The sequence below is a fragment of the Phocoena phocoena genome, chromosome 6, assembly GCF_963924675.1.
Source record: "Phocoena phocoena chromosome 6, mPhoPho1.1, whole genome shotgun sequence".
NCBI classification, from domain to species: Eukaryota; Metazoa; Chordata; class Mammalia; order Artiodactyla; family Phocoenidae; genus Phocoena; species Phocoena phocoena.
The window spans coordinates 33,477,601-33,621,779 of record NC_089224.1 but is presented as its reverse complement, the minus strand read 5'-3'; the positions used below and the strand labels follow the sequence as shown (position 1 = coordinate 33,621,779).

The following is a 144,179-nucleotide window of genomic DNA, read 5'->3' as shown; positions in this document are numbered from 1 at the left end:
GGAGAAAGGATGTATTGAGACTGCTGTTTGCCCGTGTATTCCACAACTTGTATCACAGGGCCTTGGAAGCTTCTCACATTATTATATACCAAGATGGAAAATACAGATGTTTTCTAACCAGAGAAAAACATGGACAGAGGAGGGCAAATGGAGAGGGGAAGTTGGATCGGAGATGATTTAAGAAGGGACTTGCCTTTCTGAAGAAACATATCCTACCTACACAGGGCTCATCCACGCCTGAAACTCTACCACCAGATCCCTGCTCCTTGCGCATGACAGCCTCTGAGATCGTCAGCTGACACCTCAGTGGTGATGAGATCAGCTGAGAGCACACGGGAGGCAGTTGGGGGAAGGTGAGAGATGAGATAATGACTGAAGTACCCCTTGCACTGTTATTCCTAACCATAACCCTCATGGGGATGAAAGAGTGAACACTAGGAAGGAGGCTAGAAAGCTATGTTTCTTGAAACCAGTGTCTTGGGAGATTTCAAGCGAGTTTCACTTTGCTTTCAAAATTGTGCCATAACTCTTCCAATTTCCCTCAAAAGGCAATAGAAGGGAGGGCCAGTGGTTCTCCCAGGACACAAGCTCCGCACTCTGCTGTTTATTGGCTATGTGACCTCAGGAAATTACTTAACCTTTCCAGTTGTCTGGTCTGTGAAACAGGGCAATAGTAGTACAAGTAAGATCCCTGGCATGTAGTGTTACCTGTTATGATTATATCGAAACTTCTATTATTATTATTATTATTATTTTTGCGGTACGCGGGCCTCTCACTGTTGTGGCCTCTCCCGCTGCAGAGCACAGGCTCCGGACGCGCGGGCTCAGCAGCCATGGCTCACGGGCCCAGCCGCTCCGCGGCATGCGGGATCTTCCCAGACCGGGGCACGAACCTGTGTCCCCTGCATCGGCAGGCGGACTCCCAACCACTGCGCCACCAGGGAAGCCCGAAACTTCTATTATTGAATTAAATTAAATAAATGAAAACTTCATAGTAAGACACTGAAAGACAAGGGCTTCCTGGGAACAAGAATAAAGCATTTTGATTCACCTTGTGTTTATGTCTGAGGTTTCTTAAACTAGAATCACATTAAAACTCCTGGAAATGTCTACTTTTCATTTGGAGCACGGACAGCACTGTCACTGGCAGGTGAAGAAGGGATGTGAGTCAGAAACCCACAGGGCAGCCAACGGTCAGACTCATTCTATACGAACTGGAGACCTCTCCCAACCAGGAGGAGCAAGGTGGTTCCTTTAATACAGGAACGTAAGAGCCCAGGAGGGAAGGCCTGAGAGCCCAAAGAACCCAACAAGAGAGGGGGTGTTACCGAACCAGGTGTTCGCCCAACTTACAGCAAGCCAGATAATGAGATGTGGAGGTCTGCAGCAGAGAAAAGGTTTATTCCAAGGCAGCCAAGCGAGGAGACAGGAGAACAAATCTCAGACCCACTTCTGCGAAGGCGAGGAGCTCAGGATATTCACGGGATAAAGCTGGGTCGTCAGGAGCATGGAGGAAGGTGATTGGAAATAAGAAAAAGGTGAGATAATCATCATTCTGCACAGGTGCAACTAAGCTACAAGCTTCTTCATGGGACATGTACTCAGAAAACGGTGCCTTAGCACCTTGGGAGGGTGGAGTTTTGGGCCCTCTGACGTCAAAAGGACACTCGTGCATGCTTGGTTGGTGGGTCAGTGTTCCCAACCAGTCTTAACCAGTCTTAACCAGCTCAAACTCAAATTAGACACAGCTGACTCCAAGTTACTGAATAACAACTTGGGTAAACACCTTATTGATTAGGCCACGTGAGGCTTGTAGGACATGCAAGTTTTTGTGAAAACAATTAAAGGGAGCTTGGTCAGTGAAGGCAGATTACAGTTCATTATTTATTAAGCAAGCTATAGTTTAATGAATCTAACTGATGACTACCCCCAGTTTCTTTAAAGAAATACTAAATATAACACAGTAACAAACTGTTATATCCATAAATAAAGATTACAGTCCCCAGGATCCTTTGAAGTTGAGTGTGGCTATATGTCTAAATTTTGGGACAACAAAATGGGATGTAAGCAGATAACAATGCGATGTAAGCAGAAGTGAGTTTACCCTATTCTTTCTTCTTCCTCCTCTCTGCTGCTTGGAATGTAGACATGATGGCTGGAGCTCTGAGCAGCCATCTTGAACCATGAGGTGACCATGAGCCCGGAAGCCTGTGCTAACATAGATAGACAAGAGCCTGAGTCCTCTACGATTTTGTGAAACTGCCATCCAGTCTTGAACTGCCCACTTCCAGATTTCTTTTATATGAGAGAAAAATAACTTTCCAATTTATTTAATCCACTGTTATTTTTGGCTTTTCTGATACATGCGGACAAATATAATCCCAAATGGTACAGAAATTTGACACATTAGTTATCTAAAAGGATTTTTTAAGTTTGTGAGTGTACAACATAATCAGGGAAACTAGATATTTGATACTGGTTCCTGAAGAAAGGGATAGTGAGTATCCCAAATGGCAAAAGAGATAAAGAGGGAACTTTCATAATAAAAGAATAATTTCAATAGGAAGATATTTTTAATCTTAAATGTGTATGCAGTTAATACCATAGCTTCAAATTATATAAAGCAAAAACTAACAGACTACTGGGAGAGGTAAACAAATTCACAAATTATTTTAACAATCTCTCTTAGTAACTGATAGAACAAGCAAACAAACAAAAAGGTAGTAATAATGTAGAAGGTTTAAACAATCCAATTCCCTCCTGGGTATATTCAAAGAAATGAGCTCTTATGGGACTTCCCTGGTGGTTCCACACGCCTCAGGGCCAAAAAACCAAAACATAAAACAGAAGCAGTATTTAACAAATTCAATAAAGACTTTAAAACCGGTCCACATCAAAAAAAAAAAAATCTTAAAAAAATAACTTAAAAAATAATTTTAAGAAAAGAAAGAAATGAGCTCTTATGTCCACCAAAAGACATGTGCAAGAATATTCACAGCAGCTTTATTTATAATAGCCAAAAAACTGGAAAAAGCCTATATGGTTATTAATAGCAGAATGGATAAATTGTGTTATGTTAATCAACAAATATGGCACAGCAATGAAAAGAAATGGATGGCCAATACAGTTCATTCATCAATCACATAGATGTGAAGTTGAATAAAAGAAATCAGTTACAGAGTATATATTCTAGGATTCTGGCTACATGAAGTTCAAAAGTGGATAAAACTGATGTATAATACAGGTCAGAATGGCATTTAACCCTTGAAGGTTACGAGCTGGAAGCAGAGCAGAAAGGAGCCTCCTGTGGTGCTAGAATGTTCCATATCCCTACCTAGGAGGTGATTACATGTATGTATGTATGTGTAAAAATTTATCACATTTATCTGTATACTTTACTATATATATGTTATACCTCAATAAATAAAATAAATTGAAGAGGCATTATTTGGGTGTTTAATGCAGATAAATTATTTCATATCTTCCCAAATATCTAGCATTTTTTCTTGTTATAATTATGTAAAGAAAAAGTAACGTTTTCTCACCAAGCACCATGCATACACCCCCAAACCCCTCCAGTTCATACTTGGGTGCAATAAAAATGTTTAATTTTCTCTATGTACCTTGACATGAATAGGCTCGAAACTTCTGCTGTGGGTAACAAGAAGTTACTTAGGTTGTTTGGGAAGAGCCCGGGAGTAGAAGGATCAGTGATGGAGAATTCTGGCATTGGACTGGGGAAGGACTTGGCTGACAGAGGTGTGATGTCAATTTTATGTGTCAACTTAACTGGGTCACAGGATGCCCAGATGCCTGCATAAACATTATTTCTGGGTGTGTCTGTGAGGGGTGTTTTCAGAAGAGCTTAGGTTGTGAATCAGTGGACTCAGTATAGCAGACGGCCCTCCCCAACGTGAGTGGGCATCATCCAACCCGCTGAGGGTCCGAATAGAACAAAAAGGCAAAGGAAGGTTGAATTATCTTTCTCTCTCTGCCTGACTGAATGGGCTGAGATATCAGTCTTCTCCTGCCACTGCCTGATGTGGAGGGGTGTTTAAGAAAGAGATGTGTGAAAACTGCTATTAAATTGTCTGTAATGAAGGAATAGAGGGTGTGTTGTCCTCAATGTCTCTCAGTGTCCCCTACGTAAGGAAAACCTCTCTCACGCCACAGCGACAGGAAGGGCTGTGCTTTTTGAGAAGCTGGTTTGGGCTTACCTTATGATGAATGATTATTTTCCCCACCTTGTCCTGGCTGCTAAGGAGCTTGCAGCTACGGCAACTAGAGAGGGCTTTGAAATGCACTTGTGCACTCATCTTCACCTTCTTTTCTTTGTTCGGCTTCCTTTTACTCCACTTTCTCAACTATTTCATTTTGCGTTCTTAAACATATCTTTGGAAGCTGCCACAACTCCTCCTTCAGGATACAGGTGGGGGAATAAATAAATAAGAAAGGAGATGGACAAGTCCACTAAGATGGAGACAGATTGCAAAAAAGGCTGAAGACAATACTCCAAAGACAATGGTCAACAGGCATATAAAAATATGATTAAAATCACTAACCACGCAAGCAATGCAAATGAAAACCACAGTGAGATTTTGCCTCATACTGATTAGGATAGCAGGAAGGTAGGAAGGGAGGGAGGGAGGAAGGAAGGAACGGAGAAAGAAGGAGGGAGGAAAAACACAAGTGTTGGCAAGGATGAGGAGAAAAGGGAACACTTGTACACTGTTGGTGAGATTGTAAGATGGTGCAACTGCTATGGAAAACATTATGGAGGCTCCTCAAAAAGTTAAAAATAGAACTACCATATGATCCAGTAATTTCACTTCTGGGTATATATCCAAAAGAACTGAAAGTTGGGTTTTGAAGAGATATTTGCAGACCCATGTTCATAGCAGCAGTATTCACAATAGACAAGGGGTAGAAGCAACCCAAACGTCCATCAACAAATGGATAAACAAAATGTGGTACATACATACATTAGAATGTTATGCAGTCCTAAAAAGTAAGTTCTAACACACGCTACAACATGGATGAACCTTGAAGACATTATGCTAAGTGAAATAAACTTGTCACAAAAGTCGAATACTGTATGATTTCACTTATATGAGGTACGACAGAAAGTAGAATGATGGCTACCAGGGGGAGTGGGGGGTTGTTCTTTAATGGGTACAGAATTTCAGTTTTGCAAGATGAAAAGTTCTTGAGTATTAGGTACACTTACATTGTTGTGTGAGTATACACAACAATGTGTACTTAACGGAGAAAGGATTAAGATGGTAAATTTAATGTTATGTCAATTTACCACATTTTTTAAAAGTAAAGGCAAAAAAGATAAGCTTATATCCTTTCACAGTTTTGCTCAGTATGCTTCCCAATCTCAAACTCAAGGAAGCTGGTGGTTTCATTTGGAATCTATCACATTCCATTCCTGCCATTCAGGAGAGAGGGGAGCTATTTCCATCCAACCAGTGAGGGTAAGAAGAAATTCAATCACCTGGCTTGGATGTCAGTAAACATTCAGCATCTGAACAAAGAAGCCTTTCACTTGTATGATAATTTTTCTTAGGTTTCCTTTTTCCTGAGTAAGATTGCCAAAACTTTCAACTGCTTTCTTTGAATACATAATCAGAACCACGTGATTATGAGACAGGAATTTTTTTTTTCCTTCTGCCTCTCTCTCAACATCTACCCCCTTGTTCTTACATGCTTATGACAATGTATCTCCCACACACAACTAAAGAAGCAAAAATTTTTCAGTGAAGTGCTTTATATTGAAGATCCAAGTTATTTAACATACTGTGTGACTAAAGCAGGCTAACGGTATAAACAGAGAAGAATATAGGTTAGTGAGTCAACACTTTTCTAGTTCATCTGAGGCCAAGCACTCTTTTCAGATGATTCATGGTTCATTCACTTTTATTCAGTCTTGGTTGCTTTACTTTTTTTTTCACTCCAACCTGAAGGCCGCACTCATGGGTGGTTCCCGTTCCATGCTGTGTTGAAGTTTTGTATGAGGTTAAAACATGATAAGTTTGGTTCAGATATCTGGTTTTAAGGTCATATGATAAAAGCCAGAGATAAACCAAGAAACAAAACCAAGTAAGAATGTATAAAATAAAGTGATTGTTCTGTGAATTTAAAGAGTGAAAAACTGTTCACTCCACCTGATACCTCACCCCACACTCAAGTATAAGAGCTGAGTTAAATTTAGATGGTAATCATACTTGCTCTGTGACCTTGGGAAAATCTTCAACTTTCATCTAATTTTTTCCAACCATAAATGATCATTAATATTCTGTACTTCAGGGACTTCCCTGGTGGTCCAGTGGTTAAGACTCTGCACTCCCAATGCAGGGGGCCCGTGCTCCATCCCTGGTCAGGGAAAAAGAGTCCGCATGCCGCAACTAAAGGAGCCCATATGCCTCAGCTAAAAGATCCCACAACTTAGTGCCGCAACTAAGACCTGGCGCAGCTAAATAAATAAATATTTTAAAAAATATTATGTACTTCTGACTCAAGAAATGTTGATTCCAATGAGGAACAGAAATGCTGTGGGATATGCTCAGAATTTCATACAGGGGCAGAGAAAAACAAGCTGACAGAATGCACTTGAGGGAGGTCAAGGTGAGAATAGTGCTTTCTGCTTGCGACTTTCTCAGTCCAGCTTATCCAACAAACCAGCTCCACTAGGAGTCATGCTTTACTTGAAATCCAAGCCAGTCCCTGCCAATGAAGTATCAGAGGTAAGTTTCTTCTTCCCTCTCTCCCATCCCCCCTTCCTTTCTTCATTCCTCCCTTCTTCCCTCCCAGTCCTTCCTTCAGCAGGTGTATTTTGAGCACCTGCTATACACCAGGCACAGCACGAGATGCTAAGGATACAGACATGGCTCCCACAGTCATGGAGACAAGAGTAGCGTGAAGACGGACCTTTAAAAAAGTAAATGTGGAAACGAAATTACAAAGCTTATATGCTTTAACTCACCTTGGTTAGAAAAGGTAATCAGAACAGAAGCTAACTGCCTCAGTCACCTCAGTCAGCAGTTAACAAACAACACTTAAAACAGCAGTTCTTAAAGTGAGGTCCACAGAACCCTGGGATCCCCTGGGAGCTTGATGGCTTCCCAAGACTTAAAGTCTTTTCTGATGAGATCGATGGTGATATTACAAAGATGATTTTTTAAATATATTGTATAATGAAGTGTGTCAACATATGGGTGATTTGCCCCTGTGAATCTATTTTCCAAGTGACCAGTGCACGATGTTACAAAATCACTGCATGGGTAAAAGATCCATTCAAAGTGCAAGACTGATCAAGGGATTTTAATGTAAAAGAGAACAAAAAGTTCATTCATATGGATTCAGATTCCACGTTGCAACTAGACTTTAAGAAACTACCACTTATCAAGTTTTGATATAATATCAAAGAAGAATATGGATAAGTTTCTTAAAAGACTGTTAAAATGCCCCACCCACCATTTCCAACACATGTCCACGTGAGGCCAGAATTTCTCTTTTGTTTTTTTTCTAAAGGTTTAATTTTATTTTTATTTTTTGGCTGCATTGGATCTTCGTTGCTGCGTGCTGGCTTTCTCTAGTTGTGGCGAGCAGGGGGCTACTCTCCCTTGCACTGCACGGGTTTCTCATTTCAGTTGCTTCTCTTGTTGCAGAGCACGGGCGCTAGGCGCACGGGCTTCAGTAGTTGTGGCTCGCGGGCTCCAGAGCGCAGGCTCAATAGTTGTGGCTCACGGGTTTAGTTGCTCCACGGCATGTGGGATCTTCCTGGACAAGGGATCGAACCCATGTCCCCTGAATTGGCAGGCGGATTCTTACCCACGGCACCACCAGGGAGGTCCCCAGAATTTCTTCAAACGAAAACAACATATTAATTGGACACAGAAGCAGGCATAAGAATCCTCCAGTTGGGACTCCCCTGGTGGTCCAGTGGTTAAGACTCCGTGCTTCCACTGTAGGGAGTGTGGGTTTGATCCCTGGCTGGGGAACTAGGATCCCACATGCCTGGCGGCCAAAAACAAAAAAATCCTCCAGTCTTCTATTGAGCCAGACATGAAATAGGTTTGCAAAAATGTAAAACAATGCCACTCTTCTCATTAATAATTTTTTTGTTTTAGAAAATATACTTTTCATAAAATAGGTTATGTTAGCATATAATGGGTTTATTATTTTTATTTTTAAACAATAAATATTTTCAAGTGTCTCAATTATAATTTCTAATACAGTAACTGTAAACAGACATAATCCCTACATACAAAAACACTTTGGAGTCCTCAAAAATTTTTAAGAGTGAAAAAGAATCCTAAGACCAAAACTTTCAGAACCACCATGTTAAAAGAATGGCGTAAGGAAACTGAGGTTTCTTTTATCTCCGCCACTGAGAAACTGAAGTAAGTCATCTACAGAGTGAAGGAGGCTGTGGGTGGAGGGTAATCTAAGATTTGAGAAGAGATAAGGAAGCTTGAGATGGTCACTATGGAAAGCCAGGAGGGTGCTAACAATATAACGGGACACTGCTCTTGGGCTTCTCTTAGCTTCTTCCTCTTGGACATCCTTTCTGATGCCAGCGCCAGTGTGAGCAGGGGCTTTCTTGCCTGGAGAGCTGTTTCCAGATGACCCAGAGTGCCAGCCTTCTTGCTGTCCTCACTGTCCCAGAGCCACACTGAGATTCAAGCAACAGTGGGCTGAGTGTCCTCCCCCAATGCCGTCTCACGTGGCCCACGAGACCCAGCATGGTCAGACACCATGCTGCCTACCACCTTCTTTGTCCATTACCTGAGAGCCTCTTCCTTCACATTCATATCAACTCAGGCAAAGGTGGCCTTGAGAGAGGGCTCACCGGCCACCCAGCACTTCAACAGACACAGCCAGACTCTGAATTTAATTTGAGCTTAACCTGGACCCCCCACAGTCAAAGAATGCTCTCCCTGACTATACTATGGCTTCTTCTCCTCAGCGTGCCCTCTCAGACCTCTCTATGCTCCCAGAATCCTCTCTCTGTAGTTGTTGTTTTTTTTAGCAATTTTTTTGTTTTAATTAATTAATTTTATTTATTTACTTTTGGCTGCATTGGGTCTTCGTTGCTGCACGCGGGCTTTCTCTAGTTGCGGCGAGCGGGGGCTACTATTCGTTGTGGTGCACGGGCTTCTCATTGCGGTGGCTTCTCTTGTTGCGGAGCACGGACTCTAGGTGTGTGGGCTTCAGTAGTTGTGGCTCACAGGTTCTAGAGTGCAGGCTCAGTAGCTGTAGCACACGGGCTTAGTTGCTCCGCGGCATGTGGGATCTTCCCAGACCAGGGCTCGAACCCGTGTCCCCTGCATTGGCAGGTGGATTCTTAACCATTGCGCCACCAGGGAAGCCCCTCTTTTTTTTTTTTTAAACTTCTATTTGCATTTATTTTTTGCGGCATTTATTCCCGGGCCATAAGTTGTTGTTTCTTCAGTTTTTTCTGGGATATCTTTTTCTTCTGTGCAACCTCCTCTTCTAGTTTAGGAACAATCTGCTCTTCTTCAGCAAGGATCATCTCAGTGTGGCAGGAAGAACTCATGTATGGGTTGCATCTTAGGGGCTTTGTTCACCTGGATGTGCTCAATGACCAGACAGTCTACATCTAAGCCCCTAAGTTCAGCATTACTCTCTGCATTTTTGAACATATGCAATAAAAATTCAGCCCTCTTTTTGGGCCACCTGCATCCAGCCCCACTGTTTGGCCTGGGCACACCTACCAAGTCCACCACTGAAACAATGGAATGGCACACATTGCTCTGTAAAGTGACACCCTTCAGGTACCTCGTGGATTTTCAGATATGCATACCCTTAATAGCCTGGGCAGTTTCATGAGTGTTCTCAAAGTGAACCTCTCATGATTTTGTGGGGTTTTCTGGGTCAAGTGAATAGCGACTCATTTTCAGAGGTAACTTCAGGCTGCTTGTAGTTTCTTATTAGAACCCAGAGGGGAAAAAGCAATCCTCCTCTGTCAGGCAGTCAATTGACTGTGGTGGTAAGCCATTTATTTATTCAACTGTATTTGCACAGTACCCACCATGTGCCAGGTACTGTGCTAATGATGGGAATACAATTGTAAGGAAAACGGTTATGATAAGGACTTTCATGGAGCTGACAATCAAGAAGGGGACAGATGTTAAACAAAGATAAAATAAGTGACAGGCAGAGTTAAGACAGCAGAGTGGGAGGACACGGAGTTTGTATCTCCCCACAACTAGGGCACATACCAAATGCTGGCGGGAGACCTCAATGCCCAAGGAGACAGGAGGAGCCCCCAAGTGAGCGGGTAGGACATGGCGGGGAGTGAGGGAGGAGAAGTGGAGGCCAGACGGTAATGGCACCCCTGAGGGGTGGCTGGGAGAGGGGAGGAGTTCCCACAACTGGAGGGACCCTAGGGGGCTTGGACGATCAGCAGGGAGGGCAGCTAGCATTTCCCCTGCCCAGTCGGGCCCCAGGAAGCCTGCTGGGCTCCCGGGCCAGGTCCTCTGCCCTCTGAGGCCCGCTCCAGCTGCATTGGTCCCAGGGGCGTAGGAGGGAAGGAGGAAGGGGGAAGGGGAGAAGCAGACAGCGCATGGGCGGGGGGACCTTCCAGAACCAGAGGATCAGAGGAAGCGCAGCGGGTGTTTCCCCCACTCACTTGGGCCCCGGGAAGCTGGCTGGGTTACCAGGCTAGGTCTTCTACCCTCCAAGGGCCCCTCTGGCCGCGTTGGTCCTAGGGGCGTAGAAGGGAGGGCCGGAGGAAGAGGAGGGGCCAACGGGAAGGGACGCTCTAGGAATGGAGGATGGGGGACCATGCCTAGCATTTCCCCCACCCACTCGGACCCAGGGGCCTGCTGGGGTCCCAGAACTGGTCCTCCACCCACTGAGGCCAGAGGCCCTCCTGGGCCCCTCCGGCTGCCTCTGAGCCTAAGCCCTGCCCCCCAACCGCCCAGGGCCTTTTCCACGCCTGTGGATCCTATGCATAGGCCCTGTCCCTGCCTAAACCCCACCCCTGCCTAAGCCCTGCCCTTTTCTGGCTTTTTGTTTTCCTCTTTTTTGCTATTATGATTCTGTTTTAACTTCCAGTTGTTGTTTCATCTATATTTTTATTTTTTTAACATATCTGTTAGTTTTCTAATTTTATTTTACTTTTTGCTCTGTTATTGTTCTGCTCCTTTTTTTCCTTTTCTTCTTTTTCCTGCTGCCCCACTCAGCTTGTGGGATCTTGGTTCATGAGTGGGGGTTGGGCCTGAGCTCCTGTGATGGAGCTCTGAGTCCAAACCACTGGACTAACAGAGAACCTCACACTCCAGGGAATATTCATCAGAGTGAGGTCTCCCAGAGGTCCTCATCTCGGCACCAAGACCTGGCTCTACCCAACAGCCTACAAACTCCAGTGCTGGAAGCCTCAGGCCAAACAACCAGTAAGACAGGAACAAAAGCCCATGCATCAAAAAAAAAAAAAAAAAAAAGGAGATGACAAAAAAATATGTCACAGATGACGGAGCAAGGTAAAAACCTACAAGACCAAATAAATGAAGAAGAAATAGGCAACCTACCTGAAAAAGAATTCAGAGTAATGATAGTAAAGATGATCCATAATCTCAGAAATAAAATGGTGGCACAGATCAAGACAATACAAGAAATGTTTAACAAAGATCTAGAAGAACTAAACAACAAACAGAGACAGACAACACAATACTGAAATGAAAAATACACTAGAAGGAATAAACAACAGAATAACAGAGGCAGAAGAATGAATAAGTGAGCTGGAAGACAGAATGGTGGAAATAACTGCCAAGGAGCAGAATAAAGAAAAAAGAATGAAAAGAATTGAAGACAATCTCAGAGACCTCTGGAACAACACCAAGTGCACCAACTTTCGAATTATAGGGGTCCCGGAAGAACAGAAAAAGAAAGGGTCTGAGAAAATATTCAAAGAGACTATAGTCACAAACTTCCCTAACATGGGAACGGAAATAGCCACCAAAGTCCAGGAAGCGCAGGGAGTCCCATACAGGATTAACCCTAGGAGAAACACACCAAGACACATATTAATCAAACTAATGAAAATTAAATTCAAAGAAAAAATACTAAAAGCAGCAAGGGAAAAGCAAAAAGTAACATACAAGGGAATCCCCATAAGGTTATTGGCTGATTTTTCAGCAGAAACTCTGCAGGCCAGAAGGGAGTGGCAGTATATACTTAAAGGGCTGAAAGAGAAAAACCTACAAACAAGATTACTCTACCCAGCAAGGATCTCATTCAGATTCCATGGAGAAATCAAAAGCTTTACAGACAAGCAAAATCTAAGAGAATTCAGCACCACCAAATCAGCTTTACAACAAATGCTAAAGGAACTGCTCCAGTCAGGAAACACAAAAGAAGAAAAAGACCCACAAAAACAAACCCAAAACAATTTAAAAAATGGTAATAAGAACATACATATCAATAACTACCTTAAATGTAAATGTATTAAATGCTCCAACCAAAAGACACAGGCTGGCTGAATGGATACAAAACCAACACCCATATATATGCTGTCTGCAAGAGACCCACTTCAGACCTAGGGACACATACAGACTGAAAGTGAAGGCATGGAAAAAGATATTCCATGAAAATGGAAATCAAAAGAAAGCTGGAGTAGCAATACTCGTATCAGATAAAATAGACTTTAAAATAAAGACTGTTACAAGAGACAAGGAAGGACACTACATAATGATCAAGGGATCAATCCAAGAAGATATAACAATTATAAACATTTATGCACTCAACATAGGGGCACCTCAATACATAAGGAAAATGCTAACAGCCGTAAAAGGGGAAACTGACAGTAACACAACAATAGTGGGGGACTTTAACACCCACTTACACCAATGGACAGATTGTCCAAACAGAAAAGAAAGAAAGAAATACAAGCTTTAAATGACACAATAGACCAAACAGATTTAATTGATGTTTATAGGACATTCTACCCGAAAGTGGCAGAATAAACTTTCTTCTCAAGTGCACGCGGAACATTCTCCAGGACAGATCACATCTTGGGTCACAAATCAAGCCTCGGAAAATTTAAGAACACTGAAATTTTATCAAGTATCTTTTCTGACCACAATGCTATGAGATTACAAATCAATTACAGGAAAAAAAACTGTAAAAACACAAATACATGGAGGCTACACAGTGCACTACTAAATAACCAAGAGATCACTGAAGAAATCAAAGAGGAAATTTAGTAATACATAGAAACAAATGACAACAAAAACAGGATGAGCCAAAACATATGGGACACAGCAAAAGCAGTTCTAAGAGGGAAGTTTATAGCAATTCAAACTCACCTCAAGAAACAAGAAAAATCTCAAATAAACTATTTAACCTTACATCTAAAGCAACTAGAGAAAGAAGAAGAAAGAAAACCCAGTCAGTAGAAGGAAAGAAATCATAAAGATCAGAGCAGAAATAAATGAAATAGAAACGAAGAAAACAATAGCAAAGATCAATAAAACTAAAAGTTGGTTCCTTGAAAAGATAAACAAAATTGATAAACCTTTAGCCAGACTCATCAAGAAAAAAAGGGAGAGGACGCAAATCAATAAAATTAGAAATGAAAAAGGAGAAATCAGAATTGACACTGCAGAAATACAAAAGATTATAAGAGACTACTACAAACAATTATATGCCCCAAAAATGGACAACCTCAAAGAAATGGACCAATTCTTGGAAAGGTATAACCTTCCAAGATTGAAACATGAGGAATTAGAAAATATAAACAGACCTATCACAGTAATGAAATTGAAACTGTAATTATAAATCTCCCAACAATTAGAAGTCCAGAACTAGATGGCTTCACAGGTGAATTCTATCAAACATTTAGAGAAGAACTCACACCTATCCTTCTCGAACTCTTCCAAAAAATTGCAGAGGGAGGAAAGCTCCGAAATTCATTCTACGAGGCCACTATCACCCTGATACCAAAACCAGACAAGGATATCACAAAAAAGGAAAACTACAGACAAATATCACTTATGAACATAGACGCAAAAATTCTCAACAAAATAGTAGCAAACAGAATCCAACAACACATTAAAAGGATTATACGCCATGATCAAGTGGGATTTATCCGAGGAATGCAAGAATTCTTCAATATACACAAATCAATCAATGTGATACCATATTAACAAATTCAGGAATAAAGACCATATGATCATCTCAATTGATGCAGAAAAAGCTTTTGACAAAATTCAAAACCCATTTGTGATAAAAACTCTCCAGAAAGTGGGCACAGAGGGAACCTATCTCAACATAATAAAGGCCATACAGGACAAACCCACAGCAAACATCATTCTCAATGGTGAAAAACTGAAAGCATTCCCTCTAAGATCAGGAACAAGACAAGGATGTCCACTCTCACCACTATTATTCAACATAGTTTTGGAAGTCTTTGCCACGATAATTGGAAAAGAAAAAGAAATAAAATACAAATTGGAAAAGAAGTAAAGCTGTCACTGTTTGCAGATGACATGATACTATACATAGAAAATCCTAAAGATGCCTCCAGAAAACTACTAGGACTAATCAATGAATTTGGTAAGGTTGCAAGATTCAAAATTAATGCACAGAAATCTCTTGCATTCCTGTACTCTAACAATGAAAAATCAGAAAGAGAAATTAAGGAAACAATCCCATTCACCATTGCAACAAAAGGAACAAAAAACCTAGGAATAAACCCACCTAAGGATGCAAAAGACCTGTATTCAGCAAACTATAAAACACTGATGAAAGAAATCAAAGATGACATAAACAGAAGGAGAAATACACCATGTTCTTGGACTGGAAGAATCAATATTGTGAAAATGACTATATTACCCAAAGCAATCAACAGATTCAATGCAATCTATTAAATTACCAACGGCATTCTTCACAGAATTAAAACAAAAAATTTTACAATTTGTATAGAAACACAAAAGACCTCAAATAGCCAAAGCAATCTTGAGAAAGAAAAACAGAGCTGGAGGAATCAGGCTCCTCAACTTCAAACTATACTAAAAAGCTACAGTAATCGAGACAGTATGGTACTGGCACCAAAAAAGAAATATAGATCAACAGTACAGGATAGAAAGCCCAGAGATAAATCTACGCACATATGGTCACCTAATTTATGACAAAGGAAGCAAGAATATACAATGGAGAAAAGACAGCCTCTTCAATAAGTGGTGCTGGGAAAACTGGACAGCTACATGTAAAAGAATGAAATTAGAACACTAACACCATACACAAAAATAAACTCAAAATGGGGCTTCCCTTGTGGCGCAGTGGTTGAGAGTCCGCCTGCCGATGCAGGGGACACAGGTTCGTGCCCCAGTCTGGGAAGATCCCACATGCTGCGGAGTGGCTGGGCCCATGAGCCATGGTTGCTGAGCCTGTGCGTCCGGAGCCTGTGCTCCACAACGGGAGAGGCCACAGCAGTGAGAGGCCCACGTACCACAAAAAACATAAAGTAAAATAAAATAAAAGTAAACTCAAAATGGATTAAAGACCTAAATGTAAGATAGACACTGTAAAACTCTTAGAGGAAAACATATGCAGAACACTCTTTGACATAAATCACAACATCTTTTTTCACCCACCTCCTAGAGTAATGAAAATAAAAACAAAAATAAACAAATGGGACCTGATGAAACTTAAAAGCTTTTGCACAGCAAAGGAAACTATAAATAAGATGAAAGGACAACCCTCATAATGGGAGAAAATATTTGCAAACAAAGCAATGGACAAAGGATTAATCTCCAAAATACAAAAACTCATGGAGCTCAATATCAAAAAAAACAAACAATCCAATTAAACAGTGGGCAGGAGACCTAAATAGACATTTCACCAAAGAAGACATACAGATGGCAAAGGGGCACATGAAAAGATGCTCAACATCACTAATTATTAGAGAAATGCAAATCAAAACTACAATGAGGTATCACCTCACACTGGTCAGAATGGACATCATCAAAAAATCTACAAACAGTAAATGCTGGAGAGGGCGTGGAGAAAAGGGAACCCTTTTGCACTGTTGGTGGAAATGTAAATTGATACAGCCACTATGGAGAACAGTATGGAGGTTCCTTAAGAAACTAAAACTAGAACTACCATGTGACCCAGCAATCCCACTACTGGGCATATACCCTGAGAAAACCATAATTCAAAAGGACACATGTACCCCAGTGTTCATTGCAGCACTATTTACAATAGCCAGGACATAGAAGCAACCTAAATGTCCAAGACAGATGAATGGATAAAGAAGATGTGGTACATATATACAATGGAATAATACTCAGCCATAAAAAGTTAGAATTTGGATCATTTGTAGAGATGTGGTTGGACATAGAGACTGTCATACAAAGTGAAGTAAGTCAGAAAAAGAAAAACAAATATCGTATATTAATGCATATATATGAAATGTAGAAAAATGGTACAGATGAAGCTATTTGCAGGGCAGGGATAGAGACATAGATGTAGAGAATGGACATGTGGATGGGGTGGGGGAAGGAGAGGGTGGGACAAATTGGGGGATTAGGATAGACATATGTACACTACCATGCATAAAATAGACAGCTAATGGGAACAATCTATAAAGCACAGGAAGCTCAGCTCGGTGCTCTGTGACGACCTAGATGGATGGGATGGGGGGCGGGGTGGGAGGGAGGTCCAAGAGGGAGGGAATATAGTTATACATAGAGCTGATTCACTTCATTGTACAGCAGAAACTAACAGAACATTATAAAGCAATTATACTCCAATAAAAGAAAGACAAAATAAATGTCTAAGCATAAACTGTGATGAGTGCTATGATGGAAGAGAGTGGATTCTACAATTGAGAGAGAGAGGAAGCCAGAGGCAGTCAGAGAAATCTTCCACTGTGAAGTGGAAGTGAAGGAAGCCCATGTGAGCTGGGATCTGAGGAGTACGTGGGAGTTAAGAGGAGCTGGAGGGAGGGGTGCAATGGGAATGTTCCAGTCAGAAGGAGCAGCAAGTGCAAAGGCCCAGGGGGCGGACGCACTTGACCAGATACAGGGGTATAACTAAGGCCAGTACATGGTGACAAAAAAGGAGAGTAGCCCAGGATGAGGCCAGAGAGTTCGGAAGGGCCAGGTGACACAGGATGTTGTAGGTAATGTAAAGGAGGTTGGATTTCATTCTAAGTGTGATGATTCCCCCAATGAAGGGCCATGAGCCCTTCCCAAAAGACCATGCCAAAAGGGATGGTCTAATTCAGAAAGACCCTCTGGCTACCAGGTAGCCAATGGATTTGAGGGTGGGGAGGTGCAGGGTGCCTCAGGAGTGGAAGATGGATGAGCAATAGGAGACAATTGCAGCAAATCGGGGAGAGACCAGGCAGCTTGGACCAGAGGGCTGACGTGGAGATAGGCAAGGTGAGGACACCGGGGAGCTGCGTCTCTGTCTGTATACAAAAGCATGGCACTGGAGGACTGGTGGAAAGAGAAAAGAACATGACCCAACACAGAGTGCTGGGGAGCCCCAACATTTACAAACAAGGGTCAGGCTGTCATAGCTGGAGCTGGTAATAATGACCATGATCTCCAACAATTACGGAGCTCTTGCCACATGCCAAACTCTTCCGCCCATTTTCTAATCAGATTGTTGCGTTTCGTTTTGTTTTGTTTTTGAGTTGTATGCGTTCTTCATATATTTTGGGTATTAGCCTCTTATCCAGTATATGGTTTGCAAATATTTTCTCCCACTCCATAGGCTGTCATTTCATTTTGTTGATTGTTTCTTTTGCCGTGCAGAAGCATTTTAGTTTGATGCAGTCACACTTGTTGATTTTTGATTTTGTTGCTTGTTGGAGTCCTGATTTCTTAACCAAATCCCAGATCCTGGCTAACAGCCAGTTATTCTTGAGATCCCCCTGAGAAATCACCAACATGAGCAAGAATTCGGACTGAGGCCATTCTGTATGCATGACTTATTGAAATACAATGCCACGTAAGTAATGAATGGCAGACGGCAGAAACACACCTCTCCTGAAGAGCTATGCACAGTCATTACCTCTAACTTTGGCTCTCTGTATTCAACGTAAAATGTTTATTAACATGATAATCTTGCACTTGTATAAATATTTCTCACTTTGAATTCATTTAACCATATTCTTGAAAAATAATAAGGTATATACTGTAAAAACAAGTTGGCTTAGAATTTTCCTTCTCAAATGTGTAATAGGACACTATGCAAACCAAGGTGCTAATATAAATCATGTTGGATCACGTGATGTTATGGTTACAACTGAAAGGATTTTGGATTTTGGACTCAGGTAAACATTTTTTCAAGTTCCTGCTTCACCATTTATTAACTAGTTCTTTAACCTTGCTGTGTCATTTTCTCATCTGAGAAATCACAATCTCACAAGGTCATTATGAAAAGTAAACGAGACAGTGTATAAAAGTGCTGTGCCCTGCATCTGACCACTGTGAGCCTCTTCCTCTCCCACTCCTCAGGTGGTCAGATTTCAGGGGTCAGGCCAATAGCTGGCTGTGTCATACAAGTGTAATACTGGCTGAGCCTCAAGAGGGGTCTTGGGAATCACCTACTTTACCACTCTACTTCCCTTGATTTAACAGATGAGAACAATTGAGGCCAAGAGAAATGATTCCATTTTTTATTCTATTTAGTCAATACGTTTATTTATTCAAATATTTATTGAGCACCTCCCATGAAAAGCACTGTGTAAGGTCATTGACATTTGAGCATCCACTGTGAATTCAACAGTGTGCTAGGTGCTATGAACACGAGACCTATAAAAGGTGAAATATGTTTACAGACACACCTTCTCAAGACACCAGTGCTTGAGGAGGAGTGGGGAAGGGGTGCAGGAGGACAGACAAAGGCTATGGAAATGGTTATGAACGATCCCTTGAAATGAAAAAAATAAATTAATAATCAACACATAAAGCAAAAATTATTACAATCCATGATAAATCCATCCATATTGAATCCATCATGATCAATCACAAGCCACCCCATAGTTAATCAGTACACCCCATCTTGCACAGAACAGGACCACACCAAAACCTCTGGCCCCAGAGTACCCCCCAGATGTGATTCTACTCCCCAAACGGAAGGTAAACATTCATGGCAAAATCAGCTGCTTTCCAGAAACCCTGTGTAGAGCAGAAACCCTCTTGAGGTGCTTTCCACATCTGTAATTAGGAGAAACTGTTATTCTTTTCCTGCCCATTCTCAGTGAATAGACTACTTCTGGACCCTGAGGAAGTCAATTCAAACAGCAGACAGGTGGCCATGACAGTGCAGAGGGAATATCAATGCGATCTATGTGAGTGTGTGTGCGTGTAGTGTGTTTGGGAACTCACTGGCACAGAGGCCAGAGTGGAAAAGGGCAGAATATTCATTATCTAATGTTACAATAATGTTTTGTAACAAACAACCACAAAACATCAGCAGCATACAACATTCAGCGTTTATTTCTCACGTGGCTGGAGGTGGCCCTGCCAACCTCAGCTAAGCCCTCCCATGCGTTTGCAGGTTGATCGGCACTTCGCTGGTCCAGACTGAGCTCAGCTGGGCGGCTTGGCTCTAAGCAGCAGGTCCAGCCAGGTGTGGCTCTTCAGAGTGGGTTGGGCTCAGGCCAGTTCTATGTGTGTCAAGTCTGGAGCTCTGATTCAGAGAACAACAGCTATTGCGGGCAAACTCTTCTCGAGGTGATGACAGAAGCACAAGAGGACAAACAGAAAACTATGATGCTTCTTAAGGCCTAGGCTCAAGATATGCACATTGTCCCTTCTGTCCACATTCCATGAGCCACTCAATCAGATGGCCAAGCTCAGAGTCAAGAAGCAGAAAACGACACTCAGCTCTAGGGGGAGGAGCTGCCAAGTCACATGGCAAAGGCAACGGGTGTGGGTATAGCATGGGAAGAACAGGGCTAATAAGTCAACATATACCTCAGACAGGTAGAAAGAATAAGTAGCTAAACTAAAACAGAGTCCCCAAAACAGTGTAATGCCATCCACTAGCATTCGATCAGTAAGAAACACAGCTCTAAAAAAAACACTCCCTTCTGCAAGACGAAAAAGTTCTGGAGATCTGTTGTACAACAATGTGACTATATTTAACACTGCTGAATTACACACTTCAAAACGGTTAAGATGATAAATTTTACATATGTGTTTTACCAGGATTGAATTTTTTTTTTTTTAAAGAGCAAAATTAGGGAATTCCCTGGCAGTCCAGTGGTTAAGACACGGGGCTTTCACTGCCGTGGGCCCAGGTTCAATCTCTGGTCAGGGAACTAAGATCCCACAAGCCGCGAGACGCAGGTAAATAAATAAAAACAAAAAAATAAATTAATAAAAAGAGCAAAATTATTCCATTATAGATTCTGTCTGTGGTAGCCAGCCTCCAAGAAGGCCTCCAAAAATCCCAACCTCCTGATGTTCACACCTGTGTAGTCTCCTCCCACATTGTTCCAGAAGTGATGGTGTGTCACTTCCACAACTAGGTTATAAATGGTTGTGGCTTTCATTTCTCTCTCTCTCTTGCTCTCTCTCCCTCTCTCTCATCACTCATTCTGAAGGAAACCAGCTACCATGTTATGAAGACCCTCAGGCAGCCTTCAGAGAGGCAGACACAGCAAAGAACTGTGGTCTCCAGTCAACATCAGGTGATGACCTGAATCCTGCCAATAACCATGTGAGTGAGCTTGGAAGCAGATCCTCCCTGAGTTGAGCTTTGAGATGAAACTGCAGACCCACTAAGAGCTCAACTGCCAGTCCCAGATTCCTGGTCTTCAGAAACTGTAAGATGATAAATACTTGTTTTAGAGCTGCTAAGTTTTGGGGTAATTTGTAATGCAGCAATAAAGTAATACCCTATGGGATGATCATTGATATTCATAATGATGACCCAGAGCACTGAAATATCCTGACATGTTTTCTGAATCGTCAATAAGAAGCTGCAATTGCAGAAGGTCTCCTGATACTGTTGAAGGCTTAGTTATATTCAAATTTCCTAGTGACACTCATTATGACCCTCAGTCAGCAAGGAAGTTTGATTAAGCTGAAACCCATATTTCCCTGCCCCTTCAGGGTAACTAAGAATTTATTACAGAGAAGAACCAAGAAAGAGTAAGAGAGAGGAGACAAATAATGAGCAACTCAGCAATTTTCATTCATTTAAAAGAATGCTGTAAAGAAAACTTAGAAAATGTATACCACAGGAGCAAAAGTTTTGAAAGACTGGCATACTTTGAATTAACCCAAGAAAACTCAACTAACTTTTCTTCAAGACGATAAAGAAAAGAAGAAGCTATCTTTACCAGAGTTACACAGCATAATAGTATCTACCATTCAAAGAGAATATGGAGGAGAAACTTAGTTGTCTGGAGAATTTATACTTGTAAAAACTATCGTCATTACTGTATTGATTAAAAGGTAAGAGAAAATGTATCTGGAGTGTGTTTAAATGAAAGAAAGAAAGGGAGGGAGGGAGGGAGGAAGGAAGGAGGAAAGATGGAAGGAAGGAAGGGAGGGAGGGAAAGAAAATAGGTAATGTATGTCATCAAAGTGTTGTCTGAATCAACTGGCCACTGATAGAGAAGATAGAAGAGATAGAGACATGATAAAAAATAGGCAAAAGTGTATTTTTGTTCTGTTTTAAGTGGATTTAATTTAACTAAAAGGAGTATTCACAACCTAACGCCAATAAAGGAGTATTCTACAACATCACTGGTGTCGGTGATAGTTACCATCAGGTGCAACGTCAGCAGAAACACTAGCAGCCAGTTAAGAAGTAAACCAAGCTGGAGGAGATGAAAGTCAAGGTCAATTTAGATTCTTAGCATATCAGGCATTACTCATTCCTGCTTCGCCAGCTCACTTTCCTGAGTCCCTCACTGCTGCTGGGACTTCATTAGGTAGGAAAGATCCCAACTGTGTGTGTGCATGATATATCATACATATAGAAGTATATAAAATGCATATGTACAGTTTAAGGTAAAATAATACAATAAACACTTGTGCATCTGTATTAGTCAGGGTTCTCCAGAAAAACAGAACCAATAGGAAATACATAGATATATAGAAGATTTATTATGAGGAATTGGCTCATTCAGTTATGGAGTCTGTGGTCTGCTACCATGATCTACTTTCAGCAAGCTGGAGGCCCAGGAAAGCCAGTGGCATAGTTCTAGTCCAAGCCCAAAGACCTGAGAACCAAGAGCCCAATGTCCAAGCGTAAAAGAAGACAGATGTCCCAGCTCAACAGAGACAGCAAATTCACCCTTCCTCTGCCATTTTGTTATATTCAGGCCCTCAGTGTACTGGATGATGCCCACCCGCATTTGTGAGGGCCATATGTTTTACTCAGTCTATCAATTAAAATGCTAACCTCTTCTAGAAACATCCCACAGAAACACCCATAATGTTTTACAAGCTACCTGGGCACCTCTTAGCCCAGTCAAGTTGACACGTAAAATTAACCATCACACTGTCCAATATATAGGTTAAAAATAGAATATTGCCAGTTTACCAGAAGACGTTTTGTGCCTCTTCCAACACACATCATCTTGAATTTTTGGTTAATCATTCTCTTGCTTTTCTGCATAGTTTTATTATACATGTATATATCCTTAGACTATAAACATATTGCTTAATTTTCTTGTTTTTAAACAAGAAATGGGAATTACATAGATTTAATGCTTCTAATCAGCATTATGGTTTTGATATGCCTTTGTATCAATAGCTGTAATTCATTCATACTATTGGCTATACCGTGTTTCATCGTTTGAATATGCAATGATTTGTTAAGCCATCTCATCGCTGATGGATATTCAGGATGTTTCCAGTTTGGAGCTATTATGAACACAACTTCCTGTACATTTGTGTACATATGTCCAGTATTAACCTAGGAATAAAATTGCAGAACTGTAGGGTGTATGCCTATTCAGTTTTATTCTATCATGCCAAACTGTTTTTCAAGAAAGTTGACACCAGTTTACATTTCTCCCAGTGGAGGATGAGTATTCTTATTCCTAATATCCCATATATACAACTTCGGAGTATAAGTTTTGTATTTCTTTTATTAATTTTTTCCTAATTATTTTGTTCTTTTCGATGCTGCTGTAAATGGGATTTTTCTTCTTAATTTCCCTTTCAGATTGTTCACTGCTGGCGTATAGAAATACAATTACTTTTTGTATGTTGATCATGTAGTCTGAAACCTTCTGGACTCATCTATCAGCTCTAATAGGGTCATCATACATGTCTCAGAATTTTCTGTATACAACATCATATAATCTGGAAGTATAGTTTTACTTATTCCTTTCTAATCTGGATGCCTTTATTTCTTTTTCTTGTCTAATTGCCCTGGCTAGAATCTCCAGTAGAATGCTGAATGGAAGTGATGAGAACAGACATGCTTGCTTGTTCCTGATCATAGGGGAAACATTCAGTCTTTCACCGTTAAGTAGAACATTTGCCGTGGGGTCCACAGATGCTCTTTATCAGGTTGAGGATTTTGTATTCCTAGTTTGTTGAGTATTTTATCATGAAGAGATGTTGAATTTTGTCAAATGCTTTTTCTGCATCTATTGAGGTAGGAAAAATCATTTTACCTTTGTACAAACTTTGTTCTGGGCCCTTTGAGTGACCCTTTTTAGTTATGGAGATGTGAAGCAAGTTCACAACCATTACTTCCAGGAGACTGTAAAATAGGCTACTTTGGGTCTTGATTAAGACCTGGGATTTGGTCTGTGGAGCTCTTCCATGCATCTATTTGAATTCTCAAAATTAAACCAAGATCAAGGACCCATCTGGAAGGGAAGAGGTGCTGATGTAACCTCTTCTTAATGAGACTTGTCAGATGTGAGACCATTGTTATGGGAATATCTGCTCTGCCCAGCCATCCTGGTAGATGCTTTGCTTCCTAGGGAAGTGCTTGCGTGCATTAAGGTGCTCCCCCCTGCACCCCATCTAACCCCTGTAGAAGGAGCAGCTGTATACAAGAGGCTTTCTACAGCCACTATTACCAGATAAGACTTACAGTGCAGAATGTCCGCGGTCTGGGGGTGATCTGGACTCAGGTCACTATAGTAACACATGCAGAAAGCAGTGCCTCACTGAGGGTCTCTTCAGGCTTCCAGGGTACCATGTGCCTCAGTTAGTACAGCAGTTCCTGCAGTAGACAGACAGGACCTAATATCAGATTGCCCAACAGCTGAGAAGCCCTGAGACAACCAGGGCCAGCAGGTGGCACTCTCAGTAGTCAAAAATGCAAAACTCAGCTCTTAGGGTCACTTCTGAGTTCTGCTGTCCTGGAAGCAAGCACAGGAGGATTTGTTCACTGACTCTTGAGAAAAAAAGTGCTGGATAGCTTTCCTTTGGCCCATCAGATACACCCTCCAACCTTCTCTTCCCTCCTCTGTGTCCAGGAGATTGGCATGCACTGACAGACTCAACAGACTCTCTAGCTCTCTGTCTTCCAGTTGGGACTGGCCAGTGGGGTTTGGTCACTAGCAGATCAAAGGGCAAGAGAGGGGGAGGGGAGGTCATTTATTCTCCTGATTCCCTCCCTGTTGGGTCAATAAGGGGTGTCTATCTATCTCTCTTCCTAAGGCCACATTTCCTATGACATCTCTATCCAAACAGCGCTCACACACTCTCTCTCTCCCCTCCCACCCTAGCCCAATGAAGGCTCCCTTCCACTGCCCCTCACACCTCCCCTCACTTACTAAGACTAGGACCCTGTGTTGCTTTAACTGACCCCACCTGCATCTCTGTAAATAGCCCCTTTACTGAACCCTTTTCAAATAACCCAACTTGAGTGAGCTGTTTCTTGCCACCACTATGACTAGTACAGAAAATATGAGATCCTTGGACATATCTTGGGAGGGACATCTGGGGAGAAGAAACAGAATTTCTGCTAACCATTCTGCATTTGAATTTTGAAAGAAATGTGAACTCTAGGTTTAAAAAAATCTTTTTTACCCGAACTAGTAAAGCAGAGCACAGGTTACAGCAAGGCTTATACATCTATCCCCCTACCTGCCTGGAAGCACCTGGAGGGTAACAGTATTCACCTTTGGAGTCCTGCGGATGGTAGATGTTCAAGAAATGTTCATCAAGCACAACTGAACTGTAAGACCTTAGGCGTCACCTCTCTCCAGGTCTGTTCCTTCATCTGTATAACCTCTATCCAGGAACACTGAAATTTCACCCACTTGAGCTACATAAGAAAAACAGTTGGGCTTCCCTGGTGGCGCAGTGGTTGAGAGTCTGCCTGCTGATGCAGGGGATACGGGTTTGTGCCCCGGTCCGGGAAGATCCCACATGCCGCGGAACAACTAGGCCGGTGAGCCATGGCCGCTGAGCCTGCGCGTCCGGAGCCTGTGCTCCGCAACAGGAGAGGCCACAACAGTGAGAGGCTCGCGTACCGGGGGAAAAAAAAAGTCGGTGCAGGGGTAATTGAAATATTCTTTAGATAAATGCTTTTATGTCAGCTTTATTGTTTTCAAGAACACAGAGTAATATGATCTTGGATAACGAAGGAGGTTGGGCAGAATGTCATTGGAAGTACTTTTAATCAAGTATTTTAAACGGCACATAATTAACATTGTTTTAAAGCAAAATGGCCCTTCAAAGGGTGCTTCTTCCCCTTAAGTAATTTACCTGAGAACAGGAACCAGATTAAATAGCAGAGCCATGACATGTGCCACTATGGACCTGTCTATATTTGACACCAAAAGAAATCTGCCTTGTATTGTATTATTGTGACAAAATGCCAGGTTACAAAACACCGTGTACAGCATGATCCCAACTTCATAAAATATTCATGCCCATTTATCTATGCGGGACGGCGGATCATTCTGGGAACGGACGCTTCTTGCCTGCAGGTGCGGTAAAGTGTGAATTCATTTTCTGCTTTTTCTTTTTACAACATTTAAAAAACAAATAAATGCTCTTTCCATTGGTGAAGGAGGAGCCAGAGGGTCCGGCCTGCAAGGGCGAGGCTCCCCTGCAGCGGAGAGGGGCTACGAGAGGAGGACCGCAGGTGCAGGGACTCGGGGCCAGCTCCCTCCTGCCTGCGGGAGGCTCCACTTACCCCACGAGGGAAACGGGCGCAGAGGGCGCAGCGAGAACTGGGTGGGAGTCGGGGGAAAGGGAAGCGGTGGGCCGCCGGGTGCGCGAGTCTCGCCGGGCGCTGCGGGGGCGGGGCGGCTGGGGGCGGAGCGCATGGGGGCGGAGTCTCAGCGTGGGACGGGTCTGGTCTGGGAAGGGGCGCGAGGGGGAGAGGAAGGTGTGTCGGCGTGGGTGGCGGGTGGCTGGGGACCGGATGAGGGGTGGGGCACTGTTGGGGCGGGGTCTTGGTGGGGGCTTTGGGGTGGGCTCCGCCTGGGCCGGGGTGGGTCGCGGGCGGCTCCGCCCCCCGTGGCTGGGAAGGCGGAGCAGACCGGCCCCAGAAAGCGACGGGACTCCGGGCGATGGCGGCGCCCAGCGCGCTGCTGGTGATGGGCGTGAGCGGCTCGGGGAAGTAGGTCCAGGAGGGCCGGGGCGCTGGGGGCGCAGTGGGGGGGCGGCGCGGGGCGGCGGAGGCCAGATCCGCCAGCGTTCCGGGCCCGCGGCGACGGGAGGGTCCTTTCCCTTTGCTGATGAGGGAACTGAGGCCCAGGGCACCTGCTCCCTCTCCCCACTTGCCAACCTGCGCGCCTCGGGGGCACCCGGCCCGGGGCCATACCCCAGACTCGGGCTCTCCGTCTGTAAATTTAGGCAGAGGCTTTAGCGAAAGCGCCTGTGAAGAGGCGTCTGCAGGGGCGCGAATAGAGTAACGACTTCCCCGCGCCACCTGGAGCGGCCCGGGCCGTCACAGGTGCCCATGTTTGGGGGCCTTGTGTGGGCCCAGCGTGCAAGGGAGCAAGGCCCACAGAGCAGGGCCAAGCCTTGTCCCAGGCTCCTACAGACTTTTGTCAAGCTGGACAGCGCGCCAGCTCCCTCCTGCCGGGCCCTGGACTTTTCTGATTAGATTTTGGAACGTGAATTTAACCTTCCAATTTACTGTGTTCCCCGTTCAACTGTAAGGATTCGGTGTTAAGAAGGTTTGTAAGCAGGGAGGCGCACTGCATACCGCAAAACCTCTGCCCAGCCCAGTCTGGCCAACTTGGGGGCTGAGGAAGCCTTTGGCTTCCTGTTTAGACCAAAGTCTGACAATGCCCTTTATTATCAGAAAAGGCAGCTAGGGCAGCATTCCACCAGAGGCAAAAAAAGACAACTAAAATATCACAACCTCCAAAGGCTTATCCAGTCCCTTCTAGAATGATCTGAATCAGGAACTGCCCATGCGGTCCAGTGTATTTTAAAGACTTTCTTTCTCCAGGTAGGTAGGTTTAGCTTCCAAAAATTATTGTGGCATTTTTAGCCTCAAAGACAGGGAATCTTGCACTGAAATTTAAAATAACACACAGAGCCAGAAAGTCCCTCACTGTGTATGACTGAAGAACTCAGAGAATGAAAAACTGCCGCTCTGGTGTGATGTAGTGAAAGTCAAGAGCCCTAGGTCTTGGTTCTACTGCTGTCTGATTGTGAGCTTGGGCAGTTCATGTGCTGCCCCCCGACCCAAGCCTTGGATCAGATGAGGGGAGACTGTACCATATGTCATATGGTTATGATATTCATGCATTCTGTAAATGTTTATTGAGCTCAATCCTTCCTCAACGTCACTGACATGTAGTGAGCAAGACAGATACATCCCTGCCCTCAAAGAGTTTACATCCTAGTAAGGGAGGGAGGCAGTAAGGGAATAAATACATGTGCAGTGCACCGGGCAGCAGTAGGTGCTCCAGGGGGAAATAAAGGAAGGTAAGTGGAACAAAGAGCCAGGCAGGATAATGAGGGAGGGCTCCTCTGAGGAAGTGGTGTTGGAGAAAGACCTACAAGAAGAGAGGAAATAAGCCCGTGGATAGCCAGGAAAGGGCATATGGGTAGAGGGAATGGCAAGTGCAAAGGCCCTGAGGCTTGACTTTCTTGTGGACTAGCAGGGAGGCCATTGTGGCAGAGTGATTGGGAGATGAGGTCAGAAAAACAATGCAGGTGAAGAGAAGTGGTCATATGCTGGAATATTTTGAAAGTAGAGCCAAAAAGATGTGTTGATGGACTGGATGTGGGATATGAAGGAGAGAAGAGTCATGAATGATTTCAAGATTTTTGGCCTGGGTAACTGGAAGAAAGAAGTTTCTGTTGACTGATGGGGAAGCAATAGGCAGAGCAGGTTTGGAGTTAATAATAAACTTATTATTTGACATTACTGTATATACTGCAAGATTCCCTGTCTTTGAGGCTAAAAATGCCTCAATAATTTTTGGAAGCTAAACCTACCTACCTGGAGAAAGAAAGAGTCTTTAAAATACACTGGACCGCATGGGCAGTTCCTGATTCAGAAAATTTCAGGAGCTCAGTGTGGGATGTGGTGAGTTGGACATGCCTATCGGTCACCCAAGTGGATCTGTCAAGTGGGCAATCAGATATCCAAGTCGAGTTCAGGAGAGAGGGACTTTAGGTGAAAATGTAGAACTCATCGGTGTGTGGATATGTTTAAAGACATATATATTCAGAACACCAAGGGAGTGAGTGTGGATAAGCTGGCCAAGGACTGAGCCCTGGGCCCTCTAACGGTTAGGTCAATGTCAACTGTTGTCGATGGACTGAGTGACAAAATGCCTGAGAATTGATTACACTGATCATTGGATGCAGCAACATTGAGCTCTTTGGTGACTTTTGTGAGCCCCTCTTAGGGCCCTGCAGGATTTTTAAATATACTCCATAACATTTGGAGCAGTGGGGTAATACCTTAAGAAAACAATAGTCTCAAACCGGAAAGACCCCATTTAAAACACTGTTAAAGTAATGTCAAATAATAAGTTTATTATGTTTATTGCCTTTCCTTCCCCTACCTGAATGTAAGGGATCTTTTTCCTTTTTGTTTATTGACATATGTGTCTAGAACAAAGCCTGGCACATAGTAGGTGCTTAATAAATATGTATTGACTTGATGAATGAATGAATGGAGCCATTTGAGTGGGTGGCAGTGTTAGCTTTCTTTATATTTTAACAATCTTAGTGAAGCCACCCTCAGCTTCTTTCCGTGTTTCCTTCTTTTTCCTGCTGTCGCAACAAGCTCAGGCCTCTTGAATACCTTTCTCATTATTCTGTGCCCCAGCCTACTGCCTACTGTCTTTTTAAGTCTCCTCGATCCTGATTTAGACCATCCCACTGGAAGACATTTGGGCCCCAAACTGGTTTGTAATGTTCGGCCCTGACCAGTCTCCTGTGAGCCGAGCACTTTGCCGTATTTCTGCTGGGGGTCCCTGGTCCATATTCAAACAGTCCAGCTGTCCTCTGGTTAGGAAGTTTGGTTAGAGTGGTAGAGAGTGGTTTTTCCGTTTTCTTCTATCTCCTTCCTGCCTGTCTACACCCCAATCTAGTTAGCTTTTCTTTTAAATTTTGACGGGTGGCTGACATGTTCATTCCTGGCTAATCTAACTTGGTCTTAAGTGTGATTTCCGTTGTACACAGCGCTGATTTCACCAGCCCTGGAGTTCGGCTGGGACGGTTTAGTCACCAGTAGGCTACAACATGTCACCCCATGCAGCCTCCAAAGGAGTGAACATAATGGGAGAGGTTCCAGTTCTCTCAATCCTTTGGTTACTTTTGGGAGCAGGTCTCAGTTTGGTACAAGTGTGTCTTTTTAAAACTTCCCTGATACCTTCTTAACAAAAGAGAGAGGACCCTTGGTAAGGAATAGTATCCAGCTAGAATTTCATCACAACGTTTTGTTTGCACTGTATACATCTTTTTGGTTGCCTCCTGTTTAAGGCAAGTGAGGGTGGCTTCCTGTATAAGGGAAGGTAAGAGTTTCCTTGTTTAACACATTTGTTTAATTTTAAAGAGTGAACCAATTAGGGGCTTCCCTGGTGGCGCAGTGGTTGAGAGTCCGCCTGCCGATGCAGGGGACACGGGTTCATGCCCCGGTCCGGGAGGATCCCACATGCCGCGGAGCGGCTGGGCCCGTGAGCCATGGTCGCTGAGCCTGCGCATCCGGAGCCTGTGCTCCGCAACGGGAGAGGCCACAACAGTGAGAGGCCCGCGTACCGCAAAAAAACAACAAAAAAAAGTGAACCAATTAAACAAAAATAACAAGTAGATAATTGTAAAAGTGTGTGTAAAACTTAGGCAAGAGGGCATGGTGAAATGATAGGAGGATACAGTAAAAACTTCTGAAGTTCATACTTCAATGATCGACATTTTGGGTAACACTTCAGAAACTGATAGCATGAAGGGGCTTCGTTTCTAATTAATTGCCTGAAGGCCTCCACCCCTACCCCACGGCACTAGCCTGTAAGCCTCAAGATGGCCAGTCTCAGTGGGCTGAGCATTATGTCCTAGGAACTAGTAGGTGCTCAGTAGCTATTGGCTGAGTGAAATGAGTAGGTGAATGGATAAATGTAGCTCAGTTCCCTTGTTTTACAGGTGAGAAAACAGATTTAGAGGACAAGGTGACTTACACAGGAGGACACAGTCATTTAGTGGCAAAATGGAGACCGTGGCCAGACCTCAGTTTCTAGGACCCAAGCCCTCGTCACTGACCATGCAGCCTGTTAGGGTCCGAACAGGTAGATCATTCTCAGATGCATTGCACAGAGAGCATTCAACTCCCAGACTTAATAATCAGTGCTGGTAATTCTCCATGTCCTTTATTTGAAGAGTGTGCCCCTTTTAAGCCCCAATATTTTAATGCTCTTATGAGCTCCTTGAACCTTGTGTGGCTGCTTAGAGGTTAAATTCCCTGTCAGACCTCTCCCTCCAATATCCTCAGTAGAATTTATCACTTTAATAATTCAATAATTTTTTTCTCAAAAAAATAATTATCTACAAAACAGGGACCAAAAACCTAAGGAAAAAACTTCAGGAGTTTAATGAGATCTTATGTATTGCTTTGGGGAGAAAAACTGGTGATGACCGGATAATTATTTCATTTAAATTCCTGGAGAAAACTAAAGCCATGCTCTAGACTCCAGGGTCAGGAGCATCTATCTCAGTTTCAGTATCATAAGTTGTCGGTGATTATAATACCGGTAGGGCAGCCCTCTGCTTCCCAGGGCTCCTCGGATGGAAGAGGCACAGCGCAGGCTGGGAAAGGGCAGTCATGTAACATCTATGTCCTCTCCACAGATCCACCGTCGGCACCCTGCTGGCATCCCAGGTAACCTGTTCTAATGCCTCGCAGTTGCTAGTCCCATCATGTTGTCTCTTTGCTTCTCTCCCTTTCCCCTCCCTGCCTTTTCTTCTGGCCTGAGTGGTTTGTAAACTCACCACAGACACCTCCATGCAGCTTGTGAAACCCACCGGAGCAATTTTGTCTTTCTCCTTGGTGATCATAAATAGTGATGAATGAAAAAAAGAGCTGCGGCAGCCCAGGGAGCGGGATTCGTGACGCGACATCAGAGCCCTCCCCACTCCTGCACCTGGGTGGGCGGGGGTGGGGGGCGGTTTCCCCGGGCTGCTGGTGGAGAAGAGGGTGGCAGGGTTGTTTCCGTACCTGCCCGTTAGTTTTAGTAACCCCACGGTGGCTGTCACGTGGGCCGCACTACCTGCCACATACCCTCTTTCACTTTGTTCTTAAAGCTAGGATGGAAATTCTACGATGCAGATGACTATCACCCAGAGGAAAATCGGAAGAAGATGGGAAAAGGGATACCTCTGAATGACCAGGTAAGGTTTGCTGTCTGTTTTTATTTCCAACACAGATGTCCTGTGATGCAGGGTGACGCAGGTTAAGATTCCTGCAGTGCTTCTTGTAGTAGAGTTCCTGAGTCATGCACTCACATACAGTGCTCCAAAAGCCAGGTGCACAGCGGGTCCACCACATATGTTAGCTTTGGCCCTAAACTCCCATCTAAACTCTAAACTGGCATCAGCAGTGATGCCACCCTCTGCCCCAGCTCGGCAGGATCTGCCGGAACACTTTGTTGAGGGATTTTAATCTGCAGAATGTAATCCCTGAGAGGGCAGAGGCTCCCCTCTGCCTCATATGTGGGGAAGTTCATCTTTTCTTCCCAGGACTTATCAGCCTACCACCTCGCCAGGCCCTGGCATCTTTGCCTGGCAAAGCAAAGCCCTGGCTGCTTCCCCACCAGCAGCCTGAGGAAACCGCCCCCTGCCCGCCCACCCAGGTGCAGGAGTGGGGAGGGCTCTGATGTCGCGTCACGAATCCCGCTCCCTGGGCTGCCGCAGCTCTTTTTTTCATTCATCACTATTTATGATCACCAAGGAGAAAAACAAAATTGCTCCGGTGGGTTTCACAAACTCAGATCTGGCCCTCTGGAGCCACGCGTCCCCTCCTTGTATCCACTGGAGCCACCCTTGCCTCTTTCAGTTGCTCTACCACCATGCTCCTCCCCGCAGGGCCTTTGTATCTGTTGTTCCCACTGTGAGGAATAATGCACTTCCTTGCCCTCTTCTCAGTTACCCAGCTCATGCTTCACATCTCAGCTCCTATGCTCCTTCTTCAGGGAAGCTCTCCCTGACTTCTAGGTAAAACCTCCTATAATAAACTCTCATGGCACCGTATCCCTTATCGTCCTTGTCCCAGCTGCAACATGGCATTTGATGGTGTGAGAATTTGATTACTATTTATCTCTACAACTAGATTTTACCTCCAAAAGGGCAGGCACTATGGCCATTTCTGTTAACCATTATATATCCCCAGAGCCTGACACACAGTACATGTCAGAAAATATTTGTGGCAAATTTGTGAGTGAATGAATGAATGAGTGTAAGAATGAATGACTAGCACCTCATTTCTTTATACACTGTCATGAGGCCCTTTCCTAGAGGGTCTCTCTCAAACCAGAGTCACAAACTGGATTCACTGGCATGATTAGCTGTAACCCAGGAGAGACTGAGGGCAGGGCGTAGGGCTGAGTCCACAGAGCAGCTGAGAGCCGGGGCTCTAGCTGGGCCCACGTGCCAAGGGTGTCCAAAGGGCAGGTATGGTATGGAACTGGCCAAAGAGCAACACTGGTGTTTTCACTTTCATGACCTTGGCTCACCCCAGTTGGGCCCCACTTTCTTCTCTTTGTCCTGCCGTGAAGGACTGGAGTCATTAACCCATATTAGGTCTAATTCTAGAGCACTCTGAGGGTTTCTCTTTGTCCGAGGGAGTGCACCTCGATTTGTAATAGTTCAAACTTTAAACCATCAAAATCAAGTTTACAGCATCTGACTTTAGAAGGCAGGAGCAGAGAAGCAAAAAAGGGATACAGAGTAATAATGTAAACAAAATAATGATACTATATGAGAGATAATAAACATAATATAGATAACCTGGCCTCACCACTGAGCTTGTGTGACTTTTGACAGATGGCTTAGTCTCTCTGTGCCTCATTTTCCTCCTGTGAAGTAGGGATGGTGACAGGACCTGTTTCATTAGTTCTTGGGAGGATTAAATGAGATAATATGAAAAATGTGCACAGAGAAGTGCCTGAAGCATTCAGTAAATATCACTTCTTATTGTTGTTGCTAATATCTTATCTATATATACATACATGTAACAGAAACCATTTCTGTGGAGTGTGTAAAATGTGACTGTGCTAGGGTTATTTTATTTTTCTCCTTGGCAGGTACAAATGAAAATTAAAATAAGGAACAAAGTAAAGCAACCCAAATGGACAGATTTTAAAATGGCATTTAAGCAGCCTTCCTCTTGTTCACAAGTGAGGCTTGTTAAGTGGGCAGTATGGATGGGGGGCTGGGGAGGAGAATTCAGAAGAGGAATTTATTGTACAGAAGAAAAGGTTATCAGTTACTGGAAGAAACACAACAAGTTACTAAATATATTCAGAGGCAGCTGTACAAGTTAGCCTGACCTTAGAGAGAAGCAGAGAGAAAGAGGTAAGATGGCAGATGGCTTACATTTTTGATGAGAGCCCAGCGAGTCTTAAGAGTAAAGGTGTGGGTCACAGCTGAGCTGGCACCAAAGACCTCCTGGTTGCTCTGGCAACCAGCCCCCCACCCCAAAGATATTGTACTGAACATCAGTTAGAGTGTTAGAGGCAGACATAGCAGTTGGCCTTGCGGAAGTCTCAGGAGGGTTTGGGGAGGGTATTATGCTCAGAAGGCTGAGATGTGAAGAGAAAGAACTTGAGTTGAATATACCAAGGGCTCCTTAAGTCTATTTCAATTAAATTAAATGTAAACTCCAGTTCCTGGGTTGCATTGCCACATTTCAAGTGTTCAACAGCAACATGTGGCTGGTGGCTGCTAATCCAGGTGGCACAGATAGAGGACATTTCCCTCAGGGCAAATAGCTCTATTGGACAGCGCTGGTATAGAGAGATACGCCACCCAGGATGCAATACATTATAGCGTGATGATGATGATAATAAAGAATTTCCAAGCTGCCAGTCAGTGAGTCTCCCATATGTGCCAGGTTCATGCTGTCCTGGTAGCGTATGGTGACACTTGAGCAGACTTCAACCTCAAAGTCTATTTAAAAGAGGTTTTTTGGAAAATTTTCCCCTGATTATAAATATAATTCTTATCCTGTATAGAAAATTCAACCAGTGCTGAAAAATCCTTTCACAGAATTTTCATCACCCTTGGTTTCATCTTCTAAAAATACCTACTAATTGAATTTGAGTTTTTCCCCCTTATCCTTTTTGGGGTATATATTATTTTTACATGCATTCTTTCCTCTATGGGCTTAAGTTCATTTTGCACCAGATAAAACCAGTCCATCGCCCATTGTCCTCCCCTCCTACTTTCCTTGCCCTCTCTCCACCTCCCCCAGCAATGCTGGACACACTCATCTTCCATCTGTTCCTCTGAGCTCCTGCCCTGCCCTTTAACCATCATCCCCTTCCAGAAGACACTGTTTCTCTAGATAGGCCAAGTGCTTAAGCACTGGGCTGGGGGTTCAGGGTACACTGCCCCCCACCCATCCCTGCATGTAAGGACTATCAGGAATGAAGGGACCTAGAACATCAGATCCAGCAAGCAGGGATGTTCATTTGGGTTATGTTGTTTCCTCCTCTCTTTCCCCTAAGACTTTCTGTGTTTGACTTGCCTTAGTTACCATATTGTCTGTAGTAACTATTTACACACAGAGTTCAGTGAATTTGCTTTAATATATCCTCTGTTTTGCCCCAGTTTCTGCATCTGTGAAAAGGAGATCTCAATCATTCCCTTTTTTCACAAACATGAACACAAAATTTGGAGCTCATGTGCCCAAGTCCTCCCTAAGACCCTAACAATAAAGTCCAGACTCCTTAGCAGGTCACTCAAGGTCTTGATTCTCTAGTCCTGACAGTTTCTCCTGACCTTCCTCACCTATCAACTCCCACACCTCCTGTTCACCAGTGCTGAGCTCCTGCCTCATCCATTTAGACAAGAGTCTTGGTAAACCATCTTTAATGTGCCAAGTCTTGCCCTTCCCTCTGCTTGACAGGCCCTGCTTCCATTAAAATCCTCTTTACCCTTTAAGATTTAGTCTTCCTAGGGCCTGATCAAAATTGCTCTCTCCCCTTGTCTTATCATAGCCCTTCTTATATTTCTTGGAGCCCTCATTACTGTCCTGTGGGTAGTTTAATTGATAAATACCCATCCTCAGGCTGTGACCCCCTTGAGGACAGAGACTGCACTGTTCATATTTATATCCCCAGTGCTCGATATGGTGCTTTGCACATATTAAGTATTCACTGTTTGTGGAGTTAGAGCCCACTGCATACTAAATTTATTTATTAAAGGTCTTTTCAAAATTCAAAGTTGGAAATGAATGCTGTTTATTGCAGCTATTAAATCAGCCAAAAAGTAATGTTTAAAATGGAGTCTACTCCTTTTCCTGTTTAAGTCCCAGAGCAGCTCAATGTATTGTATATGATTCCCCCATTTTGCAGATGACCAAAGGGAGGCACAGAGAAGTAACTTGAGCAAAGGCACAGAGCGAGGGGGATCTCTCCAACCTCTAAGACTCTACTTTTTCTACTGTGTTAAAGGCCCTGATACTACACACACACAAAAATAATCTAATCTAGAAGACGTGAATCAGGGTTGATTAAGTGGAGCAAGAAAGGGTGAAAGCAAGGGTGAGGGTGAGAGCAGGAGAGAGGCACAGCCCCCGGTGAGCACATCCATTGTAGGGGCCTAGGCCTTGAAGGGTATTTGAGGCAGGTGACACCTGGCTTTACACAGCAGGTCTGAGAATTCTGGTTTCCACATGGGAGTCTAGGTAGCCTCTGGAGCTGCTTTGGAAAAACTCTCTGCTTGTGGCCCCATGTGATCCTCCAAGGAAGGATCCCAATTGTGTAATTATGACTCAATACTTGGAAACTTCTGTAAAATAAAGTTGAAAGTGCTTCTGTTTTATCTCCAACCTTCTCTCATTGTTTTTATGGCTGGTGGACCCAGACCTTACCGGTGCAGTGAATAAACTGGTCCAACATACATTCTGATTGGGCAGATGTCTGAAAGCATCCATTTTTGTTTAAATAGTTTAATGTTTCCATGTATTAATATTAGTTTTCATGGTTGAGCTTCTGAGGAATTTTATGATGAGTAAGTGATGCAACATGCTTAATTCTTGACGAAGGCACATATTGAGGCACTATTAAAACAATAAAAAAGTATGGATTCAAAGTAAAGTTCCATTTTCCTATACATAGGATAGGAAGCTTATTACCCAAACATGTTTTCCGTTATTTTTAATTTGTTTCGTCTTTATTGTGAAATGTTTCAGGCATGCAGAAAATGTAATGAATAATAAAGTCAATACCCAACTTAACACCATATTTGTTTCCTAAGCCATAAAATAATAGAGATTGATCTCTGTACAAAGAGATATTTGTGCCGATGGACTGGAGGAAATGTGCGATCTAAGTAAAACAACAGAACACAGGTTTGCTCCTCCGCTAATGTGAAGAAAGAAGAGATATCTAAAGTACTAGAAATTAAACAAACTATCCCCTCTCCTTGGTTCATCCAAACCCACTAGGAACATTTTACTCATGCAGAAGAACAACGCATTTTTTTGTTGTGTTTGCATCTGTGAATCAGTCCTAATGCATCATTATAATTGCTCCTTGAACTCTAAGTAGGCATGTGAATACTGAATATGTGAATTAGCATTTGGCCCTCTGAACCTTCCAACTACCTCTTCTAAACCAAACATTCTTGCTGAATGGGGGTTAGGAGCCCACGGCACTAGTCTCAGGATTTTGTTTCACCTAGAGACTTGTACAGTGACAAGAGATGTATTGTGGAAAAGGCTGTCTGCCTACCCAGATAGGACAAGGGTAGTCAGGCTCTGTCTTGTCAGCTCAATGCCTGATACCGTCAACACATTGAACATGCATTCATGTCTCATATGAGAACCCCACTAGTCAGGTTCACAAGATTTCTACATAAAACCAGAATGCCGGGGCTTCCCTGGTGGCGCAGTGGTTGAGAGTCCGCCTGCCGATGCAGGGGACGCGGGTTCGTGCCCCGGTCCGGGAGGATCCCACATGCCGTGGAGCAGCTAGGCCTGTGAGCCATGGCCGCTAAGCCCGCGCATCTGGAGCCCGTGCTTCGCAACGGGAGAGGCCACAGCAGTGAGAGGCCCGCGTACCGCAAAAAAAAAAAAAAAACCCAGAATGCCAGTTGATTAATTTACAAGGAGAAATTTAAGTGCCACATGGCCTGTAACACTTCGCGTGGATCTGATTTCAGAAGCCAACATACAATCAGGTTTCTGAGTGAACATGCAATCAAAAGAGTAGGAGAGTTAGGGCTGAAGTTTCTAATGGTGTGAGACCATCCATCCCCTTACAGGAAGATGTTTGCTAATGAGAATATGATATTCAAAGTCCTATGGCCAGAACTCAGTCCAATGGCCAGACATGTCCTCTGGTCAGTACTCTGCTGTTTAATTCCGTAGTGCTCCTGCCCTGGGCTTTCACACCCATCAAGCCTTGCTGGGACAGACATGCTTCCTTTATGTGTGTAAAAATATGTAGTTGGATCATAGTGATGTCCTGCTAGCCTGAGGGTCCTTTTTACTCCTTCAGATGAGTTTATACATCTCTGCTCCTTTCTATTAAGTGTTGCTCTTTAAATTAAAGCTTTAAAGAACAAGCTTCTTTCCTTCTTTTCCAAGTGCTTAGGAAGTTACCTCGCTGTGGGCACCATATGCTATAAGCAGACTCCTTAACTTTTTAAAAGTTGACATCATTTCTACAGCTTGAAATGGGATGCCCCCATTTACATGTAAAACACACAATGAAGTTAGTGCCCTTAATGATTAGTATACCACTTTACCAAGTAAGTGGCCTGTGCTGCCCTTCCTGCAGGCCTGAAAGGCACTATGTCTTTGTAGGACTGGATCCTAGGTAGGAAACTGCTCATTCTGCTGACGTGTGAGTCTTTAAGGCCCAGTCACCCTGCTCTGCTACAGCCTTCTATTAGAGGAGCTGTTTTGGAAAATATAGCCAAAGAGGTTTAAAAAAAATTTGTTTAAGGTCATTGTATAACTAACAGTGTTCTCTTTTTCATTCCTGTTAGTTCATGAATATAATAGAAAAGCTTAGCTATTCACAGTGAGAGTACAGGAAAGAAAGGAATTTAGAAAGTTGAGTGCAAATGGAATCTTAGAAGTTAAACTTAGGCTGATCATGTCTAGAGTACTGAAAGAAAGCACCCAGAGCAGTGTCTGGATCTCCCTAAGCACACAACAAACGCTTGTAAATGGATGAAGGAAAGGGGAAATCCAAATCTGCGCTTGAATTGGCAGCTTTTCCCATGGGCAATTTTCCATCATAAAATACTGCACAGCTCAGTAAGTCCATCTAATTATCCCTGCTACCTATAATCCTTGACACTCTTCTTCCTGGACCCCTGCCATAAGCCCAGAAAATATGTGTTACAGTGGCAATTTCAAGTTCCATAAGTATAGCTCCTACAACTTTTTTTCTCCTCATAGACTTCTCCAGAACATTTAGGTTTTGAGTATGATGTCTTAGAAAACCTTGCCAATAATAAACCTTAAATATATACACTCTTTTCCAAGAGCACATAGGTCTCCTCATAAAGCACAGAGTTCTTTGTAGTCTGCAGATCTGGAGCTGGTAAGCCTCATTATCTTGTTACTTTGTTTAGAAATAACCACAATGGTTCTACTGACTACAGTCAGACAAGTGCTAACATAAACAAATGTTTCATTCATTAAATACATTTGAGCTACAATGTGTGCACATTGTAGTAGCTGTTGTAACTTGAGTAATAATTTCTGTGAATTATGTATTAATAGCTGTTGTTTTATTATTTGTGTAAGTTAGGTGATAGTTGTCATTTGATCTGTGTCTTGTGTGGATTCTGTAACTGTTGCATTTGTACTTCTAAGTGGTCTCTGGTCGACTAGTGTGTACATAGAGGTGAAGTCTTTTTTTTTTTTTTTTAATTATTATTATTTTTGGCTGCGTTGGGTCTTCATTGCTGCGCACGGGCTTTCTCTAGTTGCAGCAAGCGGGGGCTACTCTTTATTGCGAGCACAGGCTCCAGGCACACAGGCTTCAGTAGTTGTGGCACGTGGGCTCAGTAGTTGTGGCTCACAGGCTCTAGAAAGCAGGCTCAGTGGTTGTGGCGCACAGGCTTAGTTGCTCTGCAGCATGTGGAATCTTCCCGGACCAGGGATCGAACCTGTGTCCCCTGCATTAGCAGGCGGGTTCTTAACCACTGCGCCATCAGGGAAGTCCCCATAGAGGTAAAGTCTTAAAAAATTCTATCACTAGTAAAACTTCCAGGAACCTCAACCCAATATTAGCACACATGCTTTTCAAAAATTTTATTTAATATGAAAAAATTAAATATATGTGTGTGTTTTGTGTGTGAGAGTGTGTGTGTGTGTGTGTGTGTGTGTGTGTGTGTGTGTGTAAAATCTTCTGCTTCCTGAAAAGGGTGGGTCCTAGTAACGGGAGGGTCTTTAGTTTGCTGAGTATAGAGTGAAGGCCTTGGTGGAATGAACATTTCACTTACTGAGTATTTAGTTACTCTGAATAAGAAATGGGAAAGCCTGAGCCAAGGGGAGATATTCAGGAACTAAAGGAGCTCACCCAGAGCTGGAGAACTTGAAAGGCTCCTGGTGGAAAAGATTGTGGGTGGGGGGGGCATAGCCAAGGGCTTAACCAAGGTCAGAAGCAAAATGAGAAATTCTCAGGTGCCAGAATCAAAGTGGCAAGATTTAATTAAACCTAAATAACCTCTTCCCCCAAGTTTTGGAAATGCATGTAAGCCAGGAGGCTGGGAACTGAGATTCTGATGCCCCTGTAGAGATGGGAGATGAGGCCTATATGATGCATGGAGCTGGACCTGAAACTAAGTGCGAGGACTTGCGTAAAGTATTTAAAGGAAGACTTTATTTGAGTGAGGATTACAAATATCTCCACTCACTAGATTCAAGAAGCAGCAAAGAATCTGGCTGTCTCCCCTGGACCACAGGTGGAAAACTAGAGACTTTCCTATGCCCAATTCACTTCATATGACATAGACCAAGCTGAAAAATTAATGTAATACTAGTCTGGAATTGGCAAAACTACCTATGGAAATGTTTCCAAAACTCAGCACTCCTACAAGGGAAAAAAAATCTGAAGATGCACCTGCAGTCAAAAAGTACAAACCATACAGGTAAATGAACCACTGTGAGAGAGAATCAGCAAAAAAGCACAAATGGAATAAGTCATACTCCAAGAAATAGACAGAATCAAATGAAATAATATAATATTGCAAATCAACTATAATTTTTTAAAAAGAATCAAATGAAAGAAACAGAAAATTTATTGATGTTTCATTATCAATAGATGGATTAAACAATAAACTAGACACAGCTGAAGAGAGAACTAGTGAATTAGAAGGCAGACTAGAGGATATTACCCAGAGTGAATGAGAGCTAGATAACTAGAAAAATATTTGAGAAAAATTAAGAGACTGGTATAATAAAATGTTTCACATACAGCTAAAAGGAATCCAAGGAGAATAGAATAAGTGGGGGAAAGGCAATATTCAAAGAGATAATATTAAGTTTCCTTAGACTGAATATATAAAATGAGTCCTGAACAGGATAAATAGTAAAACTGCAAAACATCAAGGACAAAGAGGTTTATTTTCTACCTATAGCTACCAAAGAGAAAATATATGTTCTGAATGATTGCCCAATATAACAAGAGATACTTCTCAACAACAATAGAGCCCTAAAGACAGGGAGTAAGTATTCAAACTGCTGAGGGAAAATAACTGTCAACCAAGAATTCTTTACCAACTGAAATCTTATTTAAAATGAGTAAGAGTAAGAGCAGAAGACATTTTCAGACACACAAAGACAGAAGGGAAAACTGTAAATTCTTAATCTATGGGAGAATTTAAAACAACTCTGTTGAAAACATCAAAACAGACAAAAGATACACAAAACAGACAAGAAAAATTAGTAAAGATATAGAAGATTTAAACAACAAATATATTGAAAAGCATGAATAAAAAATAAACATTCTTTTCAAGTACATATGGAACATTTGTAAATACTGACCATATACTAGACCACATAGTACTAGTGCTATATGGCACAATTTGCCACAAATTCTAAAGAGTCAATATCATACCAATCAATCACATTTTTTATCATAATGCACAAGAATTAGAAATCAATAATAAAAATTCTCACAAATCATAAAATGGTTGGAAACTGTAGAAATAAGTAAAATTGAAAAATAAAAATTGACATTCATATAAATTCATAGGTTAAAAATCATAATGGAAATTATAAGATATTTGGAAATGTATGACAAAAGTGCTATCAACTAAAACTTATGGGATATAGCTGAAAGAGTACTTAGAAGGAAATTTACAGCCTCTGAATGCACTTTTGGAAAAATAACAAAAATGAAAATGATGATCTAAGGGTTTAAGTAGAAAAAAAATAATAAAAAGGAAGAATGTAGAAAAATATAGAAATAAGTGCTGAAATTAATGGAATATGAAACAAAGAAGCCATATAGGTGATGAGTGAAACTAATTGTTTGAAAAGATAAAAACAGACAAATCTCTGGCAAGATTGATCAAGGGGGAAAAGAAGCACAATTAAGACTAGGAATGAAAAGAGGCCATGAAAAATCTGATACCAGTGAATTTTAAGACTTAGATAAAATTGGACACTTTCATAGAAAAATATAAATTACTGTGGGAAAACAGGCTTGGATGACAGTGATCTGATGGCAGAGACAGTGCTCAGGGACACAGTCTACTCCCCCCCCCCGCCCGCCAATGAAAACGTGACCTTGCTGATTCTAAAGTATTTCAGTTACCAAAACTGAATCAAGAATAGAAAAATCTGAATATAACACAATGCTCATTCAAGAAATTGAACCTGTAATCAGAGATCTTTCCCAAAAAAAAGCCCCAGGCACAGAGTTTTTAAGATGAGTTTTAGCTCAGGCTGCTGTAACAAAATATCATAGATGGGGTGGCTTAAACAATAGACACTTATTTCTCACAGTTCTGGAGGGTGAAGGTCCAAGAGCAAGATGCCAGCATGGTCAGGTTCTTGTTTATTCTGAGCCTGGAGTTTCTCTTCCTGGCTTGTAGATGGCTGCCTTCTTACTGTATCCTCACTGGGTGATTGAGGGGGAGGGCAGTGGAAGGAGAGAAAGAGTACACACTAGCTCACTGGTCTCTTCTCAAAAGGACACTAATCCCATCATGAGGACCCCACCCTCATGACCTCATCTAAACCTAATTACCTCCAAATATCATTACATTAGGGGGTATGAATTTTGGGGAAATAAAAACATTCAGTTCATAACAATAATATATTGTATACAAGCTGTTTCAAAGAACAGAAAAAGAGGGAAAGCTGCCCTACTTATTTTATGAGGCTAGTATAACCTTGATACCAAAATTTAACATGGACTATACAAGAAAACAAATGCAGGTCAATCTCAATTATATAAACGCAAAAATCCTAAATAAAATGGTAGTAATCAAATGTTTAAGAGCAAGGACTTTTAAAGACACATCATGTTTCTTGAATATGCATCAAAATGATAAAGGATGAGGGCACAGGTAAGGATATGGTTGGGACATATATAAAATCAGACTGTGAGTTGAAAATCATTGAATATGTTTAAAATTTCCGTAATAAAAAATTATGTTTTTCTTTAAATGCATTATGACCAATCAGTATTTACCCTAGGAGGATTCCTTTGTGAAACATTGTAGGGTGCCCTATGTAAACTTCCTCTGCCTTCTCTGGAGAAATACAAAATTCTCACACTGCTTATATCTGAGTAGAGCTTTGCTTTTGGAGGATTTGAAGAACAGGACCAGAGAGCAGCTGACATAGGGTTTCTGTGAATACCTCTCTGCATTTGAGATCAGAGGCACCTAAAGAATCATGCAGTATAATAAAAGATTTATATACATATCAGAACCAGAGAAAATATACTTACAATGGGAAGATTAAGATGGTGGAAGTTGGGCTTCCCTGGTGGCACAGTGGTTGAGAGTCCGCCTGCCGATGCAGGGGACGCGGGTTCGTGCCCCGGGCGGGAAGGATCCCACATGCTGCAGAGCAGCTGGGCCCGTGAGCCGTGGCTGCTGAGCCTGCACGTCCGGAGCCTGTGCTCTGCAACGGGAGAGGCCACAACAGTGAGAGGCCTGCGTACCACAAAAAAAAAGATGGTGGAAGTTACATACTGGTATTTTAGGGCAATTTTTATTATTATGAAAAGAGCCTCTGACACCTGGACCAGGAAAATGGTCCTGTGCTGAACTGCCTAGTGACTTGACCCCTCAGCCTTGTGCATGGCCTACTCCTCAAAACCACTAAGATCTCTCTGGACCTTAACACTGATGAAAATGATTAACTTTCTGTAAAAACGAACAAAACCTGGAAAAGCCACTTTGTGTCTGCCTTCATTTCAGGACAGGATTCCATGGCTCTGCAACTTGCATGACCTTTTACAAAGGTAAGAGAAAATCAGGCGCCAGGTAAGCCAGTGAGTAAAGAAAACCCATCACAAAGTACAGGGGAAAAAATACACTCTTGAAATCACAACTGACTGCTGATATGGCATCCCAGAAATGAAATGCACCTCCATCAAGTAACCAACAATGATTTTAATCAGCCACAGATGTGTAGTTTAGTTGGGTTCTGGAGTCAGCCTTCTAAACAACTCCACAATTACTAGCTGGGAATCTTGGTCAGCCACTTGGCTTCCATAAACCTGTTTCTTCATCTGAAAATGGGGATAAATATAGTTCCTACTCACAGACTGTTGTGAGGAATTAGTGAGATGAAGCATGGGTAGCACTTAGAACAGTACCTAATATATATAGTAAGTGCTAAAAAAATGATGACGTATAGCTATACCTTAGCCACCACTTTTATTGCCTCCTACTTCAAACTCGGACAACCAGGAAGATCTGGGGTCATGCATAAGTCAACAGATAACTGGCCACCAGGATTGAAGACTCCAATTGATCAGCTCTGTAGCATGCCTCTGAGCAAACGAGGTCCTCCCCAACCCATCTGTGGGCCAGACCCCTGGGAATCCTGGTTGGGACATGGAAGATAAAGAGGTGGCAGGGGATAGGTTCTAAATCTTGCTGTCTCAGATGAAGTCATGTTTTATAAATCTAAAGTCATGTGGGCCATATGAAATTAGAGTATACTTATGATTAAAACTCAGTTTACTTTTTTTAGACTACACAGACATGGCTGGCAGCCCTGTCTTTGCATGGGCTTAGGGGTTTAAGGTTTGGAGTTGAGAACTCCTGCCCACTTGGGTCTCTAACATAAATAGACTTGTCAGAGATCTAACATACTGACCTGTGATGGAAGCAGAAGTGAAGATCCTCAGGAGAATAGAGATCAGACTTCCAGGCTCAGAATAAACAAGCTCTCACTCATGGCCCTGGGGAAGAGCCAGAAGGCTCAGGTACATAGGTTTGTTGCTGATGACACACTCCATCCACTGGGTCTCCAGTCTACAGTGGCCATGAATCAAGGCAGGCCCCTTCAGAATTCTCAGTTCCGAACTGAAATTTCTAAGTACCCAAGCCAGCTTTGACCCTTCACCTCTTTATACAGTTCCTTCCTGGCCCCAAGATGACTGCCTCTTCTGGCTGGTACATGTAGGTTTAGTGGAAAGGGGGCTCACCCTCATGTATGGTCTTGAACCACACTGGTTTTCCCTTATTGGTGCCTTGTCACTCTACCTCTGTTTCTGGCTCAGTTTTTTTTTTTTCCTTAGCACAGCCCTGGAAACTTCTCACATCCTTCTCACCTTGACCACACAGGGGCTGATGCTCCCTTTTCTCCTGCTCTCTCTAGCTCTGCACTGGTAACTTCCCCAGACTCCCAGCATACTGTAGAGTAGGAATGGAGAGAAGCCAGTTGTGAAATTCAAATCCCTGAATACCCGAGGAGAGCCTGAGCTGTGCTGTGTGTGGGGCACAGGTGCCTGCCGGCAGCCACCCATATCTACAAGTGGTGGCTCAGTCACATCCGACGTCCAAGGGGCAGAGCCAGTACTTACCAAGCATTTCCTGCGTGCTGGGCACCTTGCTGAACTTACTCATCACAGTTCTATGGGCAGGTACTCTGAGTAGCTGCATTTAGCAGATGATGAACTGATGCTCGGGGAGGTAAATATGTTACCCAAGATGCCTCACTAGTGGAAGATCTTTACCTCAAAGCCAGGACTGCCTGATACTTGGCCACCATTTGTAACACCTTCCACTGTCAGAGAAGTGGGACTCTAGTCCTCAACCTAGACTTGACACCAATTATTTTAAATGTCTTCACTCTAGTGCTAATCTTCCCCCCCACACACTTTATTTTTTTTAACAGAGATGTAGCCTCTGGACAGCATGTAATTCTTGCCTGTTCAGCTCTGAAGAAAGTATACAGAGACATCTTAATACACGGAAAAAATGGTGCACCTCTGAAGTGTGATGAGTCAGGAAAAGAAGAAAAGCTGGCTGAAGTGAAGCTCCTTGTGGTCCATCTGACTGGGTCGTTCGAGGTCATCTCTGGACGCTTACTCAAAAGAAAAGGGCATTTTATGTCCCCTGAGTTATTGCAGTCCCAGTTTGATACTTTGGAGCCCCCATCAGCTCCAGAAAATTTCATTCAAATCAGTGTGGACAAAAATCTTTCAGAGATAATTGCTACAATTATAGAAACTCTAAAATGAAGTGAGAATCATCTATATCAGTGGTCCAGAACACAACTGGGCATAACTCTGTCTCCCATCCCAAACCATGTTCCAGTATCCTTGTTGATACTGTATTCTAGATTCTTCTTAAGGTGAATAAACCATAATGTATTGAGATATGCTTGTTTGGGTGGATTTTTAGGAATCTGTGATACTCTTGTCAGCATGCTCTGGCATATTCAGAGAAAAGGAGAGGAAACTTTGAAAGTGAAGCTTCAATTGAACTTTAAATTCGTGTGACCCAATCAAATAATCAGAGGAAATTCTATAATCTATGCTGTAAACCATGACTTATTTAGAACACTCTTGATCATGCCTGTACTTGGACAAATAAATGAAACCTGGCTATCCTTGGCACCCTCTGGAGATCGGTCTCAGGAGCAGAAAAGCGTACAAAATTGACCACTCACCAGCAAGTCATGTTACACCACACACCTCTAATTTCTCTCTCTCTTTGAGTCATTTCTAGGTAAATAAAAAGCACATGCAGTTCACAGATTAAAAAAAAAATTTGCAAAGGTGGAACTTGAGTGAATGAAATACGTGACTCACTGATTCAGTCTGCCCCCACCTCATTTTAGAGACCCCTGTGAACGAGGCTGTTATCAACCTGCCCACCTTCCTGCTGTAAAAGCTGTCAATGATGACACTAGGCAGGCTAGGAGGGAACACCAGAGGAGCTGCTATGGCTGAAAACTGAAACAAAGCTTTCCAATGGGCAGCTTTATGCCAGTGGCAGCAGGGTTGGGTGAGGCTGTGGGGAGCTTAGGGGCACTGGTGCATTGCTGGCATGCACCTTACCAGGTACCAGCAGGGAAAGCTGCAATCTGGCCAGCATGGGTTGGGTTTGAGCCCTTCCCTGATGGGGCTCCAGGAAGAAGCTTCCTTATCCCTCTATCCTAACTAGGGCCACAAGACCCAGCCACTTTGCAGAACTGGTTGGTTCTGGCCAAAAAGTGAGTTTTGGAACCAATTACCTGTTTTCTTTCACAACGATACACATTTCCTTGTCTCAGGAACCAAAAATACAATATGTGCGTGGGGTGCCAATGGAAAGAAAGGGCCCTTCTGGGTGGACAGACCTTGCCTAAGAAAATGTGGAGAGAATGAGGAAGGTGATGGAGGAGTAAGACGTGGAGCTCACCTTCTCCTCACAGATATATCAAAAATACATCTACACGTGGAACAACTCCTACAGAACACCTACTGAACACTGGAAGAAGACCTCAGACTTCCAGAAAGGCAAGAAAGTCTCCATGTAACAGGGGTCTTGGTTCTGTGGCCAGGGGTGGAGCCTGAGCTTCTGAGGTGGGAAGAGCCGAGAGCAGGACACTGGACCACCAGAGAACTCCTGGCCCCAGGGAATATCCACTGGGGAGAGCCCTCCCGGAGGTCTCCATCTCAACACCAAGACCTAGCTCCACTGAACGGCCAGCAAGCTCCAGTGCTGAACGCCTCACGCTAAACAACTAGCAAGACAGGAACACAACCCCACCCATTAGCAGAGAGGCCGCCTAAAATCATACTAAGTTCACAGACACCCCAAAACACACCAACTGATGCAGCCTTGCCCATCAGAGGGACAAGATCCAACTCCACCCACCAGAATGCAAGCACAAGTCCCCTCCACAAGGAAGCCTACACAAGCCACTGGACCATACTCACCCACTGTGAGTGGACTTACCAGAAGCAAGAGGAACTATGACCCTGCAGCCTGCAGAAAGGAGACCCCCCCAAAAGTAAGTTAAACAAAATGAGAAGACAGAGAAATATGTTGCAGACAAAGGAGCAAGGTAAAAACCCACAAGACCAAATAAATGAAGAGGAAATAGGCAATCTAACTGAAAAAGAATTCAGACTAATGATAGTAAAGATGACCCAAAATCTTGGAAATAGAATGAAGAAAATACAAAAACAACACGTTTAACAAGGACCTAGAAGGACTAAAGAACAAACAGTAATGAACAACACAATAACTGAAATTAAAAATACTCTAGAAGGAATCAATAGCAGAAAAACAGAGGCAGAAGAACAGATAAGTGAGCTGCAAGATAGATAGAATGGTGGAAATAACTGCCACAGAGCAGAATTAAGAAAAAAGAATGTAAAGAACTGAGGACAGTCTCAGAGAGCTCTGGGACAACATTAAACGCACCAACATTAGAATTATAGGGGTCCCAGAAGAAGAAGAGAAAGGGTCTGAGAAAATATTTGAAGAGATTATAGTCAAAAACTTCCCTAACATGGGACAGGAAATAGTCAAGTCCAGGAAGCACAGAGAGTCCCATACAGGAGAAACACACTGAGACACATATTAATCATACTAACAGAAATTAAATTCAAAGAAAAAATATTAAAAGCAGCAACAAATAACATACAAGGGAATCCCCATAAGGTTATCGCTGATTATTCAACAGAAACTGCAGGCCAGAAGGCAGTGGAAGTATATATTTAAACTGACGAAAGGGAAAAACCTACAACCAAGATTACTCTACCCAGCAAGGATCTCATTCAGATTTGACGGAGAAATCAAAAGCTTTACAGACAAGCAAAAGCTAAGAGAATTCAGCACCACAAAACCAGCTGTACAACAAACGCTAAAGGAAATTCTCTAACTGGGAAACACAAGAGAAGAAAAGGACCTACAAAAACAAACCCACAACAATTAAGAAAATGGTAATAGGTACATACATATCAATAATTACCTTAAATTTAAGTGCTCCAACCAAAAGACACAGACTGGTTGAATGGATATAAAAACAAGACCCGTATATATGCTGTCTACAAGAGACCCACTTCAGACTTAGGGACACATACAGACTGAAAGTGAGGGGATGGAAAAAGATATTCCATGAAAATGGAAATCAAAAGAAAGCTGGAGTAGCACTACTCCTATCAGATAAAATAGACTTTAAAATAAAGAATGTTACAAGAGACAAGGAAGGGGACTCCCCTGGTGGTGCAGTGGTTAAGAATCTGCCTGCCAATGCAGGCAACACAGGTGCAAGCCCTGGTCCAGCAGGATTCCATATGCTGCGGAGGACCAACTAAGCTCGTGTGCCACGACTACTGAGCCTGCACTCTAGAGCCCGCGAGCCACAACTACTGAGCCCACATGCCACAACTACTGAAGCCTGTGGGCCTAGAGCCTGTGCTCCGCAACAAGAGAAGCCACCACAATGAGAAGCCCGCACACCGCAACGAAGAGTAGCCCCCACTCGCCGCAACTAGAGAAAAGCCCATGCACAGCAAAGAAGACCCAACTCAGCCATAAATAAGGAAATAATAAAAATAAAATGCTCCCAGTCTTTAAAAAAAAGAGAGAGACAAGGAAGGACACTACATAATGATCAAGGGATCAATCAAAGAAGAAGATATAACAATTATAAATATGCACCCAACATAGGAGCACCTCAATACATAAGGCAAATGCTAACAGCCATAAAAGGGGAAATCGACAGTAACACAGTAATAGTGGGGGACTTTAACACCTCATTTACACCAATGGACAGATCATCCAGACAGAAAGTTAATAAGGAAACACAGCTTGAAATGACACAGTAGACCAGATAGATTTAATTGATATTTATAGGACATTCCACCCAAAAATGGCAGAATACACTCTCTTCTCAAGGGCACATGGGACATTCTCCAGGATAGATCACATCTTAGGTCACAAATCAAGCCTCAATAAATTTAAGAAAACTGAAATCATTTCAAGCATCTTTTCCGACCACAACGCTATGAGATTAGAAATCAATTACAGGGGAAAAAACTAAAAAATACAAACACATGGAGGATAAACAATACACTATTAGGTAACCAAGAGATCACTGAAGAAATCAAAGAGGAAATCAAAAAATAACTAGAGACAAATGACAATGAAAACACAACGATCCAAAACCTATGGGATGCAGCAAAAGCAGTTCTAAGAGGGAAGTTTAAAGCTATACAAGCCCATCTCAAGAAACAAGAAAAATCTCAAATAAACAATCTAACCTTACACCTAAAGGAACTAGAGGAGGAAGAACAAACAAAACCCAAAGTTAGCAGAAAGAAAGAAATCATAAATATCAGAGCAGAAATAAATGAAATAAAAACAAAGAAAACAATAGCAAAGATCAATAAAACTAAAAGCTAAACAAAATTGATAAACCTTTAGCCAGACTCATCAAGAAAAAGAGGGAGAGGACTCAAATCAACAAAATTAGAAATGAAAAAGGAGAAGTTACAGTGGACACTGCAGAAATACAAAGGATCATAAGAGACTACTACAAGCAACTATATGCCAATAAATTGGACAACCTGAAAGAAATGGACAAATTGTTAGAAACGTATAACCTTCCAAGACTGAACCAGGAAGACATAGAAAATATAATTACCAATCACATGTAATGAAATTGAAACTGTAATTTAAAATCTTCCAACAAACAAAAGTCCAGGACCAGATGGCTTCACAGGCAAATTCTATCAGACATTAGAGAAAAGCTAACACCCATCCTTCTCAAACTCTTCCAAAAAATTGCAGAGGAAGGAACACTCCCAAGCTCATTCCACAAGGCCACCATCACCCTGATACAAAACCAGACAAAGATACCACAAAAAAACAAAACTAAAGACCAATATCACTGATGAACATATACGCAAAAATCCTCAACAAAATACTAGCAAACAGAATCCAAAAACCCATTAGAAGGATGATACAGCACTATCAAGTGGGATTTATCCCAGGGATGCAAGGATTCTTTAATATACACAAATCAATCGGTGTCAAACACCATGTTAACAAATTAAAGAATAAAAAACCATATGATCATCTCAATAGATGCAGAAAAAGCTTTTAAGAAAATTCAACACCCATTTATGAGAAAAGCTCTCCAGAAAATGGGCATAGAGGAACCTAACTCAACATAATAAAGGCCATACACAACAAACCTACAGCAAACATCATTCTCAATGTTGAAAAACTGAAAGCACTTCCTCTAAGATCAGGAAGAAGACAAGGATGTCCACTCTCACCACTATTATTCAACATAGTTTTGGAAGTCCTAGCCACGGCAATCAGAGAAGAAAAAGAAATAAAAAGAATACACATTGGAAAAGAAGTAAAACTGTCACTGTTTGTAGACACCATACCATACATAAAAAATCCTAAGGATGCCACCAGAAAACTACTAGAGCTAAATCAATGAATTTGGTAAAGTTTCAAGGTACAAAGTTAATGCACAGAAATCTCTTGCATTGCTATACACTAACAATGAAAAAACTGAAAGAGAAATTAAGGAAACAATCCCATTCACCTTTGCAACAAAAAGAATAAACTACCTAGGAATAAACCTACCTAAGGAGGTAAAAGACCTGTACTCAGAAATCTACAAGACACTGATGAAAGAAATCAAAGATGACACAAAAAGATGAAGAGATATACCATGTTCTTGGATTGGAAGAATCAATATTGTGAAAATGACTATACTACCTAAAGCAATCTACAGATTCAATGCAATCCCTATCAAATTACCATTGGCATTTTTCACAGAACTAGAACAAAAAAATCTTACAATTTGTGTGGACACACAAAAGACCTTGAATAGCCAAAGCAATCTTGAAAACGAAAAATGGAGCTGGAAGAAGTCAGGCTCCCTGACTTCACACTATACTACAAAGCTACAGTAATCAAGACAGTATGGTACTGGCACAAAAACAGAAATACAGATCAATGGTACAGGATAGAAGGCCCAGAGTTAAACCCACACATCTATGGTCACCTTATCTTTGATAAAGGAGCCAAGACTATACAATGGAGAAAAGACAGCCTCTTCAATAAGTGGTGCTGGGAAAACTGGACAGCTACATGTAAAAGAATGAAATTAGAACACTCCCTAACACCATACACAAAAATAAACTCAAAATGGATTAAAGGCATAAATGTAAGACTGGACACTATAAAACTCTTAGAGGAAAACACAGGAAAAACACTCTTTGACGTAAATCACAGCAAGATCTTGACCCACCTTCTAGAATAATGAAAATAAAAATAAACACATGGGACCTAATGAAACTTAAAATCTTTTGCACAGCAAAGGAAACCATAAACAAGACAAAAAGTCAACCCTCAGGATGGGAGAAAATATTTGCAAACAAAGCAGTGGACAAGGGATTAATCTCCAAAATATACAAACAGCTCACGGAGCTCAGTATCAGAAAAACAAACAACCCAGTCAAAAAATGGGCTGAAGACCTAAATAGACATTTCTCCAAAGAAGACATACAGATGGCCAACAAACACATGAAAAGCTGCTCAACACCACTAATTATTAGAGAAATGCAAATCAAAACTACAGTGAGGTATCACCTCACACCGGTCAGAATGGCCATCTTCAAAAAATCTACAAACAATAAATGCAGGAGTGGGTGTGAGGAAAAGGGAACCCTCTTGCACTGTTGGTGGGAATGTAAACTGATACAGCCACTACTGAGAACAGTATGGAGGTTCCTTAAAAAACTAAAAGTGGAATTACCATATGACCCAGCAATCCCACTACTGGGCATATACCTGAGAAAACTATAATTCAAAAAGACACATGCACCCCAATGTTCATTGCAGCACTATTTACAATAGCCAGGTCATGGAAGCAACCTAAATGTCCATCGACAGATGAATGGATAAAGAAGATGTGGTACATATGTACAATGGAATATTACTCAGCCATAAAAAGGAACGAAATTGGGTCATTTGTAGAGACGTGGATGGACCTAGAGACTGTCATACAGAGTGAAGTAAGTCAGAAAGAGAAAAACAGATATTGTATATTAATGCATATATGTGAAATCTAGAAAAATGGTACAGATGAACCGGTTTGTAAGGCAGAAATAGAGACACAGGCGTAGAGAACAAACGTATGGACACCAATGGGGGGGAGGGGGGGTGGGATGAATTGGGAGATTGGGATTGACATATATACGCTAATATGTATAAAATAGATAACTAATGAGAACCTGCTGTATATCATAGGGAACTCTACTTAATGCTCTGTGGTGACCTAAATGGGAAGGAAATCCAAAAAAAGAGGGGATATATGTATACATATAGCTGATTCAGTTCACTGTACAGCAGAAACACAGCATTGTAAAGCAACTATACCCAATTAAAAAAAAAAAATGTGGAGCCCTGGATTTTTGTTGCTGCCAGACTATTTGGGGCACCTCCTGCCTGGCTTTGGTTTGGTTTGGTTTACATCAACATTCATATTCAGGATCTAGGCCCTTAAGTTGTCCAGGCAATATACTCTGGCTGGACGAGAGTCCCCCAGGTGTACAGAAAGGACTCAATCATTTCAGTGTACTCAGTAAGTACTGGGTACTGTGATGGGCACTCTGGAGGGTTTGAGGACCCGCAACACAAAGCTCTGGCTCTCAGGGGGCCTAAATTGGGGTGGAAAGAGAGGGCATCTCATATCCTCTGGTACCAGCTAGAGTTCTCAGTGAAGGCAGTTCTTCACAAGAATTAATTTTCAAATATCCTGCTGGACTTCCATGTAGGACCAAATGAAAAAGAGTGTTTATAATTATAGGACATTGAATCTAACTCTATTTTATACATAAATAAAAGCTTTGTGGGGTTTTTTTGCAGTTTTAATATACACTGGAATTTCCAAGAATGCAATAAAGGGACAATTGGATTCTATTTTATTTTTAACTTTACCAAGAATTGTTTACCATTTCAGAAAATCACAGTGAACTTGTCAAATACAACCTACATTTATAATTTTTCATTCTCAGTGAGCCGATGGCAAAGCATCAAACTAACTACTGTGCTCTTCTAGTGTAGCTATGTCCAAGCATCACATATTGGAAACCCATCAGTTTATTACGTTACTTTCCTTTTTTTCCCTCCTTTCAGAGTTAAAGTATCATATTATTCGCTTAGGTAAGTTTTATTCGGAGTTAATTTCACTTCATGATGGTAAAGGGGGCATTAGAAAATATTTATTTAAAAAACAAACAAGAAAAGGAGTCTGGTGGGGCTGAGAATCAGGGCTCTAATCTTTCCAAGAATGGCCGCAGGGAGGCCAAGGTGTGGACCAGTACTGCCCTCTGGTGGCCATGGGGGACATAGCAAGCACAAACTGCTCTCCCACCCCTGAGAATCCCTCTGTCACTGAGGGTCAGTTCCTGGGTCAGGGGCGGTGGAATGCTGCTCACCCAGCCCTGACCACACCCCTGCCCAGCCACTATGACCTGGGAAAACGTTTGCAGTGGTTCAAAAACAGAAGCCAACCAAAGAGTTCCTCAGTCCTGCAAATACCACTTACCACCCCCTCTGGCAGCACTCCCTCCACTTTGCCTCTCTCCATTCCCCACCACTGGAGCAAGTTCAGGTTAAACATTTCCCTCTCCTATAAAATGGGGTCACCACCTGCCTCATAATGTTGTAGGAACTGATATAACACATGTGATATAACACATGCAAAGTGCTGAGGCCAAAACCATGGAAAATGGAAAATCCATGCTTTATCTAAAAAGGGCAGCCACTACTCATTGCCAGACGATGAGGAACACACCTGCATTAAACAAGTTGGGTTTGTTGCTCACTGCATAAGGGAGAACATACACCTTTAGAATCGTGAGGGGAAATCTCTGTAGGATGCTACAAAGGACTTATGATTTGGACAAGTTAGGTGATTTGGGGGAGGGTTCAAAGAAGCAGGGCTCTCTCTAAATGGATGCTGTGAGGAAGTGCAGGATGATTGGCTATCTCAGTAATGTGAGAGGCATGAAGTGAGGCTAAAACTATCATTCTTAAAAGAAGTACATTAGCCAGGACAGGGAGACAGAACATTTAGTCTTTTTTTTTTTCTGGGCCATGCCATGCGGCTTGTGGGATCTTAGTTCCCCGGCCAGGGAATGAACCAGGCCTTTGGCAGTGAAAAGCATGGAGTGCTAACCACTGGACCGCCAAGGAATTCCCAATATTTGGTCATTTTTGTGGTTTAGACAATGTTCATGTTTTTCTCTTCGTTCAGGCAGAATTACAGAATGGTCTTTTGTCTTGACCACGGTCACAGAGCAGTATTGTAGGTGCTCTGTGAAATTGTCTATTTTTAGCAGGAGAGGCCTACCTTTTAGTACTAGGCCAGCTCCTGGATGACAGGCACTGCTTTTCCTTCATCATCAGAGATCCTTGTCATTAAGGTTTTTTAGGCCTTGATCTGAAATAGTTGAGGACATATAACTTATAACATTTATCTTTACAATAAGCAAAGAGCTCAGAGGGTTTAACTTGAATTTCCCTTCTCAAGAAATGAGAATTTGGTAGGTTTTCCACCTTCAGTAAGGGCAAGATTGTGGTAGTCGGTTATACCCTGAGGTCAGAGGGTTGAATGACAGGGAGCTAGTGGATTAATCTCCCAGAACGCATACCTTCCCCTTCCATAACTAGGCCTCTAGTGGTTAGGGTATGCAAAGCTGGAAGACCTTGAGAAGTTCTCTCATCCCACCTAGCAAACACATTTGTCCAAGGAACACCCAGGGCCTCTAAAAATGTCTGTTCCTGATTTAGCATGTATCAATATTTCATTCCTTTCTATTGCTAAATAGTATTCTCATTGTATGCATATACCACATTTTATTTATCCATTCATCAGTTCATAGATATTTGGGTCAAATGCTAACTCCATGGTTTAACCTTTTAAGAAGCGGAACTCTTTTCCAAGTAGTAGCTGCACCATTTTACATTCTCACCAGCAATCCTAGTCAACACATGTTATTCTGTCTTCGTGATTATAGCCATCCTAATGGGATATGAAGTGGCATCTCATTAAAGTTTTGATTTGCATGTCACTAATCTTTTCATGAGCTTATTGGCCATTTGCTTATCTTCTTTGCAGAAATGTCTATTCTAATCCTTTGTCCATTTTTTAATTGGATTGTCTTTTTTATTGTTGAGTTTTAAGAGTTCTTTCTATAACCTAGATACTAGATTCTTATCAAATATACGATCTGCAAATATTTTCACCCATTCCGTGGGCTGTCTTTTTCACTTGATCAACTTTTTCTAACCTTAACTAAAAAAAAAACTTTACGGCTTCCCTAGTGGCGCAGTGGTTGAGAGTCCATCTGCCAATGCAGGGGACATGGGTTCGTGCCCCGGTCTGGGAAGATCCCACATGCCACGGAGCGGCTGGGCCCGTGAGCCATGGCCGCTGAGCCTGCACGTCCGGAGCCTGTGCTCTGCAACGGGAGAGGCCACAACGGTGAGAGGCCCGCATACCGCAAAAAAAAAAAAAAAAAAAAAAAAAAATTTATTGCTAAAAATGCTAACCATCATCTGAGCCCTCAGCGAGTTGTAATGTTTTTGCAGCAGTAACATCACAGATCACTGATCACCAGAACACATATAATAATAAATAAGTTTGAGATATTGTGAGGATTAGCAAAATGTGACACAGAGACATGAAGGGAGCAAACGCTGTTGGAATAACGGCCTTGATGGACTTGATGCAGGGTTGCCACAAACCTTCAATTTGTTTAAAAAAAAAAAGAAAAGCAATAAAGGGAAGCAGAATAAAACGAGGTCTACCTGCACTGGACAGCAACCATGCGGCAGGCAATGGAGCTCCAAGTGTGGACAGTGCTCGTCCCTTGCTCTCAAGTCTCTTGGGGGAGGTGGCACAGGGTTGCTATATAGGATGTAGGTGCTGACTCAAGGGACAGAACATGCAGTGGGACCCGAGGGACAGAACTTGCCCAGAGACGCTGACCCTGAAGCTGATTCTTAAAGAATGAGTCAGAGTTTGCCAGACACAAAAGAGTCAAGTGGAAACAAAGAGTCGTGATGTGTCCAAGAAGTGAGCCTGCGACACAGCGTGTATGCGGGGGCTTCTGGGAAGTGAGGGAGCTGGGGCGGGATTAACAATGTGCTTGGATATCAAGTCAAGAAGTCTGGATTTCATCCTGTAGACAATGGAAAGTGAATGAAAGATTGTCCTTAGGGAAACGATGTGATCAAATGTGCATTTTAGGCAAGTCCAATGAGAAGTGTTTGAGTTTCACCTTATAAAAAGCTTCTAGGTGCCCCTCACACTTACATAGCTGCCAAGTATTAATCCCCTACTGTGTGCCTAGGCATGCCCAGATACCTTTTTTTTCCCCTATACTCTTTATCCTTTTCTCTCTACTGGCTCTTAGTCTGCCTCATCCCATGCCAAGTTTGTAAACAATGTTATAAATAATGATACTAAGACATTAAGGTGAGAATATTGCCATCGCTGTAAAGCCAGGCAACCTTGGAAAGAGCCGTTTCAGTTGAGGGACAGGAGCAGTGGTCAGGAATTGACTGGCACGTCAGGAAGGTAAAGTGGGGAATAGAGATGTTCTGTCTGGGAACCTTACAGTGAAAGGAAGGAGTTAAGCACTGAAGATTGTAAGCAGAGTGTGATCTCCCAGGGAGCCTGGGATGAGAGAGCCTGAAGGCACAAGAAAGTTGGTGCGTGGATTTGTTTCAAGAGGGGAAAGAGGAGGTAGAGGAGGGATGGATGGAAAGGTCTTTTCCACTGTCAATGGAGGATGACTGAAGGCTGAATGTAGATTGCGGCGTGGGGGAAGTTGGAGAAGGCTTACTTTACTGCCTGCCTTCGATTTTTCCAGTGAAGATCTACTGAGAATGGAGAAGAGGCTGGTGAGAAAGGAATCTGAAGGAAATGGGCAAGGTTTGAAGGAGTGTTTGTGTGGGAAGGAGTGGGACATGTTGAGAAGGATGATCACCAATGCCCTGTGGGGGCCCAGCGAGGTTGGGGACCACAGGCAGGATGGGGCCCCACACAGCAAGGCTGGGAAACTTCCTTCAGCATCCTCAGGAGGCCAGCGTGGGAACAGAGAAGGTCTGAGTGGAGGTTGAGGTTTGGTTGTGTGGGTCAGAGGAGATGAAGGGTGTGAGAAAAGTATGGGGACGTGATAGATAACAGCATCCAGTCCGTTTAGGAAGAGATGCTTAACAGGGAGGGGACTGTGAGAACTGAAAGGTTGTGATCGGAAGTGAGGATGAAAGAAATCTGACCATTTCAGACCCAGGGCAACAGGTGTGGGCTCAAATCCAAGGGATGGCTGTTAATGTGGGGAGAGAGCTGACTCGATCAACTTTTTTTTTTTTTTTTTGCGGTACGCGGGCCTCTAACTGTTGTGGCCTCTCCCGTTGTGGAGCACAGGCTCCGGATGCGCAGGCTCAGCGGCCATGGCTCACAGGCCCAGCCGCTCCGCGGCATGTGGGATCTTCCCAGACTGGGGCACGAACCCGTGGTCCCCTGCACCGGCAAGCGGACTCTCAACCACTGCGCCACCAGGGAAGCCCTTGATCAACTTTTAAGCACAAAAATTTTTAAGTTTGATGAAGTCCAACTTATTTATCATTGGCTGCTTGTACTTTTGGTGTCATATCTAAGAAACCACTGCCTAGACCAAGGTCACAAAGATTCACACTATGTTTTCTTCTAGCTTCTAAGAGTTTTACAGTTTTAGCTAACTTTTATGTCTTAGATACATTCAGAGTTTTTCAATCAGAATATGCAATGTAATTAGATCCCAGGTGATCTCTATGCACAATGAAAGTGAGAAGCATTGCTTTAAATTACTAATAAACTCCTTTTTTTTTTTTTGGCTGGAGCATATGGTAGTTTTTAAAATTTTTTTTGAATTTTTTTATACAGCAAGTTCTTACTAGTCATCAGTTTTATACACATCAGTGTATACATGTCAATCCCAATCGCCCAATTCATCACACCACCCCCCCCACCTAATAAATTCTTATTTCCTTTAAATCAGTGGTTCCAACCCTGGCCTTACAATCACTTCAGAAGCTTTTAAAAATTCCTGAGCCTTACAGATATAACAATTCCACTTAGTCTGAGGTGGGCTTATTTTTTAATCTTTTTAGTAGACTCTGATGTGAAGCCAAGGTTGAGAACTACCACCTCCTCTTTGCAGATTAACATCTTCTGCATCCCTCAACTATCTCCTCAATTTCTTGAGGATGTCCACTAAGCTATCTCCATCCACATGCCTCACCGTCTAAATCAATGTTTCGCGTCTTTCTCACTTGAAAAGAAATCCTTAATGAACACATACTTTCTGTATAGATTTCACCCACATGCCATTGCTAGGCTGGTTTGCACCCACTGCATGCTTTACACCTGATGCTGGGACCTACAACAGTGCCACATTAAGACTGCGATCAGTGTTCACAGTTTGTACATGAGACTAAATTTAGTGCCTGAATATGACACATATCACACTTCGATCAAGAGACTACAAGATGGAGGTCATATTGGGTGATAGTGGAAATAGGGATGAGAAGAGGAAATGAAGAACTTCTAAGACTGTTTTGGGAAAACCAAGACTGGCCAAGAGTATGGTCTACAGCCGACTACATTTTAACATCTAGCCATCATGTTCTCTTTGAGGCATTATTCATCTTTTTTACTTGAAAGATAGGGATGAAAATGGGTAAAAAAAACCACTCCTATATTCTCTTTGCAAATCCAGAACCACAAGACCAATTCAAATGGATCAATGACCTGTACATAAGAGCTAAATCCATAAAATTCTTGGAAGAAAACAGGGGAAAAATCTTTATGACCTTGGATTTGGCAATGAATTCTTAAATATGGCACCAAAACCACAAGCAACAAAAGAAAAAAACAGACAAATTTGACTTCATCAAAATGTAAAACTGTTGTGCAAAGAACATTATCAAGAAAGTGAAAAAACAACCTGCAACTGAAAGGGTTTAATATCTAGCATATATAAAGAACTCCTACAACTCAACAATATTTTCAGAAGGCAAAGGACTTGAAAAGACCTTTCTCCAAAGACATACAAACAGCCAATAAGGCACAAGAAAAGATGCTCATCATCAAGTTATTAAGGAAATGCAAATCAAAACCACAATTGGATAACCATCCAACACTTAGTAGAATGGCTGAAGTTTAAAACCAAGAAAAGCAGAAAATGAGAAGTGCTACCAAGGAGACAGAGAAAATTGGAACCCATACCTTGCTGATGGGAATGTAAAATGGTTCAGCTGTTACGGAAAACAGGCAGTTCATCAAAAAGTTAAAAATATTTATAATTACCATATGACCCAACAATTCCACTCTAGGTATATATCCAAATGAATTAAAAACAGACTCAAATACTAATGTTATAGCATTATTCATAATATCTAAATGATGTTAAGTGTCCATCAACACGTAAGTGAATAAAATGTGGTATGTCCATACAATAGAATATTATTCAGCCATGAAAGGGAACGAAGTGTTGATACATGCTACATTAAATGAACCCTGAAAACATGGTAAGAAGCCTGACACAAAAGGCCACATAGAGGGACACCTCGTTTTATCGTGCTTTACTGCACTTCGAAAATACTTTTACAAAATGAAGATTTGTGGCAACCCTGTGTTGAGCAAGTCTTCCAGGGCCATTCTTCCAAAAGCATTTGTTCACTTCGTATCTCTGTGTCACATTTTGGTTAATTCTTGAAATATTTCAAATTTTTTCAGTATTACTATATTTGTATGGTGATCTGTGATCAGTGGTCTTTGTTACTCTTATAACTGCAGATGTGGTGGAAATAGCAAGAGTACTAGAATTAGAAGTGGAGCCTGAAGATGTGACTGAATGGCTACAAACTCCTAATAAAACTTTAACGAATAAGTAGTTGCTTTTTATGGATAAGCAAAGAAAGTGATTTCTTGAGAAGAAATCTATATAGTCTTGGTGAAGAAGCTGTGAAGACTGTTGAAATGACAATAAAGGGTTTAGAATATCACATATTAACTAATATAAAGCAGTGGCAGGGTTTGAGAGGATTGATTCCAATTTTGAAAGAAGTTCGACTGTAGGTAAAATGCTATCAAACAGCACTGCATGCTACCAAAAAAGCACTTGTGAAAGGAAGAGTCAATCAATGGGGCAAACTTTATTGTTGTCTTATTTTAAGAAACTTCCACAGCCACCCCACAACCTTCAACAGCCACCACCCTAATCAGTCAACAGCCACAAACATCGAGACGAGACCCTCCACCATAAAGAAAGATTACGACTCACTGAAGGTGCAGATGGTGATTAGCATTTTTAGCAATATTTTAATTAAGGTATATACATTGTTTTTTAGACATAATACTAGTGCACACTAACAGACTACAGTATAGTGTAAGCATGACTTTTATATGCACCAGAAAACCAAACACTGTGTGACTCGCTTTATCGTGATATTAGCTTTACTAAAGTAGTCTGGAACTGAACCCACACTATCTCCTGTATTATATAATTATATAAGTATGCCTGTATTATATAATTACATTTATATGAAACATCCAAAATAGGTAAACGCACAGACGACAGAAAGCAGACTAGTGGTTGCCCGGGGCTGGGGTAAGGGGGGAATGGTGAGTGACTGCTTAATGGCTATAGGGTTTCCTCTTGGGGTGATGAAGAAGTTCTGGATGACTGTGACAGTTACACAACACTGTGAATGTATTTAAATACCACTGAACTATACATTTTTAAACGGTTATAATAGTCAATTTTGTTGTATTTTTTAGCAAAAATGAAAACCACAGGTCTTCCCCCACAAGAAGAACTTTCTCACTAACCTTATTATCATATGTGCTAAGACAGCCGACTAGAATGCATGCTTCCTTTGGACAGACTTTCCCGAAGAACAGGGGCTCGGTCAAGTGTACCTCGTTCCTTCTACAGTATTCAATAAGCAGTTAAGTCACTACTTCTCCCTTGGAAAAGAGTGAATACTGAAGAACAAAAATGTGTTCCTCCAACAGTTTTCCCCTTCTGGGATCACAGTGTATGTTAGATTAAGATGATCACAAATTCTGTGACATTCTACCCATCAAGCAGTTGGGCCTATGAACCTTAAATCTGGGCAAGTTAAGACTGCTTGGCCAGTAGAATACACTGGGCCAGTTTGGGGACCAGACCTTAAAAAACTGACAACTTTCATTTTTCTTGAAATACTTGCTCTTGAAACCTATCCACCATGTTGTGAGGAAGCAGAAGCAGCCCTTGTAGAAAGGCCCAGGTGGAGAGGAACTGAGACCCCAACTGTACTCCCAGATGAAAGTAGTAATTAAACAGCTATGTGAATAAGCCTTCTTGAAAATAAATTCTCCAGACCCAGTCAAGTTGCTCCAGCAGTATTCACCAATCCTTGCCAAACTGCTCATTCATGATAGAATTAGTGACTGATTTTTGTTCCAAGCCCCTAAGCTGTGGGGTAGTTTGTTATGAAGCATTAGATAACCACAACACAGTGGAAATTTCCTTCCCTCTCTAGAAAGTATAAGGAGTGGAGAATGGGTCTATGAATAGCTTTAAAAACATCTAGCTTGAATATACAGCAACTACTATACATCCCACTAAACAATCAGACCCCACATTCAGCTTCGGTCTTTTGAGGGAAACTATACTGGGAGCTCCTATACGTGCCTAGTTCTGTTCTAAGCATAGAGTGGTAAGCAAGAGACTGGGTTGTGAGTCTGGGACAGGTTACATTATAATTAAGGAGTCTGAGGCACAAATGGTAACATGTATAAATTGGAATTACAAACTGAGAATGTGCTTCATCACCATCTCAGCTCTAGAAAAAACCTCAACCGTATTTCTATTCAGTCTCACCAAAGCAAAGATGTTGGGAGGGGGCTGCTCTTCCTCCATTTCCTTGACCACAAAAAGTTCAGATGGGCCTGGAAGGTACCACTCCTACTGACAAGGAAAGGCAGCTGGCTACCTAGCTGAGGAAGATGATGGCTTGAAAGACAAAGAAACCCTCTCCCTCACACTTTAGCCCATGTAACGAATGTGTCTGCCTGCTTATCTGGATCTATCTATCAAACCTATTCTGGGGATCAAAGGTGGTGGTAACTCCTTTCTGTTTGTAGTTTTTGGTAGAAAACAATTATTCCATACTCTCCTCCAAAAACAAACGCGCGCGCACACACACACACACACACACACACACACACACACACGCACGCGCGCGCGCGCGCAGCAGTACTTCCCATCTTAAAAGAACACAAAGGGCAAACTTCCTCTATACCGCCACCACTCGCCTCACCACAGCTACTGCCCCCATTTCTCTGATTCTCTTTACTTCAAAATTCTGTGTCTCCTGATACTTTCTAGGTTCACTCTAACCAGAATTTTACGCTAATCATCCTTAAAACCCCTGTCATAGTCATAAAGGTCCTTCCCTTTACTAAATCCATAGGTTAATATTCAATCCATGATGAGTACTTGAAGCAACAGCATTTAACACACTTCATTTACCATCTTTCTCCTCGTGAAAAAGTTTCTCCACTTGCTTTCAGCCTACCTGCCTGTTCATGTCTTTTTCTGGTTTCCTATCATCTCTCTGAACTGGGAGTAAACCAGGACTCAAATCTTCCCAAAGTATGTTTATAAACAATCTCTGAAATTTATCTAGTCAGGATTTCTCAGCCTTCGCACTATTAACATTTTTGGACCAGATATTTATGTTCGTTGTGGAAGACCTCTCTGTGCACCAGAGAATGTTCAGTGGCATCCTTGACCTCTATCCACTAGAGCCAATAGCAGCCTCAATCGTGATGTCAAAAAGGTGTCTCCAGACATTGCCAAAAGCCCCCCTGGGGGGCAAAGTCCCTTCTGGTTGAGAACCACTGATCTAGTTCCTTGGCTTTAAATACTACCTATATACACACTGGCAGCTGTATAACCTGTCTATAGCCTGAACCTCTCCTCCAACTGCCTTCTCATTATCTCCAGTTACAGATCTAATCAAGTACATCTCACTTAACACATCCAAACTAGACTTACACTCCTCCCCATGTGTACCTTGCTCACCTTGCTTCACATCTCTCTTGTTCTTAACCTCACACTTTCATCCATCAGTAAAAACTACTGGCTCTGCCTTCAGAACATACCCCAAATCTGACTACTACTTCTTACTACCTCCATTGCTACCAATCCAACCCAAGTTGGTATTATCTCTGAGATACTACCTCTTAACGGTCTCTCAGCTTCCACCCTGGTTCCCCTAGTCCAATGGTTTTCACCTGGGAACTTGTTAGAAATGCAAATTCTCCTCCAACCCTAGGACTAGTAAATCAGAAACTCTGGGGATGGGACACAAAAACTGGAGTATTAAGCCCTCCACATCAAACACCTGCACCACTTACCTGTCCCCATCTCGCCACGGTCCCTTCACCACTTTCTCCCTAGCTCACTTGCCAGTCACACCAAACTCCCTGTATTCTACAAACACACTCAGAACATTCACATTACAGGGTATTCTCATTAGTTGCCCCTCTTCCTGAAAAGCTGTTCACCCTCCCACATATTCCTCAAGTCTCTAAGTCACCTTCTCAATGAGGCCTCCTCTGACTACCCTATACAAAATAAAATCCCTTCATCCTGAACTAACACTCTGCTTAATTTTTCACCAAAGCACTTGCCACCACCTAACAGGGTCATATATGTGTTTTGTTTACTGTCTCGCTACATTCTACTATCTAAACCCCATATGGACAGACTTTATTTACTGCTATACACTTTGAGCAACTAGAAAAGAACCTGTTACTCAACAGATGTTCAATAAATATTTACTTTGAGTCAATGGTTGCCTATGGTTGATGAGAGGAAAGATATAAAGAAGTTGAAAAACACTTATTGTTACCTAAGTAACTGCCAAGAAAATTTCAGAGCAGAAAACCAAACAAAAATCCCCCAAACTGTAAATGAATGAGAGGGACAGAATGCAGCAGTTGACAGTTCAGAGTGTATCAACTGGTTAGCAAAGTTTAGGAAGACTACAAAACTGATCCCAGAGGGCACGGTAGGCTTTATATAAGCCAAAGAAGACAGATGAAATTCCAGAGAAGAGAATACCATGTGCATTTACTAAGTATAGTTTTCCCCAAGTGTGTTCACTGGATATAGCATTACCTTAAAAAATAGTTAAGTAAAAAGGACAGCAGAGGATAGGACAAAGCTGTATTAAACAGGTTTCTTTAATGCAGGACTTCTTATTGACTTAATGTGTTTAATGTTAATAGAGTATGCAGTATTTCCCTGCCTTAACAACATAACCTTTTTTTGTTTTGCACAAGGACACAGACATGCGCCCTAGCTTCACTTTTATCACTAACGTTAGTGACATTCTTATCTGTCCTAATTTGTTGTAACTTGCCTATTAAATTAACATAGTAATAATTTCTCCCCAAACAAAAAACTCCTTTCATTACTATATTTAAGCCAAGTCTGAAACTCCAATTCTGAATACACAGAGGCCAGCTGTCATTTATCTGATTTGCTGCACTTCGTTTAGGATCACAAATATTCCACCTGGGAAATAAAATCCTGAAATGTTATTTTCACCACTCTATTCTTTATTCATTTTGTAATAACCCCATACAAGAACAATTTAAGTCTATATTATTTCAAGAGTTTTTTTTAATGCTTTTGAGAATTTTAAGTATTTTGAACTCCTGAACTAAGATAAACATATTAGAAACAAACAAACAAACAACAAAAATCACACCAGAGCAACAACTAAAAGGTACTTAAGAGATCACCCAGTTGGGTGTGCCGCACAGGCCTTACCACCACTTTCAGTGAAGAAATCATGATGTCCTGACTCAAAAATAACTAGTCAAGTACCAAAAAGAGCAAGCAAAGCCCAGGCCACCTGACTTCCCAGCTGGCTCTCTTTTTAACACACAATATAGTATATATGCACATATTTTGATTGAGGAAACAAGAAGTTAATGAAAAATAATCTCAAGTGTAATAAAATCAGGTAAACCAACTCCAATAGTCTTTAAAAGACATGGTTAGAGAAAGTAAACTGAAGACACCTTTTTCTTTCTACAAAAAAGGCAAGACAAACAAGTGTAAAAGCTAGAGATTTATTGTTATTTTGTGATTAATAAATTGTCAAATTGGTTATGACACTATCCCACACTGTATACCACCATATTCGCCAGTACAAAAGTTTTTAAACCATACTGAGGCATAAGGCAGAGAGAGCAGACACATGAATATCATCCTTAACAACTTCCTCTTAGCCATGCCTCCATCTTGACCTTTGTACATGTTTTTTTCCAGGGGAAAGTGTCAGAACAGTGCATGAAATGGTGGGCAACCTGCCTCTTTACCTTTTTTAATAGCAAGCAAACTTACAGAAGTAATGGAATTCAACTTGTATTTCCCCTTGATTTTACTGGTCTGAATTCACTTTAGGTTACTTTAACATCCTTTAACTGTACATGAGAGAATATAATGACCTAAGAGAATACTGAACCAGAGTCAGCCAAATACATTACTGACCCCAAAGTTATGTTTTAATTGGTCCTAAAGGAATGTACCACCCCAATAGTTTGAGAGTTAGGCAAACAGAATTTCTTTGGGGAGGGAAGAAAAAAGCTGTGGAACAGCCAAATGTACTCAACATTGTTAAAACGGCTCTTTGTTTTCACCCCTGAAAGATACTTCTTTACTACACTATATGCACAGAAATCCTAACAGAATCTTGGTTGCCAGTATTATTCAGGCTGGCCCAATCCAGGATAGATCCCCACCCCACCCCCAAAATTCCCCTCTCTCAGGCTCTGAAAAGCACAATATTTAACTATTTCTTAATAGAACTACCAAAACACTTCAGAAACAAGTGGCTCACAAATCATTTTAAATTCATGTATTGCCTGTGCATAAGAAAAATGATAAACCCAGAAGACAGTTCTATTTTTATATGGCAATTAAAAATAACTGAAACATCAAGACACTTTCAGTGAAAGCAACATTTCAATTACAAATTGTAATGCCTGTTAAACTACCTATGGGAGAAGCTGAAAAGTCCTAGGCAAATGCACTTTTGGGTTATACTACAGTGCTCCTTCAGTATGCACAAAGATTAAGGTAATTTACAGTCAATCTGTGAATGCTGAGACAATGTTACATCATCTTGTCTGTACAATTAAATGTCCTTAAAGAGATAACCAGAATCAGCTTTTCTACTGTATTTTCAACAAACCTGACTAACCGGTACTTTTGCTGAGATGTGTATCAAAGATGCTGTAAGATTCTACACAATCAGGAAATACTCAGCTTTAAAGTATTTCCTTATCTTCACTTTTTTGGTTACAGATGTTTTTGCTCAGATGATCTATTGCAATATGTTTCTAGAAATGCAGTCCCAAATGTGCATACACATTCTGTATACAAATAAAGCAAAAACTGTCAGTAGTATAAATCTTACAGCATTTTTGTTTGCAAAACTACATGCCAAAGTCACAATAAGCAATATTGTACCACAAATTACAAAGCGCAAATGATTTGCTTCTTTTTAATGCTTTTATTCTACATAAATTACTACCATAGGCTAATGTTTAAAAAGCAAATAAACTGGACAGATGCAGGACAAAAATCTGTTCACCCAACTATAAAAGGTGATATGTTTTTTAAAAATTACAATAAATGCAGAAGTGGTTGATGCATGCAGTAGCCTTAAATGAAAAAGCATTGATTCCCACTGTTCCAGGAAAAAACAAAAAACAAACAAACAAAAACACAGAGAAACCCACACATCTTACTGCACTCCACCTTAAAATGCATCATATTGCGTTTGTTTATAACAGCACAGAATTCCAGGAGTCAAAATGAAATAAAGCGGGTATTTTAAAGATTTAAGAGCCGTTATCAAAAATAAATTACATTTTTTCAAGATACAGAAATGCTGCTATGATGGTTGAGAGCCCAGTAACCTTTCAATAGCCGCATTGATATCACCTCCTGTGGCTATTAGCGCTTGCAAGTTTGCTTCACGGTTCAAAAATCCCATTGCACTGAGCTGTTCTAGTTGCTGCTGAAATCTGACTTCTGGATTCTGTAGCTGTTAAAGAAAAACAAACAAACAAACAAAAGCTCTAAGGAAAATCAGTCCATGTCACACCTAAATAATCTTAAAAATTTTAATTGCTTTTTAAAATAACATATGCTAGACTACTGAGCTATAAAAGAACTGGCCTCTCTAGAAACATATTCAACATATTTAAAAGTTCAATTAGCACTTTATTTTAAACAATCTAATTTATACCTAAACAATGATGTCAAAGATCATATAACTCTGCTTTAAAAAAAAAAAAAAGCTTAATAGACTTCAACCATTACTTAAGAAGCTCATGAACATATAGGCAAACTTTAAAAAGTATGTATGCAAATAGTTTAGAATTAGATCATTTATTTTGTAGCTACTGACCAATTGGGTAATTATAAAAGCCAGTGTCCTCATGTATAAAATTCTAAAGTTCTAAGGAGGCTTAGAATGTAGAATTAATTTCTGTATCAGCCAATCAAGTCTTGAGAAAAGAGTTCCAGTTTCACATGCACAGACTACACTTCTGACTGTTCAGCTCCACCTCCTTTTCAGAAATGATGTAAGACAAAAATACATAAATGATCACTCAATTCTGGGCAACCTGATAATGGCGAGGCCTGTAGATTGTTCAACTTAGATAACAATTTGGCCTAATACATGAAATCGTTTTTTCTTATTAATTCCAAGAATATTTACTGAGCCAGAAGTTATGCTAGGTATCGGAAGTACAAATTCTTTATAAGATAAAACTCTGACCTGTTTTTATTGTATTTAATAAGGCTTAAAATAAAAAAAACTATGCTGTATTTTCACCACATAGAAGTTTAAGGACAATCTACTGTAATAGGTTTGAACTGGGAATCATAATGGCATATTCTTAGTAAATAAATGATTCCAGATGCAAGAATATTAGGCATTCACATTTTTTAGCCATATCTGTGAGGTGTATATATGTAACAAAAGTTACCACAGGAGGCAGTAGTGGGTGGGGTGAGGTAGTTAGGAATTCTTTTACATCCAAGTACAAAGATTAGATAGAATTCAGGAGATACTGAGAATAACCAAGTTTCTATTCTTCCCTGACAAACTTTTATAAAATATAACCTATTTCAAATAATTTTCAAACAGGGACTGCAAAAAAGAATGCATTTTTAAAGGCAACTTTCAAAAATTAAGGCAAAGCATTTCTTCCCTTCAACTGTAACGTTTCCTTTAGTGTCCAATACAGTACCAAAGTTAACCATTTTTGTAATGCCTGTTTTTTAGAATCAATTAAGATTGCACTTTTCATTACAGGCTAAACCAAAAAGATGGCCACCTTCTTTTCTTTTCTTGAAATTTCTAAATTTCTAACATTAAGAAGAGCAGAAAAGAATCATTACCTGAGGATTCACTCCAGCAAGAGCCTGTAGCATTTGTTGGATAAACTGCTGGTGTCCAGATTCGGTGGTTCCTGCTGTGGGACTTGGGTTTTCACCAGACGCAGAATTAGAGCCACTGGTTCCTGAAGAGCCTCCAGTGCTTCCTAATGCCCCCAGGCCAGGAGTAAACCTAGAAAAAGCGTAAATTGTTAGTAAACCTAAACTCCTGCAAAACAAGAGGCCAGACCAGGCCAGCTGATGGTAAATCAGTTACATTTCAACACAGTATTAGCCAAGTTATCTTCTTAAAATAACCATTTTTAACTTTGAAAACTCTGTCTTAAATAAAACAATCTCAACCAAAAAAAGGCACGATGGCATTAAGTCTGAAATTCTCAGAGAAAAAAAACATTGTGCACTTTCATAATCTTCCCCAAACAAACCTACCCTGGGATGAGGCCGGGGGCTTCAGTCGCTAAGGTCTGTAAACCCTGCTGAATCTGTAACAAGGCCTGCATTGCTCTAGGGTTTGACATTGCTGATAACGTATCAGGATTCTGCATCTAAGGAAGAAAGAAAACCAGTGGTTACGAGGGAATTAAAGTCAGTGAAGGTAAAATTTAAATGTTTTCTTTGCTACACTTCTTGAGAAAATCTAATACCTTACTCCTAGACACTGTGAATCCATTATTTCTTTCCCAAAATAAACACAAGCACCTCCTCTTTGACAGCAATCTAGTGTGCAAATCGTTACTTGACCTCCTCCCAAGTCCATCATGAAAGCCATTTTTCATAATGAAAGACAATCAGGAGCTCCTCTGGAAGCCACAGCTGTTCCCCATTTACCAACAGATAAAAGTATTATTTCTGAGAGACAACCTCCAAAAGCACAGTTTATATAACATGGTAATAATGGTGAAAGCCACATATTCCTCCTGACCAAGTGTTATCCGTTGCTGATGTAACAATTTTACCAGATACACTCTAAAACAATAGTTCCAAAGGTGAAGTTAATACATGTGTCCGGTTCAGCTTCCCTACTTCCAAATATACACCACATGACTAACCAAAAAAGATAGGCTTCCATCATTACAACAGATCAAGGACACTAACCTTGGATTATGGTTTACAGGCCTGAGGATCATTTGCATAATATTTAAAATCCCTCCCTAGAACTACCAGTTTCAAAATGCCAAGACTGACTTCTCTTCTTTTTAAATAATAAAATTACCATGGCCATCTCAAGTACTTTTCTAATAATAAAACCTTCTTTATATGACAACACCGACAATTTTAATCTTGCTAATTCGAGTTTGAGGAATGAGATCTACCCCTTGGAAAACAGGCATTCTATTAATTTGGAGTACCTGAAACATTACAAAGAAATCAAACATGTAAAATAGGATAGGGTAGCTCTTTCCTGTTCCTAGAGATTAGTTAAACCATAAAGTGTAACATGACAATGAAGCACTTCAAAGTTAGTAAAGTGAAAGGAAATGGTTTATGGTATTAACGAAGCATTCAAAATCCTAAATCCTCAAAAGCAAAAACCAAATGGTCCTTTCCTCAGAATTTATATTTAAAAAATATAAGCAAAAGTTCAGCAGTGAAATGGGGCTCAATTAAGATCAAGCTGAATTCTCTGCAAATTGACAGCAGACTGTATTCTACATTTTGCTATCAGCCAGAGAAAAGCAAGGAAAATGTTTATCACCAAACTTTTTCAAGCAAATCATTACCGAAGATAGCTAGCATCTTTTCTTACTCACTTGTTGGAGGAAAGTTGGGAGCTGTTGTCTCATTTGTTCTTGAAGCTGAGGATTTCCAGCAAATAGGGGATTATTCAGCATCATCTATGGGGCAAGTGTTCAAACAATTTTAACTGGAAATATCTGAAACAAGTAATGTACCTTGTTTAATAGTCTATCTTCCCCCAAGTGCCTAATCTGGCACTTAACAGGGAGGAAGGTAGAACATGAATAAAAAAGGGAAGATACTGTCCACAAAAGGGATTGCCAAAACAACAAAAACAAAAACGAGGCATCTTCTCTCTCAATGGGAATGGTGATTATGATAATGACATGCAATATCCTAAAAAATAAAAGCAACCATTTCTTTGACTTTTCCTTAAGGTGAATATTTGCCCTTGAAAGAAAAATGGGAGTAACTGGCATTCATGAAGATATATTTTCTGCTACACTGACAGAACAAACATAAGCATCAATACATGAAACTATACATGGCTTGCACAGACACCTCAACACACAAGTGGCAAGCACAGAGAAAATCCACATCTGGAACTGCTATATCTACCTGCCTACTGCAAAACAGATAATATTAGGTCCAGAAAAATAACACCGCAGAACAGCAACCAACTTGCCAGAGAAATGGAGCTGCTAGGTAAATATAAGCCTAGGACTAGCACCGATAGATCTCTGGGGATAAAGTATTAAAATGCTTTAAAAAGACCTTAAAAGATGTAAATCCATTTGAGAACACGAAGATTAGCCTCTGGATTTCACCTCACTACCACCACAGATGAGAAAAATGGCATGCCTCCTAACCTTCAAATGGGTGTTAAGAGTTAAAAAGTCAGGGTCAATATTAACATGATGTTGTATACCTGAAAATAAGATTACAATACACGATCAGCATAACCAGAAACTAGTAAATTCTCATAGCTTCAAAAAAGACAAATTTTTATATCAGTTTCCCCAGATGGAGTGAAAAGTCAACTAACAATGATTTACTGATAGCCTATTTACCAGTCCACATCCAAAGTCTGGGGGGGGGGGTGGGGGGATGATCCTTGCCCTCAAGTAATTAACTATATTTGAGAGAAATTATACGTTAACTACTAGAAGTAGAGAGAATTCTTCCCTCCCTCCTTTAGTTTATCAATTGTTGCAAAGTAGATTAATTTCAACAAAATAAAGTAGGAAGAAGTCAGACAATGTTTTATGGATATACAGCATTTATTTCAAAGTGACCAATAAGTTCACAGTAAATAAAGTAAAACGTACTTGAGACCAACAAACCTGCTTAACGGCTCCAGTCAAATATTTTTTATTATGAACATATATCAATAAAGTTATCACATTTATCTTTCAGGATTCATGTTATTTGAACAAGTGTGTCATCTTAAACTGATTCATTCCTTCTCAGAAAATTGTATCTCGTTTGATTAGGATATTTCTCCTAACGTACCTGACCGTATATAACAACAGTTTTTACAATCAGACTTCTTTGAATACTTAAAAATCAAAATCAGAATAGAGAAACTACAAACTTTGATCTGCTGGTAACCAAAGTACATTGTAAGCATTTCTAACAACTGTCTATAATAAAGGACGATTCATACCTAGCTTTCTTTTGCCAACATTTTGTTTTAGAGTAAAAAAGCAGCATACAAAAGTGCTCAATCACTTTATAAATGTAAAATTGTTAAATGGCCGGGAATGTGCTTGTTAAAGTCAAAATTTTAAAGCAAGACGCACATTTAATGCTTATTATTAATTAGCTAAATATACATTTAAAACCATACAAATAGGATCACTCTGCATACATATTTTCCATTTATTTTAAACAAAAGTACTATCACAGTAAGTTGAAGCATTTAATAGTAATAACTGAGTCTAATAATTTTCTTATGAATAAAACAGTATTTCATAAAACGTACCTACAATATACAAAATTTAAAGTATACAAAAAATTTATCTAAAATATCCTTACTTCCAATTTTACAAATTTTAAGAGGACAGAAGCTGTTGCTGAGGCTTGCAACTCAAAGGTATCTGCTATATACTTGAATCAACATGGTTCCAAATTTTAGAAGTATAAAAACTGTTTCATTTGACATAATGAAGAAAGTGATTAACTTTAAAAGCTTTTAAAATTCTGGAAATGGAAAGTGACTATAAAGGAAACTATTTCAAATTCCCAACATTCCACAGAAGGGAAGCCATTCTTAATAAATAGCAAATACAAATCACAGATGATCAAGGTTTAGTTCACATTCTCCAAGGTTTTTCAAGCCCAATGGTTCTTAACTCTATGGGTATATCAGAATCACCTAGGGAACTTGGGGAAAAAAAAATTCAATACAGTTATACCAAAATCTCTCAGGACAGGGCTAAGAATTTTTTTTTTTTTAATTTTAAAGTTCCCAAGGTCATTCTAAATGTCAAGCTAGGGTTGAGATCCACTCATTTTTTTTAGTTATGGTCTGTTCAGAAACAAGTTAGAAAATGAATTATTTAATAAAGGACCAGTATACTAACTTTGGGTGGAGATCTGTAACGGAAAGAATGAGAATACTGTTCCCACAAATCTCTCTTCACCAATAGTAAACAATTTCAGGCTATTTTATAACTGCCATTTTGAACATGACTATTATTCAGAATCTAATAAATAAAAGTATCAAATGTATTAACACTTCTAAATCACCTTCAAGATTTACCTTACACTAAAGAATAGGCTTCAAAAGGGAGACCAATTCAAAACTTTTGTATTCATCTCCTATATCAACATATGTAGATACAAACTAAACCTGCACTTCTTTCTGAAGGGAGTGAACGGCGGAAATGAAGCTGTTTTAATTATATTGTGAAGTATTAATTTACTGTAAAGAAACAAACTGTCCAAAAAATTCGAGATGCAGTTTGCATACTTTTCTAGTGTGTTAAGGCAGCACACACAAATGTGCCAAAATCACAATTATTTGATTAGGCCACTTCAATACACAGTGCTCAGTCCTTTATAATACAATTATAAACTCACCTGTGCAGCAAGGTCAGGGTTCTGGCTTAGTGACTGCATCATGCTTCTCATGTAGGGGGCAGACAACATGTTTTGCATAAGTTGTGGGTTTTCAGTTATTTGTTGCAACAAGCTCTGCATTCCTGGTGTGTTGAACATACTAGCTGAAAGTTTGTTTAGAAAAAACAAAAAAAGACATTTTATCAAGGAAAAGATACATAAAAGAAAGTTTTAAAACACATATACTGTGCATAATTTTAGCAACTGCAGATAAATACACATATTACTTATCAATTGAACTAAGAAAGAATTCTAAAACTAAGATCTCCAAAACTACACACCCAACATATACCAATAAAGGAGGGTTTATGGACTTCAAACATTCTGGTTGCATTTATAGGAAAATCACATCTTATGGAAAGGCTAGGTTCTAAAAAATCAATTTAAAGCAAAAATTTGATATGGTAAAAATTACTGAAAAAACCTCATTAAGTGAAGAAGTCTGAGCCAACTTTTCCTCCAGGATCGCTTAATTAGAATCATATTCAGCACTCAATATATGTTCCCACTTAAGAAAGAAGGAAGCCTTCTCGCCCAGGCCTCCACCCCATTTTCACTGACTCCTGGCACTCAATGAATTCAACCCCAAATTAAGGGAGCTTCTTCTTACTTCAGTTTCCCCATCTGTAAAATGGGGTAAACAGTATCTACCTGATAGAGTGGTTTTTACAATTAAATTAACGTGTAGATGCTTGTTACTATTATTCTTTTTTGTAGACAGCTATAGCTAAATTTACGTGAATTCAATGTTCTTTGAAAACTAATTAATTTGTTCCACATATATCCAGATTTTCACCTGCTGGCTAGATATACTCAAACTCAAGTAAACTTACAACTGATTAGCTTTTTCATTTCCCTTCTGTTCTTATTCCACCCAGTGTAGTTTAATGGGCTCAAAACATTTGACTCTTCCAGCTTACCTTTCTAGTTTATTATAATTCTGCTCTTTTTCTGTAATAATTTTTGCTTTTCCTATTCTCTCATGTTATTTCAATTTAGGTTTCTTCCCCCCACATCCTAGAGTCCAAGGATATTCAAAGATAGCTGATAAACATAGCCTGCAGGGCAAATATGGCCCATGACCTGTTTTTGTACAGCCCATGAGCTAAAAATGGTTTTTACATTTTTAAATGGTTGAAAAAATAATAATGATAAAATCTGAAAACTGTATGAAATGCAAACTTCAAGATCCGTAAGTAACATTTTATTGGAACATAGTCATGCTCCCTCATTTATTATCTATAGCTGCCTCTGCACTACAAAAGCAGAGTCGTTTCGACAGAGGCTCCACATGGCACTATCATACTGCTCTATACTGCTGTTCAGCATACCACAAATCAGTGAGTCAGTTATACCTCATGCCATACAAATCACTGTAGCATGCTGTTATTTCTTTTTTCATTACCACTGCATACCAATTATGTCAGAACAAGAAGAAAAAGGGGAGAATTGGACTATGAATGCCCTGCTTTTAAGGCACAGAAGAATATGGATTACTTTATCTAATGAGATGGCAAAACTGTATTTACTATGCAATGACACTGAAAGAATACAATACACTTCAACACTGTTACAACACTTATCACAGTATTCCCAACTCACAGTAAAGTGAGAAAAATACAAAATCTAAAATACAATTATCTCATCATAGCCAAACTGCTTCACAAAAATAAAAAATGAAAATAAGGCTGCAACCAAAGTTAGGTTCCCAAATGGTTCTTTTGTTAGCCAAGCAAGGAAAGCAGTACACTAGTGGTGATTAATTACCATGATTATTTAAATCTTGACTGCGGCAGCCAAATAAATGTGTCCACAGAAAATAAACTTGAGACCATTAGCATTTCAAGGAAAACAGTTTCTCAAGAGTTAAAGGACATTGGGCTCTACATCAATAATCAATTAAAAAACAATGCAGGGACTTCCCTGGTGGTCCAGTGGTTAAGACTCTGTCCTCCCAATGCAGGGGGCCTGGGTTGGATCCCTGCTCAGGTAACTAGATCCTGCATGCTACAACAAAGATCCCACACGTGGCAATGAAGATCCCACGTGCCACAACTAAGACCTGGCGCAGCCAAATAAATAAATATATTTTTAAAAATTATACAGAATATGAAACTACATAATTTTTTTAAAATGAAAATTATTTTGAGTAGTATTCCTTGCTTCTTGACAAATGTTACTGATACTGCTCAGTTCTTGTATTTGAGGAGTCAATGTCAAGTTTGAAGTAACTGAAAAATTAATTTTTATAAACAGTCTGCATGGACTAACAGGTAAAAACTATTTTCAAAGTTGAGAGAACACTCATTTGGTACAACCTGAGGGAGAATCTGCTAAGATGTGCTACATCTGATGATGATAAAAACACATGTGGAGTATTAAAAGAATTACTTGGACAAAGATATAATGCTTATAAAGTATTTTTAATGCTTATAAGTATTTAAATGCTTATAAGGTATTTGAAGACTATAGTTAATCACTGTCTTATTCATCAGCAGGTACTCTGGAACATATTTTGAACTTTCACGTTATTCAACTGGTAAGAGTATCAATGATGAACTTCACTTCACTCCGGTGAACTCAGCCATAGTCAATATCATGAACTTTTGTCAGAAATATGCTGACTTGCCCAAACAGCAGTTTGACGGCTTAACAGAGGTCAAGTTTTCTGGTTTTGTTTGTTTGTGTTTAAAGAGATAAAGTTTTACTGCCATTTTTTTTAGCTCAGAGCTAAGACTGAAATTCTTCTGAACCACTCGACCACCATTATCAAACAATAAATAAATGACTTTGGAAATTAACTTTTGCTAAAGACTTGGTAATGTTTCTCAATGAATTCCCAAAATTACAAGGCAAAACAGCATTTATACGCCAAACTCATACTGTGGTTAAGTCATTCTGACAACAAATGAAATTGTTTGAATCACAGGCAATGTCAGGCTGCTTTATACATTCTCGTGCTGTCAAGTTAAAACAAGCAGCAAGTTCTCCATTCCCACAAATGTGCAGTAAAGATAGTTTTGAGCTCACAGTATTGTTCCAACAGCATTTTTTGGACCTCAGTGCAAGTGCAAAGAAATATCCACATTTTAAAATTCATTTAATTGTATAATTGAGGCACTAACACCTAATCTTCAATTGGAAGTGATTAATCTGTCATGACATGCTAAAAGCCAAAAAGAATCTAACAGAATCCTATAAATGCTTTCCAACTGATGAATATGCTACTGTAATAATATATTTTGGGAATGAACACAATGAAATAAGTAAAATCTCATTACCTATCAGTATTACCAGATGAACATCTGCGAATGATTTGCAATTGACAAAAGGAAACACTGTGAACATCAATTAAGCAAAATGTCATCCCTAAAAAGAATTCCATTCCTATCATTAGTTGTTATGTGTAAGAAAATGTTATACCCAATTATTATTACATTTTTAATTCCATCAATAAAAGAACTTGTGGAACTTTGCTTTCTCTCCTAATGTAATACTTCTTTTTTTTTTTTTTGGCCACGCCACATGGCTTGCGGGATCCTCATTCTCTGACCAGGGATCAAACCCACGCTCTAGGCAGTGAAAACATGGAGTCCTGGGCTTCCCTGGTGGTGCAGTGGTTGAGAGTCCGCCTTCCAATGCAGGGGACACAGGTTCGTGCCCCGGTGCGGGAGGATCCCACATGCCGCGGAGCGGCTGGGCCCGTGAGCCATGGCTGCTGGGCCTGCGCGTCCGGAGCCTGTGCTCCGCAACAGGAGAGGCCACAACAGTGAGAGGCCCACGTACCACACACACACACAAAAAAACATGGAGTCCTAACCATTGGACCACTGGGGAATTCCCTTCATAATGTGATATTCTTGATTTTGCCTCTTGGCCTGCAAAGCCTAAAGTATTATATCCCTTTGCAGAAAAAATTTGCTGACCCCTGCTCTAAGATTTCCTCACCGTCCAGAGTGAGCGCTTACAGGGCAAAAGAAGAGTCACAAATTTCACCTTTCAGGTATATGAGGTGTACTTATGAATATATATGCATACCTAACTAACTTCGAAGAGTTGAGTAAACATTATAATAGTAAAAAAATATAATAAGAATGTTAAGCCATCAGGGTACATTCGTTTTTGTTGTTTCTTATTTTCCTTTGATGGAAATATTAACATGAAATCTTAAATACTGTATCAAGCCATTAAATAAAAAATCTGAGTAAGAAGTTGCAAAACCATTTTTTGTTTGTAAGACAAAGTTGTTACTACAGACACCACGCTACAGTAAAAAAAAAACAATTCGCCTATCAGTGGGGAAACCCAATTAAACCTTTGTTGTCTCTGCTCTTAGACCTCTAAAATGTGAATAAAGCATCTCTCTCATAAGTCTGTCAATAAGAATCAAATAAGCATTAAGTAAAATCAGAACAGGATAATTCTTTTCCTTGTTTTAAACATGGTATTATCTGGATGTTTAGACTTATCGCAGTGATCATTTTGTAATCTATATAAATATTGTATCATTACATTTTACACCTGACACCTGAAGCTAATACGTTATATGTCAATCATACCTTAATTTTTTTAAATGGTATTAAATTTTTATAAAAAGATTTTGTATTTTATCCAAAAACCTGATGATATCCACTGTATTCTATAAAGGAATATATACTACGGTGACCATTCTGATTATTTCCTCTCAGTAGTGAATTTTTTTAAATTCCTCATCCAGCATCTCATTTTTCTATTTCCTCTGCCAAAACATAGGTATCCTTTTAAACATACCTAATCACTCTCACCTTAGGGACATGGCTCTGTGCTTTCATTTCTTCTCATTTAAATGCTAACTTTTAGGACTAAAATCATCATTCTGGCTACTGATTTTGGACCTAATTCTTAGCATGTTAAACATCTAAATAGTTGAAAAGGATATCCACTTACTGAGTCTGGTCTACAGAAAAATGACCAAAAGTAAATTCCTAACCTGCTCACACATCAGAATCTCTAGTAACTTTACACAAACACAGATCTTAAACTCCACTGTGGCAGATTCTGATCCTTAAGGTCTGAGATTAAGACTTAGAAATCTGATTTTTAAACAAAACTGGCAGGTACTCTGATGCAGCTAGTTTAGTCCTGGTGTCAGGAGTGGATACCCATTGTTTTCTATAAAAGAACACAAAACTGGACTAAAGCCAAGGAAAATGTGTCCCAGTGATTAAGTACACAGGTAACTGTGTTACCCCTACACTTCAGTTTTCCTATGCTGTTGAAAGGAGAAGACAACCCACTTCTCCCAAACCATCTTATGAGAAGAGAAAACCACAAAACTGCCTCTGGAAACCTTCAAGTAACCTCATGCACTAAAATGCACACAAGTGATTAACACTAATTATTATGTATTTAAAGCATCCTTAAAAAACAAAAAAAGCACCTTGCAACATGAAAAGATAGTTCACAAAAGTTGTTCCTCATACACACACAAAAGCACTACGGATAACAGTGTAAGATATGTTTTCATTGTCTGAATAAGTGAGAACAAAGGGAAAAAGTATCAGTTGTTATGAGCATACCTCCTACTCCAGGCCCCAAATTTGGCACAGTAGAACTCTGCCCGGCAGTGCCACTGGCAGCACCACTACTAGTGCCCCCCACGGCACTGGTGGTGCCACTGGAAGCTGATGAACTCTGAGAAGCCTGTGGAGCCCATGGATTGGGTAATGGATCTCTATTTTCTGTACGGGAAGGTTGACTACCTTCACCTGAGGATGTATTGCTCACTAAGGAAGCAAACGGATTGCCACCAAACTGTAATAAAAGACACAAAAATTATAAAGAATAAGCTTTTGTTTTAAGTAACAGATATGGAACTCTTTGTTAATGAAAATTGCATTTCTGCATATAAAGGCAACCCTCAACCACACACATATTTATGTTAAAACAGGAGCCTTGGCCTGAGCCTCAGAGCCTGTGTTATTACCTGTTCTTGTGCAGCACTCAGCATTGGTTCCTGAATATCTGTGTACATGCGCCGTAAAGCATTATATCCCCCCGGGATGCTTTCCAGGTTGCTCAAAGCTCGGTCCTGGTTTCTCATCATTTCCTGCATCATTGCTGGATTCCTAGCAAGTTCCAATGTCTAAGAAAAAGATTTCCGGGGGGGGGAAAAAGGTGCTGAAATACACATGAACTATTTTAGCTATTAACTGCCACAGTTAATTTCATAAGTTTTCTAATTCTATGAATTAGCAATCCTCAATATTTAAATCAGAAAATTATTCTGAATAATTCCTGTTGGAAATCACCTCAAAAAGCTAACATTCAAATAACATCAAAAGAGAAGCACTTTGCTATGCATGACTGTCCATCTCTTGAATTGGACTCTTTTTATTTCTTAAATCTGCAAAATAACTATTTACAAAAATCTTTAAAATACAGCATAAAATTCAAAGTTCAAATAGTTCGAATTACAGCTTTGTTGAGTTTTCCTGAACAAGGATTAGGAATTTTTTTTTTTAGCTTATAAATATGGCAAGCTCTTTAAATACAGAAAATTAAATAGGAAGAAGTAAGTATATAATTTCTTAGCTAAATGAAACTTTCCACATACTTGTCTCATAATATCTGGATTATTCAGCATATGACTAATTTCTGGATTTCTCTGTATCAACTGCTGCATTTGTGGATTGGCCATAATTAACTGCCTCATCAGGTCAGGATTTGAAAGCATGCTCTGGACAAAGGGATTCTCCATGATCTGGACCATCATTTCAGGATTGGACATAAGTTGCCGCTGCATCTGGCTCTGTAGTTCAGAGAAGTTGGTAGTATTCAAACCCAAGCTACTCAGACCTGCAAGTCCTCCAAGCCCACCTAAGAAGATAAAGAGAAAAACACACATAAATGAAATTCAGAAGTTTTATCATTAATACCACTAGGCTAAAATATGAAGATGCAAAAATATTAACTGAATCAACAGCCTATTAACAGAAAACCATTCAGTTTAAAGCAAAAATAGAATTCCTATTACTTTCATAAGTACATGTTTAATTTCTATAATTCAGACTTGTAAAAAATGCACTCACTTTGATATTTAAGTATAAGTAATAAAACCAAATAAATATATATTTCCTATGTGTAGTATCATACAAAAATATATTTGGTCTTTGTCCCTGGTTCTAGGCACAGACCTCCTAAAACCCTTAGAATTTCCTGACTGAAGGGAATGTCTTTTGTTATTTGTAACAAGCCCCTTTGGATCACACTTCATTTATGCTAATGATGTTTCTTAGGGTGGAGCCCCTAGACAGCCTCAGGATGGGGTGGTCACCACAAAGACCAAGTGATTTGAGAGTTGGAACTTTCAGCCCCATCCAGGACTAGAAGAGGATATAGAGATGGAGTTCTGTGAAACTCTTGTGCAGTGAGGTTCAGAAGCTTCTGGGTTGGTGAACACATCTAGGTGCTATTAGGAGGACATGCCCAGAGAGGGCATAGAAGCTCCGCACTCTTCCCCCACCCCCCATGCCTTGCCCTATGCTTCTCTTCCACTTAGTTATTTCTGAGATGTATCCTTTATAATAAACTGGTACATTTAAGTAAAGTGTTTTCCTGAGTTCTGTGAGCCATTCTAGCAAATTACCAAACCTGATAAGGGGGTTGTGGGAACACCTGATTTAAAGCCTGCCAGTCAGAAGTACTGGTAGCCTGAGACCTGGACTGGTATCTGAAGTAGGAGCAGTCATGGGGGACTAAGTCCTTTAACTTGTGGGATCTGACACTAACTCCAAGTAGGCAGTGTCCAAATTGAACTACTGGATACCCACCCAGGCAGTGTTGGAGAACTGGCTGGTGTCAGAAACACACCCCGGAATATGTCCGCAAAGGAAGAAATGAAAAATATACAGATTATACTTCTAATAATCTCTTTCCAGAAGACTACTTTAAGTTTAGCAAGTAGAATTCACCCATGACTGGTTGGAACAGAGCTGCTGCCTATCATGAAAATAGATGTCTCTCTGGAGGAATTAAATCATGGAGAAACCTAACAGATCCAAGAGGATGATTAAGTGCTTATTGTAAAACTTTGTAAAATTATATAACCAGCCAAATGCATTCATTCCTCACTTACTGAGCACTGTGCTACATGCTGGGAATAAGGTGACAAGAAAGACACAAGTATACCCTCAGAACTCAATCTGGTGGGAAAGACTGACAAAGAAAACAAATGCAGAATAAGTACTTCAAAAGAGACATTCACAGGATATCACGATAATATAGTACCTAAGCGAAATGGCTGCTTTCCCACAAGATGACATTTAATGAACTTGGAAAATGAGTAAGTTGCAAGAAGTAGGGAGTGCTGGAAGATTTAATACTAGGCACAACAAACATTATATACAAAAGCAGATATAAATGTGAGAATTGCTGTATTCTTGAAACCACAAACAATTCAGCATGACCAAAAGGGCAGACAGCAGTGCTCACCAAACATCTCATGTGCAGCATTCTATTTCATTTGCAGTTGGACAGGCCCATGTGACTAGTTATGGCCAAAGGATTGCAAGAAATGATGTGTGTCACTTCTGGCCCAAGTACAGAATACAAGGTCCAGCTTGGGACACTTTAGCTGTCTATTCTGCCACATTCCAAATGGTGCAGCTACAAGATGGCAGAATTCCATTAGCTTGAGTCCCTGAGAACTATGTAGATGGAGGCCTCACTGACCAGTGAAGAACATGAAGCACAAGCAAACTATTACATTTAGAATGAATAAACAACAAGGTCCTACTGTATAGCACAGGGAACCATACTGAATATCCTGTGATAAACCATAACGGAAAAGAATATAAAAAAATAATGTCTCTGTGTACAACTGAGTCACTTTGCTGTACAGCAGAGATTGGCACAGCACTGTAAATCAACTCTACTTCAATTAAATAAATTTTTTTTTAAAAATGAAGAATGAAGAAAAGCTTTAGAGCAAGAAATTAAGCTTGTGGTAATAAGCCACTGAGTTTGGGGTTATCTATTACCACAGGATTGCCTATCCTAACTAGTATAACTGTTGAGATACGGTAAGAAATGGGGATGGAGAGGTAGACGGGGACTACATCACAAAGTCTTGAAAGATTTTAAAAGCAAGACAGTCACTTAAGATATTCTAATAACAGTGTGGAAATGACACAGAGCAAACATTTTTAAAAGTTGAGGAGCTACATCAAGGAAGTAACAACAGAATAGAATAATTGCATGGGGTGGGATAGAGAAGATTTTATGGACTAAAAGATTTGGTTGGGGAGAGGTAGTAGTTTGAGACAAGATGATGAGTTTTTATATTTGTTTTGTTCTTCTTTGCTTTCTAAGGAGGCACATACAGGCTAACGGACTCAGAGAACATCAGGCAGTATCAAAGAGAGCTGAATACAAGGCAAGGAGTTCAGAAGTGATGTGGGCTGAGGTAAAGATCTGAGAGTCAACAAGTTATAGTTAGGATAATGTCACTTGGGGAAAATAGAGTAAAAGAAGAGAAGAAAAACAAGGCAGAACTCTGGGGAACAATACTAATATAAGGAATAGGAAGAAGAGACCCACAAATGAGAGAGAAAAAAAGTGGTCAGAAAATTAACCAGGGAAAAAGAATATCAGGAATTAAAGAAAAAAAAATTTCAAGGAAAGACTGGTATGCATTGGAAGAGAGTGAATTAGATTTTAAATCACTTTCTTTTAATCTAAGTATCTAAAAATCTAAAAAAGTGTCCACTAAATTTGGCAAGCTAAGAGGTCAATGGTGACTATATCTAGGGAATTTTCAGTAAAGTGATGGGGACAAGAAATGGAGCACAGCAAACTTAGTGAAAGAGAAATATAGACAGAAAACAGAAAATGCCTTTTCCAAAGATAGCTGACAAAGGAAGCAAAAGAAAGGTGGTAGTGGGATTCTGTGGCTTTTAAACGTGGAATAGACCTTAACGAAAAGAGACAGCAAAAGAAAAGCTGAATATGTAGGGTAAGTGGAATAACTGATGGAGAAAAGTAACTAAGATAGGAGAGGGTGGGAATGAGATAAGAAATGAAGAGACTAGGGAGATGTATGGCCTCAGACAAATTAACTAAAAGCCTCCGTGGGCTTCAATTTCTTTGCCTATAAAATGAGGGAAGAGGGGAGAGACTTACCTCAAAAACACCTTTCATGAGTCCGAACACTAAACAATTTCACCCTAATCTCTCTAGATTGTTCATGTTAATAATTTTGCCATCTAAAACTCATCTGCTTCAACCAAAAGAGACACATTTAACCCAAGATCATTTTAAAAAATAAGAGCATCAAGCATTTAAAAAAAGGCAAATGTGAATCCATGCCATTACTAAAAAACTTTTTCTGGAAGAGGTGGAAGGTTTGATCCTCGATATGTGAAAACTGTACATATTTTTTTAAATGTCATTTCAAGGTACTATACTTGTCATACAACTTCGGAACTGAAAGAAGCATTAAGCCATTTATCTACCTAGTTCAACTTTTGTTAGCTTCAGACCACTCTTTTCCCAAAAAAATACTCCCAAAGAACCTCAGTGTAAAAACTGATATAAGAAAACAATTGATAGTTTTAGCTGATGCAGAAGATTCTTAACCACTGGGCTTGCTCCCAGGCCCAGGCCTTTTTGTGCGCATTCAGAACAGTTAGGAAATCACTAATGCAATCTGATCCCTTCATTTTACAAACAAGAAAATTGTGTTCAGGGGGTTAGCTTATGATCAACAACTAGCTAATCCTCTCCAGAGTCAATTATGTGGTGGTCGGATCAGGTATACATACATTTCATTATTGAAAAGAAATGTGTCACTTACTGACCACTTATTATATGTAAATGTAAGCTAAGCAAGTACATCTGTATTTCCAACTACTACTCCCTTAATACCTACAACTACAGAAATAAGCTATACAAGTTTTTGTTTTCATTGCTAAAGTGACTTAATGTTTAATTCTATCATTTTATTTAAAACTACCCTGGGGGGAAGGAAGTTTTTAAAAAATCCTTATAAAAAATGACTAAAGATACTTACCTAAACCAAAAGGGTTGCTAGTGGCAGAACCAGATGTGGAGTTACTATTAGGAGCTGATGATGCAGTAGCATTGCTTCCACTGGTGTTTGTTTGCTGAGCTGAATGATCCTGAGGCCTAGGAAAAATAATTATATCATGGTATAAACACTGGAGCTAATTATTTCAAAAGAACCTCTGGAACTCCAATATGCAGAAATAAAGTTTAAGTTTTCAGAACAACTCAAATTATCATAGAGTAAATACCCTGAAATAACTAAGCACTAGGAACACAAATATAAAGAAACATAGTGAAACCCCACAAAATCCAAACTATATTTCAACTGCCCTTCCTGAAGTATACTGTCATAAATATTTTATTACTTTCAATCATACTGATTACGTAAGAGAGGGAGACAGGTCACCTCACAGAAGAGAATCAATGACTGGTCACAATCACAAAGCTTGACTATATAAGCTACTTTTTATCTACCCCTTTCTAAGTTCTTGAGGGTTGGGGGGGCACTTTTACTCAGAAACTAAAAAAGTTAAAAGTAAAAAATAAAGAGAGACTTCACCAAAAGAAGGCTGAGAAATCAATACAAGTAATAACTGATTATTACTTAATATCCTTAAGTAAAAAGTAAGGAGAGTTTATTGGAAACCCATTCCATGTGACACCAGTTAAGAGTTCTGAATCTCATTTCATCTGAATGATGATAAAATACCATATCTAAATAAGTCTAAGGGAGCTCTAGGAGCTCTTTCACTAAGTATAAAATAATTTTAAGTGAAAAGAAAATATACCAATTTGATTGACGATATTTTTACTTAGTGGTACACAAATAAAGGTATCTCTTAAAAACTGAATGGTGCCTTAGATTTAATGAAACATGGTTACTAATTTGTGGTTGCCAAGAAGATGAGTCACCCCTGATCTCTGTCCAAAAATCTCTCTAAACAAAAAACATAGCTAAAAACATTAATTTGCTTGTTTTGTAATTCAAATAATAACTCAATAATGATAAACCTTCTAAAATGAGATGTGTAAGCATTAGCATTACTGAATCATTAAAACATTTGCTATCTACGTGAGCAGCAAATAAATGAATTTTAATCCATTTACATATTAATGACAGAAAGCCATTTAAAGCCAAGACTGGTTATTTTTAAGAGAGAAATGTAAACGTTTATTCATGGTTTAAAGTTGAATGTCTTCTACAAACATACCTGTTTTGCGTTTTGATGACAAGGTGAACAGTAAGTCCATCGTGAATTCCATGCTGACTCAAAGTATCTTGATCTTTTAAAATTTTTCCAGCAAATATCAACACAAGTTGGTCGGTATGGGATTTAAAACGTTTAGAGATTTCTTCCTTGAACTAAATAAGATAAAATAAATATGTATTACGGATGTTTGTATAACATCATCTAGTCTAGTTTCTAGAAAAGTACCTCAAAAGAAGCCCCCACTACAGATACTGCAACAATTCAAATATAAAGACATAGTCTTTCTGTGTCCATATCTTGATCTTAGTGGGAAATGAGTGTTACCACCTCACTCATCTCTAATGCAAACATTTTATTATAGATGTACATATCCTATATTCAATCTTCTGCTAAGATCCAATAATTCACTTCTTTGTCATAGCCTTATTCTTTTTATATCAATGGTGCTAAACGTAGTTCAAGCCACACATAGCTCTTACCAAGTTTACAATAATCTTTTCCTCAGATTTCCATCTCAAATCCTGCTCCTTTCTAGTTCAATATAAAGAAAGCCAATTATACTGACTTTACGCCCCACCTCTTTCATTGAACATTTATTAACAAGCAGTATCATGCAGATGCAAAGATAGAAAGCAAAAGTCTTTCCCTGAAGGCGAGCAGTCAGTAAACCACAAAGTACAGAGGAAGCACAAAGGGTAGTTAGAGAAAGTTTTCCAGTGAAAACTAATTAGAAAGTAGCCAGGAAAACCTGAAGAAAGGCTTCCCAGGGACAAGAATAAAATGCAAAAACAGAGAATAGAAAAGAGTGTCATACTATAAGAAAGGCTTACTTATTCTACACTAGATCAGTTTCTCAAACCTTCATCAAAATCACCTGTATACTTAGGTTTTTTTACTCCACTGTCAAAGTCAGGAAACCTCAGGGTGGTAAAGAAATTCAAAGAATCACATCTTACCCCAATGCCTTACAGACACCAATGCCCTACAGAAGTGGCTCTCGATAGATGATAGCATTATCGCCAAGACAATGTTTTGGAAATAAAAGGGGATATTTTTGGTTGTCACAGTAAGTGGAAAGACACAGTAAATGATATCTAACATTTTCTTGCAGGGGCAGGAGGGGAGATGAAGAGGAATACAAATATAAAGCAAGATAGGCCATATGTCAATCACTGTTGAAAATGAGAGGTACACAAAAGTTCATCACATTCTACCTTTGTGTATAAATGAAATTTTCCATAATCAAGTTACAACATTCAATGTAACCAACTGGTTTTTTAAAAAATCATATAGATAATGCGAAATTATACCGCAGTAAATATTCTGAACCTTTTCCATCTGACTTTCCTTCATTTGAAAATATATGATAGAAAACCATAATTCAAAAAAACACATACACCCCAATGTTCACAGCAGCACTATTTACAACAGCCAGGACATGGAAGCAACCTAAATGCCCATCAACAGAGGAACAGATAAAGAAGATCTGGTACATATATACAACAAAATATTACTCAACTATAAAGAGGAATGAAATTGGGTCATTTATAGAGACATGGACAGACCTAAAAAGCATCATACAGAGTGAAGTAAGTCAGAAAAAGAAAAGCAAATATAATGACACATATACGTGGAATCTAGAAAAATGGTACAGATGATCTTATTTGCAAAGCAGAAATAGAGACACAGACATAGAGAACAAATGTATGGGGGAAAGGGGTGGGGTGGGAGGAATTGGGAGACGGATTGACACATATACATTATTGATACTATGTATAAAATAGACAATTGATAAGAACATACCGTACAGCACAGGGAACTCTACCTAATGCACTGTGGTAACCTAAATGGGAGGGAAGTCCAAAAGGGAGGGGATGTCTTTATGTGTATAGCTGATTCATTTGTTGTGCAGTGGAGGCTAGCACATTATAAAGCAACCATACTCCAATAAAAACTAATTTAAAAAGAAAGGAAATAAATGATATATAACCCTTTTACCTAAGGTAAGCAATTTCCAACAAGAAAAATATTTTTAAAGTACCATTAGCACAATATTCTATATAAAGAAGTCAGTCAAATCATGATTTAACCATTCTCCTATTATTAAACATCTCATTCTCCCTTTGGCAGCTATTAGAAATAGTCATAAGGTAACGAGCAGAACACACGTTTTTATAAGGACTGAATGAGAATGTATGTAAAATTCAAGCATCAGTCACATACATGGTGGTCAATAAATAGTAGCTACTACAATGCCAGCTCTTTTAATCCTGAGTAACTGAAGAGATGACTTTTTTTTTTTTTGCGGTATGTGGGCCTCTCACTGTTGTGGCCTCTCCCGTTGCAGAGCACAGGCTCCGGATGCGCAGGCTCAGCGGCCATGGCTCACGGGCGCAGCCACTCCACGGCATGTGGGATCCTCCCAGACCGGGACACGAACCCGCGTCCCCTGCATCGGCAGGCAGACTCTCAACCACTGCGCCACCAGGGAAGCCCTGAAGATGACTTTTAATCCTATTTCAGATATAGAAACAGAGAGGTTCAATATGTCCCCCTCCTCTCACAGTGACACAGCTAATAAACTGCTAGGTTAAGCTTGAAATCTAGGTCTGACTTCAAGAACATCAAAACATTTTCATATGTAAAATGAGGTTAATCTAAGTTTGTGTTTCTTAACCTTAAACTAAGATATCCTTTTCAGAATCCTTGATACACCTCATGTCATTCCAAAACATATAATTTAATTGTTTAACATACAATTATATAGCATTTTAGCACATTTTAGGACTTGAAGGTAAGATGCCAGATTGATGACACACATCTCTTACATCCTTTCAAATGCCCACTGAAAAAACAATGAAAGATTTCTTCATGCTTTATAGAGATATAACTAACTCACATATACAATTCACCCATTTAAGGTGTACAATGGTTTTTAGTATATTCACAGATACGTGCAACCATCACCACAGCCAATTTTGAAATTTTCATCTTCTCAAAAAGAAACCAGTACCCTTTAGCTATCACCTCCCTATTCTCCCATCACTCCAAACCATAAGAAACCACTAATCGGGAAGTTCCCTGGTGGTCCAGTGGTTAGGGCTAGGCACTTTCACTGCCAGGGCCCCAGGTTCAATCCCTGGTTGGGGAACTAAGATTCTGCAAGCCGCGTGGCACGGCCAAAAAAAAAAAAAAAGTCAGTGACTCCACAGATACCAATTTAACAAAAAAAGAAACCGCTCACTGATCTACTTTCTGTCAAGCAGATTTGCCTATTCTGGACATTTCACAATAAGTGAAATCATATAACATGCAATGTTTGCAAGGTACATCCATGTCATGGTATATATCAATACTTCATCCCTTTTTATGGCCAAACAACATTCTATTGTATGAATATACAACATTTTGTTTATTCATTCATCAACTGATGGGCATGGGGGCTGTTTCCACCTTTGGGCTACTATGAATAATGTTGCTATAAACATTCATGTACAAGTTTTTCTGTGGACAAATGTTTTCATTTCTCTTGGGTATATACCTAGATGTGGAATTAAATTACTGGGTCATATGGTAACTCTTGATTTAATCATTTGAGGAACCACCAAAGTGTTATCCAAAGTGGCTAATGGCTATACCATTGTACAATCCTACCCGCAATGTATAAGGGTTCTAATCTCTCCATGCCTTCACCAATATTTATTACCTGACTGGTATTTTTAATAGCCATCCTAGTAGATGTGCAGTAGTTTTGATTTGCATTCCCCTGATGGCTAACAATGTTGTGCATCTTTTCATGTGCTTATTTATATATCTTCTTTGGAGAACTTTATTAACATCCTTTGTCATTTTTTAATTAGGTTATTTGCCTTCCTATTATTGTGTTGTAAAAATTCCTTATATATTCTACATACAAGTCTTATCAGACATACGATCTGCACAAAGAAATTTTTAAAGCAGAAACTCATACAACAGAACAAATTGAGACCTTTTGGTCTTAACTGGAACAAAGTTTTCAACCCAGACATCCAGTGGACCCAAGAGAACTGAATCCTGAACTGGCAATACAGAAAGCCAAGCTAAAAGCTAATTCAATCCCCACAATCTACGGAATTCCTGGAAGACTCGACATGGTACCACCAGAGGCTGAGGATAAGGTATAAGGTGAGAGGTGCCTAAGGGCTAAAATAACGGGATTTGAAAGTCTAAGAAGCAGACACATCTTCACTGCACACTAAGTAAGCAACTGTCCCTCCCCAAACCCAACAAAAGACTAGAAGTTTTTTCTTCTCTCTGGAAGGGGAACGGAGGGTCTCTGAACTAAAGAACACACCAGACACATTAAGAACAGACATAAAACACTAAAAACAGAAGATTAAGTAAACAGAGACATACCAGATACTGAGCCTTTCCCCCTTCACCTCACACCCATCAAACAGAATGCTGGCATCTGGACCTTCAACATCCAAGCAGAAAGATTGTAATATATAGTGTCTCCAAGGAGAATCTAACCAGGCTAAAATAAAAGAACTTAGAGATAAAGATCTAAGAGTTTTCCCCAGTTAGTCACCCTAAAGCAGCGGTTCCTAAAGTGAATGGAGGTCTCTATCTGCCCTGGGAAGCATTTGGCAATGTCTAAGGACATTTCTGGTTGTCACAACAGGGCTTAACCACTGGTGGGTAGGGACCGAAGACGCTGAACGTCCTACAATGCACAGGACAGCCCCAACAACAAAGAATTTTCCAACTCAAAATGTAATCAATAACAAGATTGAGAAACTGCTGTACTTCTCAAAGTGTTGTCCCCAGGTGAGCAACATTCACCATTCTCAGGTTAACTTGGTAGAAATGCAAATTCTCAGGCCCCAACCAAATCAGAAACTCTGAGGATGGGGCCCAGTAATCTATGGCTTAACAAGCTTCCCAGGTGATTCTGATGGATACTACTAAGAACCACTGCCTGCTCTAGGTCTAATAAATTTCCCCCAGATTTGTAGGCAACAAAGGAATACATTAAGTGACATTAAAAGGATACAGCTACTAAAGTCAACAAAAAAGGTGTCCTTAACAAATAAATTGCTATGAGGAAAAAGCAGAGGGGAACCTATAGATGAAATGATACTTTTAAGTACACAAGGGACACTCAACCAAGGTAAGACCATAAACTGGGTCATAAAAACAAACCTTGGAAATTTTAAATAATTGAGCCATATAAGTATATTCCTTGACAATAATGGAATTACACTAGAAATCAGTAACAGAAAGATATCTGGAAAACTCCCAAATTAAAATGCTTCTAAATAATTCATGGGTCAAAAAGAAAGTCTTGAGGAGCAATTAGAAAATATTTTCAACTGAACAAAAATGAAGTTACAATATGTCAAAATTTCTGAGATGCAGCTAAAGCAATGCCTAGGAAAATTTATAGTATTAAAGGCTTAAATTTAAGAAAGATCACAAATCAGTAATCTAAGTTTCAACCTTTAGAAATTAGACAAAAAGCAAATGAAACCCAACAAAAAATAAAAATAAGAGCAGAAATCAAAATAAAAACAGAAAAATAAGAGAAAAATCTTTTTTTTTTTTTTTTTTTTTGAGGTACGCGGGCCTCTCACTGTTGTGGCCTCTCCCGTTGCAGAGCACAGGCTCCGGACGCGCAGGCTTAGGGGCCATGGCTCACGGGCCCAGCCGCTCCGCAGCATATGGGATCTTCCCAGACCAGGGCACGAACCTGTGTCCCCTGCATCGGCAGGCGGACTCTCAACCACTGCGCCACCAGGGAAGCCCAGAGAAAAATCTTTTAAAATATTAGTAAAATTGATTAACCTCTAGATAGAATGGCCAAGGAAAAAACAGAGAAGACATAGACTAGCAATATCAGGAACAACAGAAGGAAATGACTACAGACCTCACAGATTTTATTAATAGAATAAGGAAAACTACATGCAAGTATTTGACAACTTGGATGAAATGGACCAATTTCTTGAAAGATTCAAGCTGCCAGAACTCATTCACTCTCTTCTGAAAACAGAAGAGGAAACACTGCTCAATTTACTTTGTGAGGCCAATATTACCCTGATACCAAAACCAGAAAAGAAAACTAGGGACCAATATCCTTCATGAACACAGATGCAGAAATCCTCTGTAAAATACTAGCAAACAAATCCAGCAATATAGAACAAGAGTAATTCTTCATTACCAAGTTAGGTTTATCCTAGAAATGTGCCGCTAAGTAAGTCAACATTTGAAAAATCAATAATTCACCACACTGACAAAAGAAAATCCACACTGTCTTATCAATCAATAGTAAAAAAGGATTTGAAACTATTCATTCATGACAAAAGTCCCAGGGAATCAGGAATAAAAGGGAACTACCCAGATCTGATAAAGCGCATCTACAAAATATCTACAATTTGGTGTAGTAATGGTGAACAACTGAATGCTTTCCCTCTAAGATCAGTAACAAAACAAGGATGTCTGCTCTTTATTCACTCTATTCAACAGCATATTAAAAACATCAGCCAATGCAACAAGGCAGGAAGAAGAAATAAAAGCATACTTGCCAGAAAAGGAAAAATAGGAAACTTATCAGTCCCTTGCAATGTGTGAGCTTTATTTGGATCCCACTTGAAAAAAAAATCTTTTGCAAGAGAATGAGAAGACAAGCTAGACTGAGAGAAAATATTTGGAAATGACACATCTGATAAAGGACTGTTACCCAAAGTATACAAAGAACTCTTAAAACTCAACAAGAAACTGAACAACTGAATTAAAAAATGGGCAAAAAATTTTAACAGACATCTCATCAAAGAAGATATACAGATGGCAAATAAGCATATCTGTAAAGATGCTCTGCATCATAGGCCATTAGGGGAATTGCCAATTAAAATAAGGAGACTGCGCTATACAACTACTAGGATGGCCAAACCAAAACAGATAACACTACCAAATGCTGCAATGATACGGAACAACAGGAACTCTCATTCACTGCTGATAGGAATACAAAATGGTATAGCCACTCTGGAAGACAGTTTAGCAATTTCTTACAAAACTAAACATACTCTTACCATTCGATCCAGCAATCACCCTCTCCTTGGTATTTACCCAAAGGAATTGAGAACTTATGTCCAGACAAAACCTGCACACAGATGTATATAGCAGCTTTATTCATTAATGCTGAAACTTGGAAGCAACCAAGAAATTCTTCTACAGGTGAATGGATAAATAAACCTTGGTACATCCAGACAATGGGATATTATTCAGCAATAAAAAGAAATGAGCTATCAAACCATGAAAAGAACCATAGAGGAACCTTAAATGCATACTACTAAGTCAAATAAGCCAAGCTAAAAGGTTACGTACTGTATAATTCCAACTAGACGACATTCTGGAAAGAACAAAACTATGGAGACAGTAAATGGATCAGTGGTTGCCAAGAGTTAGGTTAGAGGTAGAGCACATACACTATATATTTGTCAAAACACCAAGAGTGAATCTTAAACTATGAACTCTGAGTGATAATGATGTGTCAATAGAGGTCCATTAATTGTAACAAATGTGCCACTCTGGAGCAGGATGTCGATGGTGGGGGAGGTTAAAGTAGGGGGAGCAGGGAGTATGGGAACTCTGTACTTTCTGCTCAATTGGCTGTAAATCTAAAACTGCTCAAAAAAGTAAAGTATTTTTTATAAGTTAAAACTACATAGTAATAAATCCATGCCAACATTACACTTAAAAAATCATTTTGAAACAATGGGGAAATTCTGGACTGGTGAAATTAAGACATTGTTAATTGGTAAAGCAGGATAATATATTGCATTTTTTAAAGGGATCCTTAGCTTTTAGAGATACATGCTGAAATATTAAAGGATGAAGTGATATAAGGCATAAGAGATGCATCAAAATAATGCGGTATGTAGAGGGGCCTTAAGGGAAAGTACACCTGAAACAAGACTGGCTCCAAAATTAATTGTCAAAGCTGGGTGAAGGATTCATGGTGGAGCTAATTTAGGATTATCTCTACTTCTGTATATTTAAAATTATCCATGATTTAAAAATTAAGAAAAGGGCTTCCCTGGTGGCGCAGTGGTTGAGAGTCTGTCTGCCGATGCAGGGGACACGGGTTCGTGCCCCGGTCTGGGAAGATCCCACATGCTGCGGAGCGGCTGGGCCCGTGAGCCATGGCCGCTGAGCCTGCGCGTCCAGAGCCTGTGCTCCACAACGGGAGAGGCCACAACAATGAGAGGCCCGAGTACCACACACAAACAAGAAAAAAACAATTAAGAAAAAAATTATAAAGAGGGAAGATTAACTGCCAAACTAAAATTTTATACCCAGTGCAAAATCCCTCAAAATGAAATCAAAATAGACATTTTCAGACGCACAAAAACAGCATTTGTTACCCAGCATATACAGACTACAGGAAATGTTCCTCAGACAGAAGAAAATGATCCTCTCCTAGATGAAGGAATAAAAAAATAGAAAGAATAAATTGAAATAAAAACCGACTTTATAAAGCATTAGTAACAATGTCTTGTGTTGGAAGGAAGAAAATAAAAGAGAGAGGAAAGAAGGAAGGAAGGAAGATCAAGTGTAGTCCACAGGCAGGTGAACAGTGTTCAACTGTTTTAAGGTTCTTGAATTAACTGGAAAGTACAAGTACTTACTGATTTAGACATTTTATAAGATGCATATAGTAATCTCTAGGATAACTACTAAAAGAATAGTTTAAGCAGCATGCATCTACCAACCTAATAAAAGGGGCAACTGGGAAAAAGGGGGGGAACAATTGGAATAATACGAAACAATACAAAAGAAAGAGAAAAAAGCAACATAAGAGACAGGAAAAACAGAAATCAAATAGTATAATGGTAAACGTAAACCTAATGTATCAGTGATTACATAACAGACTATGTGTTAAAAAGATAAAACTGCCGGACTGGATTTAAAAACCCAACTTCATGCTGCTTAAAAAAGATATATACAGGGCTTCCCTGGTGGCGCAGTGGTTGAGAGTCCGCCTGCCGATGCAGGGGACACGGGTTCGTGCCCCGGTCTGGGAAGATCCCACATGCCGCGGAGCGGCTGGGCCCGTGAGCCATGGCCGCTGAGCCTGCGCGTCCGGAGCCTGTCCTCCGCAACGGGAGAGGCCACAACAGTGAGAGGCCCGCGTAACGCATAAAAAAAAAAAAAAAAAAAAAAAAAAAAAAAAAAAAAAGATATATACATAAACTACTAAGGAAAAGAAGGATTGAAAATAAAAAGAATGAATAAAGATAGTCCATGTAAAAATTAACCAAATAAAGTTAATGAGGCTACTCTAATTGACAAAGCAAACTTTTTTCTTAAACTGAAGTGTAGTTTATTTACAGTGTTGTGTTAATTACTGCTGTACAACAAAGTGACTCAGTTATACATATATATACATTCTTTTTCATATTCTTTTCCATTATGGTTTATCACATGATATTGAATATAGTTCCCTGGAAAAAGCAAACTTTAATACAAAAGCAGCTAGGACATTTCAACATTATAAAGTGTTCAACTCACAAGAAGATAAAACTTTAAGTGTATATGTACATAGAAGATAAAACTTTAAGTGTATATGTACATAATATAGCTTCAGAATACATAAAGCAAAAATCAAATTGAACTACAGAGAAAAACAGACTAATCCAAAAGTACAGTAAGATATTTTAGCATATTTACCTCAGTAACTGATAGAATAAAATAGGGCAAAAAAAAAAAAAGATATAAAAGCTCTGAACAACAAAATTAACTGATGACCCAACTGGCATGTATAGAACACTGTACCCAACAACTACAGAATAAGTATTCTTTATAAATACATTTACAAACTTATATACTGGGCCATAAAGTAAGTCGACATATTTCAAAAATTTTAAATCATATGGAGTATGTACTTTAACTACATGCAAATTAAACAGTACCTTGCAATTAAACAGTACCAAAAAGATGAATCAATAAAATATTAGTTCAATTGGAAAAGATTTCCTAAACAGGACACAAAAAGATTTAGCCATAAAAAAGGCACAATAAATTAAACTATCATTAATAGAGTAAAAAGATAAGCAACAGAGAAAAAATATCTACAATACCAAAAACCAACAGAGAGCTTGAATCCAGATTTTATACATAAAGCATGAAAATCAGCAAGACACAACCCAACTGAAAACTGGTCAATAGACTGAAATAGGAACTTCACAAAAATGAAATCTAAATGGCCAATAATACAAACAAAGGGGACTCATCCTAATTAACAACATCAGGTAACTTTAAAACCAGTGACACACCCACTGAACAGTCCAGTATGAAGACTGTTACAGGGACTTCCCTGGTGGTCCAGTGGTTAAAAATCCACTTTCCAATGCAGGGAATGAGGGTTCGATCCCTGGTGGGGTAACTAAGATCCCACATGCCACAGGGCAACTAAGCCCGCACGCCATAACTACAGAACCCACATGCTCTGGAGCCCGTTGGCCACAACTAGAGAAGCCCAGGTGCCGCAACAAAAGATCCCATGTGCTGCAACGAAGACCTGATGCAGCCTAAATAAATAAATAAATAAACAAACTGGTTGTACTATTTAAAAAGACTGTTACAGACTGTTGCAGAGGATTTGGACCAACTGGAATCCACATATATTGCAAACAGAAGTATAAATTCACATATTTCAGAAAAACATTTCACAGTAGAAGCTGAATTTATGCTTATTGTATGACTCAACGATTCCACTTCTGGGATTTTATCTAACGAATTACGTGTTCACAGGTACACCAAAAGACACGTTCAAGGAAGTTCAAACTTTATTACCCCAAAACTTAAAACAACCCAAACCTTCAACTGTAGAACAAATTGTGATATATTCAATAGACTGTTACACATGATGACAACACATGAACTACAACCACATGTCACCATGGATCAATGTAGAGCAAAAGCAGCCAATCACAAATGACAATAAACTACGTTATTTCATTAACATAAGTTATCATTAACATAAGTTAAAAGAGAAAAAAAGGGGCAAAAACCATAGTGTCAAAAGTGAGAAAAGTTGTAGTTAAGAGGAGGTGGTGATTGTAAGGGATCACAAGTGACATCTGGGAAGTTGATAATATTCTGCTTCTAACTTTTGTGCTAATAAATGAAGCTGTACATTTATGTGTGCATTCTTCTGTACTATACTTAAATTAAAATAGGTTTCAAAGTTGATTGTGAATGCCCTACACATAAGAAACAGCAGAAAGTCGAAATGTAAATGACCAACTTTCCTGAGCATCCAATTTCAAGTGACTCAACTAGCCAGAAATCTATCATATACCTGGTCTTGGGTAGGTCATCAGAAGCAAATTCGGATGAAAATACCCTAGTTTTAAGAGTCACAGATGTAGAAAACAAACTTATGGTTTCCAGGGGGTAAAGGGGGAGGGATAAATTGAGACGTTGAGATTGACATATACATACTACTATACATGAAATAGAGAGCCAATAAGAACCTACTGTATAGCACAGGTAACTCTACTCAATACTCTGTAATGACCTATATGGGAAAAGAATGTAAAAAAAGAGTGGATATACGTATATGTATAACTGATTCACTTTGCTGTACACCTGAAAACACAACATTGGAAATCAACTATACTCCAATAAAAATTTAAAAATAAATAAATAAAATTTGTCGGGGGGGGGGGGAGATACCTTAGTTTTAGGTAGCAGACCAGAATGGCTATAAGGCGTAAATCACAGCAGGAATGATCACTCAAGAGTAAGAGACGGTCATCCATGAACATCATTATCTAGCATCAAATGCTTATAGAACAGTTGTGAATAGTTTAGTTGAGCCCTTAGTAATATTTAAGGGCTGGAATCCTACTAGCCATGAGTTGTCAGTGTTAGGAAGGATAGGTGGGCTTTCTGGACAGACTAGGGGCTTCTCTATGGTGTATCCTAGATGCAAAAGAGTAAAATCCTAAGGCACACAGTTCAAAAAGCATTTACATTCATTGCTAATTTAGCAGCTACACTGTGCCTGGAACCACACCCCCACATCATCTCATTCAATCCTCACAACAAAATCTCAAGAAACCAAAGTCCTTAACAAGACCCATAAGAAATAACTTCCTCCTACAGAACCACAGCATTGTTGAAAATTAGCATCACTGATACTAGGATCCTCTAGCCTCATTGAACTCTTGGTTCTGAGGGGCACCTAAGGCAATTCAAAAGTATGAGTTTATAGCACTTCATGGTGAAAGTTGGAGAGCATTATGACAGATAGGGTACAGCTATACTTCTAGTGCCATACAAAGGGAAACTGTATAATCTGACTACTTATTATAATCTAATTCTTATACAAATAAATTTTACATTTCAAACAACAGATGTCAAACAATTTAGGTATTAGAACTACTCCCAAATAGACTAATGTAATATTCACTTACTCTGAGTAAGTTACCCAAAGCTTGGAACAAACTTACAAAACCCAAGGATTATGACGCTCAGCTGCCTGCCACTCCACTAGAAACAAAAATGAATAAATCTTAGTGTTTAACTGTACCATATCAAAGAGATATGCTATACTTTTCCAAATAAGCTGCATTTTATAAAATTTTAATCCAAATATGATCAACTTAAACAATGTTATGTTTGTAGAAGAGCCAAAAATCCTGCACATACTTCATATATCCTTAAACTTCTATTCTGCACTCTAAAATAAGGCAGAGGAAATAGCTTACAGTGGCTTCAAATTTTCCAAAATTTGATCTCTAACATTTGAACTTTACTTCTATGTCTGTTTTACTTACTAAACTTTTATTGAATACTACAACAAAAAATCAGAAACTAAGTAATACTGACTCAGGAAAAAAAACAATTAGCTATCTTAAAACTTCTCAAAGCAGCTTTAGACAGAGGCAGTCCACAAACACTATTCGTCTGCAGAAACATAAAACTTATTGCAACAAATGCCTGAGTCTGAGTAACCTTAAAGTACCCTCATTAAAAAACATTGCATAGGGGCTTCCCTGGTGGCGCAGTGGTTAAGAATCTGCCTGCCAATGCAGGGGACACGTATTTGAGCCCTCGTCAGGGAAGACCCTACATGCCACGGAGCAACGAAGCCTGTGTGCCACAACTACTGAGCCTGTGCTCTAGAGCCCGTGAGCCACAACTACTGAAGCCCACAAGCCTAGAGACTGTGCTCCGCAACAAGAGAAGCCACCGCAATGAGAAGCCCACGCACCCCAATGAAGAGTAGCCCCCGTTCACCACAACTAAAGAAAGGCCCGCACACGGCAACAAAGACCCAACGCAGCCAAAAATAAATTTTAAAAATATATATTAAAAAAAAAACATTGCATAAATCTTACACGAAGATGTTGGGTATAAGATAAACTAGAGACATAAGCAGCTATATGAGAAAAGGGCACCTTCTTATAAATATAAAACTGAACACTCAGTCAAAAATGTTATAGTGCATTATCAATAAAAATGTAATTTCTAGGAGTTTCTATGACCTAAATCTAACATCCACAAACTAAATGCTTCACTTACACAAGCTCACATTCTTCCTTCTACTACAAAAAAATTAAGACTCAATTCACTGGCAAACAAAAGCGTACAGGAGGAAAGAAACCAATACAAGTAAAGTATATAAACTCTGAGCCAGGTACTTTTACATATTATCTCATGAAATCCTCCAAACAATCTAGTGAAGCAGATATTATATCACATGTTAAAAATGTGGCCTGTGCACTAGTCCCCTCCACCAGGAAGCCTACACAACCCACTGAACCAACCATAGCCACTGGGGACAGACATTAAAAACAACGGGAACTACGAACCTGCAGCCTACAAAAAGGAGACCCCAAACACAGTAAGATAAGCAAAATGAGAAGACAAAAAAACACACAGATGAAGGAGCAAGATAAAAACGCACCAGACCTAACAAATGAAGAGGAAATAGGCAGTCTACCTGGAAAAGAATTCAGAATAATGATAGTAAAGATGATCCAAAATCTTGGAAATAGACAAAATGCAAGAAACATTTAACAAGGACCTAGAAGAACTAAAGATGAAACAAACAATGATGAACAACACAATAAATGAAATGAAAAATACTCTAGATGGGATCAATAGCAGAATAACTGAGGCAGAAGAACGGATAAGTGACCTGGAAGATAAAATAGTGGAAATAACTACTGCAGAGTAGAATGAAGAAAAAAGAATGAAAAGAACTGAGGACAGTCTCAGAGACCTCTGGGACAACATTAAACGCACCAACATTCGAATTATAGGGGTTCCAAAAGAAAAAGAGAAAAAGGGACTAAGAAAATATTTGAAGAGACTATAGTTGAAAACTTCCCTAATATGGGAAAGGAAGTAGTTAATCAAGTCCAGGAAGCACAGAGAGTCCCATACAGGATAAATCCAAGGAGAAATACGTCAAGACATATATTAATCAAACTGTCAAAAATTAAATACAAAGAAAGCATATTAAAAGCAGCAAGGGAAAAACAACAAATAACACACAAGGGAATCCCCATAAGGTTAACAGCTGATCTTTCAGCAGAAACTCTGCAAGCCAGAAGGGAGTGGCAGGACATACTGAAAGTGATGAAGGAGAAAAACCTGCAACCAAGATTACTCTACCCAGCAAGGATCTCATTCAGATTTGATGGAGAAATTAAAACCTTTACAGACAAGCAAAAGCTGAGAGAGTTCAGCACCACCAATCCAGCTTCACAACAAATGCTGAAGGAACATCTCTAGGTAGGAAACACAAGAGAAGGAAAAGACCTATAATAACGAACCCAAAACAATTTAGAAAATGGGAATAGGAACATACATATCAATAATTACCTTAAATGTAAATGGACTAAATGCTCCCACCAAAAGACACAGATTGGTTGAATGGATACAAAAACAAGACCCATATATATGCTGTCTACAAGAGATCCACTTCAGACCTAGAGACACATACAGACTGAAAGTAGGGGATGGAAAAAGATATTCCATGCAAATGGAAACCAAAAGAAAGCTGGAGCAACAATTCTCATATCAGACAAAATAGATTTTAAAATAAAGACTATTAGAAGAGACAAAGAAAGACACTACATAATGATCAAGGGATCGATCCAAGAAGAAGATATAACAATTGTAAATATTTATGCACCCAATATAGGAGCACCTCAATACATAAGGCAAATACTAACAGCCATAAAAGGGGAAATCGACAGTAACACATTCATAGTAGGGGACTTTAACACCCCACTTTCACCCACGGACAGATCATCCAAAATGAAAATCAATAAGGAAACACAAGCTTTAAAAGATACATTAAACAAGATGGACGTAATTGATATTTATAGGACACTCCATCCAAAAACAACAGAATACACATTTGTCTCAAGTGCTCATGGAACATTCTCCAGGATAGATCATATCTTGGGTCACAAATCAAGCCTTGGTAAATTTAAGAAAATTGAAATTGTATCAAGGCTCTTTTCCAACCACAACGCCATGAGACTAGATATCAATTACAGGAAAAGATCTGTAAAAAATACAAACACATGGAGGCTAAACAATACACTACTTAATAACGAAGTGATCACTGAAGAAACCAAAGAGGAAATCAAAAAATACCTAGAAACAAATGACAATGGAGACACGACGACCCAAAACCTATGGGATGCAGCAAAAGCAGTTCTAAGAGAGTAGTTTATAGCAATACAAGCCCACCTTAAGAAACAGGAAACATCTCAAACAACCTAAGCTTGCACCTAAAGCAAGTAGAGAAAGAAGAACAAAAAACCCCAAAGTTAGCAGAAGGAAAGAAATCATAAAAATCAGATCAGAAATAAATGGAAAAGAAATGAAGGAAACAAGAGCAAAGATCAATAAAACTAAAAGCTGGTTCTTTGAGAAGATAAACAAAATAGATAAACCATCAGCCAGACTCATCAAGAAAAAAAGGGAGAAGACTCAAATCAATAGAATTAGAAATGAAAAAGGAGAAGTAACAACTGACACTGCAGAAATACAAAAGATCATGAGAGATTACTAAAAGCAACTCTATGCCAACAAAATGGACAACCTGGAAGAAATGGACAAATTCTTAGAAATGCACAACCTGCCAAGACTGAATCAGGAAGAAATTGAAAATATGAACAGACCAATCACAAGCACTGAAATTGAAACTGTGATTAAAACTCTTCCAACAAACAAAAGCCCAGGACCAGATGGCTTCACAGGCAAATTCTATCAAACATTTAGAGAAGAGCTAACACCTATCCTTCTCAAACTCTTCCAAAATATAGTAGAGGGAGGAACACTCCGAAATTCACTCTATGAGGCCACCAACACCTTGATACCAAAACCAGACAAGGATGTCACAAAGAAAGAAAACTACAGGCCAATATCACTGATGAACATAGATGCAAAAATCCTCAACACAATACTAGCAAAGAGAATCCAAGAGCACATTAAAAGAATCATACACCATGATCAAGTGGGGTTTATTCCAGGAATGCAAGGATTCTTCAATATACGCAAATCAATCAATGTGATACACCATATTAACAAACTGAAGGAGAAAAACCATATGATCATCTCAATAGATGCAGAGAAAGCTTTTGACAAAATTCAACAACCATTTATGATAAAAACCCTGCAGAAAGTAGGCATAGAGGGAACTTTCCTCAACATAATAAAGGTCATATATGACAAACCCACAGCCAACATCATCCTCAATGGTGAAAAACTGAAAGCATTTCCACTAAGATCAGGAACAAGACAAGGATGCCGACTCTCACCAGTCTTATTCAATATAGTTTTGGAAGTTTTAGCCACAGCCATCAGAGAAGAAAAGGAAATAAAAGGAATCCAAATCGGAAGAGAAGTAAAGCTGTCACTGTTTGCAGATGACATGATACTATGCATAGAGAATCCTAAAGATGGTACCAGAAAACTACTAAAGCTAATCAATGAATTTGGTAAAGTTGCAGGATACAAAATTAATGCACAGAAATCTCTTGCATCCCTATACACTAATGATGAAAAATCTGAAAGTGAAATCAAGAAAACATTCCCATTTACCACTGCAACAAAAAAGAATAAAATATCTAGGAATAAACCTACCTAAGGAGACAAAAGACTTGTATGCAGAAAACTATAAGACACTGATGACAGAAATTAAAGATGACAGAAACAGATGGAGAGATAGACCATGTTCTTGGATTGGAAGAATCAACATTGTGAAAATGACTACACTACTGAAAGCAATCTACAGATTCAATGCAATCCCTATCAAATGACCAATGGCATTTTTCACAGAACTAGAACAAAAAATTTCACAATTTGTATGGAAACACAAAAGACCCCGAATAGCCAAAGCAATCTTGAGAACGAAAAATGGAGCTGGAGGAATCAGGCTCCCTGACTTCAGACTATACTACAAAGCTACAGCAATCAAGGTAGTATGGTACTGGCAGAAAAACAGAAAGACAGATCAATGGAACAGGATAGAAAGCCCAGAGATAAACCCACACACACATGGTCACCTTATCTTTGATAAAGGAGGCAGGAATGTACAGTGGAGAAAGGACAGCCTCTTCAATAAGTGGTGCTGGGAAAATTGGACAGGTACATGTAAAAGTATGAGATTAGATCACTACCTAACACCATACACAAAAATAAACTCAAAATGGATTAAAGACCTAAATGTAAGGCCAGAAACTATCAAACTCTTAGAGGAAAACATAGGGAGGACACCGTATTATATAAATCACAGCAAGATCCTTTTTGACCCACCTCCTAGAGAAATGGAAATAAAAACAAAAATAAACAAATGGGACCTAATGAAACTTAAAAGCTTTTGCACAGCAAAGGAAACCATAAACAATACCAAAAGACAACCCTCAGAATGGGAGAAAATATTTGCAAATGAAGCAACTGACAAAGGATTAATCTCCAAAATTTACAAGCAGCTCATGCAGCTGAATAACAAAAAAACAAACAACCCAATCCTAAAATGGACAGAAGACCTAAATAGTCATTTCTCCAAAGAAGATATACAGACTGCCAACAAACACATGAAAGAATGCTCAACATCATTAATCATTAGAGAAATGAAAATCAAAACTACAATGAGATATCATCTCACACTGGTCAGAATGGCCATCATCAAAAAATCTAGAAACAACAAATGCTGGAGAAGGTGTGGAGAAAAGGGAACACTCTTGCACTGTTGGTGGGAATGCAAATTGATACAGCCACTACGGAGAACAGTATGGAGTTTTCTTTAAAAACTACAAATAGAACTACCATATACCTCAGCAATCCCACTACTGGGCATATACCCTGAGGAAACCATAATTCAAAGAGTCATGTACCAAAATGGTCATTGCAGCTCTATTTACGATAGCCCGGAGATGGAGACAACCTAAGTGCCCATCATCAGATGAATGGATAAAGAAGATGTGGCACATATATACAATGGAATATTACTCAGCCATAAAAAGAAACGAAATTGAGCTATTTCTAATGAGGTGGATAGACACAGAGTCTGTCATACAGAGTGAAGTAAGTCAGAAAGAAAGACAAATACCGTATGCTAACACATATATATGGAATTTAAGAAAAAAATGTCATGAAGAACCTAGGGGTAAGACAGGAATAAAGACACAGACCTACTGCAGAACGGACTTGAAGATATGGGGAGGGGGAAGGGTGAGCTGTGACAAAGCGAGAGAGAGGCATGGATATATATACACTAGGAAACGTAAGGTAGATAGCTAGTGGGAAGCAGCCGCATAGCACAGGGATATCAGCTCAGTGCTTTGTGACCGCCTGGAGGGGTGGGATAGGGAGGGAGACGCAAGAGGGAAGAGATATGGGAACATATGTATATGTATAACTGATTCACTTTGTTATAAAGCAGAAACTAACACACCATTGTAAAGCAATTATACCCCAATAAAGTTGTTAAGAAAAAAAAAAAAATGTGGCCTGTGAGGCTCAGAGGCATCAAGCGCCTTGCCGAAAGTCAGATCTCTCAAATTCCAAGGTTCATGCTCTCTCCAAAATGCAGACCACATTTCAATGTTAATAATGACAACACCCTTTCCCTACTTCTCAAAATATTAATAAAAACACAAATAATCATAAATAGTGGAATGAGTTAGCTCTACACATGCCAATATGGAAAGACTGCAAAGATACAAATAAAAAGAGTAAGGTAAAAGTGTGGGTAATAATCCATCTGCTTAACAGGAATAAATAGAAAATTATATATGGGTAAATAGAGAAACACGTTTCCGGACCGAATCAGATAGATAGATACACATTTAGAGTAACTTTTTTTGAACGGGTCCCCTTATTTCATACTTTTCTACATCATTTGAACTTCCTAAAGTAACAGCATGCATAATGTATTTCATTTTCTTTGCAGTCTGTATTTTAAAAATGAATAAAGCCATATCCTTTATGAAAACTGGAGAGAGCTTTAAAGGCTATACAAAATTTATCAAAAACATTTTACTAGTCTAGAAATCTGTATAGAAGCTGCTTAATCAATAAACCAAGCAGTCTGTGTTGTCATATCTACAGAACATCAAACTAACTCAGAATGGCATGAACTTACCTGGAACAAACCAGAGTTCATATCTTCTTGTAATGAAAGTATTTGCAAGATAGAGGCGCATATATATACATTTTATTTATGCTTATAATAAATGGAATTTGTTCGGTATGTTAACTCAGTAATATTTGCATCAAACAGATTTGAAGATAGCAACTTTAGTCTCTTAATAAATTCCCAATCCTAATTTTAATGGGATTTTCTTTTTAAGCTGCTCAGATACAAAAACAACTAAAATAATGCCTTTAGACATTTGACGAATAAACGTCACATTTTTCTAAGTAAATCACTTTGTTAAAATAGTCCCAACTAAGTACAAAATACTGCAAATAAATCTTTAAAACACTATTTGTTCATTCACTCAATAAATATTTGCATTACTCAATGTGTGCCAAGTGCAATACGAGGTAGGTACAATGGGATTAAGAGGTAAGCAAAACACCCCTACCTTTGTAAATTCTGACAGTATGGGGTGGAGAGGAAAAAGTCCATATAATCACAAAATGGTATCAAGAGATTATAGTCATTGATCTAATTTAGATTGATGAGTCCAATCAACCTTTAATGAACTGACATTTAAATAAACCCAAAGGCTGAAAAGCCAACCAGAGGAAAGTCAAGGCAGCTTGGAGCAGTGGTTAGGTGTGGGCTCCAAAGTTAGTCACTGGATTTCAATCTAGGCTGCACTATTTAACAGGCATATAAATTTAATCACATTACTAATCTGAGTTCCGGTTTCTTCACTTTAAAAAAGAGGAAACAACAGTACTTTCACCATAAAGTGAAACTTAAAAAAAATAACAATAATGCAGTATGCCTTGATAAGCCTGGAATAAGTACTGTTATGTTACTGTCATTAGCAGCATTGGCAAAAGCTCAGAAAGGGAAAGAGCTAGTGATAGTTGGAGGGAAAGACTTAAAAATGGCTGAAATGCAGTGAATAAAGGGGGAGAGGTAAGTAGGGAATGAAGCATGAAGACTTTATTAGCTATGCTATCTAATTCGGAAGTCTCTAACCAAATGTGGTTATTGAGCACTTGAAATGGGGCTAGTCCAAATTGAGATGTGCTGTGTGTGTAAAATACACACCAGATCTTGAATGCCTAATATGAAAAAAAAAGTAAAATATCTCAATTTTTAAAATATCAATTACATGTTGAAATGATACTTAAGATATACTAGGTTAAATAAAACATATTTAACATTACAATACCCAAATGATAGAAACAACCCAGTGACACTGACAGCTGAATGGATACACAAAGTGGGTATATACATACAATGGTATACACATACAATGGAGCATCATTCAACCTTAAAGAGGACGGATATTCTGTCACATGCTACAACATGGGTGAAACTTGAGGACACTACGCTAAGTGAAAGTCAGTCACAAAAGGGCAAATACTATGATTCCACTCTTATGAGAAACCTATAGTAGTCAAATTCATAGAGACCAAAAGTAGAATGGTTGTTGCCAGAGGCTGGCAGGAGGAGATAATGGGGAACTATTGTTTAACAGGTACAGGGTTTCAGTTTTTCAAGGTGAACAGAGTTCTGGAGATGGATGGTGGTGATGGTTGCACAAGAATATGAATGTATTTAATGTCACTGAACTGTACACTCAAAAATGGTTAAGAGGGTAAATTTTATGTTCTAAATATTCTAATAAAAAATTAATTTTATTTTTGAAGTGGCTGAGAGAACTTAAATTACATATGTAGCTTGCATTATCTCTATTGGTCACACTGTTAAACTTAAGTCATGGCAAAATTTTCCAATGAGAAGGGTTTTGAGGAAGTGTGACAAAATCGAGATCCAGTAAGCCCTAATGCCCTAAAGGCAGGGGTCAGCAAACTTTCTGTAAAGGGACAGATAGTAATGCTTTCAGCTCTGTGGGCCACATGGTCTGTCCTGAAAGCATAGATAATAGAGACGTGCATGGGCATGGTGGATTTGGCCCACTCTAGTTTGCTGACACCTGCCTTAAGACACCCACTGTAAGCAATGGCTCCTACCAGCTAGACTGCTGAATTTTCAGGAATTGTGTAAGCCAGTTTAAAATCAGTAGCCTAAAATCTTCCATGGTGAGAGGTATTTACAAATGGAAATCAGCAAACACTACAGTAAAATCAGTGCTGTTTTTCCCCAAAGAACTAGTTGATAAAACATTTAGCAGCACACCCTACTTTATGTAAAGAATTAACTTCTCGGGCTTCCCTGGTGGCGCAGTGGATGAGAGTCTGCCTGCCGATGCAGGGGACACGAGTTCGTGTCCCGGTCCGGGAAGATCCCACACGCTACGGAGCGGCTGGGCCCGTGAGCCATGGCTGCTGAGCCTGCACGTCCGGAGCCTGTGCTCCGCAACAGGAGAGGCCACAACAGTGAGAGGCCCGCGTACCGCAAAAAAAAAAGGAAAAAAAAAGAAAGGCTATTCTAGAATTGTTCCAGTAACCAGAAGCGAGAGTGAACACCCTGTGGCAGTCAAGAGTGGTTAGCTAAGGCGAGAGCAGTTTAAAACGAAGCTGTGAGAGGAGGGCTAGAAACCAATGAGATTATGTACACACTCAGCCATCCAAATCCACAAATGCAGAGGGCGACTGTGGAACTTGAGCATTTGTGGGTTTTGGTATCCACAGTGGGTCCTGGAACCAATCCCTGGCAGATAGCGAGGGACAACTGTACTGCATTCAGTAATGACTGAACAACTGGTAGTAATTATTAATTACACATCATGCATATGACAGATTCACTTGTAAACAAATATTTACTGAACACATACTATGTGCTAAGCTCTGGTAACACAATAGTGAACAATCACAGATCCTCTCTAGCAAAAAAAAAGCATTAATCAAATAATCACATATAGACTTTAAATTGTAATAAATTATGACCAAAAACAGGGTGCTGTGAGAAAGTACGATGGGGAATCCCAATCAACTCTGGAAAATCAGGGATACTTCTTTGAGAAAGTGACCTTTGCACTGAGAATGGGCAAAGAGTAGGAGGCGTTCCAGGTAGCAAGAACAAACTGCACAAAACTCCTGAGGCAGGAAAAAAAATGTGATTAACAGGTCAAGGAACTAAGAAGTCAATAAAGCAAGAGCCAAGGAGGAAAGATGGTGTCAGAATGGAGACACAGGATAGAATCTTATCTCACAGGGCCTCATGGCCACATTACATAAGTCCAAGATCAATGGGGAGCTGTTAGTTTTATGTAGAGAATAAAATGATCTGATTAATATTTTTCAGAGATTGCTCTAGGAATTAATGGGGGAGACTGACCAGTAGGCTACCACAGTTTCTAGGCAAGAAATAACGGTAATTTATTGAAGTCAATCTTCAATCCTTTTTTTAAATTAATTAATTTATATATTTATTTTTGGCTGCCTTGGTCTTCACTGCTGCGCACGGGCTTTCTCTAGTTGCAGCGAGCAGGGGCTACTCTTTGTAGCAGTGCGTGGGCTTCTCATTGAGTTGGCTCCTCTTGTTATGGAGCACAGCTCCAGGCGCGTGGGCTTCAGTAGTTGTGGCACGCCAGTCTCAGCAGTTGTGGCTCACGGGCTTAGTTGCTCCATGGCATGTGGGACCTTCCCAGACCAGGGCTCGAACCCGCATCCCCTACATTGGCAGGTGGACTCCCAACAACCACTGCGCCATTAGGGAAGCCCAATCCTCAATCTTATAAGTATCTACGTAATCTATTAAATACTCCATTGCATCAATTTTTGGCCTCAGGACACAACTCTTACAAATTTGAACCCCCAGAGTTTTTGTTTATGTAGGTTATATCTATTGATATACTAGAAATTAAAACTGAGAAATCTTTGAAAAATTCATTCAAGATAACAAACTCATTACATTAAATACCTTTTTTATGAAAAATAGCTATTTTCCTAGTTTGAAGAATAGCACTGTTTTAAATTTTTGCACATCACTTTAGTCTCATAATAGAAGCCAATTGGATTTTCACATCTAAAAGATTCTGAAAAAGTACGCTGCTTGTTTGTGATAAAACTAGAGTGAAAAACACAAATAACCTCTCAGAACTATCATGAAACTAATTTTGATCTTATGATCCTCCGAGAAGGGCCCTGGTGACCCCCCAGACCATATTAAGAACTGCTGCTTGAGCAACAGGAAGCCAAGCAATCACAGTAAGGTACTTCATAGCAATTAGGAAGACTACGATCAAAGACAGACCAATAACAAGTGTTATACACAATGGAAAGTGATTGGAATCCTCATGCACTTCTGGTGGGAATAAAAATTGGTACAGCCACTTTGGAAAATAGTTTGGCAGTCCCTCAAAAAGGTAAACACAGAGCTATCACATGACCCAGTAATTCAACTCACAGGCATATGCTCAAGAAATATGAAAACATATGGCCACAAAAAACTTGTATAAGTATTCACATAGGCGTTATTCATAATGGTGAAGAAGTAGAAACAACCCAAATGTTCCTCAACTAATTGAAAAATAAAATGTAACATATATATCCATACATGGGAATATTATTCAGCAATAAAAAGGAAGTACTGATACATGCTACAACATGGATAAATGTTGAAAACATTATGCAAAGAAACAAGCCAAAAGTTTTCAAAATCTGGTGTGTATTTTATCCCTACAGCACATTTCAAATCAGTCTAGCCATATTTTAAGTGTTCAACAGTCAGATGTGGCTGGTGGCACCACTGTGGACAAGAACTCTAGATCTACCCTATAAACTATAATTTTAAATGATGTTTGTGATGATGACACTGATGCAATATAATTTCTCTTATCAAGGAAAGGTTCACTTCTATTCAATACATAATATTTACGTTATGTCTAAGTATGCTAGTATTTTTCTAAAAGATTCAAGTGACAAAGGTATTTTCTAAAACTAGAATACACACTGCCTGAATACTTCAGGTGACTGCATTTCAAAATCTTACACTATCATCTAGAGAGCCACAAAAATCCCAGAACAAGCTAGTTAGGAGCTAGTATACAAAACGGCCCTTCCCATTCTCTGCACTAATTTTAACCACTCACACACAGACAACATTCCTCTGGACTTCATCTTGTTTAACACTTAGAAATCCTCAAACTGTTTCCAACAGAAAATAATGAATAATTAATAGAAAACATAATCTCATACACAGGGACTTTTTGCCATTACACATTTTTAAAAATCTATCTACTTATATTATGAAAACCCTTATTAATGAAATCATCTTGGAACATACATAGTGAAGTTTATATTCTAACCACCTTTAGTTAGAAATTTAAACATTACTCAACTGATTCTGAGTACGCAATGAAAAATAAATTTCACTTTAATTTTAAAAAAGTATAAGCTTTATTATCAATTGAACAAGTTAAGAGTGTTAAATACAAACTGTATTAAAGTATCTTGTTTCTGCCTGTTATATACAAACAGAAATTGAGGGAAAAACAAGAAAATTAATAACCACCTTACAACTTTTTTATACCTAAGAGATTTAATATAGTTTCATCAATTATTAGAACATGTTCATATAAATACTACTTCAGCATAATGTATTGAGAATTTACATTATATAGAAACAGTGAAAGAAATTTTAAATTGCAGAAAATGGGATTTGCCTGATAGAAAGCCTAAGCTTTCAATATCATCCTTTTGTAGGTCTTTTGCTTACCCTCTTTACCTCTAAGATTAGATAAGAATTTTCTGAACCAAATACTTCCCAATTTTTTACTAAACATTTTTAGTGAAATCTCAACGTCATTAAGTTTATTTTAATGACAAATTTTAATCTGTAGCAAATAGTTTAAATCTGTGAAACCCTTAGAAAAAATTTAAAATTATAAAATGACAGATCCTTTTTTTTGTGCTTCAGGTGGAATTTTACAAACCATGTGAAAACTACTTTTCTTATTCTTGTACATTTTTCTGTATGTACTTCCCCTAACAGAGCCCATAGGTAGTTCAATTTGTCTTCTGGTTCTTGACGCAGTGATGAGCTTCAATCTTTATCACGTTTTCTGCTTCAACAGAAAGTATTCGTCAAAACAAAAATTCAACTGCCATGACAAAAAGTTGCTACAGAGACTTTAATTTTATCTATTAAATTTTTACTTTGGTTACAGAGGAGTAAAACTAAAACTTGCACAGAATTTGAAATTCTAGTTTCACCATCACAAAAAGTTAAAAAATCCTCACAGATAAAAGCATAATAAACTGAACTAAATGAATTCTTCTATTTACAAAATATTGACTTTATTTCTAATCTTTTACAGTAAAATACTGAAAGCAGCCAGGATGGCGAAGACCTGAACCAGGAATCCTAGATAGAACTACAGGCTTCAAAAGTTAATATGGCTACACACCCACTAAAAAAAGACTGATACTATCAAATGTTAGGAGGAATGTGGAGCAACGGGAATTCCCATGTACTGTCAGTGTGACTGTAAAATGGTACAAGCACTTTTAAAAAACATAGCTCCTTATGAAACTAAACCTACAGCTACGCTATGACCCAGTCATTCCACTTCTAAGCACTTGTAACAGGAGAGATAAACACATTTGTCCAACAATACAGATTTGTATAAGAGTACTCATAGCAACTAACTGGAAAGAGCCCAGGTGACCCTCAACAGGAAAATGGATAGATTATGGTGGTATATTCATACAACGGAAGACACAGCACTGAAAAGGAAAGAACTACTGAGGATACACGAGACTTAAAAACACTAAGCTGAATGAAAAAGCCTTTCCCAAGAGTACATACCATATAATCCCACTTATGTGAAATTCTAGAATAAGCAAAACAAGTCCATGGAGGAAAAATATCAAAACACTGGTTGACAGAGGGGAGTGACTGAACTGACTGGAAAAGGGCAAGAGGGAACTTTCTAGTTAATTACGAAGTTCTACAACTCCATTAGGCTTCGGATTAAACAGGTGTATGTATTTGTGTAAACTCGTGGAATGGCAACCGTGCGCATTTCACTGCAAGTCAAACTTACGTAAAAAAAAATTTTAAGTTAAAAATTGAACTCAGGTTAATGATATGCACATTGCTTAAGTGCTTTTTAAGGGTAACATGTACTAATACTTGCAACTTACTTTGAAATGCACCCAAAAAATCAAATTGACTGATAAATGATTAATTGTGCCATACAGCAAATAAAGCAAAACTCTAATTTAGGTGAGGGACACATGGGTGTTCACTGCACATTTCAATTTTCCTGTAGGCCGCAAAATATTAAAATGTTAAGGAAAATTTTTATAGGAGAATTGAGAGACCAAAAGAAGTGATTCAATAGGTGGTCAAAGTTTCTCACTACACACCACCTTTCAGAATTACATTAAAAAATACCCCAATCATTTATTATTCCTAGGGAAATCTGTAGGTACATTTCAGGAATTTTTGCTTCTTCATAAACTGTTCACATTGCCTGAAATCAATTCAGTAATTAGGGCAATATCCTGGGACGTATATTCAACAACAAACTAAAACGATTTGTTAAATTCCTCAAGATTATTAACTACAAAATTTGTATTCCTGAACAGATTTTAAGCCGTGAATTATTTTTTATTTTTCTCCAGTAACTCCAATTTCGTTCTCTTTTATCAGATTGCAAGCGCTAGTATCTGAAGAACATAGCTATCCCTCTAAAATGAAACAAAATCCTCCCCAACGATTAGCATCTAAGGGATAACAAATATACTTTAAAAAGAAATCCAGCAAGTCGTAACTGAAAGTCATCCACCTTTCTCCTTAAGCCTTGTACTATTAAAATGCGGCTGAAAGCAATTTCTACATTATAGTTAATTTTTTCTTTAAAGACTGGAAGGTGGGGAAGATTTCAGCAGAACTAAATGTACACGTGATCCTCACCCCCCAAAATCCACCTTAACCCGCAGGCAGGTAAAACAATGAGCACCCCCTCTTTTTTTTCCTTCATGAGACAAAACCGCGGACTAGGCTAAGGCAAACCCTCGCCCAGCCTCCACCCCGCCTGGAGCCAGGCGGCGGGTCCCTTTCCTTTGTGAGGAGCCGGAGGGAGGCGGCTGGGGGCGGGGAGCTGGGGGAGGCGGCTGGGGGTCTGCGGAAGCCCGAGCAGGAGGAAGGCGCTGTGGAAAGCGGCGTCGGCACATTCCGCAAACAGGCCGCGCGGCCCCGCCACAAACCTCTGCGGCGTCCCCAGGTGCAAACCCACGAACCTGGGTGTGATCTAACTTGGGAGGAGGCCCGGGAGAAAAGCCGAGGGCAGCTCCGGGGACGACCCCCTCCTCCCAGGCCCTTGCAAAAGCTTCTCCCGCCGCGGGAGGAGGTCCTGCCGCCATCCCCACCCCGCCCCGAGCCTCGGGCGGCCCTCACCTGCTGGACGGAGCTATTCTCGGGCACTGCGAACTCCTCCTTCTCCTTCGGGGTCTTCACGGTGACTTTCATGATCTTGGGTTCCGTGGAGGCAGCGGCGGCGGCGGGGGCGCCGGCACCTTCGGCAGCGGCGGCGCTGTCCTGGGAGCTCGGAGGGCCGCCGCTTTCACCATTCTCGGCCATGGCGGCGGCGGTGACTCAGGCGCGCAGGAGGGAGCGGGCGAGCAAGGGGGAGCCAGGGGACGCCAGAGCCGGCCAGCCCGAGCAGCGGAGAATGTGGGGCACGTCGCCTCAGTGACAACGGGCGCAAGGCCGCCGTAGCGGGCGAGGGGCCGCGGAGCTTGGCGTGGGCTCCGGCGCAGGCCCGGCTCGGGCGCTCAGCAGCCGCCGTGTGCTCAGACGCCACTCGGTCGCAGCGACATCCGCAGCCGCCGCCGCTTCTCCTCCCCACCCCTCCCCCCACGTCCCTCCGCCGGCGCCGCGCGGGGCACGCCGGGTAACGTGGCTGGCGACGTCGCCGAGTCATGCCTGCCTGCTGCCGCTTGGAGCTCTGGCCGGTTTTCTTTCCCTCTCCCGTTCCATTGCAAAGCGTAGGCGCGTACAGAGAGAAGGACTAAAAACAAAGTGGGGCGGAAGAGGTCAGTTCATTCCTTTTTACCCCTTTACCAAAAAATGAATTTGCGGCTTCTGGGAGGCACCGTAAGGGCGCACCGGGATGACGTCACGGCTAGCGAAATTACTGGAAAGGGGGCTCGACCACTGGGCGCTGAGGTCGGAAATACGCCTGCGCGCTGGCGGGCTAGGTAGTTTCTTCCACCCAGTCATCTCACACCCCGCGGTTACGGTGCGCGCCCACTCCGCGCCTGTGCTGGCTTCGCATACCCCACTGGGAGGAGGGTCTGAAACATGCCTGCGAGGTTTTTTTGTGGTTCATTTTTTTTTATGTGGTTCATTTTTAAATGTGCTTAAGTTTTGCATACTTGAAAAATTTTAAACGCTTGCTCTTACAGTCCAGTGCGCCGGAGGTGAAAGGTTAATGGAGGAAAAAAAATCCTTATCATAACGAAGGGAAAATGGTGTACGCGCCTGTAGCTTACCCTGCGCAGTTACGCGGAGTCATTGCTCCACGACCAGAGCTTCCCACCCTCGGGTCAGCCCGGTTTGGTCAGGTGATCAGGCCACCTGTGTTGACAGTGGCCTTCGCTGACAGCCCTGCTAGCCCACCCCTGAATTCTCTGTGAATGCGGTTCCCCAGGATGTTTGGGGCAGAAACAGGGTACCCAAGGAGTGCCCACCCAACTGGGACAGTTTAATGTAGCTGAGGTGTTCATTTTATATTCTATCAAATTAAGTTACTGCTCCATTTCAGACTTTAGGTGGCATTAAAGGTAGTTGTTCAAAAATTATTATCGATGTAGTATGGGTACAAATAAGAAACAGGAAGTTAATTTTCCCGTAGAGAATTCTAAATTTTAAATGACCTCGTCATTTGCCTTTAAAGATGACTTGCAAGGAATGTACAATACTGGACCTGAACTTTATTAACAGTATTGCAAATGTAAACTCTTGACACCACACCGTGTATGCAAAGATACACTGTATTTCTGTTCTTAAACCATACAACTGTGTTCTGGCTATAAGTACTCTTGCATGAAGAACACTTTTTAGCAGAGCCATTTTGGAATCTGTGTCTAAGAGAAGTTCTTAAAGTATAAATTGCAATATAGACATCATTTCATATCAGCTATGTTTCTGGCAGCATTGTTCAATAACATGAACAAATTACACAAGGCTTTCTGCTAAAGGATGACTATTTGCTTATGTTTACATGTGAAGTAATCATTACTTCTCAAGGTAGAAAGTTCCACCACTGGAAAACCATTTATATCTAACCCTACGCTTATGAAATTGCTCTATAATTATCTGTGTCTACATTAATTTCTACAAAATTCTGATGTCTATGCACAATTTATGAAGTAATATAATTTATCTATAAGAATATACGGTATAGTAATTCATTATGGCCCTTTTTAGAAACAATCCTACCTTTTAAGAAACTGTTGGATGTGTGGGTCTAGATCAGGGATCAGCAAACTTTCAGAGAAGACCAAATAGTAGATATGTTGGGCTTTGTGGGCCATACATTTCCTGTCTCAAATACTCAGCTCTGCCCTTGTAGCACAAAGCAACCATAGACAATACATACATGACTAAGCCTGGCCGTGTCCAAGTAAAACTACTTACAAAAACAGGCATAGGATCTGATTTGGCCCACAAGATCTAGATTTCTATTTGAATTTCTTTTGAATGATTTTTGTTTATTAAATAGTCTGGAAAAAAATTACAAGAGCATATTTCATTCATTCTATAAACATTAATTGAGCACGTTAATGTTTAAATACTGTGTTGAGGATACAGAGACAAATAAGATTCAGTCTCCGCCCTCAAAAACCTTGCGGGGGGGGGGGGGGGGGGGGGTGGGGGTGGGGGGGTGGGGGGGTGGGGGTGGGTGTTAGAAGAATGAAGGGAGGTGGAGATAAGCAGTGCTGTGGTAATATATGTTTAATAACCAACTCTCCAGAAAACAAGCTTTGATTTTTTTAGCATTTCCCAATCTCCTTGATGTAAATACTTGCAAAATGGCCAATCTCAAGCTACCAACTTGTGGTCCTTGCTCACAAAATTCCTAAAATTTATCATTCAGTTTTCACAAGCCAATATGAGCCAGATCTAACTGGATAGATCCCTTTTTATAAGTCTCAATATTCAAAATTAAAGTATATTAATGAGATTATTATTCACGTGGTAGAAGAATTCTTCCTTGACAAAATGAGTCAATCAATTCAGTCAATCAACAAGAATTTATTGAGCAAACTTTAATCCTGTGTCCAGGATTAAACTTACATAATAACACAAGATGGTACATACGTCAAATAAATGGTGTAAATAACGCGCCTTCATCATGTTACTCCCCTACTCGAGATCCATTCTAAACTCCCATTGTCTCAAAACTGAAGCCCAAGCTTCTTAACTGGATGCAAGGCCTTCTACAACTAACTCCTGGTCTTTCAAGCTTCACTCCCATTACTTTATAGATACAATCTGCTGCAGTCAAACATATTTACTCTCATCTCTAGAAGCACATGTACATTGTAGTTTTCTCACCTATGATCATTCCTTCAAGTCACTACACCCCCTGAGTTTGTGTCCATTATTGCTGCTTTCTCTCTTAGAAAACACCCAAGCAGAATAATTTTTTCCTCTGACCATCATAATCATTTGTACACTTCACCTGACAATTCATCACTTGTAACATATCTTCTATTATCTAAAACTGTTTCTCCTGCTACCAGTCTAGTTCACACCCTCATTAATTCTGGCCTAGATTGCAACAATAACATCCTACAGATTCCTTTGCCTCAGTCTAAAGTCACCATCCTCAAAACTATTTTCTATTGGTGCCATATGTTATCCTTCCAGAACTAAGCTTCCATTGTGACACCCAGAAAGTTGTCATTAACTCTCACCAAACTTTCAGAATAATATCTAAACTTGTGGCATGGCGTCCAGGGCCCTCTGTGACCAAAAAACCTTGCTCCTCATTCATATCTTACCCTCAACCAAGTGAGTCCACTAAGCATTCCAAGCTTGCCTTGTGCTTTCCTGCCTGTAGGTTTCAACACAACATTTTCACTGCAAGTAGAAATTCTTCCCTCTCATTTTGACTTGTTTTACCCATCCTTCAAGACTTACCTGAAATGTGATATTCCCTAACAATTTTTCCCTGATTACATTTTTTGATCAGACATATTCTCTAAATATATTCCCATATGACTTTATTACCTTTCTGCTGTCACTTATCACATTCTGCCTTGTGTTACACTTAAATTATGTGCATATTTCTTTTATTAGACAAGGTCCTTGAATACAGGGATCAAGTCTTAATCATCATTAGTACCACACAATGCCTAAGCTAATTTCTTGGCAAGAGAGCATTTACTGCTAACATGAATTGTTGAACTGTCATTTTTACCACTAGAGAAGAAATTCATTTAGATCAGTAAATCATATTTTATACTCCTTTGTCTCCTCCAAGGTTTATAGTGCAGTGATAGGTAGATGATAGATAGACAATACATACCATACATAACCTGAGCCTTATTTGCTTTGCAATAGTTTCAGAGGAAAGAAACATTATTCACTCCCTGCTTGGTGCCAGGGAAGGAAAGAGAGTCAGAGAAGGATTTTAAAGGAAATGATTTGAGCCAGACCTTGAGGAATGGATATGATTTCGTTAAGTATGTTGAAAGGGGCAACTTCATGAGAAAGATGCAGTGGTGAGAAATAGAAACTCTGCTAGGACACTGATCTTAAACTGTGGTCCACATCCTAGGAACAGTCCACAAATATCTCTAGGGCTACTTCCAAATCAAAGGGAATAGGGTAAAATGTTCAATAAGTTTCTGAGCCTTAGGACTGCGGAATAGGTGGTGAGGATGGTTGTTTATTAATTTGTCAACTAAAACTTTAGACCACTGGGTAGAATGTACAAATACATCTACAGCCACCACAAGCTTTGAATACAAGCTGCTAAGTAGGATCTCACAGCTGTGCCAGCCACTGCATAACACACAGAAGCAACGAGGGGGCCAGCAGAGGCACAAGGGAAGAGAAACCTCTCTGAAGAACACACCTGTGTTCTTATTTTGCTCCAGTCTCACCATTTCATTTTTTTTTTAATTAATTAATTTATTTATTTATTTTGGCTGTGCTGGGTCTTGGTTGCAGCACGCGGAATCTTCATTACAGCATGCGGATCTTTTTTTTTTTAGTTGTGGCATGCAGGCTCATAGTCGCGGCATGCGGGCTTCTTAGCTGTGGCATGCGGACTCTTAGTTGCAGCATACAGGATCTAGTTCCCTGACCAGGGATCAAACCTGGGCCCCCTGCATTGGGAGCATGGAGTCTTACCCACTGGACCACCAGGGAAGTCACTCACCATTCCTTTTTATTTGTTTATTTATTTATTTATTTATTTATTTATTTTTGGCTGTGTTGGGTCTTCGTTTCTGTGCGAGGGCTTTCTCTAGTTGCGGCGAGCAGGGGCCACTCTTCATTGCGGTGCACGGGCCTCTCACTATCGTGGCCTCTCTTGTTGCAGAGTACAGGCTAAGTAGGATCTCACAGCTGTGAGACAGACGCGCAGGCTCAGTAGTTGTGGCTCACGGGCCCAGTTGCTCCGTGGCATGTGGGATCTTCCCAGACCAGGGCTCGAACCCATGTCCCCTGCATTGGCAGGCAGATTCTCAACCACTGCACCACCAGGGAAGCCCCCTCACCATTTCTTTTTAACTTTTATTTTGAAATAATTATAGACTCAGATGGAAGTAGCAAAAATAGTACTACAAAGAGTCTCTTGTACCCTTCACCCAGCTTCCCCCAATGGTGGCATCTTAAATTTTTGCTGCATAATATCAAACTAGGGAATTGATATGTTAACTAGACTACAGACCATATTCAGTTTTCACCGTATTTTTAAATCTTCATTGATTTGTGCATGTGTGTATGTGGTTCTATGCAATTTTATCCTATGTAGATGCATGTAACCATAACTAGGTGCCAGGATACAGAATTATTCCATCACTGGTCTCACTTTTTTATTGTTCCTACACAGCAGGGTTTCTCAGCCTTGACACTACTGAAATTTGAGACCAGATCATTCTTTGTTTGCAGGTGGTGGGGTGTGGTCCTGTGCATTGTAAGATGTTTAGCAGCATCCCTGACCTTCACTCAGTAGATGCCAGTAGTACTACCACCCCACCACTATTATGACAATCAAAACTGTTTCTAGACATTGCCAAATGTCCCTTGGGAACCAGGCTGTACAGAGAGCTGGTGGGATCATCCCTACTATCTACATTTTTCCTAGTCCTCTGTCACAAAGTAGAATAGCAAATGTTATCAAATATCAAAAAATCGTATTTCACTACAGTCTCTTTATTGATTATATTACTCGTGATAAACCTTACTTTGGATTTCCTCCAATATTGGTAAGTATTGCCAGGATTCTGTTATAAACTTGCTTTTAGTGTTACTACATTTCACCTACTGATCTCTTATTAGGAGTCTGAATTTATTCAGGCCTTCTGAAAATGCCTCAAAATATTCATAGACTATTCTCTTTTGACCTCTCTTATAAATAGGATACCACTGATAACCTGAGACACAGTTCCTAGGGCAAGCCTTGAATATCTTACAGAAGTGGTAAGACTGGTTCTCCTGGAAACATACAAATACAGGGATAAATATTTTTGTAATTAGACTCAAGCTTGGTTTTATTCTGCGTAAAACTCCAAGCCTTATGATTTCAGAGGACAAATTTATTCAAACACATGTGTTTGGAATGTGTTTCCTGACCTTAGGAGGTTACCTTATATGAAGAGTCTGCCACCTTGTTGTATAAACTAACCAAATGAGCCATGGAGAAATTTTAGGTGTTCTCTGAAGGCAGAGAGAAGTAAGTTAAAGGGTACAAACTCTATGAAGCAAATCATCTAGGAATTTCAGAGAATAATAATGCTTCTGGAAAAAAAAAAAGAATGCTTCCGGATGCTGGGGAGTTTTGTAGCACTCAAGAAGGCAACTTAAAGGGAATTCCCTGGCAGTCCGGTGGTTAGGACTCCACTCTCTCAATGCTGAGGGCCTGGGTTCAATCCCTGGTTGGGGAACTAAGATCCCACAAGCTGCACAGCACAGTCAAAAAAAAAAAAAGGCAACTTGAAGATGAAAAGTGTTAAAAAAATTTAGTCATCCAATCCTTTCATTTCATCCAAATAATTCTTAAAATCTTGGTTCTCAAATGAGTTGAAAGGTGAAGACAACATCATAGCTTATCTGAGTTGTTCTATAATCTAACAAGGATTGTGAAGGGTTTGAGATTTTTTCCTACTTATAAGCTAACAGGTTCATGGAATACTGGCAGAAGGCACATGACTCTTATGTTAGAAACAAAGGACTTCGTTACAGCGGTAGCAGTGGGCAGTGAATCAGCATCTTCTTGCACTGGTTCCCCAATCCCTGACTTCTGCAGAATGATGCAGAGGGGGCCAGGTGACACCTGTACATGCAATGGGTTGAATTATAAGAGCGTGGGGAGCCCATGTCTTTATTTATTTTTAATAAATTCATTTCATTCATTTATTTTTGGCTGCGTTAGGTCTTATTTGCTGCGCACAGGCTTTCTCCAGTTGTGGCGAGTGGGGGCTACTCTTCGTTGAGGTGCGCGGGCTTCTCATTGTGGTGGCTTCTCTTGTTGCAGAGCACGGGCTTTAGGCGCACCGGCTTCAGTAGTTGTGGCGCGCAGGCTTAGTAGTTGTGGTGCATGGGCTTAGTTGCTCCGCAGTGTGTGTGGTCTTCCCGGACCAGGGCTCAAACCCTTGTCCCCTGCATTGGCAGGTGGATTCTTAACCACTGCGCCACCAGGGAAATCCTGAGCCCATGTCTTTTAAATGTGCAGTAAGCCTCCAGCCCTTTGCTCTGGAGGGAGATTAGGTTTTCAAAAACCACTGCACAAATATCCTTGAAAAAATGGTCCAGAACAAAGACAGTGTGTTAATCTCCTATTGCTGCTATAACCACCATAAATTTAGTCGCTTAAATCAGCACATATTTTTCTTACAACTCTGGAGGTCAGAAATACAAAATGGACCTTAAAGGGCTAAAATTGAAAGGCTGTGTTCTTTCTGGAGACTCTAGGGGAGAATCCATTCCTTCCTTTTTCCAGCTTCTAAAGACGCTCCTCATTCCTTGGCATGTGGCCAGATCACTTGAACATCTGCTTCATTGTCGATTTCCTCTGACTTTCATGCCTCCCTCTTTCCCTTATAAAGACCTCATAGAGATGATGTTGGGCCCTCCCAGATAATCCAGGATAATCTCTCCATTTTAGGATCCTTAATAACATCTGCAGAGTCCCTTTGGCATGTAAGGTGACAGATTCTTAGTTTCTGGGGATTAGGATATGGACATCTTTGGGGAGCCATTATTCCGCCCACCAGAGGCAGTCAGTGCCTATATTTATAAGATGTGCAGAATTGTGAGAGACCCATAAAAAATTTTCTCTCAATAATATCCACTCCTTGTTTCTACAGTTTCTTGGCTTCTGGCAAACTTTCCCGTCAGTATGCCACTCTGTTTGTCATTCTGATTAATCTGACCATCAGAGGCTGGGACCAAATCCATTAAATTTGTTTCATATAACATTTAATAAGGGTACCATCAATAGACTCCAAATAGCAGGATGAGGCCAACCTGCAGTATTAATTACTGTGCTCCCCAGGGCTTCAGACCCAATCAGCTGAACAAATCCCATAAACCATCAGAATCTACTTTGGCTGCTTCCTAGGTATTGTTTCTGTATTGACTTTTCCCCTTGGCCCAAAGCATTAATCTAGTTACAGCAGGATGTCTTAGCAATTGCACGTATTTTGCCATGGCCTGCAAGGAAGAAATCTAGGGCAATTATATCAATCCTAACAGCTCTGAGCAGTGAACTGAGGCTGGCTTGAATGCCTTCTAGGGCCAATGTGATGTCATCCATTTTCAGCTGAAGTCAGGACAAATTTTGTCCTACCTCTTCTAATTCAGTGGTTCTCATTGTAGGAATAACTGCCCATTGGTTGCATATAGATAGCAAGTAAGTAAGTAATCCCTCTGAGAAACTCCCCCAAGTTATCAAGAGCAGCTTCATTTCAGATAGTCCTCCCAGTAATCTGAGGGCTCTGTGATCTACTGACAGTGTTTCTTAAAGGTCTCACATGACCTCCCCTAAAGCACAAGCCACTGTGTTTTTAAGAGGAGGAAAGTTAATGCCTAACTTCCACATAAGACGTACAGTCCTGGGGGTGCACATGGTGTCCCTGGAAAGAAAATGCTTATAATTATTGGAACCCCCTAAATGTGGTCAGCAACTAGTTGGTAGGCCTTAGGGTTCCTAGTTCAGTTTGAATAATTGAGTCTAGTCCTTGTTTATGGAGGGACTACCTATAGGCAGGCAGTCCAAACTGTGCTGTTTATTCTTGCTGCCCGCCAGGTGGCATTCATCCACCCCACAGAGTGACTAGTGAAGGCTACAGGAATGGGAGTGGGAAAGATATCCAGAGGTACTGACACATGTTTTGCATGGGAGGTGCAAGGGCCAGGCCATCCCCTGTCATTTTCAATTGGTTTCTTACTAAGGTTAAGGAGAATGGCAATTGTGGTCAGAGCTATCCTGTGAGCTATGGCAGACCCAGCAGTGAGTTAAATTTAGTGTTTTCTAGTTTAGGAGAGCCTCACCTAAGTGTTTTTCTTGATGAGGAAAGACCCAGGGATAGCTCTGAAAGACGGAAGATCATTGATGTCTCTCCTTTTCCTGTGCCTCCCAAGGTCCAAGATGTTCCTTCTCCTAGTGCTGGGATTGTTTACCTCCCCCATCAAAAATCAGTGTGTCCCATTCCAGTAACTATAACTTCACCTTCTCCCAGTCACCCCCTACTCACACCCAGACCTTTTATCCAGAAGGGTAGGTGCAAAAGGCATAAAAACATTTTTATAAAACATATAGGGACCCATTATGTCTCCCATTTTGGCCCTTATGGAACACGTTAGGGGGACTCAAGGAGCAAGGTATCCAACTATGTAGTCATTATCCTTATAAGCTAGGACTATATCCATCCCACAATAGAATTCAAGTAGCTGAAACAGATTTATGTTTAAATCCCGTAGGCTCCATTTGGCTGGGCTGCTACCAAGAGGGTGTACCAACCAGGCCAGCCTGCAGTTGTCAGTAGGGGAAAGAAAGAAGTGTCATGCCCAGGGCAGAATTCTGGATTTTCAAAGTAGGTTTATACACCCCTACCCCACCCCTTTTGTCCTTATCATTACCTAGGAAGTGGGCAAGAGGAGATGATCCCTATCTGGAGATAGCCCCATTCAGTGACCAAAATACCTAGTACTGAAGCATGTGAACTAGGAGGGGATGAGGGATATAGAGTAAGAGATCTTTTTGAGTCGATTTTTGAGGTGACTGTTCCAACACTCGACTATACCAGATGTCTGTGGATAATAGAGAGCATGGAAAGTCCTCTAAGTACCTTGGCCAGTAGCCCATTGATGAGTGGCTTTTGCAATAAAAAGTATACCACTGTCAGACTGTAAATGGTCCAGAAAGCCAAAAACATGACACATTAGTTTCAAGGGCCACAATGGTGTGGTTATAGTCAGTTGATTGGACTAGACCAATAACACCCAAGCTGAAAAAGGTCAAGAGCAGTGAGGTACCACCAGTAGCCCTGAGACAAGGGTCTAACGTCCAATGTATTCAAAATGCCAGGAGTGGGTGGGGGCCACACTCATGCAACGTGGCCTTATTCTCTGTGAGACAAATGCGTCACCTTTTGTCAGCAGTCCAGGCCTGACATGCAGTGGTAGCCTTTGCATCAGAAACATAGACTCTTCTACTCTGATCAGTGAGGATCATGTCCAGTACAATGATGGACACAGGCAGCAGTAGTGGCAGTAAAGGCAGTGAGTGCAAAGCTCTGTCAGCAGCTTGACTCCAGTTAGTCTCATCAGAACGGCTCCACCATAGATATCTATATGAGAGACCCAAGTGGTTGGGTCAGCAGCTGTGGTTTGTTTCCACAGTTCACCTCTCCACAGAAGATGAGTGTTTTTAATCTGCCAGTCTGTAGTTTTCAAAGTACAGACCAAAGAGCTAGGCCATTGGCAACAGCCTAAGAGTCAATACAAATATAACAAGGTTCATCAAGAGGACTGTTGGTCAGAGATAAGAGAGTGGCCTTGAATTCTGCCCACTGAGTATAGTGACCTTGTCCACTTTAGGTTCTACATGTTAACACTGAGATTGAATGGCTGCAACAGGTCCAAGAACTCCTATCAGGTCTCGGTGTAGCCAAACCATCAGTGAATCAGACCCAGGCATTTAGGGGAAACTGTGAATTGAGGATACCATTGAGCCGGTGGCTTTGCTTCAAGCAGAAAAGCCAGAGGGAGGAGAAGGTGAAGAATAACTTTTCTCCTGGGGGATAGCTACCACTTTTTCATATAAAACCAAGATGCCACTGGGGCCAGAACAGTGGTATTCTTGAACATATTTCCATTGACAAGCGAGACTTACTGATCCCTTCTCACCTTGGTGTCTTTCAGTCCAAGTTGACCCAAGGAGCACCTACAAATGGAGGTTGCCATTGTCAGAGGCTCCAGTGGGCAAAATCATCAGTCCTGTAGACTTGTAGCTGAAATCGTGGAGCCTCAAAAGTACTAACATTTCTCAGGAAGTGCGAGACCTCCAACTTTGCTTTTCTTTTTCAGGATTGTTTTGGCTATTCGGGATTCTTTGAAATTCCATAATACATTGTGGGATAAATTTTTCTATTTCTGCAAAAAGTGTCCCTGGACTTTTGGTGGGGGTTGCGTTGAATCTGTGGATTGCTTTCGGTCGTGTTGACATCTTGACAGTATTGAGTCTTCAGTTTGTGAACACAAGATGTCTTTCCGTTTGTGTCTTCTTTAATTTCCTTCAACAACATTGTGTAGTTTTCAGTGTATGTCTTTCGCCTCCTTGATTAAATTTATTCCTAAGTATTTTATGCTTTTTGATGCTATTGTAAATAAAATTGTTTTCTTACTTTAAAAAAAAAAGTACTGGGGCTTCCCTGGTGGCGCAGTGGTTGAGAGTCCGCCTGCCGATGCAGGGGACACGGGTTCATGCCCCGGTCTGGGAAGATCCCACATGCCGCGGAGCGGCTGGGCCCGTGAGCCATGGCCGCTGAGCCTGCGCTTCTGGAGCCTGTGCTCCGCAACAGGAGAGGCCACAACAATGAGAGGCCCGCGTACCATAAAAAAAAAAAAAAAAGTACTAACATTTCTCTACGTGCAGCTCTTCCCAATCAGGAGAATCTCCTCTGCCATTTATGGTATGAGGAAACACAAGTATGTAACCCGTTGATTCCTACTGTACATTTAGATGTAAAAGTAACAGCAACAGTATGTTGAATTGGCTTGGAGGGCCCCACCCACAAGGTCATGTCAGCTCTCCTTCCCCAGGTGAACCCTGCCTGAACCCCATTAAGCTAAATCCAGGAGCCAGTTCCCCTGTGGGTCTGGTAGAATGGTGACTTGGGCACCTGTATCCAGCAGAGCCATACAAGTTCGACTTCTTCCCCTCCTCGAAATTTCCCAGCATACTTGCCAGGTGCATAGACCTCCAGTGTCCCATGTTGACATAGAAACCTTGGCCCCTCCCCTAATCATCTTTCCCTTAAAGTAGCTGAGACTGGGGTAGAGGAGAAGGGAGGGAGTAAAAGGCATGGAAGGAGAGAGTGACCGTGTGTGGAAAACAAGGTGCATTGACTTTGTTTTAAGCAGTGCAGTGGCTGACCTCAGCTTAACCAAACAAAATTCCAATGTTTCAGTCCACCCAAAGTCATTATTTGCCAACATTATTTCAGCCTTAGGCTCTGTGGCAGCTGCAGCCACGGTTTCCAGCTATGGCAAGAGTTTGTGTCCTTCAGCTGACAACCTTCTTGGAGGAGTCCACCTTAATCTGAGCCATCTGTTGCCCCATTATCAAAATAAGATAAATTAAATGTAAGTGCTAGGGGGAGTTTTCCATGATATCAGGGCTGATTGCAAGAAGTTATCTATATTTCTTTGGGTCTGTTTCTCAATCTTCATTTGGTTACTTCATCAGCATTGTAAACCAATCTGGGGCAGTAAGAGCCTTAATCTAAATGCCTCATTTATGGTTTCCCACAGGAATTAGTATGCCTGAGGAAAATCTCTCTGAGAGGGCCAAAGCTTCTTTTAGCAGTTTGGATGTGCTGTTAAAATAAAACAAAAACCAAAAAAACCTTTACTGTCATCTCTGGATAGATCTAAGATTAGCATGATAGACTTCAAGGAAGGGATGAGCTAAAGAACAATTTAACTGTTGCCATTCTTAACAAGCATTGTATGCCCACTCCCTAGCCAACCAGCCAGAGTTCTAAAAATTTGCCTGGTTTCTGCCATAGCAGTTGCAAATTTCCCTCTTACGTTCAATGTAGTGCATGTCTCTGTCACTGTTGTCTAAAAGAGGGCAAAACTTAGTACTATTTGTTACAGTGGGGTAAACCTGAGGCTGATCTAGTGTCAGCTGATCTACTTGCCCTACCTGCAAGCTAATGGATTACTCTGCCACAGTTTCGTGGATGTGGACAGAAGACACAAGGCTCCTATGTCATAGACAAAGGACTTTATTACTTGCAGCAACAGCAGTAGGCAGAGGAGCAGCATCGTCATGCACCATTTCCCCAGGGCCCAGTTCCCACACAGCAAGGCAAAGAGGACCAGTGTCATCTGTACTTGCTCTGGGTTGTGTTACATGACAGGGTTCTCTGAGCTTAGAGAACCCAAATCTTTTGTAATAGGCAGTAAACTGGGCTGGTCTTTGCCCTAGAGGGGAACACTATGGTCCAAGGCTGTAAGCACACCTGCCCTTTGATCCAGAAGGAGCCAGACACAATATCTTCCAAGGCTGCTGCTGTTCACTGTATAAGCATCATTGAAAAGATAAAAGGGGTCAGTGCCTCTTCTCACCAGACATGCAGAAATGCAACAGACCAATGGAGAATTGTCTTCCAACATAGTCTCATAACAATTTATATTTGCCTGAAACTCTCTAGCGTTGGAAAGTTCTTGAGACTATATTTATTCTAGCCCTCTCCAGATTATCTAATAAAACATGTAATTTACAGATAAAGAAATCAAGATGAATTTTATAGGTGAAATTGAAGTTTTGTGAACTTAATGATACTTAAGGAGTACTTTGAAAGCTCAAATGGAAATGACTACTTTAATATACGTATCAGAAAAAGCAGTGGTAGTATAGTGATTATCAGATTTTAACATGCATAAGCATTTCTTGGGAAGTTCATTAAAACTTTAGATACCCAGACCCACCTCCAAAATTACATGTTTTTTAACAATTGCCACCAGTTAAATCTAATGCATTTGATCTGCAAACCAGTTTGAGAAACAGATATAGTAGAATGGAACTGCATTCAGAATTCTAGTACCTGGCTCCATTATTTAGTCATTATTTAGTCACTGAGAGATCTTATGTAAGTCACCGTTTATTCTAATTAAAAACTAGTAATATCCTGGTTCCACAGGTGAGAGCAGATCCTTTTCATTCTTCTAGTGAGCCATTTCATATAGAATATAAACTTATCCATAATCTTGTCTTCTGTCTTCTCAGTGGGGAGTCAAGAGGAAGATCTCTAGCTCAGGGTAAAGGGAAGGAAAGCTCTCACCACTCCAGGAAGATACGGTATACTTGGATGGTGGGAAGAGCTGGAGGAAAGGTATCATACCGTCAACCTAGAGGTGAGGGAGGAGCATCTAAGGAAGTCAGGGAGGGACATTTATTCACTGAGTTAGAGCATGTTTAATACATACCAAGGTATGTGGCTTTGTTCATTCAAACTGCCCAGAAGAGGGCCATAGAACCCTCTATTTCAGGCTAACTGGATGTACTAGCAGCCCACAGTGAGAGCCACTATATTTATGGGCTTGACTCTCCCTGTGCAGTTAAGCCCCTCAAACTTTTGAGTATCTAATAGCATGTTTTTCTGAATTCAAACCACTGTGATGTAAGCAATTTGTATCATCTTGCTTATTAAATTACTAACGCTTATAGCCTTTTATGGGCTAACATAGTGAGCAAAGGGAGAGATAGTCTTTGTTAAAAGTGGCATTTGTTTGTGCAGAAAGAGGTTCTCCAAAGGGGGAATATTCTGTATATTTCTACCAATACACATGCTGTAACTCTGGGTCTCAGTTTCCTCATCTGTAAATTGAGTAGGTTGCATATGTTCTTAAGATTCATTCAACATTTTAGTAGTCTCTGGTTCTAGTGGTTGCTAGATTATGAAGACTTGGCTATGGTGGTTTCTTTTTTATATGATAAAGATTTTAAATTAGCCTCAAATAATTACTCATATCTCATTGTAAATAAATATCTAGAATGTTTCATGACCTGAAGACTTGCTGGATTCATTCATCATTCATGAAGATATTTGTATTAAGAATCCATGACATACCACGCACAAAGTACTGTGGATACAGTATTACCAAAAGACATGACCCTAGCTCTCACAGAACTTACATTATAGTAAAAACAAACAAGAAAAACAAAACTATAAAAATAAGATAATTTTGGATATTAAGTGCCAAAATTTTTTTAGTGTTAAGATGTAATAGGGAGTAACTAGTTAAGAGTTACTTCAAACAGAATAGTCAGGAAAGGCCTCTCTGAGATGACATTGGAACTGAGACCTGAAGTATGAGAAGGAGCTAGATATTGAGAATTGAGAAAAAAGCACCATAAGGAGAGAGAGAATCAAGTGTGTCTTAGTCCGTTCTGGCTGCTATAAGAAAAACACCATAGCCTGCATGGCTTAAACAACAGAAATTTCTTATAGTACTGGAGACTAAGAAGTCCAAGATTAAGGTGCTGGTAGATTCAGCGTCTGGTGAAGACCCACTTTCTGGTTCATAGATGGCTTTCACGCTGTGTCCTACACAGCAGCACAGAGGGGAAGCAAACTCTCTTGTGACTCTTATAAGGGCACTAATTCTATTCATGAGGGGTCCAACCTCATGACCTAATCACTGTCCAAAAGTCCCACCTCCAAATACCATCACATTGGGGATTAGGTGTCAGTATATGAATTTAGGGAGTGGGGGACACAAATATTCAGTCCATGGTAAAGTGCAAAGGCCTGCCTGAAGTAAGGAAGAACTTAGTGTGTTCAAGGATCAAAAAGGAGTCCAGTGTGTCTGAAGCATTATAGTCCAAGAAGATGGGAGAAGTAGAGGGCAGCCCATGCTTACAGGGTCTTGTATGCCACAGAGGTAGGTTTGAATTTTATTTTCCATGCAATGCAAAGCCAGTTAGTGACTTTCTGCAAAGAGTGGCATGGCCTGATTTACATTTTTTAAAAAATTGACATGGTTGTATGTGAATGGTGTGGGTCCATGAGCGAAGGCAGGAAGACCAATTAGAAGGCTAGCACTAGTCCAAAGTAGAGATAACGATGACTTGGAATAGGGTGTTGGCAATGGAGCTGGAGAGATATGGGCAAATTTGAGATATGTATGGAGGAAAACTTGATAGGACTTGCAAAGAGATGGGATGATGAAGAGGGAGAGATCAATGATGATAGATTTTTGACTTAAGTATCTGCATGGATATTAGTATCATTTATTGAGAGAGGAAGAGTTGGGAGGAGAGGGAATAAAATAAATTTGATATGTCTCTTAAATATGCAAGTGAGGATAAAGTAGTTGGATATGTTATCTATTTATATCCAGCCTGTCTTTAAGGGGGAAATCAGGTATGGAAATATAAATTTGAGAGATATCAACATATTGCTAGTATTTAAAGCATGGTAATGGATGAACTCACCTAGGGTGATAGAGTAGAGTGAGAAAAGCAGACAGCCCAGAACTAAGTCATGGAGCACCACAATATTTAGAGGTCAGAAATGCTGTCATAACAAATCGCTATAAATTGGTGGCTTAAAAGAACATAAATATATTCTCTCACAGTTCTGGAGGCTAGAAGTCTGAAATCAAAGTGTTGGCAGAGTCATGCTTCCACTGAAGGCTCTTGGGAAGAATCCTTCTTTGCCTCTCTCAGCTTCTGGTTTGCTCCTGGCAATCCTTAGTGTTCCTTGGCTTATATACCTGCCATCGTTCCAATCTCTGCCTCTATTGCCACGTGGCTTTCTTCCCTATGTTTATATGTACAAGTTTTCCTCTCTTTTCTCTCATAAAAGTATCAGTCATTGGATTAAGGGCCTGCTCTAATCCAGTATGACTCATCTTTTGGATTCCACATATAAGTGAAATTATACAATATTTGTCTTTGTTTGACTTATTTCACTTATCCTAATACCCTCTAGGTCCATCCATGTTGTCCAAATGGCAAGATTTCATTCTTTATGGCTAATTTTCCATTTTATATACATAAAATATATATATATACACACACATACATTTTTAAAAAGTAGACAAATCCACAATCACTGTCAGATTTGAACATCTCTCTCTCTCTCTCTCTCAGTAACTGATAGAAAAGAGGACAAAGAATAATTAAGGATATATTAGATTTGAAGAAACTCAATCTAATCGGACATGTATGGAATACTAAATACTGCATCCAACAACTGCATGAGACATAGTCTTTTTAAGCCCACACATAACATATACTAGTTAGATCACATATTGGTGCATGAAGCAAATCTTAACAAATTTCAAAGTACTAAAATCACAGAATGTTTACTTATCCCATATAACATGTGCAGCTCTATGCCAATTATATCTCAATAAAGTTGTGTTATAAAAAATTAATTTTAGGGGCTTCCCTGGTGGCACAGTGGTTGGGAGTCCGCCTGCCGATGCAGGGGACGCAGGTTCGTGCCCCGGTCCAGGAGGATCCCACGTGCCGCGGAGCGGCTGGGCCCGTGATCCATGGCCGCTGGGCTTGCACGTCCGGAGCCTGTGCCCCATGGCGGGAGAGGCCATGGCAGTGAGAGGCCCGCATACCAAAAAAAATAATAATTAATTTTATATAAAATGGTACAGTTAGTACCCATTATGTATATTGAGGTATCAAGAAGAAAATTCTCTCTTCCTTAACAAATTCAGAATGGGGAGCATATTATATAAGTTATACAATAAAATAATTCACATTTTAGTTTGTAATATGAATATCAAAAAACTAATTTTTGAATAGATGTCACCAAAACAGTATAATATGGTTAATGATAGTAAAACTTCTAAATTTCTGAAATATTTTTGAATGAGAAATAAAACAAGGGAAACATCAAGCTGGTTGACTACAATTTTACAAGTTTTCTTGCAGCCACACAGTCATTTTGATTCACAAAGCTACCTTCCCTGGTTCAGTTCTATTATAGTGAAGGGTTCTGGATTAAAAAGCAAAACTTCCATGTCCAGGAGATGTTCTATATTAATTAACACAATTCAGTTGAACATGTCAATAAATAAGCTACTACAACCTACTTCCATAACAGGAAATAACACAAATCCAAGCAGTAATACTTTTTCTTTTTTTTTCAATTACAAAAAATGGTGTATTAGATAAAAATTGAGGGGAAAAACAACCCATAATTCTCCATTATCCCCCATCCCCACACAAGCAGTGTTATTTTGGAATTACTACTTTCCAGTTTGTCCATATGCATATAGATTTTCACTTTACCCGTAATGAGTGTACAAGTTTTTATATTTAAACTTTGTTCAGTATATTCCAAGTTTTTACAGAGTTGTTCTAATTATACTTTTCTTTTTTGTTTTTCTTTTTTTTTTTTTTTTTGCAGTACGCAGGCCTCTCACTGTTGTGGCCTCTCCCGTTGCGGAGCACAGGCACCGGACGCGCAGGCTCAGCGGCCATGGCTTACGGGCCCAGCCGCTCCGTGGCATGTGGGATCCTCCCGGACCGGGGCACGAACCCGCGTCCCCTGCATCGGCAGGCGGACCCTCAACCACTGCGCCACCAGGGAAGCCCTAATTATACTTTTCTTAAAGGCTGCATAAGTACTAATTCCCACTGATGTGTTAATTAGTCATTCGAGTTGGGTATTTGGGTTAGACACTAAAGCTAAATGTTTGGGTTACTCCATGGTTCCCTGTTACACTTACTGTTATACCTGTATAGATCTTTTAAAGTTTATTCTTCTCTCAAACTGTTTCCTTAGGATAAATTATCCAATATTGGGAATGAGTGGGTATAAACATTTTTCGGGCTCTTGAAATATATTACAATAGTACTTTTCTAAAAGGAAGAAATCAAAGTGCAAGATTGCTAATAGTACATATGGGTGTCCACTTCAAAACAACCATACTAGCAGTGGGTGTTAACTTTAATAACATTTTAAATTCAATTTAAAATTTACCCCAGGACAAATTCATCAATGATTTACATACTTTGGAGGATCTTTCACTTACCATCTTGTCTGTTGCTTCAGGAATTATTCTTTCATGGAAGTTTACTAATGTCTGATCATGAAATCATTTTATATTTCTTTTTTAAATCCTTAAGTTCTGTTTAAACATTCTTAAACCATTATAAGGAAAGTACATCATTCCATTATCAGAGAGCAGCTTAACTTAGAATTGAACGATGAATCAGAGAGGGTTGACATGGAAACCAAATTACATAATGGCAAGTAAATACCTAATTGGTGGGCTCTGAAGTCAATTCCTCACCCCATTCCCCCAATCTCATTGTTTTTTCTTTAATTGGGGTATAATTGCTTTACAATGTTGTGTTAGTTTCTACTGTACAATGAAGAAAATCAGATAATATGGGTACATACATCCCCTCCCTCTTGGACCTCCCATGCCCCGGCATCCCACCCATCTACGTCATCACAGAGCACTGAGCTGAGCTGAGCTTCCTGTGCTTTATAGCAGGTTCCCATTAGCTATCTATTTTACGCATGGTAGTATATATATGTCAATCCTAATCTCCCAATTCGCCCCACCCTCCCCTTCCCCTCCATATCCACATGTCCATTCTCTACATCTGTGTCTCTATTTCTGCCCTGAAAACCACTTCATCAGTACCATTTTTCTAGGTTCCACATATACACGTTAATATACGGTATTTGTTCTTCTCCTTCTTAGTTTACTGTGTAGGACAGTCTCTAGATCCATCCACGTCTCTACAAATGACCCAATTTCGTTCCTTTTTATGGCTGAGTAATATTTCATTGTATATATGTACCATATCTTCTTGATCCATTTGTCTGTTGACAGGCATTTACGGTGCTTTCATGACCTGGCTATTGTAAATAGTGCTGCAGTGAACATTGGAGTGCATGTGTCTTTTTGAATTACGGTTTTCTCTGGGTATATGCCCAGTTGTGGGATTGCTGGGTCATATGGTAGTTCTATTTTTAGTTTTTAAGGAACCTCCATACTGTTCTCCATAGTGGCTGTATCAATTTACATTCCCACCAACAGTGCAAGAGGGTTCCCTTTTCTGCACACCCTCTCCAGCATTTGTTGTTTGTAGATTTTCTGATGGTGCCCATTCTGACTAATGTGAGGTGATACCTCACTGTAGTTTTGATTTGCATTTCTCTAATAATTCGTGATGTTGAGCAGCTTTTCATATGCTTCTTGGCCATCTGTATGTCTTCTTTGAAGAAATGTCTATTTAGGTCTTCTGCCCATTTTTGGATTGGGTTTTTTTTTTAATATTGAGCTGTGTGAGCTGTTTATATATTTTGGAGATTAATCCTTTGTCCGTTGATTCGTTTGCAAATATTTTCTCCAATTCTGACGGTTGTCTTTTTCTCTGGTTTGTCGTTTCCTTTGCTTTGCTAAAGCTTTTAAATTTCATTAGGTCCCATTTGTTTATGTTTTTATTTCCATTACTCTAGGAGGCGGATCAAAATATATCTTGCTGTGATTTATGTCAAAGAGCATTCTTCCTATGTTTTCCTCTAAGAGTTTTATAGTGTCCAGTCTTACATTTAGGTCTCTAATCCATTTTGAATTTATTTTTGTGTATGGTGTTAGAGAGTGTTCTAATTTCATTCTTTTACATGTAGCTATCCAGTTTTCCCAGCACCACTTATTGAAGAGACTGTCTTTTCTCCATTGTATATCCTTACCTCCTTTGTCAGAGATTAGTTGACCATAGGTGCGTGGGTTTATCTCTGGGCTTTCTATCCTGTTCCATTGATATATATTTCTGTTTTTGTGCCAGTACAATACTGTCTTGATTACTGTAGCTGTGTAGTATAGTTTGAAGTCAGGTAGTCTGATTCTTCCAGCTCCGTTTTTTTCCCTAAAGACTGCTTTGGCTATTTGGGGTCTTTTGTGTCTCCATACAAATTTTAAGATTTTTTGTTCTAGTTCTGTAAAACAATGCCATTGGTAATTTGATAGGGATTGTATTGAATTTTTAGATTGTTTTGTGTAGTATAGTCATTTTCACAATATTGATTCTTCTAATCCAAGAACATGGTATATCTCTCCATCTGTTGGTATCATCTTTAATTTCTGTCATCAGTGTCTTATAGTTTTCTGCATACAGGTCTTTTGTCTCCCTAGGTAGGTTTATTCCTAGGTATTTTATTCGTTTTGTTGCAATGGTAAATGGGAGTGTTTCCTTAATTTCTCTTTCAGGTTTTTCATCATTAGTGTATATGAATGCAAGAGATTTCTGTGCATTAATTTTGTATCCTGCAACTTTACAAAATTCATTGATTAGCTCATTAGTGATTTTCTGGTGGCATCTTTAGGATTCTCTTATAGTATCATGTCATCTGCAAACAGTGACAGTTTTACTTCTTTTCCAATTTGTATTTCTTTTCCTTCTCTGATTGCTGTGGCTAGGACTTCCAAAACTATGTTGAATAACAGTGGAGAGAGTGGACATCCTTGTCTTGTTCCTGATCTTAGAGGGAATGCTTTCAGTTTTTCACCATTGAGAATGATGTTTGCTGTGGGTTTGTCGTGTATGGCCTTTATTTTGTTGAGGTAGTTTCCTTCTATGCCCACTTTCTGGAGAGTTTTTTATCATAAACGGGTGTTGAATTTTGTCAAAAGCTTTTTCTGCATCTATGCAGATGCTCATGATCATATGGTTTTTATTCTTCAATTTGTTAGTATGGTGTATCACATTGATTGATTTGCATATATTGAAGAATCCTTGCATCTCTGGGATAAATCCCACTTGATCATGGTTTATGATCCTTATAATGTGTTGTTGGATTCTGTTTCCTAGTATTTTGTTGAGGATTTTTGCATCTATATTCATCAGTCATATTGGTTTGTAATTTTCTTTTTTTGTAGTATCCTTGTCTGGTTTTGGTATCAGGATGATGGTGGCCTCATAGAATGAGTTTGGGAGTGTTCCTTCCTCTGCAATTATTTGGAAGTTTGAGAAGGATGGGTGTTAGCTCTTCTCTAAATGTTTGACACAATTCACCTGTGAAGCCATCTGGTCCTGGACTTTCATTTGTTGGAAGATTTTTAATCACGGTTTCAATTTAAGTGCTTGTGATTGGTCTGTTCATATTTTCTATTTCTTCCTGATTCAGTCTCGGAAGGTTATACCTTTCTAAGAGTTTGTCCATTTCTTCCAGGTTGTCCATTTTATTGGAATAGAGTTGCTTGTAGTAGTCTCTTATGATGCTTTGTGTTTTGCAGTGTCTGTTGGAACTTCTGCTTTTCCAATTCTAACTTTTTTGATTGAGTCCTCTCTTTTTTCTTGGTGAGAGTGGCTGAAGGTTTATCAATTTTGTTTATCTTCTCAAAGAACCAGCTTTTAGTTTTATTGATCTTTGCTATTGTTTTCTTTGTTTCTATTTCATTTATTTCTGCTCTGATATTTATGATTTCTTTCCTTCTACTAACTTTGGGTTTGGTTTTTTCTTCTTGCTCTATCTCCTTTAGGGGTGAAGTTACATTTTTTATTTGAGATTTTTCTTGTTTCTTGAGGTAGGATTGTATTGCTATAAATCCCTCTTAGAACTGCTTTTGCTGCATCACATAGGTTTTGGATTGTCGTGTTTTCATTCTCATTTATCTCTAGGTATTTTTTAATTTCCTATTTGATTTCTTCAGTGATCTCTTGGTTATTTAGTAATGTATTGTTTAGCCTCCATGTGTTTGTGTTTTTTACCTTTTTTTCCCTGTAATTGATTTCTAATCTCATAGCGTTGTGGTCAGAAAAGATCCTTGATACGATTTCAATTTTCTTAAATTTACTGAGACTAGATTTGTGACCCAAGATGTGATCTATCCTGGAAAATGTTCTGTGCGCACTTGAGAAGAAAGTGTAATCTGCTGTTTTTGGATGGAATGTCCTATAAATATCAATTAAATCTATCTGGTCTATTGTGTCATTTAAAGCTTGTGTTTCCTTAGTAATTTTCTGTTTGGATGATCTGTCCATTGATGTAAGTGAGGAGTTAAAGTCCCCCACTATTTTTGTGTTACTCTCAATTTCCTCTTTTATAGCTGTTCACAGTCGCCTTATGTATTGAGGTGCTCCTATGTTGGGTGCATATATAGTTATAACTGTTATATGTTCTTCTTGGATTGATCCCTTGATCATTATGTAGTGTCCTTCCTTGTCTCTTGTAACATTCTTTATTTTAAAGCCTATTTTATCTGATATGAGTATTGCTACTCCAGCTTTCTTTTGATTTCCATTTGCATGCAATATCTTTTTCCATCCCCTTACTTTCAGTCTGTATGTGTCCCTAGGTCTAAATTGGGTCTCTTATAGACAGCATATATATGGGTCTTGTTTTTGTATCTATTCAGCAAGCCTGTGTCTTTTGGTTGGAGCATTTAATCCATTCATGTTTAAGGTAATTATCAATATGTATGTTCCTATGACCATTGTCTTAATTGTTACGGGTTTGTTTTTGTGGGTCCTTTTCTTCTCTTGTGTTTCCCACTTAGAGAAGTTCCTTTAGCATTTGTTTTAAAGCTGGTTTGGTGGTGCTGAATTCTCTTAGCTTTTGCTTGTCTGTACAGCTTTTGATTTCTCTGTCAAATCTGAATGAGATCCTTGCCAGGTACAGTAATCTTGGTTGTAGGTTCTTCCCTTTCATCACTTTAAATATATCATGCCACTCCCTTCTGGCTTGTAGAGTTTCTGCTGAGAAATCAGCTGTTAACTTCATGGGAGTTCCTTTGTATGTTATTTGTCATTTTTCCCTTGTTGCTTTCAGTAATTATTTTTGTCTTTAATTTTTGTCAATTTGATTACTATGTGTCTCGGCGTGTTTCTCCTTGGGTTTGTCCTGTATGGGACTCACTGCACTTCCTAGACTTGGGTAGCTATTTCCTTTCCCATATTAGTGAAGTTTTTGACTATAATCTCTTCAAATATTTTTTTGGGTCAATTTCTCTCTCTCTTCTCCTTCTGGGACCCCTATAATGCAAATGATGGTGCTTTTAATATTGTCCCAGGGGTCTCTTAGGCTGTCTTCATTTCTTTTCATTCTTTTTTCTTTATTCTGTTCCACGGCAGTGAATTCCACCAGTCTGTCTTCCAGGTCACTTATCTGTTCTTCTGCCTCAGTTATTCTGCTATTGATTCCTTCTAGTGTATTTTTCATTTCAGTTATTGTATTGTCCATCTCTGTTCTTTAATTCTTCTATGTCTTTGTTAAGCATTTCTTGAATCTTCTAGATCTTTGCCTCCAGTCTTTTCCCGAGGTCCTGGATCATCTTCACTATCATTATTCTGAATTCTTTTTCTGGAAGGTTGCCTATCTCGACCTCATTTAGTTGTTTTTCTGGGGTTTTATCTTGTTCGTTCATCTGGTACATAGCCCTCTGCCTTTTCATCTCGTCTTTCTGTGAATGTGGTTTTTGTTCCACAGGCTGCAGGATTTTAGTTCTTCTTGCTTCTGCTGTCTGCCCTGTGGTGGATGAGGCTATCTAAGAGGCTTGTGCAAGTTTCTTGATGGGAGGGACTGGTGGTGGGTAGAGCTGGATGTTTCTCTGGTGGGCAGAGCTCAGTAAAACTTTAATCTGCTTGTCTGCTGATGGGTTGGGCTGGGTTCCCTCCCTGTTGGTTGTTTGGCCTGAGGTGATCCAACATTGGAGCCTACCCAGCTGTTTGATGGGGCTAATGGAGGACTCTGGGAGGGCTCACACCAATGAGTACTTCCCAGAACTTCTGCTGCCAGTGTCCTTATCCTCACAGTGAGGCACAGCCACCCCCCGCCTCTGCAGGAGACCCTCCAACACTAGCAGGTAGGTCTGGTTCAGTCTTCTATGGGGTCACTGCTCCTTACCCCTCGGTCCTGATGTGCACACTACTTTGTGGGTGCCCTCCAAGAGTGGAGTCTCTGTTTCCCCCAGTTCTGTCAAAGTCTTGCAATCAAATCCAGCTAGCTTTCAAAGTCTGATTCTCTAGGAATTCCTCCTCCCGCTTCCAGACCCCCAGGCTGGGAAGCCTGACATGGGGCTCAGAACCTTCACTCCAGTGGGTGGATTTCTGTGGTATGAGCATTCTCCAGTTTGTGAGTCACCCACCCAGCAGTTACAGGATTTGAGTTTATTCTGATTGCACCCCTCCTACCATCTCACTGTGGCTTCTCCTTTGTCTTTGGATGTGGGGTATCTTTTTTGGTGAGTTCCAGTGTCTTCCTGTCCATGACTGTTCAGCAGTTAGTTGTGATTCTGGTGCTCTCACAAGAGGGAGTGAGAGCACATCCTTCTGCTCTGCCATCTTGAACCAATCTTTCAAAATCAGTTTTCTTTTTTGTGGTATCTTTGTCTGGTTTTGGTATCAGGGTGATGGTGGCCTTGTAGAACAAATTTGGGAGTGATTCCCCCCTCTGCAATTTTTTGAAAGAGTTGAGAAGGATAGGTGTTAGCTCTTCTGTATATGTTTGATAGAATTCACCTGTGAAACCAGCTGGTCCTGGACTTTTGTTTGTTGGAAGATTTTAAATTACAGTTTCAATTTCATTACTTGTGATAGGTCTGTTTATATTTTCTAATTCTTCCTGGTTCAGTCTTGGAAAATTGTACCTTTGCCAGAATTTGTCCATTTCTTCTAGGTTGTCCATTTTATTGGCATATAGTTGTCATAGTCTCTTATAATCCTTTGTATTTGCGCAGTGTCAGTTGTGATTTCTCCTTTTTCATTTCTAATTTTATTGATTTGCATCCTCTTTCTTTTTTTCTTGATGAATCTGGCTAAAGGTTTATCAATTTTGTTTATCTTTTCAAAGAACCAACTTTTAGTTTTATTTATCTTTGCTATTGTTTCCTTCATTTCTATTTCATTTATTTCTGCTCTGATCTTTATGATTTCTCTCCTTCTACTGCCTGGGTTTTCTTTGTTCTTCTTTCTCGAGTTGCTTTAGGTGTAATGTTAGATTGTTTGCTATTTTTCTTGTTTCTTGAGGTAAGATTGAATTGCTATAAACTTCCCTTTTAGAACTGTTTTTGCTGTGTCCCATAGGTTTTGGGTCGTCGTGTTTTTATTGTCATTTGTTTCTATGTAATTTTTAATTTCCTCTTTGATTTCTTCAGTGATCTCTTGGTTATTTAGTAATACCCTGTTTAACCTCCATGCATTTGTGTTTTTTACAGTTTTTTTTTCCTGTAATTGATTTCCAATCTCGTAGCATTGTGGTCAGTAAAGATGCTTGATATGATTTCAATGTTCTGAAATTTTCCAAGGCTTGATTTGTCACTCAAGATGTGATCTATCCTGGAGAATGTTCCATGTGCACTTAAGAAGAAAGTATATTCTGCCACTTCTGGGTAGAATGTCCTCTAAATATCAATTAAATCTACCTGGTCTATTGTGTCATTTAAAGATTGTGTTTCCTTATTTATTTCCTGTTTGGATGATCTGTCCATTGGTGTAAGTGGGGTGTTAAAGTCCCCCACTATTATTATGTTACTGTCAGTTTCCCCTTTTATGGCTATTAGCATTTTCCCTATGTACTGAGGTGCTCTTATGTTGGGTGCATAAATATTTATAATTGGTATGTCTTCTTCTTGGATTGATCCCTTTGATCATTATGTAGTGTCCCTCCTTATCTCTTGTAACAGTCTTTATTTTAAAGTCTATTTCATCTGATATGAGTATTGCTACTCCAGCTTTCTTTTGGTTTCTATTTGCATAGAATATCTTTTTCCATCCCCTTACTTTCTGTCTGTATGTATCCCTAAGTCTGAAGTGGGTCTCTTGTAGACAGCATATATATGGGTCTTGTTTTTGTATCCATTCAGCCAGTCTGTGTCTTTTGGTTGGAGCATTTAATCCATTTACATTTAAGGTAATTATTGATATGTATTTTCTTAATTGTTTTGGGTTTGTTTTTGTGGGTCTTTTTCTTCTCTTACATTTCCCGCCTAGAGATGTTCCTTTAGCATTTGTTGTAAAGCTGGTGTGGTGGTGCTGAATTCTCTTAGGTTTTGTCTGTAAAGCTTTCGATTGCTCCATCAAACCTGAATGAGAGCCTTGCTGAGTAATCTTGGTTGTAGGTTTTTCCCTTTCACCACTTTAAATATATCCTGCCACTCCCTTCTGTTCTGCAGATTTTCTGCTGAAAAATCAGCTGATAACCTTATGGGGATTCCCTTGTATGTCATTTTTATGGTTTTCCTTGCTTTTAGTATTTTTTTCTTTGAATTTAATTTTTGTTAGTTTGATTAATATGTGTCTCGGTGTGTTTCTCCTAGCGATTATCCTGTATGGGACTCTCTGTGCTTCCTGGACTTGGGTGGCTATTTCCTTTCCCATGTTAGGGAAGCTTTCGACTATAATCTGTTTGAATATTTCCTCAGAACCTTTCTTTTTCTCTTCTTCTTCTGGGACCCCTATAATTCGAATGTTGGTGCACTTAGTGTTGTCACAGAAGTCTCTGTGACTGTCCTCAATTCTTTTCATTCTCTTTTCTTCATTCTGCTCCTCAGCAGTTATTTCCACCATTCTAAGTTCCATCTCACTTATTCATTCTTCTGCCTCAGTTATTCTGCTACTGATTCCTTCTGGTGTATTTTTCATTTCAGTTATTGTGTTGTTCATCTCTTTGTTCTTTAGTTCTTCTAGGACTTTGTTAAACATTTCTTGTATTTTCTTGATCCATGCCTCTATTCTATTTCCAAGATTTTGGATCATCTTTACTATCATTACTCTGAATTCATTTTCTGGTAGGTTGCCTATTTCCTTTTCATGTATTTGGTCTTGTAGGTTTTTACCTTGCTTCTTCGTGTTTAACATATTTTTTCGTCATCTCACTTTTTTTGATGGGTGGGACTGTTTTCTGTCTTACTGGTTGTTTGTCCTGAAGCTTCCAGCACTGGAGTTTGCAGGCAGTTGGGTGGATCCAGATTTTGGTACCTAGATGAGGACCTGTAGGAGACCTTACTCTGATTAATATTCCCTGGGGTCTGAGGTTCTCTGTTAGTCCAGTGGTTTGGACGCAGTGCTCCCATCACAGGAGTTCAGGCCAGCCCCCTGACCCATGAACCAAGATCCCGCAAGCCGCACAGTGTGGCAAAAAGAAAAAAAAAAGCAGAATAACAAAAAATTAGAAAACAGATACATTAGAAAAAATAAAAATATCAATGAAACAATCAGAAAGTAAAACAGAATCACAACAGCCCCCCCACAAAAAAATAAAGGGCCAGAAAAGGCCTTGGTTGTGGGGGGTGAGGAGCTTAGATGGGGGTAGGGCTTAGGGGGCCAGGGTTTAGGTGGGGAGCAGGGTCTAGGCTCCAGAATCACGTGGCCAGTAAAGGCCCTGGTGGGGATGGGAGCAGGGCGAGGCTCAGCGTGGTGGGATGGGTCCCTGGAGTGCCTTTGGCCTCGGAGTGTGGTGGATGAGGCCTGAGACCTCAGCAGGCTTGCCAGGGACCGAGTGGGCAGGGGAAACACTAGCCTCGTTCCCCCGCTCTGATCCTCCGATTCTCAAGGGTCCCTCCCTGTTGGCCTCTACTCTTCCTTTACCCTCCCTCCTATGTCCCCAGGACCCACGTGGCCAGAGGGGGCCTCAGAGGGCAGAGGACCAGGCCTGGGGACCACAGCAGGCTCCCCGGGGCCCATCTGGGCAGGGGGAATGCCCAGTTTCCCTTCCAATCCCCCCAAAGGTCTCTCCCCATCCCTGTTGATGCCCTTGCAGTGAGTGGGCCTCTCCAGGCGTCGGCACCTCTCCCCTGCCCCAACCGCCCTCAGGGGCACTGCTCCCATCCCACCTCCACTTATCCTACCCCCTTGCTCTCCCCCATGTCCTACCCAGTCACTCAGGGGTTCCTCCTGTCCCCTTGGGTGTCAACGTCCCCCACCAGTGTCTGGTAGGTGCCCTAGTTATGAGGAGACACGGACTCTGCATCCTCTTACTCCGCCATCATGACTCCGTCCCCTCTGCTAAAAATGTCTCATTGTTTTCTTAAATGGCTCCTTTTTGTTCATGAACATAGTAAAGGTCTACTGAGTCCTAAATTTAAACAAACCAACCCTCACTCAACCATGTAGTCCCTTCAAAGCACCTTGGGGGCCCTTTTTTATAACTGCCAAAAGTGTTACAGAGTTTAACTTTTTCCTCAGTGCCTTGCTCTGTGCCACTGAAAAAGCTATTTTGAAAGTCATCAATGTGTTCTTTCTCTGTTAAAACCAGTAGTTTTTCCTCAGGCTCATAACTTGAGACCTCTATGCAACATTCATTACCATGCCTCCCACCGTTCTCACCAACCTCTCTTGTTTCCTACCATTTCCGAAGTCTGTCCTCAGCAGTATTTCTCTTCAAAAACTTTTTCCTTTGGGCATGTCAACTATTTATACAACTTAACTGTAGATGGATCCCAGATCCCAAATCCATCCTTCCCTCAAAGGACCAGATCTATATTTCCAAATTCTTGG

The 144,179-nt window shown here is 40.1% G+C and overlaps 2 protein-coding genes across 3 annotated transcripts; one reads left to right on the top strand and one right to left on the bottom strand.

Annotated features, from left to right (window-relative positions):
• Positions 1–26,500: 26,500 nt before the first annotated feature.
• IDNK (IDNK gluconokinase) lies at positions 26,501–46,288 on the top strand. Its single transcript, XM_065879683.1, has 5 exons — positions 26,501–26,550; positions 31,242–31,272; positions 31,695–31,781; positions 44,013–44,056; positions 45,943–46,288. The coding sequence occupies exons 1-5, from the start codon at positions 26,501–26,503 to the stop codon at positions 46,286–46,288; spliced, it is 558 nt and encodes a 185-aa protein (XP_065735755.1).
• A 21,404-nt stretch (positions 46,289–67,692) lies between these two features.
• UBQLN1 (ubiquilin 1) lies at positions 67,693–115,083 on the bottom strand. 2 transcript variants are annotated; one of them, XM_065878416.1, is made up of 11 exons: positions 114,683–115,083; positions 86,671–86,822; positions 85,464–85,579; positions 81,009–81,271; positions 80,379–80,537; positions 79,972–80,206; positions 74,375–74,517; positions 71,365–71,448; positions 70,043–70,158; positions 69,617–69,785; positions 67,693–68,249 (listed from the first exon to the last, which is right to left on the bottom strand). In XM_065878416.1, exons 1-11 carry the CDS (start codon positions 114,863–114,865, stop codon positions 68,097–68,099), a joined length of 1,773 nt encoding a protein of 590 aa, XP_065734488.1. In that variant the 5' UTR covers positions 114,866–115,083; the 3' UTR covers positions 67,693–68,096. The 2 variants fall into 2 exon arrangements, with proteins under 2 accessions (XP_065734488.1, XP_065734489.1); XM_065878417.1 differs by lacking the exon at positions 71,365–71,448 and having other exon boundaries at positions 68,097–68,249; positions 114,683–114,865.
• Positions 115,084–144,179: the final 29,096 nt, after the last annotated feature.

What these genes read in the sequence shown, in the direction of transcription:
- IDNK (XM_065879683.1), top strand. Translation starts at nt 26,501, where the DNA reads ATGGCGGCGCCCAGCGCGCTGCTGGTGATGGGCGTGAGCGGCTCGGGG. An exon ending in GCACCCTGCTGGCATCCCAG is followed by an intron (nt 31,273 to 31,694) that starts GTAACCTGTTCT and finishes TTGTTCTTAAAG; the next exon opens with CTAGGATGGAAATTCTACGA. An exon ending in TTGCATGACCTTTTACAAAG is followed by an intron (nt 44,057 to 45,942) that starts GTAAGAGAAAAT and finishes TTTTTTTAACAG; the next exon opens with AGATGTAGCCTCTGGACAGC.
- UBQLN1 (XM_065878416.1), bottom strand. Translation starts at nt 114,865, where the DNA reads ATGGCCGAGAATGGTGAAAGCGGCGGCCCTCCGAGCTCCCAGGACAGC. An exon ending in AGAATAGCTCCGTCCAGCAG is followed by an intron (nt 86,823 to 114,682) that starts GTGAGGGCCGCC and finishes TATCTTATTTAG; the next exon opens with TTCAAGGAAGAAATCTCTAA. An exon ending in GTCATCAAAACGCAAAACAG is followed by an intron (nt 85,580 to 86,670) that starts GTATGTTTGTAG and finishes TATTTTTCCTAG; the next exon opens with GCCTCAGGATCATTCAGCTC.